Here is a 144179-nt window from a genome sequence, read left to right as displayed (position 1 = left end):
GTGGGAGTGGGGTTGCACGAGCGGTGGGGCTTTCATTTGGAAATGTTTTGACACTTGGCTTGTCAGGGCACCAGTTGCTGGAAACTCGTGAGAGTAAGCAGGAGCCGAGAGCTTAGATTTTGCGATCAGCATTCTCACGGAGGAGAGAATCCCCTGTTGCTGCACAGCTTAGCGCCTCCAAATGTGAGGTTGGCACAGCCGGAAGGAATTTGGGGATTTGAAGGCTTAACGGAAAGCATAAATAACAAACATGCAAAGCACCCTATTTAGGCTGTCAGCTGATCCGCCGAGCAGCAGAGGCTGCTCTTTGGCTCTTCTCATGGGAATTTTATTTGATGTAGGATTAGCGTCAGTTTGGTCAAAAATCCTTCCTTAGGTCTCTTCCCAGTCCTATTCTGAAACGCTCCTCATTTTAAAATGCCACACACCACATGCTAACTTGCTAGGCCAATGAGGCTGACCTTAATCATCTCCAGGGATGGAAGATGCAGCCCAGGACTGCCCCATGGTTCTTTCTGTCAGTTCTTGTTTCTGTCTGGTGCTTCTAGCCCTCCCCTTCTCACCCTGAGCATTGTTGCTATCGCGGTGACAGTGGAGGCCTTGTTCAGAGCCATGTCAGGGAACAGCTCACAGATCCTTCTAGCAGCTCTGTATCCCCTATCTCGTTCCATCCTCCTTTGCTAGGCATGGTTCTGGGCTGCCAGCATCAAAACCCAATGCTGTTAATTTAAGGGAAACAAAATATCCCTTAAAAAAGAAAACCTCAGATAATTTGGAGGCTACATAAACCAGAATACTTTGGAAACCCCTGCTGTGTGGTCAATTTGAGGGAGTGCAGTACAGGCAGTGACTCTGCCCTACAAGGCAGCCACTCTACACTCGTCTTGATTTCTGTCCTTAGTACCTCCCGGCTGCTCTGGAATTTGGAGGTAGCCATGGCCTCACCAGAGCAAACTCAATACAGTGCCTGTGTCTTCACAATTTGAGTTCCCCCTGGCCCTTGCTCCACTAACCTCCCGTGCAAGGTGTCTCTTAACTACAGAGCCTCGATCATGCCTGTGCATTAGCTGTAGACATGTTGGAAGGGAACCTCTGATGGGCTGATGCTGTCTCATGGGATGGGGGTGGGGCATTCCCTACACAGAAAGAAAGGAGTTCAGCCTCTCTAAAACACAAAAGAATGGCAGATGCTTTCTACTGTGTGCCAAACAAAAGCATACAAATCGTTAGGGGCCTAGTATGAAGGAAAGAACCAGAGCTGCAGAAATGAGGCTCATCTGTGTATTATTGCCTGAAGATTTCCTGGGAGATGTGAACAAGTACTGACAGAGCCTAGATGGCTCAATAACAAAATAAGACAATAATTGCACCAAGGTCCAACGCGGAAGACTGATGAGTTTATTGGGTTTATGGGCTGAGGGGTTTCTTACAGAAATGTCGGTTACCCCGGAGCAGTGATCCACCAAAGACTCTCACTCCAGCATAAATGAGGTCTTCCCCATAGCCACATTTTGGAGCTAGCTGTATGAAGTTTCCATTCTCTAGATACTCAAGGACCTCCCCTGCCCCAAACATGTGCGGCTGAGGTAGAATTACATAGAGATGGCAGGGATGGACAGAAGCAGTAGCAGAGATCCAGACTAGCGACCCTCCCTACTGCTCTTTCTATGAAGGGATATCAGCAAGCTGGAGTTTAGCAGCCCTTTGAGAACAGTCGTAGCTGTTTGGGAGAAGATGGTTGCTACGCTCAGAGGCCGTTGTTCTGTATAGGGGGCAAAGATGAAAACCAGCCTGAAGACCGCGTGGAGAGATGGTTCTAATTTCTATAGCTTGTGCTTTGAATGCTATCACAGTTTCCCAGGGATGCTATAACAGATTACTGCAAATGGGGTGTCACAGAACAGCAGAGACACTGTGTAAGTCTGGAGCTGCAGCCCCGGAATGAAGATGCCTCCATCGCCGAGCTCACCCTGGCAGATGTAGGGGAGTATTTGCCCTTGACTCCTCTCATCTTCTGTAGGTTGCTGGCAATGGCTGCTCTTAGACACGTCTCTCCAGCCTGTGCCTGTGCTCGCCTGGGTCTCTTGGTGTCTGTGTGCAAGGTTCGCTTCCCACAGTGGCACCAGTCACACTGTATTGAAGTCCCAACTGAAGCCAGCAGGACCATATATTACTCAGTTCATAGCTTTATGAGTTCTGTTTGCAAGTGAGCTCACACTCAAGGTTCTAGTAGACACACATCTTTAGGGAATCTTCAGAACAGTTAAACTGTACATCGCCGTAACGTAGAAAATGAGTGTGTGTTTTTGCTGATCTCTGTGGTCCCTTAAGACCAAAAGAAAATGCTTTGTGGTTTTTCTCACTCTGAGTGTAGAGCAGAGTGTACACCTGCAGGTTCTGCACTTGTGTAGATTTTGGTCTCAAACAGAGAGTAGAGAAAGATGCCGGAATCCACAGAAGAAAGGGCTTTCACTTAATATGGAAGCAGTGGCCTTCATAGACAGCTAAGGAGAACTGTCAAAAAGGGAGGGACTCAGACTGGAATTTAGAGCAATTGGGAAAGAAGAAGCTGGGGACTGGAGGGCACGCTCCAATAGGTGGACATTTTAACTAACATATCTGCATGCACAGCCCATCTTTGCTCCCTTCGACATGACGACACATGACCCTGATCTTTTTCAGTTAATTTTAAATTGAGACAAGAGGCTGACTACATGGTGACTCCAAGAATTTAGCAGTGACTGTGTGGAGAATCTTAGCACAGTCCCAAATGCTGCACCCATAACTGGGGAATTAGCATCAGCCTGCAGGAACTTCACAGAGCCTACCCAGGCTGTGAGGCAGGACAGACTAGGCTATGCTGCTGTGGCAATTCACCCCTATATCCCGGTGGCTCCCACCGCCAGGACCTTACCTCTCACTAACGTTACCCACCCATCATGCTTTGCACAGGGATCCTTTTTGTTCCAGCCTTCCTGTGAAGCATCGCTAATTCCTATTGCAGAGAGGAGATTCGCCGTCTTACTTCTCAACTCTCCCACCTAGAAGTGGCCAGTGTTTCTTCTTACCATGCCAATGGGCCATTGTAAGTCATGTAATCACTCTGAATTCCAAAAGGGCAGAGGAATGCTTGTGTGCACAAGAAAAACCGGGAATGCGTGACGCTAATGGTTATCACCTCAGGTGTCATTTTGTGAGCTCATCCAAATGGGGCCAGTTTGCTAAGACGTTATTCTTAAATTCCAACTATTCACTGAAAATAAATTATAAAGAAAGGGGGTATTGAATAATTAATATTTCCGTTAAATAGTCCTATTGGAATTAAATTCTGCTCGGTGATTTGTTAGAAAGCTACTGGTGTTGCATTCCTAAACCTTAAACTCTGTCCACGGCATTGCTGCAAAGGGTCAGTTTGGGTCAACTACTGACTTGCTAAATGTTAATCTAAAATACTGCAGAACAGCGGCTTCCATTGCTCATGGCTTCATGTTACTATCTGCTGTCTAAGATGCAGAAGTAGGCACATCCGGATGCAGGGCAGCTAAAAGACAGTCAAACTAAATTTGTCAAAGTATTGAACTAGGAGCTCTCTGTCTGGCACTGAACCAGAAGCTGAGCTCTGATGAACTTGGACCACCCACCCAAACCCTCTTTTCACTTAATTTCCAAAATCTGAACTGTGAACACAATTACCTCCAAGCAGTGGCTTCCATTTAGAACTGAGAAATTTCTGGAACTTGGAGTAGACAGAATCATGGGGAGCTATCAACAAACATGACGACGTTCTGATTGCTCAGTGGCAGAGGGACTCTCCATCCAGGGAAGGAAAATGAGGATAAATTTCTCATGAGTTATCATCCCACATAGCCAGTGTGAGCCACCCCTAATATAAGCCTTCACACCCTTCTACTCTGTGAGCGCCCTGTATGAGCGCCAAGCAGGCACTATAGTGCTTATTCTCCTGCCTCAGAATCAACAACATAAATGAGGTGCACACTCGTTCATGGTGCCCACCCAGAACCTGTGTGAGGCAAGGAGAGGCTGGGGCAGCAGGTTTCTCAGGCAGGCATTGGTAGAGCCATGGCATTAGTGATAGAACCCAGCTGCAGGTTTCAAAAGTCAGTGCGAATAATTCCTAAGACCCCTCTGGGGAAACTGTAAGGCATGTGCCCCGCTATGCAAAGTGAGAGTGAATTCGGACGAGCAATGGTGTGCCAGGTCAAGCTTTCTCTTCTCCTTTCCAGTCTCCAAGTCTGTTCTTTCTACTAGCTCAACCTTTCTTTTTTTTTAAGATTTATTTATTAAGTGTACAACATTCTGCCTCCATGTATTCCCACACGCCAGAAGAGGGCACCAGATCTCATAGATGGTTGTGAGCCACCATGTGGGTGCTGGGAATTGAACTCAGGACCTCTGGAAGAGCAGCCAGTGCTCTTAACCACTGAGCCATTTCTCCAGCCCCTAGCTCAACCTTTCTGAACCACTATCACTTCCTTCATCATGCAGCTCAGGGTTAGTTATCACTCATATTATACCATTCCTGGAATAATCTAAATGTTTCCCAACTTCTTTTTTCTCCTTGTTCTTATAAATGTCTCATTCCCAGAGGAGTGAGCGTAATCCCCAGCCAAACTGGCTAAAACCATTCTAAGACAGTGTGGCTGCATAGCCCTTTTCCTCGGTTTCTGGGTTTGTGGGGTTGTTGCTATTGAACAGTCTTACTATAGCCCAAGCTAGCCTCAAACTCTGGATCATACCAAGTGTATCCACTGCCATGCCTGGCTCCATGATGTTTTAATCCAGATGCATCATGTTCAATTATAACCATACCCAGGAAACAAGAGACATCTTTTTTTTTTTTTTTTTTTTTTTTTTTGCATGTTTAGGAAGGAGAAAAATCTTTCCCAGGAATCCCTCCTAAAAGGTTTCCCTTCAGGCCTCATTAACAAATTCCTATCAGCCAAACTTAAGCCCATAATTGGGAAGAAGAAAGAAGGCAGCTGTTTGGCCCAGACCAGGAAGAACCCACTTGCTGAACCTGGTATGGTTACCCCCATGGGAGAGGAGATACATACAGTAAATGGGAAGTCCTTATCGAAAGAGGGAAGGTGAGGTGGCTGCTGTCAGTTAGGAATCATTGTCTGGTACTCATCTGATGCCCTGACCTGAAATAATCACCCTGAAGCTGTATTAATTAAAACACTGCTCAGCCTATTAGCTTAGGTTTTTTATTTACTAACTCTTACATCTAAAATTAACCCATTTTTATTATTTTATATTTTATCACAAGGCTAGAGGCTTACCAGGAAAGGTTCCGGCTGGCTGCTCGCGTCTTCTCCTCCAGTGGCTACATGGTGTCTCTCTGACTCCACCTTCTTTCCTCCTCTGTCTGCTTGGAATTCCCTCCTTGCTTTTATCCTGGACTGCAATAGGCTCAAAACAGCTTCTTTATTAACCAGTGCTATTCACAGCATAGGGAGGGGAATCCCACATCGCTGATGGGACTCTACTATAGACAGCTGCCACGTTGGCCTATTGATGACTCAGTGGTAATCCTCATAAGAATCCTGATCAAAGCTCCACCGGTTGGTTTTTCTCTCCTGCTTTGCACGTTCATGTCTCAGCCATGCTACTCCAACGCTTCTGCTTCTGATACCTCATGCTCCTGACGACCACTGGCTTCCAACTCTGTTATTTTTAAGTGCCTCATGCATACTTCCCAAGAGTTCTACCTAGCCCTGCATTCAATCTGTACAGCCTTGACTCATTTTATAACGCTCACTCTTGTGGCACTTCGAATGAGAATGCCGCCCCCTCCCCCCCCCCCAATAGACTCATGTATTTGCATGCTAAGTTCCCAGTTAAGGAACTGTTGGAAAGGATGAGGAGGTATGGCCTTGTCGGAGTAGGTGTGGCCTTATTGAAGGAGGTTGTGTTGCTGGGGGTGGGCTTTAAGGTTTCCAGTGCTCACATGAGGCCCAGCCTCTATGCCCGCTGCCTGTGGATGAGGATGTAAAGCTCTCAGCTTCTTCTCCAGCACCAAGCCTGCCTACATGCTGTGATGCCATGATGAGGATAGACCAGCCCTCTGAGACTGTACGCCTCCCTTATAAGTCCCCTTGGCCATGCTGTCTTTTCGCAGCGATGGAAGAGTAACGATGACAGCTCTCCAGGTCATTTCAAGTGAGGTCTTTCCCTTGACACAGGAGAATTCCCTCCTTCATGCTCTGTGCCTTTTATGTAATTCTGTCGTTGCCACTTTAACACACTGCTGCATTATTTTCTAACAGGCCTCTTCCTACATGCTTTTTTCCTCCTGCCAAACAGCCATGCTTGATTCCTTTTCACACTCCCAGCACCTAGAAGTGCCTGGCACAATGAACAGTAAGACACACTTAATAGATGTCTGATGAAGGAATCAGTGCTTGAGGTTTGGGGCCAAGTGATGGTGTCAGAATCTATTCCTGCCTTCTGAAGAGGGGCTAACTGCAGGAAGATAAGGTAAAAGTGGCCAATATGCTTTATAGATTCTCCAGTCATAGAGAATTGTTGTGAAATCATAGGCAAAAGGGTGGATAGCATATGAGAGATACATTTATCCGTTCCCTGCTGGAATACCAGGAGAATAAAATACGGGTATTCATAAAAATTAATTCTGCATTATTTAAACACGGGCAGCCCTCGGGGTGAAAGGAAGTTACACTGCACAGCAGATACAGAATTCTGTCTTATGAGGAGCTGTTGTGGCAGGATTCTGCCATAATGAAAGTGCTAATTATCTGAACAAGACTTAAGCCCAAGCTGCAAAGGCTGCAAAAGGAATCTTCTGCAACCCTTGAGATACTTAGTTAGTGGTGTGATTGACAGCAGAAACTGGTGCAGTTTCCACACTGAGTTACTGCTCAGCCAACCTGCCAGGTTGTAGTTAGCCCACCAGCAGGGTTGAGTGTGGTCTCGGGAGCTATGCTGCTAACAGTGCTGATGAAGCCTACTCCAGAGCCTGGGTCACGTTTAACTTTGGGCTGCCTGGTGGAGGTGACTACAGATAGAATAAACAATGGCTGGAGAAAGTGATGGCTGCAGGAGTTCACGGCTGGGTAGGGGACAGAGTTTAGGAATATAAAATATGCAATCATGGCAATTGGGGGATTGCAGTTCTGAGCCACCTCTCATGTGTGTAAACAAGGAAAGAGAAATTGATAACAAGCCTCATGTGAGAGTTAGTGGTAGGATAGTAAGGACCCTGACATGTGAAGGCAATTTATGAATAACTGGGGCCAAAAATAAGGTCAACAGTGTGGCAGGATGGTACAAAGGATAACTTAGAATGGAAAGCAAAGAGACTGGCTAAGAAATTAAGGCTAGAGTTGGATGATTAGACAATCTTGACTCTGCCATTCATCAAGTACATGACTGACCTCTTTTGATCGTCACTGTCTGTACCTATAATACAGTGAAAATAACAGCACTGTCTTTGAGGGTCCTCAGCACCTGTAAAGAAGGCAACATTCACAAACTTGAGAGGCAGATACAGCATGTGAAAACTGCACACAATTAATATTTATTTTTACTCTTTTATTCTGGATGGTTTATTTTCATACTTTTCATAATAATTTGTATATTCCATTTTTAATTTCAACCTAGTAAATTATATATATATATATAATTTATATATATAATATATATATATATAGCTCCACGTGCAATATATATATGTGTACATATTGCACGTGGAGCTATATTATTCCTGTCCAAACATTACACAGGATTTTTTTCTGGACCAGGAAATCAAAAAGATATTCTGGAAATAAATCAATAAAATAAACAAACTTTGTCAATAAATTCACAGGACATTTGGCCAGTGTTACAATGGATGAGTTGCTGACTTTTCTTAGTGTCCTTGCAGGCATTTCATACTACTTTCTTATGCTACATGAAAAAAAAATGACCACATTTACAGTTACTGCCTGGGTATCTAGTAGGCAGCTGAGAATGAACTTCCCCTCTAGAGAGACAGGGGACACAAGAGCCAACTGGATTATAAAGTAATAATAAAATGTCAATGGCAAAAGAAAAATCTTTTAAAGAATTCTTTTTTCTTTTTTTTTCTTTTGTTTTTTTGAGACAGAGTTTCTCTGTAACTTTGGAGCCTATTCTGGAACTAGCTCTTATAGACCATGCTGGCCTTGAACTCACAGAGATCCACCTGCTTCTGCCTCCCAAGTGTTGGGATTAAAAGCATGTGCCACCACTGCCTGGCTTAAAGAATTCATTAGATTAGGGACTAGGGAGATGTCTCAGTTGTTAAGACCTAATGTTGCTTTTGTTGAGGACCCAAGTTCAGTTTCCAGCACCCAAGACAGACAGCTGCCTACAACTTCAACTCCAGGGGATTTGATGCCCTATTCTAGATACCATGGAAGGAACTTGAAGCAATTGGACACATTCATCCACAGTCAGAGCAAAAAAAACAATGAATTAATACATATATGCTAGTGCTCTCTCTCTCACACACACACATATTTGTCATTCATACAATAAATAAATGACTACTTAGGGAATGGTGACACCCGTGGTGGATGAATCTTCTCATTCTAGTGTAATCAAGAAAATTCACAAGGTAACCAATTTTAATTATCATTCATTGAAATTCCTTTCCCAGGTATTCTAGATGGTGTCAAGTTGACAGTTAAAACTAACCATCATACTAATCAACCAGCCATTCATCAGTAAAAATGGTAACAACTGTAGATATTATAAAGGAAGAATATGAAAAGGTGAAAATAAGAAAGCAAATAACAGGAGAATTTAGCTAAGGAAGGTAAAAAGTCCAGGGAAGATAGAGGTACCTGTGATCTGAAGAATGAGTTAATGAATCAGCAAGGATCCTCAGAAAAAAAAATACAGTACACCCAACAGGACTATGTTACTAAAACATTAAAATATCATATTTTGTAGATCTTTGAAGTGTTTAAAGGCCATCTATTTAAAATGTCTCTAACTGATCTTGAAAATATTCCTAACATGCCTATAAGTTTGATTGTTATAGACAAATAACTATTAAACTGTATTTCTTTATTCTACTAAATAGCTTTTAAGGACTAGAACTTTACAAACTTAAATGAGCTGCATAGGTATAATACCTTAAACAAAAATAGGAGCATATATACAGTATAACAAAAATAACCTTAAATTTATATTAATATGTAAAAATATCTTAAACAGGAGTATAAATATGTATACAATATAACAACCTTAAATTTGTATCAATATACAACATAGGGCTTTTCTTGACAGTTTGCTCCTGACTACCAATTTACTCCAAAAAAGTTTGCTTTAGTTTGTGGCAAAGTTGGCAACTGGGCAAAGATGCTTCCCTTGCCTCAACTGCTGATACTGTGCTCTCCAAACTGGATAAGTAGGGCACAAGAGAGGGCAACTATAACTTTGCTAAGACAAGGTGAGACAATCCTTCAAAATTCCTACCTCACAGAAAAGTTGCCTATTCTAGGTCTATAAGACAAAGATGGATGCTCCCATGTTACAGAGGAAACTTGCATGACTGTCCAGGCAGCCAGCTGTTTAAATTATTTGTTATATTTTGGAAGTTTCTTGTTCTGCACTTTTTGTTTACTCAGATAATATTATATCCTTCTTGGATCTTTGATACTTAGAGTTACAGTTTCCCTTAGTCATGATAGATAGTAAATTAGGTACAAAACTTTGGACTCATCAAAAGAGGATAGATAACGAAATATTTTTTCTGAATTTGCCAAATACAAATGGACTGGACATTGAAAATGTAATTCTCATCTGATAATTGTTATTATTGTTCATCGTTTTATTATGTTAAAGTTAAAACTTTTTCTTTTCATTTAGACAAAAGGGGAAAATATTGCAGAATATTCCTTTACACTGTGAAAATATGTAGTGATATTTTAATAAATAAAGCTTACCTGAAGATCAGAGAGTAAAACAGCCCCACTGGTCAGCCCTACAGACCAGACAGTGGTGATACACACCTTTAATCCCAGGAGCCACACTAATTTGCCGTAGAAACAGGGTGATAGTGGTGCATGCCTTTAATCCCAGACCTATGAAGAAATATAAGACAGGAAGAGACAGCTCTCAGACAAAGTTTTATTCTGAGGATTTCTGGAGGCAGAATCTTTTTTTGTTTGTTTTTGTTTGTTTGACAGAAAGAGGGAGATGATGTGGGATTCTCCTTTGTACACTGTGAGTATGTTTTATTACTATTGGCCTATGGCAGGGCAGAATAAAACTAGGTTGGAAAACTAAATTGAATGCAGGGAGAAAGAAGGTGGAGTCAGGAAGAGTCTATGAGCCACCCAAGAAGCAAAATGTGAGGTAACAAATCACGAGCTTTGTGGTAAAATATAAAATAATAGAAATAGGTTAATTTAAGATGTAAGAGCTAACTAGGAATACACCTAGCTCAGGTGTAGTTGACCAAACAGTACTGTAATTAATACTGTTTTGTGTGATCATTCAGGTCTGGGTGGCTGGAAAATGAAGGTGCAGTTTCCATTTTACATAAATATGTGTCACTGTGATTGGTTTAATAAAGAGCTGAATAGTTATTCACTAGGAAGGAAGAGGTTAGAATGGGTGAGAAAGTCAGGGAACACATCCTCAAGCTACATCTTGGAAAATGAGTTTCTCAGGTAGAAAACTTAACAGAGCAACATTATCAAAATAAAATAATTAATCATTTTATTTCAATTACTAAAAAAAAGCCACCTTTATGTCTCAATCATTTGTCATAATAATGTACTCTTGTCCATTCCATCTCTAGTGCCTTCTGGGTAGTCAACCTAGAAACACATATTCTTTTCATCATGAATAGACATCTCAATTATCTCTGGGTAAGGAGCAGAAAGCACCAGTGCTCAAGACTTGTAGGTTCCCTTTCTAGTTTTCAGGATTCTACAAACTGAACACACAAACTGAAAGATTTGATGATAGGATCTACCTACATATCAGTGAAAACATGTCTTTTTATCTCTCCAGGTTACTTCACTCTCATCCCATCTTAATTTGGAACTGTCATAAATCAGAGATGTATTTAACACACATAACCTATCCAAATCATAGTACACAAAGGCAGCATCATGTGACTGGGAGCTGCAACTCACCTTAGACGCTCCATGGCCCATGGCAGTATACCCACATCACTAGTGCAGAGAATGTTCAGACTTCAGAACTGGTAGTACAGTTTCTGCTGAAAATATATCCTTTCTGAATCTCTATAAAGTCAGAAATTCTTCAGTGTACCCATTGTAAACCCAAGAGTACTGGTGTTGGAAGCATATGCTGGACCCTTAGCCTGAAATGACCTATCATATGCCCTGAATATACTCTTGGCATAAGTGACCCTTTGCAAGTACAGGTACAAGAGTTAGGGAATGTTGTCCTAGTGAGGTGGTAGCTTCTGACCGACTCTGTACTGAGAGAACAAGAACCATTGCTTGATGATACCAACTCAGGGAGTTGCACCAGATATAGCCAGAATCAGGAAAGGGATGTAATTCTCGAAGAGTAGGAAAAGAGAAGAACATGGAAGAAGCTTGATTGTTCTATTGCTTAGTACAGCAGAAACAGCCCAAAGTGACCTTCTTGTTCTTCTCCAGATACGTGAGGCCATCAGAGGTGAAATATGATCAGAAGTACATCTCCCCTGCCCTTTTCTCTCATCTTTTCCCCTACAAAAAGAGAACCACTGGAGCTGGAAGATGGTTCAGCAGTTAAAAGCACTTGCTGCTCTTACAGAGGCCCTAAGTTCTGTTCCCAGAACTCATATTGGTGGTCACATCTGTCTGTTAACTGATGTGGGATTTCCCTCTGTATGCTGTGATTACCATTGGTTAATAATGGAACTGCTTTGGGTCTATAGCAGAGATATAGGGGAACAGAGCTAGGGGTGGGTAAAACTAAACTGAATGCTAGAAACAAGAAGGGTGGAGTCAGAGAGAAGCCATGTAGCCCTTAAAGGAGACAGACGCTGGGAATTTTACCCGGTAAGCCAAAGCCATGTGGTGATACACAGATTAACGGAGATGGGTTAAATTAATATGTAAGAGTTAGCCAATAAGAAGCTAGAGCTAATGGGCCAAGCAATGTTTTAAGTAATATAGTTTCTGTGTGATTATTTCAGGGATAAGCAGCCAGTAACTAGCGGCCTCTCTCCTACAGTTAACTCCAACTCTAAGAGATGTGATGTTCTCTTCTGGCCTCCACAGTCACCCCCATTCACATGCATGTGTGTGTGCATTCTCTCTCTCTCTCTCTCTCTGACACACACACACACACACACACACCTTAATAAAAATAAATCTTAAAATAGAGCCACAGCAGCGTAAAGAGCTAGCCATTGAATTATCATACAAGTTCTCTTACTAACTTGCCATATTACCATATTATATATTAGGAAAGAGTCATCTTTGTTTTCTGTAAGATAGGTATGTAAGATTTGTTTTCTGTGTGTTCTCTTTCCCAGGGAGAAACAAAGACCAGACAGAATATATGGGAGCATTCTTTGGTGCTGTATGCGTTCCTGCAAATATGAAAAGATTTTCTTGCTTTCTGTGGCTTCCTTCTGAGGGGGATATTTTTTCCCAGGGCATCAAAATATAATTTAACATCTGCCAATGTCCTCAAATATAACCAATTCTGTGAAATTCTACCAATGGTAGAATAACAAATGAGCTCAATATACTTTTCTGTGAGAACAAAGAGATATAATTAGAGGACACTCTGGCTTCCTGAGGTGTTGTGAGGGAAAGTGGAATGGAGTGTCTGTGGGCCTATCCTTGTGGGCACTCTTGCAGATCCCGTCTGGGAAGCATTCAGGCAGAAGGTCTCCAGATAGTCAAGTGTTTCCTCTGCATGTAACTGTTCTACCATAGTTTTTCTCCTTGGCCCCATCCCCTGTTTTTGAAGTTGTATGACTTAGGGCCATAAGGCAACACGTTCTGCATTCCTCACCCTCACTTCCTTGTCACGGGAGTAAAAATCCACTTGTTTACTTTTCAAATAGACACACAGGCAGGATGCTGGAGGAATTATCCGGATCATGTTAGCAAATGATCAGATTATTTCCCAGAGCCTATGCTCCTTTTGGAAACAGCCATATAACTAAAGGTATTTTGATTCAGAGACGGGGGGGGGGGGGGGGGGGATGTATTTTGACTGAGAAAATTGCCTTAGTCTGTGTGCTAGTTTACATTGATTGACGACTTGACAGGATCTAGAATCACCTTGGAGACAACTCTCTGGGTGGGTCTGTGAGGAACTGTCTCGATTAGATTAATTGATATGCAAAGATTCAGCCTAAGTGTGAAGAACTTCACTTTACCAGCTGGGGCAGGTGGTGGTGCACAGAAAATGGAAAAGCAAGCTGAGCACAGATCTCTGCCTCCTAGCTGCAGATGCGGTGTGACTGGCTGCCTCATGCTCCCACTGCTGTGCCTTCCCCTCCAGAATGAGCTATAGGCTTCAAGAGAGAGCCCAAACAAACCTTTCCTTAAGTGGCCTTTGTCAGGCATTTTGCTACAGTAACAAGAGAGGTAACAAATACAGCTCCACACTTCATGTTTCTTAGTAACTGTGATCAGAGTCTGCTAATGGGCCATCCTACCAAATGGACCAATTTGGCAAAAGCTTTGCTTTGTTAAGCGCCCCCTATTTCTTACTCTCTGTTTTCCCTTGTCTTGCTTCCACCTCTCTTTTAAAGCTAGATATTTACTTGCTTTAATCCGAATGATCAAGAAAATTAGAAAATGCTGTTCTAAGTTGTGTTTTCTGACACCCCAAAAAACTAGAGGAAGAATAGTGTAGAGGCATTTCTAAGGCAACTGTCACCAGAGTGTCCCTTACAGCCAGGTACAAGTGCCGTTCTTCCTTGAGAACTTCAACTCTAAGGTGAAGAAGAGCGTTCTACAGAGTCTTATAATTATGGTGCCTCTCTCTCTTTGTGGACATGGATTTTTCTCTCCACCTGAGTATGGCATCAGCATCCTAAATGACAGCCATGCCAGCTCTCAAAATGGACCATGCCAAGTAGATGATGCCATGCCCAGGAAGAAGGAGGAGAAGAGAACATTGGTATTTCTGCAAGCATAGACAGTCTGACAGCCAATTTGGAGTCTGGGTGACATTTCAAATTGGTAATGCTCCTAATTACTCAAGCCCTAGGAAACCATATGGAATGCAGCCACCACCCTAGAATTAATACGAGGGAGCACGGTGAACCCATTACTGACAGCATGTTCTCCTGGAGTAATGGCATCATGTCTGTGTCAGCACAGTGTGATACTGCAGTTAGAGCATGCACGCGCGCGCGCACACACACGCACACACACACACACACATACACATGCCCACGCCGAGTTAAATGTCTGACTCAAAGCTAATACCCGAAGAGACTAAGAATCAAAGTCACTAAAGAAACAGAAGTTTAAGTAGTTTGAAATTGCAGTGGACAAACCGTGAGGTTTCAGCTTCAGTCGTTCCGGGGAAGGGGGAACTCAGCATCCATCGTACAACCTCTTCCTTTTAATACACAGGCTGAAGTGTAGCACCTTGGCCCAGAGAATGATGCTTTTTCTTACATGAACTCTGGGTCTACATGTAGAGAATAGAGAAACGTTTCTAGCAACTTTCTATCCTAGGGCTTGCCCTCCTTACATAGGAGCTTTGCCAACCTTGTGGAGTGAGACTATAGAGACACATGCCCCACTTTGGGATTCTGTAAGATTTTCCCACCATGCATTGCTCGACATCTCTAATTCCACAGTATTGGAGAGGATTTGCATTTTGCTCATGCTGATGATCTGGGAAGACAAACTCTGCCTCTTCTTGGTCCTAAGCACCCCTGAAAGCAGCCTTTGTTACAAAGAGATCGACGTAATTGTAGGGACAATTTGAGGAGCACAAGTGAAGTACCAGTGTTTTCTGTGTTGTTGTTACACTATCTGGTCCCCACAATCAACCTAGTGTGTGACTGTTAGTGACCTTGTTTAGTTTTAATTAAATTAAAAACAAATCTAAGAGATTCCTAACTCTACCAAAGTAAAACCATAACCAAAAATCAGTACAAGTCAGTACTTTAACTAAGTCTGACGTCTGTGCTTAAAGCTGGCCTTGGGCCAAGAACCAAGTGCCTGCTGGTATATTCACCACTTTTATGTTTTTCCCTCTTCTAGGTTGTTCTAGATCTTTGTTGTGGATTGGGAGTACTGTTATTTTTTGATCTGAAGGCTGGAGTGAGGAAGTTTGATGCAGTGCAAGCCTGCTCAAGTAGCACAGGATGCTTAGGTAAGTGCTTGTATTTAAAGGTGAACCTTTAACTGGTCTTTGAATGCTTCAGGGTATCAAATGATGTGACCTTCTGGTAGGTTGTTTAGAATAATATATATATATTTATGTTATGATTTTTCTCTCCCCCCCCCCATTGGAATGTTGCTGTGCTAGAGCCCAACTTCTTTGTAGTGGTTGATAGAAAACAATTTTTCTTTATATTTTAAATTTTAATTTAATCTAAAATTTAGTTTAAAAATTAAGACAGAGCATGGTTTCTCCCTTCCCATCTGCCTTGTGGCAGGTAGTGTGGGGCAGGGGGTGAGTATGTGTTTATCTTTGATGACCAGGTGAAGAATCAGGTCTCCCTGCCTCTAGATTCCTTTCACCCCTAAAGTACTGTCCTGACTGTAACTACATCACGTTCTCAATCTCACTGCTGCATTTTCCATGGGCAGTGCCACAGGAGTGTCGTGGCAGGAAGAGAAGGTATCCATGCGTGGGGGACATAATCTAATTCGAGGCTCTGAATAGAGAATAGAGTGATACGATACTTTGTTTTAAATATCTCTCCATCATTAGGGAATATGTACAAATATGGGGGGTGGATCAGAGTATAGGGAATGTGTACAAATATCAGGAAAATATCTGAGTGGGGAGTGGGGCCATAAAGGCTGTCGGTAATGTTTAAGCATAATGAGGACCCAGTCACAGCTTCAGAGATGTGTATAAACTATATGACTGGGGGCAGGCCTGTCACTCACTCATTGAAGGAGGACTATGTTTTAATGAGGGATGGAATGGTGGACAGGAGACCTTGGTTACTGCTTGATGATGAAACTTGACTCCATCCATGGACCACGGGAACTCTGAGAACTCATTAGTTTGGGAATGAGTGGTTAACCTGACAGGATCAGGAGGGCAGTGGATGATGAAGCGTGGCCCACTTGGGGGGAAGGCTGCTGAGTCACGTGCTGTTGCACTTGCCTTTCTTCTTGCAATGAATCCTGAAGAAAATATTTTCAGTCTTTGCTACATCACCACTTCCTTAAAGTTGCTTTATTAAATACTGGCTATATACAAAACAAAATTATAAAATATATACAGTGAATGAATAGTAAATATACAATACTCACTTTAAGAAATCAGTCATGGCTAGCCTTGGTAGGGTATGCCTTTAATCCCAGCAGAGGCTAGCAGATCTCTGTGAGGCCAGGATGCTCTACATAGTGAGCTCCAGGCTATCCAAGGCTACTTATCTTGGATGAGACCCCATCTCAAAAAAGAAATAAATAAAAATAAACCATTAATATTTCCTTTAAAAGCCTGTGTACCTCACCCTGCTCACATCAGCTAATGTTCACATAAGCTAATCTTGAATTTTTATTTAGAATTCTCATTTGGTATAATTTTACCACATATGCTGCTAGTCCTTAAAGCAAATCATTTAAGAATGTCTTATAAATTAAGACTTGGATCAACTAAATTTGATTTTTTTCACACAATTAACTTTAAGGGCCATCTTTATTGATACTATTGTTTATTTAATGCTCATTTAAAACCTTGTTTCTTGTTCAAATTTCCAGTTGTTTATATTGCACATTGTTGCAGGGAGAGGCTGCTTATTTGTCCCTACTGCCCAGAACTGATTGTATCAATTACATTACTGCTTGGCCCATTAGCTCTAACTTCTTATTGGCTAACTCTTACATCTTTTTATTATTATTGTTATTATTATTATTATTATTATTATTTTATTAAAAATTTCTGCCTCCTCTCTTACATCTTAAGTTAACCCATTTCTATTAATCTGTGCATCGCCACACGGCGGTGGCCTACCAGCAAAGCACATCTATCTCTGGTGGTGGATCCATGGCGTCTCTCTGACTCCCCTTTTTCCTTCCCAGCATTTTGTTTAATTTTCCCCGTCTGCCTAAGTTCTGCCCTATCAACAGGCCCAAAGCAGTTTCTTTATTAACCAATGAAAGCAACACATAGACTGAAGGGCCTCTTACACCAGCACATGTCGCATAGCCTCTCCTTGTCTGACATGCCTCAAGCTGATGTTTTCCCACATGGTTGGAAGGCTCTAATGGCTTCCATTGTAAAGTCTTTACATGAAAATCCTTACCCAGCATACACTACATCTTTGCTGGACTTTCTCGGGTGTGTGCCTAGGAATAAAATTGTTGGCTATTACAGCATGCAGGTCTTTCAACTTCGCTATCTACTGCCATTTTTTCCAGTGCATGAATATCACATTTCACTCTCCAGCAAGGTGTGAGCACATCATTGCTTTGTCCCTTCGTTGTACTCAGTGCTGTTAACTCAGTCATTCCTACCAACCTGGTGTTTATGACATACTAAAGGCTTTAATTTGCATTTTTGCTTACTGATAACTATGCTTCTTGGCTTTTGTGCTCTATCTTCTGCAAAGTGCTTGTTCATAGATTTGGACAATTTTCCATGTGAATCAATTCTAATTCATTCGTAGTAACAAGTTTCGTGGCCTCTGTGTTAACCTACATGAGCTATATAACCTCTTTGGCAAATGTCTTCCCCCAGTTTGCATATAACAGTCACTCCTTCCTGGTGGTCTTGTCTTCAAAAACATGAGAGGTGAAACTTGCATAAAGAGAGCGTCATGTATGAAAACCCCTCTGCTTGGGTGTTAAGATGTGTCCCCAAGGATGAGGTGTTAAGGTCTCAGGTGTTGCTCTCTTTGTTGTGTTGTGTCCTTTAGCATTGTTACCGGGTAGTATAGGAGGAATAATAAAGATTAATATGTATTCTTAAGTCAAAATTTCAATCCTAATAAGGAATTAAGCCTAGGCATTTACTGTTAGCAATAAACCCTTCCCCATGGCACAGTGAAAAAAGTTAGACATATTCTGTTTTTCATAGAGCTTGCTTTCTCATTTATATTAAAGTATGGTGAAGACAGTGTAGTTATCTTTAAAAGCTTAATCTTAAAAATCGAGGATCCTCCTTTGTACGAATTTAAGAGAAAAAGAAAACAGTTAACTGAAGATATTTTTGCGTTCCCCATTGCTAACCTGGTCTCTAGCTCCAGCACAGATTCCCAGTCATTCTCAGGGACCACTCTAGAACCCTCAGTTTGATTGACAGCTGCAAAGAAATTCTCATTTCATTTATGTACCTTAGCAGGTTGGTGGCCCTCACAGATGAATCTACAATGTGTTTTCACTCAGTGTGGCTGCCACACGACTGTAAGAGCCTTAGGCAAGAAGCTAATATGGAAAGGAAGAAAGGGATAAAACAAAGTTGTAAAACATTTTATTTAGAAATAATTTCAACTTCCACATAAGCTTCAAAACCAGTAACTTTAGTTGGTTCATCTATTTATGCTTACCCCATTGATGTCTTTGTTCTTTATTACCATAACTGCATACACATGAACATTTGCATAAACTCATTTAAGTATGTGACTATATTCATGCATATAATTCATACATGTACGTGTGTGTTTATACGCAAAGAGACACACATATTTAAAAACATACACACCTGTTTTCTGTGGGTCAGTTACATACATCATAGCCTTTGTCTAAATAGATCAGTGTGAATTTTCCTAAGACCTAAGCTCTTCTTTTGCATAAACTAAAAAAGAACTAAATTTAAAAGCAAAAAGGAAGCTGTAATGTGATAATATATGGAGTCATCCAACGCTGAAGTTTATTCATGGAGTTAATGGAGACCCCAGCATGAATGGAGAGGCTGTAGCCCTGGTTGTTGAGGTGAGAAGGAACTGCTTAATTGCCTCTTCTTTGAATAACATTTCCAGGGATACTTGATGTTTTTACAGCACTGAAACTAATATTCAGGGGAAGCTTGCGGGGGAGAGGGGGAGTGGTCCAGGTGTGCGGCCAGAGAGAGAATGTCAGGTTACCTAGGGCTGATAAAAAATGCATTGCGTATTTCAAAATAGGTAGCAGAAAAGATGCTGAGTGTTCCTGACATAAAAAAATGACATGCCTGGCATGATAGATGAACTAGGTGCCCAGGTGTGATCACTGCGCAGGATCCACATGCATTCAAAGAGTCACTATCCTCCACACTCTTGCATGACTGTGTGTCAATTTAGAAACGCAATTAAAATGTAACATACTTACCAAATCAACATGGCTTACAGAGGACTTTGGTGTTGTGATATATACACACACAATTTTTTTTTCTGTGTACTGTTGGGGTGGACTGGAGACCGGGAGTCCTTGAAACCCTTGCTACTCAGTCTGCTCTGTCCCAGGCTTTCCCTGCATGTGGTCTAAATGCTGACTGGTTAAAAATGTACTCTCCTCTGTTGGACACATAGAATTTTCTCCAAGGATGGGTTTTAAAGACACAGACTTCCTCCTGTGTGGGTCAGGGCTATTCCCTGTGGACTGGGTCCCTTTACCCTAGGAGGGTGAGCAGCACCAGTTCATGGTTTCTGCTGCTTCTACCAACTCTTCTCTGCATGGTTTGTGGGTGGCAAAATGTGATTGTGAACAGCACAAAAAAAATGATTCTGCCCCTAAGAATAGGCTGCTCCGGGAGCCCGGCACACAGCGCGTGGCGCTCCTTTCGGCCTTTTCATTATTTGGTAATTGAACCAGCAGACATTTAATTCTTTCCTCAGGAGTCTTCATTAAATTGCTCAGAAAAGATAAAATCGCAACAAGAAAGAAAAATGTACAAATTTAACGACCATTGCTCATGCCTGGATTCTTCCTCACATACCAGGCTTCTGGGCTTTCAGTAAACTGAATATTTTCAAATTGCATCGTGTTCCATATCAGTTGCAATTACTGGCTCAGCCTGATTCTGGAAGGGTTGGTCCTCAGTAGGCAGTGAAGGGGATGACTGCTGGCCTAGGGCACATGTGTTGAAGGGATTCAGTCTGGGGGTGTTCACGAACTGAGGTGCACTTTTATATTCTCATTCTGGATCCCATGTGACATTTCTTGGTCAGAAATAGAGGCCATCCCAATCAAGGGACAAGACAGAACTAAAGGCATCCACAGGTTTGAAAACTATGAACCTACCCAGCTCATGCTGGCAAATAGCTCTTGTTATTTTTTTTATCTTACCCATTCTCCTTCTTTTACTTTAGTGTGAAACATGAACCTAAACCTTCCAGAGCATATGGGTAAATGGAAGGGGATTACTCAAATTTACACACACACACACACACACACACACACACACACACACACACATATGTATTCGACGAAGGGGGCTATTGTTTCATTTAAACTTGAACTCAGATACACATCTTACCTCGTCTGAAGAACAGTTCCTTGAAGATGTAGCAGGATGCTGATAGTGGAAATGAGCGCGCCTGGTAACACTAAACATTGTTACCAACTTGTAGTAAAGTTCTCTATCACTCACACAACATTTATGATCATTATTGTTCCCCTTAATAACTGGACCGGTAGTGCGCAGTTCCTATGGATGCCTCATTTGGACAATTGTAAAGAAATAAGACCCCAGCTGGGTCCTCTGAATATAAATTATGGTTGTGTAGCTTGGTGTTCTTATGGGACTCCCAACAATGAGAGTGGGGGTGTCACTGACTCTTTTGCCTGTGCTTAGGGCCTTTTTTCTCCTATTGGGTTACCTCATCCAGCTTTAATGTATATTGTATCTTATTGTATATTGTTATGCCATGTTTGGTGGATATCCCTGGGAGGCCTGATTTTTTTTGAAAGGAAATAGAGAAGGAATGGATCTAAAGGGGAGGGGGAAAGAGGGAGGGAGGAGGGAAGGAAGGAAGGAGGAAAGGAAGGAAGAAAGAAAGAAAGAAAGAAAGAAAGAAAGAAAGAAAGAAAGAAGAAACATAAGACAGAGTATTCCTAGAACATGGAGTGGTGGTCATAAAAGCAGGTAGATTCAGAAACACTGTGGTACCCTGCCTCTACAGAACTTCCCAGTTCATCATCTTGGGAGCTTTTTGTTCAGTATGGTACCATTTGGATGTACATGGCCATTTAAGCTTGAATATAAGTGAACAATAAATATTTAAGCTCCCAAGTCACTTAAGAATTTCTACATTTCAATAGCTAATGTCTATCATATTGCACAACACAGGAATAGGGACATCTTTCCAATCTTCACAAAAGTTCTTTTGATAGAGGTTGATATACCCGATCTGCACCTGTCTGACATTTAATGGCCAAGGGTGGTGACTCTGCTCACTTGCCATTCACGGGTAGAATGCTTGGTTTCAGCGAAGTTTCCGGTCCTTCTTGCTGTGCATACTGTTTATTCCACCTTTATTTGTGTCATCATTATTTTTCTGTTGTTGTGATAAGATTCTATGACCAAGATTCTATGCAACTTATTAAGATATCATTTAATTAGGGGTTTATGGTTTCCAAGACTATGATGGCAGACCTAGCAACAGGAACAGCTGAGAGCTTACATCTTAATTTGCAAGTTTTTGGAGGCAGATAGGGGTTGCTTGATGGAGAGGGGAGAGAGAGAGAGAGAGAGAGAGAGAGAGAGAGAGAGAGAGAGAGAGAGAGAGAGAGAGATCGTGGATGGTATAATCTTCTGAAACCTCAAAGCCTTCCCCCAGTCACAAACCTTCTCCAACAATGCCACACCTTCTAATCCTTTCCCTGGTGGTTCCATAGCTGGGAACCAAGTATTCCAGCATATGAGGCTATGTGGACCACTCTCATTCAGACCACCAGCATTTGTGTGTGAGAATCTACCATTGAGCAAATTGTGTAGGAGACAGGGTTTAGTAGGGAAAGCTTTCTGCTTTCACCTGTGGAGACGTGAAGACAGCCAGGTGGGCTTGGGAAAGGATTAAGCTGCAATAGAGCTGTACTAAAGGGCTCAGCCAGGCCCTTTAGGGATTTTTAAGATGGGCTGGCCCTTCAGAGTTGAACCACCTAGAGGCAGGTGGGTTTTTATTATACACTTTTATGACTGTGTCCTCAGAATGGGTGTAATAAGTAAATAAGGTGGTCCTCTCATGATGAAGGGAGTACCTACGTAGAGCACACCTCAGCTGAGAACCACCATCCCTCTATCCTCAGCTGCCAGACAATGAGTGTCCCCACCTGACAGAAAGACCTGTGTGTCCATCACAATACATTCTGCAAGATCCAACTTTGGGCTACCAAAGAAAACTGGCAGTAGATACACATGATGTTAAACCAAACAATGGGATTCCACATGATGGACAAATGGATGAATCCAAAAATTTAGCAGAGGTGACAAGATAATGCAGATCATTTTTTTTCATGAGCAAAAGATTTTAGAACTGGGTATAGTAACTGACTAGGAGCATTCTGCATGTTCTGTGGCTCATGAGAACATACAGCGCATACAAGATGCACCCCTTCTTTATGCTGGCTTGTCATGCGATTGGTTGGCAAAAAAGTGAAGTTCTTAAAACCAGACAGTGAATGTCAAATGCGCATGCATGGGAGAACTGGGATTTCTGTGTCAGTGGAGAGGAATGCCTTTGGGCTGGGTTGGTTAAGGGGAAGCTTAGAGAAGAAGTGTGCCAGGAATTGGTTGCTTAAGGATAAGAATTAGTAGAGTTTTACTGTGCATCTTCTCAGATCCTACTCCCACCGAAAGATTTTTAAATTCTCTTAGGTTCCCATAGGATTCCCCATCTTAAATATGTTGATCATCGCTTCATATATACTTTAAAAGCCAATTATTGGAAAGTCACTTCTAATTTTTCATCCTGAATACTAAAAATGCACACCCTTTGAGATTTCCCCACATGGCTTTATCCTGACTTCACCTCTTGGCGTTCAGGTTTTTCCTCCCATCACTTCAGTGTCTCCATTTGCTAGCTTCTATTTCTTCCCCACTCTCCCACGGACACCAAATGCATGAGTCACCGAATTCTGTCCAGCCTGTCAGCACTTTTCATTTTTGCACCGACAACAGAGTTAAAGGGTGGCAATAAGGAACCTGTTAAGGAAACAATAATAATCATTTGCATAGCTGAAGTTTCAGAATTTAGGGAGCTCGATTTAGGAAGATAGTCATGCAGACAACACCATGCCCACATCACAGAAACTCGGTGTTTGATCCAGAAGCTAAAGTATCACTTCAGAGCAAGACTGTGTGGGGTTACCTACACTCTCATGACCATACAACATGGAAGGGCATTTGTTTCTTAATGCTGTTATTATAAGAAGAAATCCACAGAAACTACTGGGGCTTAGGACAGTATAGATGCATTACTTGCTAGTCTAGGAGTCACAAATCCAAAACAGGTCTTAAAGGGCTAAAATGAAGAGCTGTGCTCTTCCTAAGGGTTTCAGGGGAGGAGCCATCCCTTGTCTTGAGAGACTTGGAGAACATTTCCCTGGCTTCTGCTTTAGCTATCACATCTCCGTTCTTGACTCAGATTCTCTGCCTCTCCCTTGTGAGGAATCTTGTGGTCACAATGAGCTCATGCAGATTGCATAATCCAGTGTATTTTTCCCCTTTTAAGATCCTTAACATAATTGCATGTGAAAGCCCCCCATTATAGTAGCCACCATGCAGAAGCATTCAGTGGTTAGATTGTGGACATCTTTGGAAAGTCATTAATCTGCCCTCCACATAAGTTACCTAACCTTTATCTTCATCACCATCTTCACCAGTAAAATGATAGATAATCATAGATAATCTTCCATTAAGGATATTTTGAATTTGGTGAGAAAAGTCTACACACATAACAGCATGGTGCCTAGCATTCTCCAGCTACCCCGATTGCCATGGTGGCCACCGTGAGTACCAATGTAGGGATATGTGACATTGGAGCTAAGCAACATTGAGCAGGGTTTTACCAAGGTGACTTTTAAGATGCCCCCAAACAGATCATCTGGAGAGTGAGCAAGAGACGAGAGCTGGAGCAGGAGCAAGCCTGCCTCCCTAAAGCCTCTGACCTGTGCGCGAGTTTTTTGTGTCACTCACTGGGCTTCTGTATCAACCTGTGCTTGATCTAAAAAGCAGAGAGTCTCGAGAAGAAGACAGCCTTTTGAACTGAGTTCTTGTCTCCCTATTTGATGAGGGGGGGACCCTAGAGAAGTTAAGGAATGTGTTCTGACCCACAGTGGTCTTTCCTCTTCCTATGGTCTGAATGTTTTCCAGGTTCGCGTGTTGAAACTGAACTGTTGCTGCGGGGATGTGAAGTCAGAGCTACCTTTTAGGAAGTGAGCGATTCTGAGGGGTGAAGGCGTGACTTCCAGGCTCAAGGCAGGGCTGGAAGACTTAAGCCCTTCTCATTACGCCCTCTGCTCCTCTATGTGTGATGATAGATGTTGCTGGGCCCTAATGACTTCCTTGGGGGTTGGGGAGGGGGGGAAGGCGCGATGTGAACAAAAACGGACACTGGGAGTCAGGTAGAAGACTTACAGCAAACTTGTTTATTTAACAACGGGGGCGGGGGTGGGACTTATTTATATACCCTCCTGGCACCCAGGCACTCTGATCCTTGACTGTTGACTTCTCATGCTCGTCTCTCATTGGCTAGGCAGGATCAGGACCTCTGACAGCGCCTGTTGCTAGGCACTCAGGAAACACCAATTAATTGTTCCTTATTGGCTAGGCATGATCAGGACCTCTGACGGTGCCAGGCAGACTTTGGGTTGGCTTTTTTTTTTTTTTTTCTTTTTTTTTGGCCTGATAGGCCTTATCTTCCTACAGACAGAGACTGCCTCTCTTGCTTTTTCTATATCTCATGCCAAGTAAAGACAACAGCATGGCTCCATCCATGAGGAACAGGCTTGTCCCTGAAACCTAATGGTAGGCTTCTGTATCTGGACCGTCTCAGCCTCCATGACTATAGGAGGTAAATTTTTACTCTTGGTCTGAGTCCCAGACTCAGGCAGTTTGTTTTAGCAGCGCAGACTAAGACAACTTCGCTGCAGTACGTGTTATCTTAGTATTAAAATCTTACTTCTTCTGGGTTTTTTTTCCAGGTTACTTTGCAGTTTCTGAAACCTTAGCTCATTGGCTGCGGTGCTGGCTCTGTCTCAGCCCCTCGTTAGCCATCTTCTTAGAGGTTTCTCTCCAATTCGCTACCTCGCAGTTGAAGGGCTCTATTTAAGGGCAGTTTGATCCTGAGCATTCAAGGAGCGAAGCAACCTGTTTGGGGAAAACGCTTGGTTAATCAGGAGCATTTTCCTAGCACAGCAGCCACACATTTTAAGGCAGTTGTGATTTAGACCCCACGTGTTCTTGGCAAGAGCGCAGAGACGGTCATTTCAATTCGCCAGATGAAGACTGCACCCATAAGCTCTCTGAAACCAAAATGGATGCGGGTGGTTGATTGCTCGCTGCTAACAGCTTCTTGGAACCCCCTCTGCCCTAGCACTGAATTCATGAATTCTCAGATTTACCTCCCCAGAGCTGGGGGGTGGGGTGGGGAGCGACGACGCTGGGGTCTCACTGGGTGAGAGGAACAAGAAGAACAAAGTCCGTGTGTTTCCATCAGGAGGCTCTTCCGTGCAGACAAACAGTCTTTGCAAGAGCGGACTCAGCCTAGTGGAGACAGGCTGCTTCTCCATACAATACGAAGCGTGAAACAACCGCTCTGAGCCTGACTTTCAGAACGAATGGCCCTGCCTTTGCCCTGGGCTAATGGCTTGGCCTTCGTGTACCCTCAGATTGACGGCCAATCTTCCTCTTTCATCTCCTGGAGCCCAGAAAATGATCAGTGGCCTTGCACCTGGGTTACTTTTTAATGATCTGAAAGACCACAAGGAGCCGTCGTTGCTTTTGTGCCGCTTCTCATTCAGCAACCTAATAGCTATACGACAAGAGATTTTCTTGAAAAGTAAAAACGCCTGCTCCTCTTGGGCAGCTCTGATGAAACTCTCACACTGCGCATATTACCGGGCATCAGGCCTGCATGAGGCCTCCTGACTGCTGGGGAGTCTTCGTATCTGCACTCGGGCATTGCTGCCAAGAAGCCCTGAAATGACGGATGAGTGTACGGAAACTTCCATGTGAATAGCAAGGAGAGTGTCCGAGAAGATGCTGAGGTCCAGAGCTTCCTGCCGCAGTGCTGGAAAAGGGACCAAGCTTTCATCTTGGTCTCCCTACTTGTATTCCATTCATAGTAAAAACCAAAGCCACCCTAATCCACACTGGGATGGAGACCCCACTGCCATCTCTGCTACCAAGTCACAGAAAACCCCTGTTTACAGCAACCAAAGTTAGGAGAAAGCAAGATAACTGTTCCCTCACCTCCCTAACTCTTAAAAGAAATAAAATGTTAAAAACCCCAAAATGTCTGTAATGCAGTCTGAAAAAGGCAACTTGATAATGGCTGGGGAATAGGCAAGAATAGGCAAGAATAGGCAAGCGTTGATGGCAGAACAGCAGGCAGGCCTGTGGGAATACATAGGCAACTCTGGGCTGCATAGCACAGCAGCGATTTAGGGCTACCCCTTCTGTTGACACATGTAAATTATGTATTTGGGAAATTTCAGGTGGTATAGCTGTGTTCACACTCTGTTTGTCAGAAACAGAGGCCAAAGCCGAAGCATACAATTCTGCCCCACGCCCAAAGATAGCTAACATGTATAAGACTCACAGGCAGCAAGTAGGAGGGCACTGAGCCAGCGGGCCCTCCCTCTGCTGGGAGAAATGGAAAAGGAAATGATAGAGCTTTCGAAAACACTCAGCTTCTCAAAACTCCACATAAGCTTTGCCCAAGACCCACAACGTTCAGTAAGAGAAGAGGAAATACCTACCCAGACAAAAATTTGTGCCTTAGATCTGGGAAACAACCCAGGGAGCCCTCAGCAAATGGAAGGGTAAGCCAGTTCTAGGCTATCTAGACACCAGAGTGTTGATAAGCCATAACAGTGAAAGAACTGCTTGGTTATGCAAGAGTACCAAGAAATCTCAGACCCACTATGCCGACAGCCAAGACAGATGCCAAAGAACACCAACCATATGGGTTTTTAGGTACTTTCCTGTTGCTATGATAGAAAACCATGGCCAAGGCAGCTTATAGAAGGAAGGGTTTATTTTGGCTTATGTTTCCAGAGGCTTAGAGTCCATGATGGTGGAGTGGAGGCATAGTAGGAGAAACAGAAAGCTGAGAGCTCATACCTTGAACTACAAGCACATAGCAGAGAGAACACACTGAAAGTAGACAAGACTCGAAGCTCCCAAATTCTGCACTCAGTGACATAATTTCTCCAGCAAGAATACACCACCTAAACTTCCCTAAATAGTGCCACAAATTTGAGACCAAGTGTTCAAATGTCTGAGACAGGGGACATTTCTCCTTCAGATCACCACAGAATGCTTTGATGTAAAATTCTAAAACAAGAGGAGCGATTTTAGTGTGACCAAAAGAAGATCAATGGTTTCCTGAGATTGGGGCCGGCTGCAGAATCATGAAGGGTAATGTATAGTTTCTATATCATGGCTGTGGTGTGACTTGGATGTAGGTATTGATTATGACACATCAAACTATATGCTTAGACTTAGTTCTCTTTCCTGTGTGCATGGCCTGCCTTGATGACAAGGTTTCAAAGGCAAGAGTGAATTTCTAGTTAGCTTTATCTGAACGTATTTGTGCAACAATACTTAAAAAGAAAAGAAATAACTGAAAAGGTGGGAAAGATAAAGATAAAAGAAGCAATTTAAATCCATCTTTGCAAACCAATGAGACACACACACACACACACACACACAAATGTATGTTAGTATGCAACGTAAAACGCTCATTTAATGTTTACCAATGACCTGCTTCAAAGATGGAGTACGGCTAGCTTCTTTTGACACTTGGCAATGACAGTTGCTATGACTAGAAGCAAATTTGATAATATATACATTCAAATGGAAGACACCCAAAATGAGTTGAGCCAAATAAATCCCAATACTCAATTTGAAAGCCAGCCATCATTATACAACGTCCTGGAGCCGTCGCTTATGTGTTGCTTCTAGAACCAGTCAGCAGATCTTACAAACTAAGTTGTTGCATACTCTTTTTTTTTTTTTTTTTCAGAAGCAGGCTTAATTTTTTTTTTTAAATTCTTCTTTTGGAAGACTTTGGAACAAGCTAAAAAACTGTGTTACCACGCTTAAAAATTCTTGCAGATATGAGATTTTTTTTAATATCATCTTCAGCAACAAAATCACATAATGAAATACCCCCAAAGAACCACTTCGAAAATGCTCTTTCCGCGACAAGACTCCCTTTTCAAAGATAGCTCTTCTCCCGTTCATTACCAAAAGTCATCATTATCTTAGAAGAGAAAAATTAAGTTTATTCTTTCTAAAATACCTCCCGAGTAGAATAGCTCTGACAGCTACTTGTCATCACAGGAAATTTTAGCAAATTGTGACTCTGCCTTGAACGAGAAAGTCCCATGATTGATCTGAAAGTGAAGAAGCTCCTTTAAGCTCTCCATGGTGGAAAAAAAAAAAAACAGGATAGGCCTGCAGCTGCACACATTTTCAAGGACAAATCCTTGCTATTACCAGGTACTATAAACAGTGAACTATCACTTAAAGGCATTAACATTTTTATTGTAAAATACACATAGCAAAAGATTTTCTGTCCTCCCCCTACATAAGCACAGATATCAGCACTGAGTACATTCAGATCATTGTGTAACCACCGCCACCATCCATCTCCAGAAGAATTCTTACAAAAAGGAAACTCTATACTCATTAACTAACAATTCCCCATCTCTGCCAGCCTGCAGTCTCTAGCAGCCACCATTCTACTTTCTCTGGTTCTGTGATGGCCACTTCTCGGACAATATTTGACTCCTTGTGATTGATTGATTGATTGATTGATTGATTGCACATAGCTCAATATCCTTAAGGTGCATTCATTTTGTAACAAGTGCCACAGCTTCCTTCATTTTAAAGTCTTATAAACATCCCGTGCCTACCACATTTTGCTTATCTAGTCATGTATTGGTGGACACTTGGACTATGTCTCAGACCATTTTGTGTTATAATAAGGAAATATCTAAGACCAGGTAATTTTTCTATTATTTATTTATTGGTTGATAACTGCATACATATATACAATGTATCTTGATCATATTTAAACCCACTTCCTTCTCCCTCTCCTTGACGCTACCCCTCGTCCTGACAATATACCCATCTACTTTCATGTTCTCGGTTTTTGTTACAAATCACCAAATCTACTTAGTGGTGCTTACGGGTATATGTGCATTGGTATTTGGGCAATCTGCCAGGGGAACACACAAAGGAAATAAAAAGACTTTCCTTCTCCAGAAGCCATCAATTGCCAATATGTTCTCAACTATGGGTAGGACTCCCCCAACCATGCTGTCACATTGACTGACTTGGTCTGTGTAATTCTTGTGCAGGTCACCCCAGCCTCTGTTTGCCGTGTTGTATCTAGAAGACAGCTTTCACAACACTCTTCTTTATCCACTAGCTCTTACGCTCTTTCTGCCCCTGTGTCGTGATGTTTCCTAAGCCTTGGTGAGAGTTGATATGGATATTTCATTCAGGGCTGGGGACTCCACAGCCACGGGTGCTCACCTCTTTGACTAGCTACGAGTTTCTGCATTAACTACTACCCAATGCGAAAAGGTGCTTCATGGGTCAAGGTTGAGAGTGGCACTAATCTCTGGCTATAAATATCAATTGTTAGAAGGCAGTTTGACAGCATATCCCTTTAGGAAAACAACAAGAGAAGGAGGTTCTCTCCATAGGACCTATGACCTTCCCAGCCCTGGATTTTGAACAGATTTACAGCGGCAGCTCTTGAATCCAATCAGATATCAGTTTTTATTCCCATAGCAGTCATGCAACTTCTGCTTCTGTACTAGTAGGTAAATCTTGCATAGTAGCTCAGTGTTGTAATACGCAAGGTCCGCTGCTGGATAAGCCCATCCATATCTTTTTCCCCTCGGTGATTTGCATAAGTTCCATGACTGTGAACACCAAGAGTGTTCGTCCTTTCCAGTTTGGTTTTTATTTTATGTCTTACAACCAAAGAATGTGGTATCTCTGGCAATATGCTGAATATGCTTTCTTTCTTCCATTTTATATTTTTTTTGCATTTTTAACAAAAATCAGGTATCCATAAGTGTGTAGATTGGTATCCAAGTCTTTGGTTCAGTTCCATTTGACCTCCTGTCTACTTTTATGCCAGTACTAGGTTGTTTTCAGTACTGTAGCTCTGTAGTAGAATTTGAAGCCGTGGATTGTGGTGCTTCCAGAAGTTCCTTTATTGTATAGGGTTGTTTTGGCTATCTTCGGTTTTTTGCTTTTCCATATATAGTTGAGTACTATTCTTTTGAGGTCTGTGAAGAATTTTGGTGGGATTTTGATGGGCATTGCATTGAATCTGTAGATTGCTTTTGGTAAGATTGCCATTTTTACTGTTAATTCTACCTGCCCAAGAGCATGGGAGATCCTTCCATTTTTCTTGTGTCTTCTTCAATTTCTTTCTTCAAAGATTTAAAGTTCTTGTCATACAGGTTTTCCACTTGTTTGGTTAGAGTTACTCAATGATATTTCATGTTATTTGTGGCTATTGTGAAGAGTGATATTTCTCTGATTTCTTTCTCAGCTCATTTATCATCAGTGTAAATGAGGGCTACTAATTTTTTTGAGTCAATCTTGTATCCTGCTACATTACTGAAGGTGTTTATGAGTAGTAGAAGTTCTTTGGTAGAATTTTTGGGGTCCCTTATGTAAATTATCATATCATCAGCAAATAGTCAGAGTTTGACTTCTTCTTTTCCTATATGTGTCTCCTTGATCTCCTTTTGTTGTCTTATTGCTCTAGCTAGAACCTCAAGTACTATATTGAATAGATATGGAGAGAGTAGACAACCTTTTCTTGTTCCTGATTTCAGTGGGATCGCTTTGAGTTTCTTTCCATTTAGTTTGCTATTGGCTGTTATCTTGCTGTATATTGCTTTTATTATGTTTAGGTATGTTCCTTGTATCCCTGCTTCCTCCAAGACCTTTATCATGAAGGGATCTTGTATTTTGTCAAAGGTTTTTTCAGCATCTAATGAGATTATAATGTGGGTTTTTTCAATTTGTTTATATGGTAGATTACATTGACAGATCATACTTGCAAATTTTTCTGATGTGTTCTTGGATTTGGTTTGTCAGTATTTTAGTGAATATTGTTTTAAAAACATGAGGGACATTGGTCTGTAATTCTTTTTCTTAGTAATGTCTTTGTGTGGTTTGGGTATAAGGAAATTGTAGCCTCATAAAAAGAGTTTGGCAATCTTCCTTCTGTTTCTATTGTGTGGAACAATTTGAGAAGTATTGGTATTAGTTCGTCTTTGAAATTCTTGTAGAATTCTGAGCTGAAACCATCTGGCCCTGGTCTTTTTTGGTTGGGAGACTTTTAATGACTGTTTCTATTTCTTCAGCAGTTATAGGTCTATTTAATTTGCTTATTTGGTCTTGATTTAATTTTAGTAAGTGATATTTACCCAGAAAAGTGTCCATTTCCTTTAGGTTTTCCAATTTTGTGGAGTACAGGTTTTCAAAATATGACCTAATGATTCCCTGGATTTCCTCCATGTCTATTGTTATGCCCCCCCATTCATTTCTGATTTTGTTAATTTGGATATTCTCTCTTAGCCTTTTGGTTAGTTTGGATAAAGGTTTGTCTATTTTGTTGATTTTCTTGAAGAACCAACTCTGTCTCATTGATTCTTTGTATTGTTTTCTTTGTTTCTATTTTGTTGATTTCAGCTCTCAATTTGATTATTCCCTGCCTCCTAGTCCTCCTGGATGAGTCTGTTTCTTTTTGTTCTAGAATTTTTAGGCATTCTTTTAACTCACTAGTATAGAATTTTTCTAGTTTTTTTATATAAGCATTTAATGCTATGAATTTTCCTGATAACACTGCTTTCATTGTGTCCCATAAATTTAGGTATGCTGTGTGGTCATTTTCATTGAATTTTAGGATTTTGATTTCTTCCTTTATTTCTTCCTTGATTCATTTATGATTCATATGTGCATTGCTTAATTTCCATGTGTTTGTGGACTTTCTGAAATTAATGTTGCTATTGAATTCTAATTTTAAGTTATGGTGATCCGATAAGATACATAGGGTTATTCCAATTTTTTGTATCTGTTGAAGGTTGCTTTGTTACCTAGTATGTAGTCAATTTTTGAGGTTTCATGAGTTGCTGAGAAGTAGGTATATTCTTTTATGTTTGGGTGGAATGTTCTATAGATAACTGTTAAGTCCATTTGAGTCATAACATCTGTTAGTTCCCTTATTTCTCTGTTAATTTTCTGTCTCATAGACTGTCCAGTTGTGAGAGTGAGGTATTGAAGTCTTCCATTATTAGTTTGTGGGGCTTAATATGTGATTTAAGCTTTATATAGTGTTTCTTTTACATATGATGATGCCCTTGTATTTGGGGCATAGATATTCAATATTGAGATTTCCTCTTGATGGATTTTTTTCTGTGACTAATATGAAATGTCCTTCTTTGTCTCTTTTGATTAATATTAGTTTGAAGTCTGTTTTGTTGGATATTAGGATAACTACACCAGCTTGTTTCTTAGGTCCATTTGATTGGACAGGCAATGTCTGTCTTTGAAGTTGAGGTGTGTTTCTTGTATGCAGCAGAAGTATGGATTCTGTTTTCATATCCAATCTGATAACCTGTGTCTTTTTATAGGTGAGTTGAGTTCATTTATATTTAGGGATATTAATGACCAATGATTGCTAGTTCCAATTATTTTAATTTTTGTTGTTGATATTATTGTGTGTATTTTTCTCTTCTTTGGGATTTGCTGCTGTGAGATCATCAATTGTTTGTGTTTTTGTAGATGTAGCTAACTTCCTTAGGTTGGAGTTTCCCTTCTAGCACTTTGTGTAGGTCTGGGTTTGTGACTAGGTATTGGTTAAATCTAGTTCTATCATGGAATATTTTGTTTTGTCCTTATGGTGACTGAGAGTTTTACTAGGTATAGTAGTCTGGGCTGACATCTGTGGTTTCTTTAAGACTGATGTCTGCATGATGCTTGACCAGTACCTTCTGGCTTTCATTGTTTCAGTTGAGAAGTCAGGTGTAATTCTGATAGGTTTACCTTTATATGTTACTTGGCCTTTTTCCTTTGCCACTCTTAATATTCTTTCTTTATTCTGTGTGTTTAGTGTTTTGATTATTATGTGGCAAGGGAACTTTTTTTTATCCAGTCTGTTTGGTGTTCTGTAAGATTCTTGTATTTTCATATACATATCTTTCTTTAGGTTTGGAAAGTTTTCTTCTATGATTTTGTTGAAAGTATTTTCTGTGCTTTTGAGTTGGACTTATCCTTCGTCTATCCCTATTATTCTTAGGTGTGGTCTTTTCATAGTGTCCCATATTTCCTGAATATTTTGTGTTAAGCTTTTATTAGATTTAATGCTTTCTTTGTCTAGTGAGTCTATTACCTCTGTTGTATCTTCAGCGCTTGAGATTCTCTCTTCCATCTCTCACATTCTGCTGTTTATGCTTGCATTTGTGGTTCCTGATCATTTTCTCATAATTTCCCTTGCTATAATTCCCTCAATTTGTGTTTTCTTTATTGTCTCTATTTCAGTTTTTAAGTCTTGAATCGTTTCTTTCATCTGTTTGATTGTTTTTTCTTGATTTTCTTTAAGGGGTTTGATTTTTCCTTTTTTTGTCTTTTCCTCTATTTCTTCGAGGGAATTTTTAATTTCCTCTTTAAAGGCCTCAAACATTCTCCTAAAGTTATTTTTAGGTCATTTTTTTCTGCTTCACCTATATTTGGGTGTTCAAGTCTTGCTGTCGTAGGGTCACTAGGGTTTTTTTTGGTGTTGTATTGCTCTTTATAGTGTTGAGTCTGTTCTTTCTTTGTCTATCCATCTTTTCCTCTGATTTGGTGTAGTTGGGGATGTGTCTCTGGTGATCAATCTTTCAGGTGCCAGTGGATCTAAGGCTCAGATGGTTATTCCTCATGGTGGGTCACCCCACCCCCCATGGTTCCAGTCACCCTGGAGGTTACTTGGTGTTCCTAGAGGCTTCTCAGTACTCCTGGGGATCACTCTGCAATCCCAGGGGTGGTTCAGCCCTGCTCCCATGGAGCTTGTTTGCTTGGGGCTGCTTTACTGAGGTCGCTCCCTTGGGCCTATTCTGGCAGAGGTCGCTGGCATGGGCCTGCTCCAGCAAAGGTTGCTGGCTCAGGCCTGTTCCCTTCGAGGTTGCCAATTCATGCCCAGTCCCACAAATGTCCCTGGCTTGGGCCTGCTCCCATGGAGTTCTCTGGTTTGGACCCAGTGCTGTGGAACAATGATTTTACCCTGTAAAATTTGTTTCTTGTACTTGTTTAATAAAATGCTGATTGGCCAGTAGTCAAGCAGGAAGTATAGGTGGGGCGACCAGGCAGGAAGTCGAGGTGGAGCAATGAAAACAGTAGAATTCTGGGAAGAGGAAAGGTTCAGTCTGCAGATGCAGAGGAAGCAAGATGAGAATACCTCACTGATAAAGGTACCAAGCCACGTGGCTAACACAGACAAGAATTATAGGTTAAGATGTAAGATATAAGAGTTAATAAGAAATCTGGCTACTAGACCAACCAGTTTATAATTAATATAGGCCTCTATGTGTTTCTTAGGGACTAAGCAGCTGTAGGACTAGGCAGGACAGAAATTACTGTCAACAGACCCAGTCCCATAAGAAGTCTCTTGCTTGGGCCTGCTGCCTTGGAGGTCCCTGACTCGTGCCTGGTCCCCAGAGGTCTCCAACTTGGGACTGCTCCCTTGGCAGTCACTTCCTTGTATCTGTTCCTGTGGAGGTGACTGCCTTGGGCCTGCTCTGGCTGAGGTAACTGGCTCAGGCCTGCTTCAATACAGGTCACTGACTCAGGCCTATTTCCACAGATATCCCTAGCTTGGGCCTGCTCCTGTGGAGGTCCCTGGCTTGAGCCTGGTACTACAGAGGTCTCTGTGGCTCAGGCCTGCTCCCTTGGAGATCCCTGATTTATAGGATGCTGTATTCTTATGCCTTGTCTTTTTTTAATTTATAATTCATTCCAATGTGTTGGGTAAAAGTAATTTGTACTATTTCTCACTTCTCAATGCATAACTTTAATTCATTATCTAATATATGGAATATGCTGAAACATACTCCATGTGTACTGGAGAGCTGTGGATGCTTTGTTCTTAGTTAAAGTGTCCCATGTATGTTCATTAAATTTAACTTATCAGTTATATTGCTTAAGACATTTTGTACATTATACAAAAGTAGGATGATAAATTATTCAACTACAATTGTGTAAATGTTCATTTCTTCCGTCAAATCTGATCTTTTTGGACATATATGCATATATATGCATATATGTATAAGTATACATCTGTGATTGGTATACAACTGTTTAAAACTGCTATTTCTTCTTCTGGAGAATTCTTTATTAAAATGAAGCCTTTTTCACTTTTATAACTTTTTTCATTTAACATATATTTTGTCTAATATTAAAAGCAACTTTTTGCTCTATTTTGCTCCTATTGGCATGGAATATCATTCCATCTCTTCATTTTCAGCTACTTGTGCTTTTGAATCTAAAATGACTCTCCTGCATACAGCATATAATGGAATAATATATTTATTTTAAAAATTACTAAGCCTATCTCTTTTGATTGTAGAATGTAACCCACTTACATTAAAGTAATTATGTGTCAGAAGGGACTAATACTGGGCTATTTGATTTTCTATATGCCATAGGCTTTTTCTGTATCACATTTCCTACAATACTGTTGCTTTTGTATTTAGTTGAATTTTTGATAGCAAAATGTTTAAATTTACTTTATCATTTCCTTTTGTGTATGTTACATAGCTAATTATCTTTGTGGTTACCATGGAGAGCATGTCTAACATCTTAAAGTATGACGATCTAATTTGAATTTATACCATCTGAACGTCAATAATGTACCAAAACTCTGCTCATTCCAAGCCTTAACTCTACCTCTTTCAGTAATTACTGTCACAATTAAGTTGTTAATTAACTTTACTGTGGTAATAATTTCATTATAAGTATATAAAGTCATCATCATATTGTATACCTTAAATACTAATTCCATTTGCATTCATACAGAGAGGTTATATCCTTGGGTATATATATGTTCATAAATATCATCAATTTTAATACATTATTCTTTTAAATTATGTAGGCAATAAAAGTGAAGTTATAAACCATAATTTTAACAGTACTAGATTTTAGAAAGATCCATATATTTACATATACTGAGATATTTTGTCTTCATACAACTTTGAGTTACCATCTGGTGTCTTTTTATTTCAACTTGTGGGTTGCAGTGAGAATTTCTTGTAGCAGGCAGAGGTACAGCAGTAACACATTTTCTCAGATTTTGTTTATCTGGGGACATCTTATTTTTTTTCCTGATTTTGAGGGTCATTTTTTCTGAGCATTGTGCTCTTTGTTAACTGTATTTATTTGTTTTATGTTTACAAGTGTTTTGGCTGTACACATGGACATTGTATGTGTGCCTCAAGACTGCAGAGGCCAGAAGATGCCCAGGAACTAGAGTTACAGATCCTAGCGAATCACCATGAGGTGCTGGAATCCAGACTTGTTCTTCTGCAAGAGCAGGACGTGTTCTTTAACCACCAACCACCTCTTGGTTCCTGACCTTTGTTTTTTTCTTTAAGCACATTGAATATATCTACCAACTTCTGACTCTAAAATTTCTGATGAAGCTTTTGGCTATAATGTCACTGAGGATTCTTTGTAAGTAATGTCTCTTAGGCCCACTTGAAAATATTCCAGGGATGTTACTTTGATGAGCCTCCCAGTGTGAAGACACCTTTCCCTCTGCATCCTTGGATCTTTGCCTTGCCTTGATTTGTTTTTATTAATGGTACTTTTCTACCTAACACATTCCAAATTAGTAACTTGCTTGTTAGCTACCTACGTCGAGGCCCATGGTTCTGAATTTGTGGAGACTTTAGGAAAAGAGTTTGGTTTCATGTCTGCTTTCCTGTCACTATTGTCACAGGAATGAGAAGGCCGTGGTGGGCTGGACCTGGGTCCTGTCCACGTCTACAGCCAGGGTCAGGGAAGGCAACTTTAATTGGCAACATCACCAGCATCACAATAGATCAGAATAGAAGAGAAAGAGCTTACCAGAACTTTCCAGAGAAAGAACGGGTGAACTTGACAGAAAGAACGCACACCTACCCCACTCTAAATAAGATAAAGTGTGTGGAAGCCTTTTGTAAATGGCAAAGCATTGTCCAAGTGCTAATTGATGCTATTATTTTTTCCTTTTAAATAAAGAGCCATATTATCTTACTCGAGTAAATTAATGCTGGTAGCAAACCACTATTGTTCCACGCTTCGGCACATGACAGTAAAGATGCAGTAAATAGACAAGAGGTCACCATCAAAAATTGTTTAGCACTGAATCCAGAAGTTCTGTTTGTTACTTAGAAATGAGACTGTATCTACATAAAAACAACTGTCTAGCTGCAATGGGGAAACCTGTGAGACATGGGTTTTCTGAGTGCCGTTATGCTCCTGGCTTCATGCTAGGGGACATTCAAGAAGAAGAAGACACAAGCCCACTCTTGAAGGACAGTTCCATTCCAGCCAGGCCCCAGCAGTTCCAAATATGCAAATTAAGCCAAGGAGGATTCAGGACAAATTGACTGAATTTTTCGCTTTTCCTCTCGATGCCTTGGCTGCCTGTATCTCATTCTTACTGAATGATGTTTAATTTAATTCCTGTGCTTAAGGCGGTGTGCTCTGCATTGCAGCTGTGCACAGTTTGCTTGAAAGGGCTCACGAGGCAAGGCCAAAGGCAGAAAAGCACACCACCATGATATCTTAATCAATAGACACCTGCGGAAAGAAGTACCCATATAATGAAATCAGAAAAGAAATCATAACCCTCCCCCCCCCCAAGAGGCCAGCAGCTTGCAGATCTAAGAGCAACCAAAATACTTGCAAAAAGATCTGGGTGTAGGAGAAGACTACTAGTGACTGTGTCCGGTAGTTGTTGCCTCATTTGAGAGCCACACACATGTACTCAGACACGTGTGAACAAAAGTTCGCAGAATGGAAAGGCACCTCTAACTTTCTTCTGCAAGACTGATTAACTAGCTAGAAATTCAGTGAATGTCTGAAGTTTAGAATGTTGCAAGTCCAGGGCCAAATTTCCTTGGGTCATTTTTAGTCCTCTTAATAGTCATGTGTTGCCTGTCTTTGTACCTGAACCAACAACTTCACGGCCACTGGGAAAGTCATTTGGGAAGTACTCCCAGGGCACTGGCTTCCACCAACCCAAACATTAAGAGTGTCATTAGATAGCATCTAGAGCCCATGTCCTACTTAGGGTTACTCTTGCCATGAGGAAGCACAGTAACCAAAAACAAGTTGAGGAGGAAAGGGTCTATTTGGTTTATACTTTCACATCACAGTCTAGCACTGAAAGAAGTCACGGCAGGAACCAACTTGGCAGGCAGGAGTCGATGCAGAGACCACGGAAGTGTGCTGCTTACTGACTTGCTCCCCATGGCTTGCTCAGCCTGTTTAATTGTAGAACTCAAGACCACCTGCCCAGGGGTGGCACCACCCACAATGGATTGGGCCTTTCCCTATCAATCCCTAGTTTAAAAAAAATGCTCTATAGGATTGCCTACAGCCTGATCTTATAGAGGCATTGTCTCAGTCAAAGTTTTCTCCTCTCAGAATGACTATAGCTTGTGTCAAGTTGAGAAGAAATAGCCAGTACAACCTGCGACAAAGGTTTGCTACTCACCTCTTTGGTATGCCCACCAATGCATTGGAAAATATTTTGATTTTTGGCCATCCTTGTTCTGTTACCTTGAAAACTTCATGAAACCACTTGCACACTAGAACACGGAATCTGGAGTAGCCTGTAGCTGTGTTCCTGGGCCACGATCACTCATATTTGGCTTCAGAATCAACTATCTCTGTGACAGTGAGAGTTGAATTTTTATGTCAACACATGCATAAATACACATGTATACGCTTGTGCATACATGTGTATCTTTTTTGTGAACCATGCTTCTCTTCTAGCTCCTGCTGTTCCCAAAACAGGGAAGGAGAAGTTAAGTGACACTCTCCATGCTGGAGAATTTTATGTCACCCAGGAAGAGGGACTCTCAATTAAGAAAATGCTTCCATAAGATGGGGCTGTCGGTAATCCTGTGGGGTATTTTCTTAATTAGTGATTAATGGGGAAGGACTCAGACCATTTCTGGTAATGCTACCCCTGGGTGAGAGATCTGGGCTCTGTAAGAAAACAGGCTGAGCAAGTCATGGGAAGCAATCCAGTAAGCAGCACCTTCTATGGCTACTGCATCAGTTCCTGCCTCCTTGTTCCTGCCCTGTTTGAATTCCTGTCCTGGATCCCTTCAACGATGGACTACAATGAGGAAGTGTAAACCAAACAAACCCTTTCTTCCCCAGCTTGCTTTTTGGTTATGGTGTTTCATCACATAGAAATCCTAAGACACTCTCCCTGGTCTACTGACCAGCTAGGTTACTCTTCTGTGAGTTGACTTCTAAATCATTGACATTTTAGGCCTTGAATCTAACACAAAGCAACTGACAGCTTTCAGAAAAGAACACACACACACACACACTCACACGCACACGCACACGCACACACGCACACACGGGGAGAGGGGTTGTCTGCGATCATAATTAACACTATTGTGACACAGGCCTGAAAAGTAGAGTGATAATAACATGAGCTCCATCAGTCTGTGACACATGCACACGCCAGCGGGTGCATGAAAAGATGGGAGGACGGCCTGCAGGAGTCCTTCCTTCTACCACGCGGGTCCAAGGCACTGAACTCAGATTGTCAGATCAGCCACAAGTATCTTCTATGGATCGAACCATCCTGCTTGCCCTTAGTGACGGATTTGATGTCGATAGGCGAAAGCTGGTGTTTAAACTCCTTCACTCTAATATCCCTTTCCACGCCGGCCCTCTCCTGCCTGTGTACAGGGAAATGCAGGGTGTGGCTCAGCGTGCATCTCTTACAATCAGCAATTTAGTACAAGGACCCAAAGTACAGAATCTGGCCCAGGGCTGCCTGGATCTGAATTCTAACCTCACTGTTTATTGGCTTGCTGGCGGCTTCCACTTCCAGGAGTCACTTAAGAAAGTACCAGAAACTGTGCAGCTGCATGGGAAATTTCATGACACAGTTCAAGTCTGTGATCTGGGAACTGGCAGGGAAAGTTTCTTCTGCGGGTAGCAAAAGAGAATTGTTCCACCAGCGCCTACTCTGGGCTCTTTGCTGAGGCTTTGTTGGTCCTGGTCTATACAGCGTTCCCCATAATGCTGACTTGATTTTTACCTGATATGCCCCTTGTGTAGATACCTGTGGTAATATTTCATTTGTGCTTTAACGAATAAAGCTTGCCTGAAGATTAGAGTGCAGAGCTAAACCACTAGAAGCTGGGTGGTAGTTTTGGTGCACGCCTTTAGTCCCAGCACTAGGGAGGTGGAGATGGGAGTGATATGGGTGGGTGGAGAGAGGAGCTCAGAACAGTCTGAGGAGGCAGTCCGAGGAAGAATCACCCTTTTGGTCTGGGTATTGGTAGAGGTAAGAACTCTAGTGACTGGCCACTCTGCTTCTCTGATCCTTCAGCTTTCATCCCCTGATAGCTGACTCCAAGTATTTGTTATTAAGAACAATTAGAATTTGTTCTACATATACTTGCCTCCCAAGATGTCCCTTTTATAAGGACATGAGTCATGTTAGACTAGAGATGAACTTACTCAGTAGAATCTAATGATAGCATCTGCAACCACTCTATTCCAAAATAAAGTTACATTGGTAGGTCCTAGGGTAGGGATATCAACATGCAAATTTGGGAGGCCACAAGCCAACCTCTGACAATGGTGTCTTAGTTAGGGTTCTATTGCTGTGAAGAGACAGCATGACCATGGCAACTCTTATAAAGGAAAGCATTTAATTGGGGCTGACTTACAGTTTCAGGGTTCAGTTCATTATCATGGTGGGAAGCATGGCAGAGTGCAGGATGACATGGTGTTGGAGAAGGGCTGAGAGTTCTACATCTTGAACCATAGGCAGCAGAAGAAGAATGAGACACACGTCCTCCAAGAAGGCTATGCCTCCTCCAGCAGGGCTACCCCTCCTAATAGTGCCACTCCCTATTTATATTCAAACTACCACAAATGGTAAATTACCCGATCCCGATTCCCATGTTATTAAAACAATAACAGCACAGCCCACTGTCTAAGGTTGTGATACACTGAAATGAATTAATATAGCCCAGGCACAGAGTCAGGACCCAGCCCAGGTCAGACAGTCCTGCCAGAAGCTGGTGTTTTAGGTTGTGTCTGTGTCTGTCTCCTTCATTAACCTGTTGTGAGGGGAGAATGTGCACAGTCAAATACACAGTGGGATTCGATCACATATGATAGAACATATAACCATGTCCTCTCTGAGCCGTCACTTTTGAACTGATTGATTAAACTAACCCTGAAGTGGAGCGATAGTGAGGCTCAGATTGAAAGGCTGCCTGCATTTGGGCGATAGTGCATTTGGACAGATTATGCTTCCAGCGCATTCATGAAGTTAGATCCCAGAGGCTCTCTCTGCAAGGAATTTGAAAGCTGTCTTTCTTCTTGTCTCTTCCCCAAGGTTTCCTGCTTTGTGAGAAAGCCTGGGGATTTGGTATTCTGCATGCAAATGTCATTGTCTTGAGATATTCTGAGCACCTCGCCTGAGCCATTTACCTTGAGTTACTAGAAGCGTTGAATGCTGTGGTCCTGCGGTTCTCTGCTCGGTTGTAATATTATCTGCGCAAGGCAAGGAAACAGATGGACGCACACTATGCTATTGCCCCTCAGAGGCCCGAGTGGGCCAATGGCAATCTTTAAATCTGGGTGCCAGATTAATAACATGCTTTGGGTGACTTCGAATATGAATTATTCAGGAGAGATGTTGTTTTAACCTCTGCAACTTTACATGACTTCCAAGTTAATAGAAAGCTATTCTTTGCTTTGCTTGAGAATTAGGTGGAACGGAGCCCAGCAGAGACCAATACATCAGCATGAGAACTCCTCAAATGGTCCAAATAGCAGCTAATGATGGGGAAAGTGGCTTAGTTATTCTACAGAAAGCATGGACTGGGAAACAATGTGCAGTCCCTTGTTCAGTACACATGAGGCACAGGCTGGTTCTCGACCCTGGGCCGTCTTTCTCCACCTCTTGTTCCAGCCATTAGTGAGGTCATCTCTGAGAGGAATCCAAGTGTCTAGATGAGAAAGTACTTGCACAGCGGACGGTGGGTTCAGCATCCCGCTTTGGCAGGGTTACTATCTGGTTTCTTGAGGTCAACAAGTCTTATTATTTCCCTCATATACCCCTTCCTCTTTTCAACAGAATTGTTGATATATGGTTGTGATCTTTGAGGTGCTTTCTCTGCAGCCTCTTCCTCCATAACAGAATAGTTTCTACAGCTCTGGACCCTCTAGACTAGTTTCTTTCACTCTCGGTTTCTGACTTGCTTGGAGCTCAGTGTCAAGTTCTCTGTGTTCTTCATAGGACTGTCTCAGATGGGACTTGAAACTTGAAAGACCCTGACTGTACCACAGGAACGTCTTTTGAAACACAGAGTGGGCAGGGTTGCCTCTGTTCTTAGTTCTGAGAGACGTCTTAGTAGCTCTGGAAAGAAGTCTTTCCATGTGTAAGTACAAAGGCCATCATTTTGCATGTGAGTTTTTGCTAAGTTTGAAATAAAATAAACTAAGAGAGAAAGATAACCTGGAGCCTGCCAGGAGGACCAGGGTCTTTGGTAGTAGACTGAAACACGTATGTGGGCTGAAATATGTCAGCCAGCTTCTCATTCTTGCGTGGATGCTCTAAAGTGGTACCCAAGACGTAAGTTAAGCCACTAACTGAATGGTGGTGGAAAAACGTAAGTTGGTGTGTGGTTTTGGTTCATTTTAGAAGAAAGCTCTGTTGGGATGGAGTGATCTAGGTCACTTGGCTCAACACATGTCTGAGTATTCTCTGAAGCATGAGAGGATATGGTTAGTGAAGTTCTGAGGTCACAGTCTGGTCAACAAATCACTGTATTTTAGAAAGACTTCAGAAAGAAGGTAGAAGAAGACACACCTAGACCCCAATCCTAGGGACCTGTGATGTGGAAGGTTCGTAGCAAATGTGTTTTGGTCAGACCTAGTTTCTTATCTGAGATTTGTTGTTTGATATTTGTTGTTGTTTTTACTGAGTCCCAGTTCTATTCCCATCATGAAGGGGCTCTGTGTGAATGCTGCCTTCTCTGCAGATCTGTTGGCCGTCATGAATATTTCATGTTCTTCAAGCACTGCATGCCTGACCACTCGGAAATAGGATGTTTATGTTGCTGCTCAATAGTTGTTTTCTTAACGTACAAAACAAAATTCTCAGTGTTTTGAAAGAGGTAAGGTATTAAGCAAATCTAGTGTATGTGTATATGTGTGTATATGTATGTGTGTGTGTGTGCGTGTATGTATGAGTGTGTTTTACTGAACATCTTCAGCAGATGATGTATTCTTAACAAGAAGAACCTAGAGGAAAGAAACTTCAGAATGCCATGGCTGTGCTTCCATTTTGTATGCTCCAGCCCTCAGAATGTCGTGGCTGTGCTTCTGTGATGTATGCACTCAGTTAACCGTGGCTATGGAGGGAACATTCCATGTATTGGCCTAATACCTCAGTGGAGCTGCTTACAGTTTGGAATTCTGGATATTTCCAGGTTACAGGTTGGTCACAAAGCCAGCAGCAGGCTCATGTGCTGAGCTTCATGTTTGAAGATAAACTCTTTGCAAAGGTAAACATTTGAGATTGGTTAACTCTGGAAGAAATTTTATTCTCATACAGTATTTGGTGAAAATAAAATCCAAAGCAATCCAATTCCTTCTTAAATGGCCACATTCTTACTTTCTCAGAATTACTTCATAGACTAAGTCCTTTAAAACAAAGTTCCTCGTTTCATCCCCTCCATTGATCAATTTTTATATCTCCTCTATAACTTTTAAACAGCCAGAGTCAAATATATAATTTGACAATCACATAATAGCTCTAATTCCAACTAAATCTTTGGTAGAATTTTAAAAATTATTTTTGCTATTGAAAAAAAAAATCCCAATTGATAGCAAGTGTCTTTACTGGCCCACTGCTATAAAGGAATGAAGAACCCTAATGTAGTTCATTAATGTGAAGTTTAGTCTTCCTGTCTATGTGGTACAGATAATGGTAACATCTATCTCAGTGTTGTGGAGTAGACAGGAGGTAGCAAAGAAAGTTTGCAGAAGGTGGAAGTCTAATGCAATCATTGACTTAATAAAAAACCAAAGACCCCCAATGCAATCATGAAGCTCAACTATATTGCTTTCATTACACAATTATATGTTATTGATGTGCCTTCCCATAAGAGGCAAATTAGAAACAAATTATTTAGATATTAATATTTGACCTTTCTTTAAAACTTATAATTGTGTAGGGAACTAACAGCCTAGAACACCTCCAGGGTACTTTAGGTTGAAAAACTTCCCTAGTAAGGAAATTGGCATGTTGGTATGAAATGGAGTATGTTCCCAAGAAACTCTAAGTAACCAACTGTGCAGAGCAAAGGAGTAGAAGTGGTCTTCATACAGCAAGATTAGGACTATCATGACTGCAAGACCCCCTTGGGTTGATGATGTGAAATTCCCCTCTGTATACTGTGAGTATGTTTTATTACCATTTGTTAATAAAGAAGATACTTTGGCCTATGGCAGGAAGGAATAAAACCAGGCAGGAAATCTAAGCAGAGAGAGAGAGAGAGAGAGAGAGAGAGAGAGAGAGAGAGAGAGAGAGAGAGAGAGAGAGAGAGAGAGAGAGGAGGCAGAGTCAAAGAGACGCCATGTAGCTGCCAAAGGAGGAAGATGCCAGAATAGCACCTTATGCAGTAAGCCACAGCCTTGTGGTGATACACAGATAAACAGAAATGGGTTAATTTAAGATGTAAGAGTAAGTTAATAAGAAGCCTGAGCTAAAAGGCCAAACAGTGTTGTAATTAATATAGTTTCTGTGTGATTATTCGGGTCTGAGTGGCAGGGAAACAAAAGAGCAATACCCACCTACAGGCTGAGATGACAGCAAGATGAATCTGTTAGTTTAGACTTAAATCAGTGCCACACAGAGTTGTTTTATCTCTTGCAAAAAGGAGTCTTGAGAATTGGAGCTCTACAACAATGATCACAGAGCCAGCCCCAAGCCCCTTGCATCTTCTTCTCATGCCAACATCATCCATGGCTAATAAGGGAAGGCTACCTCAGGATCTACTGGCTGCCAGCAATTCATCACCAAATCTTCATTTTATGCAACAGGACTGAGAGAGGGAAACTCAGAGGTCACTCTCTAGAGCCATTTCTCCCCTTTAAGGAAACCTTTTGGGGAACTGTTTTCCAACAATTTTGTGCTTAAATCTCTACCAGAGGCAATAATTTAGCCATACTTCATGGTGAGAAAATGTAGTGTTTTAACTGGCATACTTTCGTCTCCAATAATACAGGCATTTTCTTTGTAACATAAGAGGTAAGAATGAATGTTGGATTGGCAAGTAGCAGATTCCACACAAGGCATTTGTCTGGGGGCATTTTGAGAAAATTGTAGGAAGAAGAATGTATGGTCAGGGAGAATTGCTACCTGGTGTCCCAGTGAGCTCCACCTCCATTCCATTAGAAAGTGACCACTACTCCTCTCCCCCCTCTACCATAGGGAAAAAGGGGTGATGGCATCTATTGTAAGCCTGCCGTTTCCTGAGCAACGGACAACCACTTTACATGAATTACGCTGTTAAGTCACAGAGCAACCCATGAAGTAAATGCTAATTTTATTTTATTCCTATTTTACATGCAGAGGACTTAAGGCTGTGAGGGTACTTACCCAACATTCCGAGGAGGTGAAGGAGCACAACCTTGACCTTAGGTTTTCAGTCTCAGAAAGCACTTATGTACTCTTAACCACAACACTGAGAACGGTTTTAAACCCATGAACACATGTGCACAGGCTGACATGCACCCAGGCTGGAAAAGGAGAAAGTCATGAAACAGGGTGAGAACAAAAGGAATCCCTGAAACAAGGTTTCCAAACTTTGATATTACAATGTAAAAAAATGGCCCGACAAGATGACTCAGTAGGTTAGGGTATTTTCCACCAAGCCTGACAACCTGGGCACAACCTTTAGGTTTGTAGGGCCCTCGCAGAGGAAGCAGAGAACCTTCATGCTGTTTTCTGATATCCACACACATGTTATGGAATATGTGCACCCATGCACACATCACGAACCACACGTGCATACACATACAAATAGATTTAATAATAAAAAGTAAATAAAAATAAATGTAAAGGCCATACAAATGAATTTTTAAAATATAAAATGCAATTTTTAGGTATTTTAAAAATCATGATACACCTTATAAATTTCAAACAGATATGTATGAGATAGTTTACTCAACTCATTAGTAGGTGAACCTGTAAGTTATAAAGTTCAAAGGGTCTTTAAAAACTGTATTTACAGACAATGAGGAGTGCTGAAATTCCTAGTAGATGGGAGATGGGAGACTTTTGTGGCTGTGAATCATATACAATGGCACCTCAGCCCAACAGTTTGTTCTCATTGCTAGAAAGATTACTTGTATCACTGCCTTCTCTTCCTACAAACTACAGTTGATGGAGGTACACATACATGTATGTAAGAGTGGATATGAAGGCTTGAGGTTGAAGTTTAGAATCACCTTGTTGACTCTGCTACCTTATTCATTGAGACAGGAGTGCTTAAGAAAGCCCAGAGCTCACCAATACAGCTGGTCCTGCTAGCCTGCCCGCTCTGGGAATCCAATTTCTGTCATCTGAGGCTGGCTTACCACATTCATTGGGTTTCTGGTAATCCAAACTCCAACTCTGAAAGCAGGTTAAAGCAAGCCCTTTAACTGCTGAAGCCTCTCCACACTCCCTAGAAAACTGAATTCTAATAGTTGCCATGACTTCTTTGGTTGAGATAATTAGATAGGTATTAGATGCTTTTAAGAAGCCAGATACACTGCTAGATGGGCAAAGTAAATGTAGCACCTACTGCCAGATGCTTCAACAGGAAAACTTGCTTCCTTTATTGGCAAACAAACTGGCCAATACAGTGAATAAAAAAAAAAAGTGTGCACATGCATGCATGCACACATTGCTTCTATAGACAATGCATATTTATTAGGACTGCTTTCTCAGCTGGTCAACCTCCCTCCCCCAAGCTTTCAAAGCTCATCTGCTTCTTTGATGTTGTCTTCCTCCAGGTGTAGAGCATTTTGGAACATCAACACAGGAAAAATACTATGTGTATTAACATTGGCTTTCTTTTTTCTGGTAGCCCAACTGTGGCCTTGGCAGTCTTTCCTTCATAAAAGCTTCATGTGACTTTCCTGCCACCTGGGAGTGTCTGTGGTGAACAAGGGGCCCATGCTTGCTCAGTGCAGAGAAGCGCTCTCAACTCCTCAAATTCTGTCCTTAAACCAGGATGAAGGCAAGCAGGAAGAAAGGCTTGGTCTCTCCTTCCCTGCCTCTGGCCCCACCCCTGTGCTTCTCTTTCTCTCCACCCACCTGTGTTTGTCAGTGCCCTGCTGGCAAGCTGGTTTTGCCAGGTGTTTTTTGCAGAGGCACATCTCTGGCTGGTAGCAGGGCCCCCCCCTTTTTTTTAATGGCCCCAGATTTCTGGTGGCCTTTTCTCTGAACATACAAAGCACCCCAAAAGTCTAGAAGGATACTACGTAGTGCTGAGAATTCACTTTGGTGACAGACACAGGACGGATTTGTCCTTGGGGAGGAATAGGAAACGACACTGACCCCTCCATTGGTCTGAATGCGTTAAGATAAACTCAGTCACCAACAACATGTCCCTGTCACATTAAGAAAAATAATAAAGGACTTTCCTTTGGTATCCTTTGACCAAGAGTGAGCCCCGATTTGAATTCTGTCTCCCTGTGTCCTCCGTTATCATGTCTGTACAGTTATATGAGTCTGAATCTATGCCTGGCTGCCAGCTTGTAAATCTGACCGTGTCTGTCTCTGTGTATATCTGTGTGTATGTGTGTGTGTCTCTCTCTCTCTCTCTCTCTCTCTCTCTCTCTCTCTCTCTCTCTCTCTCTCTCTCTCTCTCTTTCCCTGTGTGTGTGTGTGTGTGTGTGTGTGTGTGTGTGTGTGTGTGACAAATCTTTGCTGTCTCTTTTACTGAACAGTGCAGAAAGCATTAGCCAGAGAAGGACTGAGAGATGCATAACAGACATCTTTAATAGGATGTTACAAAGCATAGAGTGCCCACTCATTGTATAAGACCTCCTTCCTGGGTTCTGTTTTCAGCAAATGATTATCATAGTACACATGCCCAGCCATAGTTCCAATCTCTTAGCATGTAAGAGACATTTTTATCATAATGTATACTCATTTGCAATAAAATAACATCGAGTATACTACCAATGTTCATAAATATCTGCAAAGTCATTTGCATATACGTCACATTGAAGAAGAAAGTAAAATGGTGGTTATCAGGCTGGGATGAAATGTTGGTAAAGGTACACTTATGATTATGAGACGGACTAAATTGCCACAGGCCTCCAGGACTTCGTCTACAGACCTTACTCAGAAAGAATCCAAACCATAATATAAGGGTTTCCATTAGTAACTATGAACTAAACTTGTTAAAACACCTTGATATGACCACTTCCTACAAAGTCTGGCACTACTTACGGCACCTCTTCTAGATCTCAGGTTCTGGGTTATTAAGGTCCTTATTAAAGAACTTCAGCTTAAATGTCCAGCTTTCACTAAAACTACGGATATTTCTAGTGGTAAAGTGAATGTGGCTTTTTATAAATATTTAAGCAAGTCTTCAGAATCCTCCATTAAAGGATGGAAGAAAATGATCGGTAAAGAGTCGAACTTTTCCCTCTCTCTTTTCATTTAAACCCTGTGCATGGGGAAAGAAAAAGCAAAACCCAGAAGATCCCAATTTAAAAGCTATTATCCACACCCACCATCTTCATGCCTGCCTGTGTTCTTCTTTGAATCACAAATGTTCCTTCACCCCAGGATCACATTTGACTACCTGGTCCCATCTAGTGGTGGTATTTTGAGAAGCTGTGGAAATTTTAGCACGAGGGCCTACCTCATCTGTAGAGGCCACCAAGTGTGGATGTTTGATAGCCATAACCTTGCCTTGCTTCCAGTCCCACTCTATAGGCTCCTCCCTCTGGAAGTTGAGTTACCCTGGCCACCATGTTTCCTTGCCCTGATAAGCTATACCCTCTAAACTGAGAGCCAAGTTCAGTTCCTCCTTCCCTAAACTAGCTGCTGCACCATGTTCACTAATGTTAGCACCCTAAGCTTATGGTCTCTTCGTGCTTTGTCTGGTGAACACAAATGTATGTCACAAGGACTGCATTGCTGGCACCAGAAGTTTCACCTCTGCACATGCTGGTGACCCCCATACAACAGAGCTGCTTTCCTCTCTGGTGAGTCCCAGTGTTGCTTGGGTGTAGTGTTCCTAGGTTGTTGAAATATAGGACAATTGGCCAAGTCCTTGATGCTCGACAGTAGCCTGCTTCTCAAAACTCTGTCCCATGAAAGCATCCTAAATAGAATAACCGAAACATAGCCTCTTACAATGGAATCGGTCAGTTCCGCTGGACCCATAGGAAAAAAAATTCAGTCCTCTGTCACTGAGCTCCTGCCATTCCAAGAGTGATACGGATGGGTGTGGTGGCAGATACTTTTAATCCCAGCACTTGGAAACAGAGACAGGTGGATCTCTGTGAGTTCAAGGCCAGCCAGGGCTACACAGTGGGGCCATATCTCAAATAAACAAACAAAAAACAATACCACAACAGCAACAAAGAAAGAACATGAATGATGGAGATGATAGAGAGATGATAAGTAAACTTACTTCTTCCTTTATAACATTTTAAATTTTGTTCATTTATGATTTGGGGGTGTATACACGTGTCATAGTGCCCGTGCGGATGTCGGAGAACAACTTGCTAGATCTGATTCTCTCCCACCACATGGGGGGGGGGGGGCTTGGGGCTGAAACTCGGATCATCCGAGTTGGAGGCAGGTGCCTGTACCCACGGAGCCATTTCCCCAGCCTTAGGCATGGCGATGCTTCATTGGCTTCTAATCTGCACTCAGGTTACCACCATTTCCTCAGGATCTCCTCTTTAAAGTGCATCTTTCTTAGTTTTCTTGGTGGTTCCGGGATGGAGACCAAGCTCTTTCCATGGGCACATACTAGGCGAGTTCCACTGAGCTGCCTCCCTTGCACCTCTCCCCATGGTTTGCTCCTTGTCATAGATAACTAAAATACCTCAAGGCCCTTCATGCCTGAAAATGATTTGTATCTCTTCACGGTTTGTGGATTCTTGTCTGGGTATAGAATTGAAGTCTAGAAATCATTTCCCCTCAGAATTTGCCTCATTTTCTGCTCACATCTGTGTTTCTCATAAGATCTGGTAATGGTGTAATTCTGGCTCATTTGAGGCTAATTTGGTTTTTCCTCCCCCTAACTTTGAAAGCTTGGGGATTTTTCTCTCTCCTCCTAAAGTTGTGCAGTTTTATTGAGGTGTCTCGAAAAGTAGACCAAGCAGTCTTTATTCTACTCTTCCCCATTCTCAGTGAGCCTTTTGAACTGGGTGCTAAGATCTTTGTGAACTCTGGAAATATTTTTTTTTAATTTATTTAACTATTATGTCCAAATCCAACTGACTCTCAGTTTCAAAAATAACTTACTAATCACTATCCCGGACTCCAGCTTGAGCTGCTCACTGAGTAAATTATTATTCAGCAATTTTTTTCACTTAAAAAGTATTTTATTTTCGTGGCCTTTGGGATAAAAATGAAGGCCCCAGTCATGCTAGGCAAGTGCTTTGCCGTTGAACTATTCATCAGTCTCTCCAGTAAAGCTATTCTTAATTTTATGCCAATTTATTCTTATTTTATGACTACAAAATCTATGTTATTCTGTTAGTTATTTTTATATCTATATTGTTTCCCTTGAAGTCATTTATTCTGTTTATTAATCTTTAACTTTCTCTTTAGTATGATTTATTTCTTTGTTTTCTTTTTGTATTACCTCAGTAAATCATGATTTATTCAGTTTTATTGTATGAAATACCATACAGAATGCAATTCAAAGACATCTAATTCAACTAAAAGAAAATTCTGACATTTGTTGGGTTAAATATCACTCTAACTGCAGGCAGAGTTAGTCACATGACTTGCTTGTGTGAAATCTGTTGATTCTTGGTGGCTGTTTCTTAATAGAAGCAATGGGGACATAGCACAGAGCTGTGTCGACCTGCATCCCCAACAGGCCCCTTTTGTAAAAGAACTGACCAATATCTCTGCCCAACCAGAGAAGATACCCTGATGGGTGAGTGTCTTGGAAAGTGCATGGACAAAAAGACCATGTACCAATCTTGATGGTGCTGGTTCATAGCCCCAGCCCCAACCCCAGCCCCAACTCACAGGGTCAGAAGCTGGAAGTGATGCTACCCCAATTTGACTCTGTTCCCCCATCTCCCTAGCATCAGTATTCTCTCTGGTCTCCTTTCTGGGCTCTCACCAAAAGTAGCACTAAGAATTCCAGTCAGGTGACAAACCCCAGTGATGTCAGAATCATACAGTCTACACATGCAAAAGAGAAGACTACAGAGCTCCACCAGACCAAGATGGCGGCCTTTTGAGTTGCTTCTAATTTTTGGCTTGAACTGACCCCAAATTTTTATTTTTCTGGCAATTTCACTTTACTTAGAGAATATTTATTAGCCCCATTAATAGATTCTGAATACTGCATTGCACTTCCCAATCAAGCCAATCTATTTTGTTCTCTTTCTTCTTCAGGGCAAGCCAAAGTTTTTTCTTGTTGTCTCTTTTCAATGTACATGTATGTCAAAGCTTCTCTCTCATTAATATAATTTCATGTATTTCTGTCAGATCTCACAGAAGAGGGGAGGCATATCTTCACTTGGAGTCTGAAAAAAAGATCAAAGAAAATGAGTACATGATTATAAAAATGGACTTTCAAAAGAATGTTTGGGATCAAAGTATTGCTTATTTCTTAAATCAGTAGACCAAGAGATAATTTGGTGAGGATAAGGATCATTAACTTGTGGAAGATTTCTATACAGGCTGTTTGTTGTTTGTTACATTAATTAAGTACAATAAGCTGAAGCCATTAATACAAAAGCCAAACTCTTAAAAGAATATGTGCTTGTCCACACATATATGCCACATAGATACATACAAACACATAAACATCTGAGAACTACAGATAACATATTTCATAGGAGTCTAAATTTTTTGAGTGTCTTATCTGCATCTTCTAATTTGTCTGTCATAAAACTGCACCACCAATAGAGCAAGAAAAATAAGGTAATTTTCTTCAGAAGTTTTCTAGAAATATGGTGCTTATTTCTTTTTGCTATGATCTTCTTAATTCTGTGTTTATTCAGTTTAGTCTTCCTGAGGTCCTGAATAAAAACAGCATCTATGCCCCAGGTTCTCTTTTTCAGATGTTAGCAAAAAATAACCTCTTTTCTGACAACATCATTATTTTTTTGGGGGGGGGGATTGAAGAAATCTCCCTTCTTCAGGCTGTAGTTTCTGAACCAGTGTTGTCTTAGTCTGTGCTCTATTGCTGTGAAGATACGCCATGACCATGGTAACTCATACAAAAGAAAGCATTTATTTGGGGCTTTCTTACAGTTGCAAAGGTTTTGTTTCCATTGTCATCAAGGCAAAGAGCTTGGTGGCATGCAGGCAGATGTGGAGCTGGAGAGGAGCTGAGCATTCTACATCCAGATCTACAGAGCAGGAAGAGAGAGACTCTGGGCTTGGAATACACTTTTTTAAACCTCAAAGCCCATGCCCAATGACACACCTCCTTCAACAAGGCCACACCTCCTAATCCTTTCAAGTAGTGCCGCTCTCTGGTGACGAAGTATTCGAATCTATGAGCCTATGGCGGCCGTTCTCGTTCAGGCCACCACAAATGGGAAGCATGCTTTTCCATGAAAGGATACTGAAAGCTTCCTCTTAAAAAAAATGCTGAAATAAAATGGTGAGTTAGTCAGTGCACAGCTTAGAAAAGAAGCTAAATTCTTGGTGGCCATCAGCTACTCTCTGGCTTCCCGGTTTGATTTTGTCCAGAAAGGAGGATAGAACATTTTTCATTCTACTCAATTACTGGTTTTTGGTTTTTTGTTTTTTCTTTTGATTTTTGTTATTGTTTTTCATGTCTGGGTTTGATAATGAAATAGCTCATCTCCAGCCATAAGGACACAGGTCTATTGCAGACAGCCCAGTGTGGTGTAAGGGCTGGCCAGGTCAAAAACCATGCTTCTGCCCTGATTCTGTCACTTTCTTTCTTAATGAACTTGGCCCTCTGAACCCTGTCCCCTTGTTCACATAACAATGTATCATTGCATACAGTCTTGGAAGCCTTTCCCATGGCTGACCTTCTAGAAGGTGTGAAACCCTTGGGGTCTTCTTTTTCATTTTGCTACTTTTCCCTTACAGAATCTCTCTCCTTCTTTATAACCACCACCCACAAGACAGTGTTACAGCCATCTCCCCTTATCCATGCCTGTGCTTTCCAGTGTTCCAGTTACTCACTGTCACCAGAGATCCCAAAATATTAAATGGGAAATTTCATAAATTCATAATTCGTAAGTTTTAGATTACGGATCGTTCTGCAAAGCATGGTGAAATCTAGGGCTCTCTGGCTCCACCCTGCCCAGGATGGATATCATCCCTTTGCCCAGGATATTCCACCATGCAGATCCTGTCCACCTGTTCTCACTAAGCAATCATCTCAGTTACAAGCTCAGCTGTGCTAGTACCATGATGCTTAGGTTCCAGTGGTCCCTCTGCAGCACCCTGGCCATGCAACACAGTGCCTACATCTCATCACATAGATGCTGCTTCATTTCAACCACCACAAGAAAAAGAAAGGTAAATACAGCAGCACACTATCACAAGAGAGTGAATTTGTTTGTTGGTTGGTTGGTTGGGTTTTTTAAGACAGGGTTTCTCTGTAGCCTGTCCCCGAACTAGCCCTTGTAGACCAGGGAGCGGCTCTACTTGAAAGGATTAGGAGGTATGGCCTTGTTGAAGGAGGTGTTGTCATTGGGCATGGGCTTTGAGGTTTAAAAAAGCCCATTTCAAGCCCAGTCTCTCTCTTCCTGCTCTGTAGATCAGGATCCTGATGTTATTGTAAGAAGAAACAAAGCACATTGGAAAGAGCACATGTAACCACAGGAATTGAACCCAGGTGTGGCACTGAAGTCGACACTCGTGTCTCCTACACACACATTCCCTTTCCACCCTTTATCACCATGTTAGCATGACCCAACAGTTCTTTAGAAAAAAACAATGGGGCTGGAGAGATGACTCAGCAGTTAAGAGCACTGGCTGAGTTCCAGCATATCCAGGTTTAATTCCCAGCAGCCACATGGCAGCTCACAAGTGTCTGTAACTCCAGTTCCAGGGCACCAGATGCCATCTTCTGGCCTATGCACACACTAGGCATGTATGTGGGGCACAGGTATGCACATGGAACACAGGCATGAATGCAGGCAAGGCACCCATACCCAGTTGTTTTTAAGCATGCATTTATAGAATGTATTTTGACTATGTCGGTGCGCTCTTCTAACTTGCCCCTCCCCAACGATCCATTCCTTTCCCTACTTTATCTACTTTATGTCTGCCTTTCTTTTTCTTTCTTTATTTGTTTGTTTGTTTTGAGAGAGTGTCTCACTTGGTAACCCTAACTTGTCCGGAATTTGCCATATAGATCTGAGTAGCCTTGAACTTACAGATGTACATCTGCTTCTGCTTCTCCAGTGCATTTTTAAAGGTGTGTGACTATGTCCTCCTAATGAAACTACATCCAGCCTAATGTCCTCCTTTTGTTGCTGTTATCGATAGTGCCTTGAGTACAATCAGTGCTCTCCATGTGTACATGAGTGTGTGGCCATCCGCTAGGACATGAGCAACCAATCAGTGGCAATGGCCCCAAAGGACAGTGATTCTTCCTCTCAATAGCTCTTTTACCAAGGGTGGGGCTTCCGGGGCCCCACCCTAGCCGTGCTGTAACTTTGACTGCCTTGAGTTAGTGTAAGTCTTGCATAACTGCTATGAGTTTATGTGTGCCACAGCTCTGTCGTGTCCAGAGATCACCGTGTCACAACTCTCTGCTCCCCATTTTCTCTGCTCCTCTTCTATAGTCTTTCTTGGATGGGGGAGATTGATTAGATGACCTGTCCACAGCTGATCCCTCACAATTGCTTATTCGTGGTGCTCTCACCAGCTATGAGTCTGCAATAACCACTGCCTCCTGCAAAAAGAATGTCATTGATCAAAGTTGGGATACTATAAACCTATGTATATAAACATACTTAGAAGGCAGTTTGACTGCATGACCAATTAGCAAAATAACAGTAGGTAACCAGACAATTTTAAAAGTTGCACAAGCATGTCAGCTTCTTGGCCTGATTTACTGATTTTAAGCTGCCAATGTTGTTACTCCTTACCCTGGTATCCAATGAAGGCAGTGTGGTTTCCGTCGCTTCCTCTCCACCAGCTATATTGTCCATGACTCCAGGCAACATGAGTGAGGCATGAAACTCCTCTGTAATTTCCTACTTGTTTCAGAGTTTAGGATTTCAGACAAAGGCCCTGAGCATCATGGGTAAAGATAGATAAACTTAGGCCGAGCGTCCCTGGTGTCAAGAAGTACCATGAAGCAGCACAGGATAATGTTGGGAGCTTTGTTTCCATGTATTGAAGCTGAACCACAGGAGGCAGAAGGGAAGGAACAAAGCTGTGTGGCTTTCTTCCAGGAGCCCTCTAGAAGAACATTTCTGGTTTTATTTTTCTGGATTTTTTTAGGTGATTACCTATTTCTCTATGATGAGATTTGAAATCTCATGATTAACATGCTCCCATTGAGCTTCTCCTAAGCAGAAGGTTTAGAGCTTATATCTAGGAATCCTGTTTCCTCCCTAGATGATTGAAATGAATGAGTAATTTCCTTCTAGGCTATGTACTTAATGAGACAAGTAGAAATGAACGCTGATTTTTTTACTGGCCTTCTATCGTCTATGTCCTCAAGGGAAGGATGATTGATTTCTAAAATTATTTTTATTTCCCATCAAAAGAGTATGTAGTTTAAGACATCAAATAATAAGAAAACTGAATAAATGAAAATAGTAGCCTCGACCATACCTCCTCCTCCCTTCCAACACTCCCTAGTGGCAACCACTTTGAACTCCGTTTACTGCTTCATCTGTATTCTGCCTACATAGTCCTGCATAAATTATTATACTAACACTCTGTGCTTGAGAGTCCAGCTACCACACGTAGCAGCTCCTTCTCTTTGTGGTGTTCCCTCCCTATGTCCCACCTCTCAATGGACTTACACTGCTTCCCTACACTTTGTCCAAACACTCAGAGCCTGATGCTTTTCAAAATTCATACCTAAAGGCCTTCAGAAAGATAATATGATCCTAGACCATGTATTACTTACCATTCCCACTGGGATATGCGGCATCACCTTATAATGAAACACATTACATTTCTGCAACAAAACATGAATATTTATACCAAGTGGGATAAATAAAGACTATAAATAGACCTATCAGCTCAGATCAGAATTTGCCATCAATGATGTTACTGTAGAACTACTAAGATAGGTTGATTTCTACAGCTTTTCTAGCCTCTAATAATTAGGATGAGGAAATATTGACCTAGGTCATTATTTGATTAAATCAGTGATAGCTATTGACATTGCCATGCTGTAATATATAATGTGACGTACATCTTATTGACTGCTGGGTCACTTGATTTAGCAGATAATCCGCCATCTTGTTTAGTTTGCTTTCCCTGGAATTATTGACCTTGCTTTTTTCATTAGCTTGGTTTTGATATCCTTTGATACATGGCTCCATGCCCCAGGAGATCTGACAGATGTGGTGATGGCTAGTCTCAGTTGTCAACTTGACACCCCTGGGAAGAAGCAATCTCTACTGAGGAATTGCTTCCATCAGATTGGCCTGCAGTCATGTTTGTAAGACATTGTCTCAAGTGCTGATTGATGTTGGAGGGCCCATCCCACTGTGGGCCATACCATCGCTTGACAGCTGGGCCTTGGCTGTATAAGAAAGGTAGAGAGCCTGGGGACAAGCTAGTAAGTAGTGGTCCTCCATAGTCTATGCTTCAGTTCCTGCTTTTAGCTTCTGCCTTAGCTCCCTCGTTGGTAGATTTTAACCTGTAAGCCAAGTAAAATCTTTCCTCCTCTAGTTGCTTTTGGTTATGGCATTTATCACAACATAAAATACACGAGAAGACCTGCCTATCAGTAGTTGCTCAGTCGTTGCCTCCCTCTTGTTCCCACAGGTTGACTTTGTTTGTCTTTTTGACTTTGATTTTGTTTGTCTACATCTTTCTTGTTTTTATACCAGAGGATGTTCTTAGTAACTTCTAAACAAAAGGTGCTCAAGAAAGTTGGGGGTTCACAATATCCTCTGGAGCTACTCATAAAGAACAAACTGATACATATGGCTTCCCAGGTCGCTTAACAAGTTTAGCAGCAACCAGCCTCAGCTGTTCCTCCTCCTCCACTGCTTTTCGCTTTGCTTTGTTTTGTTTTTGAAATGGGATCTAACATAGCACAACCTCAAACTCTCAGTAACCAAGGATGGTTTGAACTCCTCCTCCTTGCTAAACTTCCCAAGTGTTGGGTTTATAGGACTGTGCTACTATGCTTAGCTAGAATCCTTCTAACTCAGAATTGAAAAACCCATTCAACAATCGTCATTATTTTGACACCAACTTAGGGGGTCTAAATAAAAACCTCTGAATAATACCTTAAATAAGATAACTTGTCTTTTAAAAAGCCTAAAGGCCAACACAAAGCATGGGACAGTGACAATCAGATGAGCTTCTACTGCCTGCATTTCAATTTTCTGTTTCTTAGCTCTGTGACCTTGACTGCCTTAATTGAATTATTTCTCTTTTATTTCACTTCCTCGTGTGTAAGATGGATACAGCAATAAAACCTGCTTTATATTGATAAAGACTAAATGAGCAAAACCATAGGAGTCCATAGAGAGTGCACGACAGTTGACACTAGTGAGTGATTATTGTTATTTTTATATCATCTCTGGTTGCTCAGGTCATTCTCAATTCTGAAATAGACTTAAGTACAATTTAATAAATGACACAGTAAGGTTGTCTCTAAAATAAGAAGATAAACAATGCCATGCAACATATCTATCTACTCAGAAAGACCAGCCTTCTCTCGTGTAGTCTGGAGTCTCCCTTTTGTCTACTGCCTGGAGATGCTAGGAGCAAAGCATAGGGGAGAGCTCCCCATCGGAGGACAGTGAGCATCCATAGAAGCACAGGTTTCCCCTGCACCAAGACGAGAGGAAAGGGTTGTAGTGTGAGGGTAAAAACAGCGGTGTAACGGAATGACAGGAGTTTGCTTAATTTGGAAAGCTAAGTTGTTTTCACACTAGATAAGAGAATTAAAGAAACACTAAAAGACAGTGTCCTGAATTCCAAGCAGAGGACATATTGAAGGCAAAACAACTGGAAGGCATCTGCACTAGGTCAGATGACTTACCTGAGATAGCAAGCTGTCGTCATCCTAGAGCTGTGGGATTTGCTTCACTGTAGACAGACACTGCTCTTTCATTCCTGGCCATCCAGACATGAATAATCACACAAAACTATATTAATTACAACACTGCCTGGCCAATAGCTTAGACATATTTCTAGCTAACTCTTATATCTTAAATTAACCCATTTCTATTATTCTGTATCGCCATGAGGCTGTGGCTTACCGGGTAAGGTTCCAACATGTCCTTCTCCTTCTGCAACTACATGGCATTTCCTTGACTCTACCTACTCTCTCTCTATATCTCTGTTTGGATTTCTTGCCTTGCTCTGTTCTGCTAAGCCATGAGCAGAAACAGCTTCTTTATTAACCATTGGTTATAGAACATATTCACAGAATACAGAGGGAAATTACACAGAGATTTTTCATACTGAATATTCTGCCTCACTTCTAGCCTTGCTTTGAGGAAAAATTCCATTTTATCCACTTATGCAATAACTGAAATAAAATTAAAGAATGGAATTGGTCCCAGGGGGCAGATACATGTACCTTTCAACCATAACTCAATTTCTGGGTCCATTGTCCTTTGCAAATTAGGAATGATGCTGCCAACATTCAGCAACACACACTTGGCCCTTTTCTGATGACAGTTCTGCACAGAACGCTACTCCATCTTCTGGTAAGGGTCTCTTTTCTTTCTCTCTTTTGCCTTCAGAGAAAACCAGAGTTCCTTGATTTACTGATATTTGGGGCCAGATAATGAAGAGAAAGGGCTGTTCCACACACTGAGGGATATTTTGCAATCCCCCTTTAGACTGCTAGTAACATGTATCTCCAGAGAATGGCAACCAAAATGCCTCCAAGGACATTGCCAAATGTCCCTCTAGAACTCAGACCTTAACTTTTAGTATCCATTCCTAGTGAAGAAACACTAATCATTAACTGGACAGACAAAGCAAGTAACTGCCAATAGAACATCAAACCCGAAAACACAGCTGTTAAGATAATAGCCTATTTCTCAGACCCCTCCACTTTCATCATCTATTTTTATTTCATTTATAGCTTCTATCAGATATGCCTTGTGCAGAGAACACATCAATCAATACATGTCAGTGTAAATGAGTTGATCAAATCTTCCTGGGAGTTTTCCCAAATCCCAAATCAATTTAACTGGCTGTTGGCTTTGGGCCATTCATTTCACCCCTATGAGACTCAGTTTCTTGGTTTGCCTAATAGAAACTGATATAAAACCCCTGCTAGTTCTAAACCACCATGACTTATTAGGTTACTGTTCTTACAGGAAGCAGAATGGCAGTATTGCACCCTTGTGAGAGAGATGAGAGGCGTCATTCTCTAGGGAATGGTACACATATGGGAGGAAGCAGAGGTAGGTACTACAGGGAAAAGGTGCTAAAATTTAATGCTTCAGTGTAGCTGTGGCAAAGGCCGTCTTCCAACACTAAGATGTCCAAAGTTTATTTCATCATTTCCCCTCTTTTAAATCTTAGTTAAAAAAAAAAAAAAGACCTCAAACAGATGAATCTTTGTTTTCCTGGATTAAAAAGTTCTTGGAATATGAGGTCAAAAGACTAAGATTATTTTTCTCAATTCTTGCAAAATTGGCTTTCTTAAGATGGATTTATGGTATTGCTCAATCTTTATTTCTAAGATTCCAAGGCTCAATCTTTCCAAAGAAGATAAATAGCTTCGTGGTGTGTGTGTGTGTGTGTGTGTGTGTGTGTGTGTGTGTGTGTCTGTGTGTGTGTTAGGTAGATAGGAAAGACTGGAGAGGGTGCTTGCCCTGAGTAGGATCATTACTCTCTGAATTTATGTTGACCTTAAATGTTTGTATTTTGCATGTGACCTGAGTCACATAAAGAGGTTTGGGCAGCAGAATAGAGCAGATCGCTACACTGGAGTCTTGCCATCCAGACAGTTCTTATGTGACTTCTAGCCATATTATCTGTTGGAACCTAATAAGGCTAATAAAATTAATGATCACAGTGGATCAGATAGAACCTTTACACTGAAGTAAAGCCATCCTTTACACTGAAAAAAAAAGCAGAGATGATGAGACTGCCACTTAAGTTAATGAACTCGCCTCAGCCTCATGATCTAAGGTGAATGCTAAGATGTTAGGAGGAGAGAATTGATTCATGCAAGTTTAGTCCTCCCAATCTGATAGAGGATAGATGATAGACAGATAGACAGACAGAGATATGGTAGGATGGATGGGTAGATAGATAGATAGATAAATAGATAGATAGATAGATGATAGATAGATAGATAGATGATAGATAGATAGATAGATAGATAGATAGATAGAGAGAGAGAGAGAGAGATATGGTAGGATGAATGGATAGATAGATAGATAGATAGATAGATAGATGATAGATAGATAGATAGATAGATAGATAGAGATATGGTAGGATGAATGGATAGACAGATAGATAGATAGATAGATAGATAGATAGATAGATAGATAGATAGATAGATGATAGATAGATAGATAGATAGATAGATAGATAGATAGATAGATAGATAGATAGAGATATGGTAGGATGAATGGATAGACAGATAGATAGATAGATAGATAGATAGATAGATAGATAGATAGATAGATAGATGATAGATAGATAGATAGATAGATAGATAGATAGATAGAAAAATAATAATAAAAGATAAAGGCAAAAACCTAACCTTTTCAGTATCTCCCTTCCCTAGTACCCACGTCCATCTCTTAAGCTCCTCTGAAGCAAAATTCCTCAAACAGCAGTCTAAATTCTTTGTTTTCAAAGCCACTTTCAGCTTTGTCTTTTATCTTTGCCTCTGAAATCATGGCTGCCAGTGCCCTGACATCCACACTGGTAAATCCAGTTGTCATTTTTCACTTAAACTCAACAAAATGGCAGTGTGTGAAGCACTTGATTGTCCCATGTCCTTTGATTTTTCTTCTGCTTCCATAGTTGCTTTCTCAGTCACCCCTCCCCTGGCTGTACTTGTCGCTAAGCTCCTGCTGTTGAAGTGACCTAAGACACTTTGGAGCTCTTCACAGTCCATGGGTACTCATTTTGGTGAGTTCCTCCCTAAGGTAGCTTCAGAGACTCCCTATCCGATAAAGAGTCCCTGATCTATCCCTCGAACCCTGATGTGTCCTCTAATTGCATACTTCCTCCTTGACATTGTCCTTAACAGAGGCTTAGCATATCCAAAACTCAGCTCACGTCACCCCAATCCTACCAAAAAAAAAAAAAAAAAAAAAAAAAACCCTGCTCTACTCATAATCTTTCTATGGCAGTTGATGAGTTTTTCCTTCAAATCATCCAGGTCAAAAGATGGGAAGGCCTTTTATGCCCTTTATCCAAACATCGAGAAGTTCTGCTCATTCTACTTCCAAGACAGACCTAGAATCTGACCTCTTCTCACATGATTATGGCTCTCCTTGATCTCAGCAGCAGCAACAGCTCTTATTTATAGGACTGCAACACTCCTAAACCTGTGTGTCTTAACACAGCCAAAGTCAGACCATGGGTCCCCCCCCCAGCTCCTTGTTTCAGTCTGATCTTATTTCTTGCTTCCATGTTCATTCTACTGTTCAGATGCATCAATATGCTACTTCCCACACATCTGTAGAGTCTCTTACATAGAAAGGTTTTTTGCCAACATTCAAGTGGTAGTTCCTCTCATCTATGATGTTTTCCTCCATTGCCTTCTTCTCGATGCGCCATGACTGCTGAATTCTATACTCCTTACTTTTCATGTTGCTTTGACAAGAGAGGTGACAAAAGCTACTTAAGGGAAGGATTCATCTTGGCTCACAGTTTGATGTTACAGCCCCATATGGCAGGGGTGACAGAGTTGCAGGAGTGGCAGGTAGTCACTGCAGCCATAGTCAGAAAGCCAAGAGAGATGAACACTGGTGTTCAGCTGGTTTTTCCCTTCTCAAGCAGTCTGGAACTCCAGCTCATGGTCAATGCTGCCCACATTCAGGGTGGCTCCAGAAGCACCAACACTGTCATGCCAAGAGGTGTTCCTATGGTGATTCCTAATCAAGTCAGGTTAATGATGACGATCAACCATCACACAGCCATATACTTCCAGCCACTCTCGTGTGCATTCACTCTTTTCCTCCAGCACGTACCACCCCTTATAAGAGGTTATTCAACTTCTTCTGCATTGTAGGCTATCAACTTTATCTCCTCAATAGTTTGCAAACTCTACAAGCGTGGGAATTGTTGGTTTTCACCAATGCATCACAAAGATTCACATAACAAGCCCTCAGCAAATATTCTAGGGTGAGTAAAAAGTCCAATAAGGTCAAGTAAGTTAAAGAATAATTATTATTGAGGATCCTGAAATGATTACTGTTGATACATTTAAAAAAATTTTGCTATTCTTTCTTTTTAAAAGTGGAATCCTGCCATCATTTTATAGTTAGTTTCCTTTTTTCTTTGACTACATTTTGTGGACAGGTTCTCATATCATTAAAATTCTTTTTCTGCAGGGAGTTTTGTTCTGAATCTATGTCAGAATTTGCTGACTTAAGCTCCAAAGTGGAATATTAAATGATTTTGATTTTCATTGCTGTTTTGAGCCTATAAGTCCTGTTGGAAACAATGCTCAGGTGTTTCAGTGTTCTGTGGGAATAGAAATTTTTACTTAATTCCATATCCTAAGTTGTATAAGAAATAACACTGATGTGAAGATCCTTTTATTAAAAAGTCTAGATGCATAATCTGATGATTTTCCTTACAATAAATTGTTAAAAGGAAAACTATTGGAAACAAAGGTGTCAAGCAAAACCTTTAAAAATATATTCTTCTGTATTACCAAGCTGCTCTTAGAAAAGTTTTAGTAATAAACACTTCCACCAGCAGGATAAGGCATGCCTGCTGTGTCTTGCCCATAGCAAGGTATGCCTTTTAAAATGCCAATCTGGTTTAGGGGAGTCGGGTCACCAGTTTATTTTAATCAATATTTCTGTGGTAGCTAGTACATGTAAAGTGGTTTCATTTTTGCAAACAAAAAATAAACTCCTTAAAATATATAAATATCAAACTTCACAGGCTTCCTTTGTCTGCTTGCCTTCCCTTTACAAAAAGGCTTCTGCATAAGACTTCTGGCCCCACAGCCATCAACTGCTGTGATCCAGAGAACTGGTGGGGATGGTGAAGGGTGTCTGCAGAAAGAGACAAAAGGATGTGGGAAACTGGCTGATGCAGAGTGGCACCAAAAAAAAAAAATTGGATGAGATTTGAAGAAGCAAGTTAAGATTGGAGAACTGAGAGGCCAAATTAGCACATCAGACATAATCAGTAACCAGTCCTCACTTGACTTTCTATCAACAGCACTTGGCATAATTGATTCTCTCTTCATCTTCCTTCTGGAACTCACACCTGGGTTTCCTCCTGCCTCACTAGCTTCTTCCCAGCATCCTTTGCGGCAGATTCTTCCTCAAGGTCCACGCCTTTAATGCTGGTGCAGCTCCATGCATCTCTCATACATGACTTCCCTTTCCTATTTTCATCTAGTTTCTGACTCCATCTGACTTGTGTCTTGGCTGGAGACACTGTCTGTATGCTAACAACTCAGACAGAACTCCAGCCCAGGCCTTTGCCCAGAACTACAGACTTGGATGCCCAGCAAGCTGTTGACATGTCTATTTGGATGTCTGCTGTGCATTTCAGACTTAATATGTCCAAATGCAAGCTGCTGGCCCCCCTCGCCCACTCTCATTTATCCTAAAAAAAACAAAACAAACAAAAATAAAACAAACACTATTTCTACTTCAGGATTGCAACAGCCCCTTAACTTATTTTCTCTTCTTTAGCAATAAGAAAAAAATGATTGCACAAGCCAGATTGTGATTTAGTTCTGTAGAAGCGTCTGCTGCCTTCCAAAGTTCTTATAAAGGATGGTAAGAGCCTGAGTGTTCAGATCCTGCCCTGCCACCCTCCCAGCCTCATCTTTCCCTGTTTGCTCTCATGTTCTCCTCCCTCTGGACACACTGGCTTGCTCCCTATGTTCCCCTGGAGATACAGTAGGTATCATCTCACTAGCGTTCCTTCTGCTTCTCACAGACACCCCTGAGGTTTCTGTTCTCTCCTTCGTGTCTTTACTCATACAGTATTTTCCTAGATAAACCTTCTACTGGGAAAAGTAAATTAATTAATTTTAAAAAAACCCCGCTATGTCCTTCCCTCCTGGGAGGCCTGAGCACACTCTTCTCCCTTCTCAACAGCGCCTGTTACTACCCGCAGCACCCCTGCTTTTAGCCACTTACTTATTGTCTCCCTCCCCTGGCAAGACTACGTGCGCCACATACAAATGGCTCTTTTCACTCAGGGGCTAAAGGTATCTGTCACAAGTTTGATCCCCAAAATGCACATGCTAGAAAAGAAAACCAGCCCCCTTCTGACCTCCACAAGCATGCATGCATACACATACAATAAATGACTGTATATGTTTTATAAGAACAGCTATTTTACTACTGTTGGTTGTTTTCTTATCCCCATTGTTCATTCTAGTCAGCAAAGGTTAGTGCATTGTTGCTGACAACGATAAATGGGCAGATTTGTAAAAATGCCTAGATGATAAAAATATTAAGACTCTCTCATGTTCTTTTCAGAATTTCCAGTTACCCTGTCTCTTTCCTTCTGAAAACATTTTATCACAGAAGAGCTTCACTCTTTCTATGAAACTAGACCCACCAGGACTTTCCTTATTTTCCTTCATTTCCTTCTCCACCATGAGTCTGGTGTTTGCTTTTTCCTACTTCCTTTGTGGTTTTCCATTTTTCATTTAACAACAGTGACAAGGGGGGGGGGAAACACATTCAGTTCTAAAGTTCTTTGTAACATACTGAGAGTCATCACTATACTGCTTTATCCTTTCTGAGCAAGCTACTTGCTGGGTTTGGATGCCAGGTGCAATCACCTACAAAATTAATCATTCTGTTTACTACGGTGGTGGGGATGATTCCTCAGCCCTCATTAAGTACGTTTCTAAACTGGATCTCCTGGGAGCAAGGCTCTGGCCTGAAGAAGCATCTTTCCACCTCTAAGCCTTCTTTCTGTGACAGACATTGTCTTAGTTAGGGTCTCTGTGGCCATGACCACGGCAACTCTGTAACTGTAGGATCAATTAAGGAGACCAACGAAGTAGTCTCAGAAAGTTTGAGAATTTGTCTATTTGTCCAAGTTGTAGAACATAAACAAGCAAGTAGGATGGTGAAACTAGACTAACTGGGCCCCAGAACAAGGCTGAATTGTATTTGATTCTTGATCCTGTCAGTTGCCAACTGTGAGAGCTGGGCCATGTGAATTTCCTCTCTCTGAAATACAGTTTCTTTATTCATACATTGAATCTGCCTGTGAGGAAACTCCAGGGAGGGAGTCACTTCCTTGTGCTTTCCTGCAGTGATGATTCTGTCTTCAGAGGTCCTGCAACCGAAAAGAGGGTTCTTCCAGATGTTTCCTATATCAACCCCAATGTGTAAGTAGGGAGGGAGAAAATGACCGCAGGATCCTTTGAAGCAATTGGCTGCACTATGACCTGAATATGACCCAGAACTCCATTTACCACCCATTCTCTAAAAGTCATCATTCCTGAAATGATGCTGGATTATTCTAGATCTCTTGGCATCACTACCACCTCAGGCTCCTTGTCTACCTTTCCTAAAGGCATCAAGATATTCTCCTTTCCCAATTATTTTTGCTCTACTGCTCTGAAGAAAGCATATCATGTGTGAAATGGGCCACAGTAGAAGTCCTTTCTCCAGAGATTGGATCTTCAATTTAACCAGAGTCCAGAAAACTCTAAACCCACAAGTCACTTAGATCTTGGAACACAATTAGGGTCCTGATATTTCCTGACAGGAGGTACCAAACTTCTGCTCAATGTTTTGTTATACATACTGAGCATTACTTGGCCTCACTGTCCATCCGGTGCACTGCTCTCGGTAACAATGGGATCTACTAACAATCATATCAGCTGAGTATGGGTTTCACCATACTTGATACATATCACAGTAATTACATCATTACATGCCTCCCTTTGGAGATTGCCAAGCACAGTTATGCTAAGCTTCTCAAAGAGCCCACCATTGTCTCCATTTTGCCTTTGTGAAAGGAAGGTTTCCTGAGCTTCCTCTGTGAGAATAACCAGGTCAAAAATTCTCAAGTCCCCCATAATATATCCACATAGCACTTCCACCTTCCTTATCTTAGTATGAATTTCTGTATCACTTACTGGAACCCCACATGATGACCAAGCTTTAAAGCAACATCCTAGCAAGACATTCAATATGAGAAGCCATGTATATAACTTATACCTGTCCAGATTTGCAGTTTGCTCTTTCAAATACAATCCCCTCTCCTATTGTTTTTCTGGGTTCTTAGTATAAAATATTGTCTAGTATTTGCAGTTTCATAAACTCTTATTCCAGAATAGGACATCCATGTATTGCACAGACTGTGCTAATCAGTCCACCAATAGTGAGACTGTTTAGCCTACAGGCAGATCTTGAATTGATTAATACTTATCTTTCTACCACATGAAAGTTGCTGATCAGACTTCAGGTGAAGGAAGACTGTTCTTCCGTAAGAGGGGGCAAAGTTCTGTCTCCTCTGGCTTACAGGATTCAGGAACATTGGAAAGATATTTCCACGGTTTTCTCCATTTAACCCAACTTTCAGATTGCCAGGTCTCAGCACCCTGCTCTTCCTCTGGAAGGTCCCATATCTGATTGCCCCATTCTACTGTTTTATTTTACTGGATGTGTTTGGAGCGAGGGTAATTTTCATTCCACAGATGAGACCTCTGGTTATGAAATCACCTTATTTTCTGCAGTGTAGGCCTAGAGCACCAAGAACTAAAAGTTCCTTTAATTTTACTAGAAAAGCCTTTGGGATTTATGTCTTGGACTGAGAGTTGGCTGCTCTCAGATTATAATTTTGCATTTGCAACTCTTCCAGTACTGTTAGCAGAGGCCTGCCTCTTCCTCATTCCACACAATTTTCATCCCCCACGCAAACGTCAAGCGTAATCACCATAAAAGCCAATGTTTCATCTCTCACCTCAGTTACTTCCTAGTTAACCCCCAGGAAGATCTTAAAACTAAGGATGGATCTGTCCATGGGTTAGCAGTCTCATGTAGTGAGAAATTTATTGTTATCAAACCAGAGAGCAAGTCCATCTTGAGGGTCCACATTACAGAACTGCACATGGTATCTGTTATCTAGGCTGGAGGTTTTCAAAAGGCAGAGTTTGTAGCCTGCCTCTTTATGGAATGCTACTGTTTGGTCAAAAGTGAGACCCCAGTCCTCTAACGCCCCTATATCCAAAGAGGCTGGGATGTAATATTGAGTTGGAAGTGTCACTCCCATCCCTCCATGTGCTTCATGCTTGGACTCCAATTCCCAGCCTGCCAAGCACTAATCACCCCCACAGGGTATTTAGGCTCACACAGGAACAAGGAACACATAGTTTTGGATCTACATGTGTGCTCCCTCTGTTTTTCCCTTGCCATGATCTCCTGGCCACCTGGGAGTGTGCCATCTATTAAACACGGGCATTTAATTTGGTTTGATCTGGTCTGATTGGAGTTCTTTTGTGTCCATGGAAGGGCTTATCTTAAGATTTTTCCTAACAGCTGTTCCAGTGAGATGTTATTAGACAGGAGGGAGGCAAGCAAAGAGAGAGAGATGATGCAAGTGTCCCTCCCAAGATGACCTCAATGTAGTATCCATCAATTAACAGGAGACAACTTGATATCTCAGGATCATTTTAAAGCAGCTAAATGAGTTGTATTTCAGGACAGTTTACATAGAGGATGGGAGGTAAAAGAGTTTCTAAAGTAGCTGTCATCTCTCCTTGGTCAAAAGCTCAAGCCTCAGACATTGACTAGTCTTCACTTCAGAGCTGCGCCATAGGTCCCATGCCATCTCATACTCAGAGACAACAGGGATGCCCCAGCACAGGAGGACAGTGGCATTGCTGAGCTGTGCCCAGAAAAGGTTATCTGAGCCCGTACTTTGGCAAAACTGAAATAAAACACATGTCCTAGGAATCCAGAGTCATCTGAGACAGGGAGGGTCTAAGGTGACCCTGAAAAGAAAATATACCAAAGCAGGAACCAAATACTTCCTCTTCAGTGTGCATGAGTGAGTGGTAGGCATCCGTGATGCTTGACAGGGGCAAAGCCACCTAAGTGATGCAAGGGACATTCATGTAATAATCTGGGGCCAATTGTCCTTCATAGAAGACAGAAACTTGTGCTCATGAAGGACAGGGAATATAAATGTGGGTAGAATTTTGCTACAAGAAGTGACAGCTCACTTCTTACTCACCTCTACTCTGGACCTCCTAAAAACCTAGGTGGCCATGATCCTGCTTTCTGCTGTAAAGCTCTATATTCTAAGGAGAGTCATTCAACAGAATGAGCATGCTGCTCGATTCTGTTGTGAATATAATGACTAGTTTGTGTCTAGGCTAATTTAGACCCGGTGTTGAAATCCTTGCTAAAATTTCTTTTGCACAAATCAAGGCTTTGGGGTCTTTCTATGAAATATATTTGACCGTAAGAGTCACTGGTTCATAAAAATACCATGTGGATCAAAGGACAGTTCAAATTATATTGTGATAGAACCATGTTTTTGTTTGTTTTTTTTTTTTTGTTAGAAGGCAAGGATATCACACAAAGCATCATAGAAAGATACCCATAATACTCCTGAGACCAATGTAATCAAGCCTGCCTCTTCATGGTCTCCTTGTCTCATTTACATTTCAATAACCCCTCAGCCTAGGCCAGTGGTTCTTAACTTGTGGGTCTACCCTCTTTGGGATAGCATGTCAGATGTCCTGCATATCAGATATTTACATTATGATTCTTAACAGTAGCAAACTTACAGTTAGGAAGTAGCAACAAAATAACTTTATGGTGGGGGTCACAATAACATAAGTAGCCGTATGAAAGGGTGGCAGCATTAGGAAGGTTGAGAACTGATGGTCTAGACTCTTGGCTGCTGATGTTAGCTGTTGCTGTTTCCACTGCATCACAGGTTACATCTGATGCTCTTGAATTCATCTTGCTTTTGCTCTTAAAATAAAACTTTTTTGGTATCTCTATCTTTTTTTGGAAGCTGTTTCACACTCTATGGTTGTCCTGCAGTGTCCCACCTCTGGGTGCATTCATACTCAGATCTGTGGGGTCAGTTTCCAGGGCCTCAGACAGCATTGTTAAGTCTAGTAGATATCTACTGTATCCCCCCTTGGCCTGAAGCTACATTCTAAGTTAGAATCATGTAGCTTGGTCTTCGTGTAACTAGGAAGTTACAGCATGGCTCTTCTTAGAGATATATTGATAGCACAGATGAATTCAGCCTTGTTCTTTATTTCTTAATAAAGGTATTCTGGGATTTAAATGATGGAAATCCAATGAGAAATGGCTCCAAGGCAAAGACATTCATGTTGGCTTCTGGGCTCTACCTCTTGCTTGGGCTTGTTCTTTAATAGGCTTTACCAGAAAAATATACATTGGAGACTCGTAGCTCTGTTTCTCCTTCTCCTGTACCACAGTCTGAACCAATGTCGTAAACTTGGTTCTCATTGGGTCAGATGCTTGACCCCGAGTTCTTCACCAAGATCAAAGTGATGAGGTGTGTCACTTGATTAGCCAGAATCAAAATCATCCAAATCACAAGCATTCCAAATAGGAAAGTGATGGTCCAGCCCCTCAAATATCTTCTGCTAATATCATAAGAAAAAGTCTTCGGAGGTAGAGGCAGTGAAGCCCCACCATACTGAAAGTGACCGACCCACTCTTCTCTCTGATATGGCCTCTATAGGGGAACCACTCATGCCTAGATATAGCTGTCACATCTCTAAATCTGTGGATTGCTTTACAGAATTAGTTTACCCTGTTTACAAAAAGAGGCACTATCTGTTGCTAGTTTTCTTTTGAAAACACGTACATCCATTTTTCCTCCTCTTCTTTATGGTAAAAAGAACCTGAGACAGAGGTTTCTCTCCTGCCCAATCCCGCAGCCATTCAGCCCCAAGGAAACACACAGAGGTCTATATTAATTATAAACTGGTTGGTCTGTTAGCTCAGGCTTCTTATTAAATCTTACATCCTACATTAACCCATAATTCTTATCTGTGTTAGCCATGTGGCTTGGTACCATCAGCGAGGCATTCTCATCTTGCTTCCTCTGCATCTGGATGATAATTGTACACCGAGCTTTTTCTCTTCCCAGAATTCTCCCATTCTGGCCACCCCACCTATACACTTCCTGCCTGGCTACTGGCCAATCAACATTTTATTAAACCAAAAAGTGTCAAATCTTTACAGGGTACGAGATCATTGTTCCACAGAAAACTATACATTTACAATTACAAAAATAAATAACCATACTGTTGTGCTAATGCTTACACAGATAAAATCAGACATGTAATAAATAAACACAATCATATACCTGCATACTGATGTAGAAAATTCTTTTACCTCCACCGTTTTGGTGGCTATTTTTTTAAAAAGCCAGTAAATGTTGATTGAAGATATGGGGCAATTGGAACTATTATGCAGTGCTGGCAGGAAGAAAAAAAATAGTGCATCTACTTTAGAAAGATTGTGTAGAGTAATTCGCAAGATGGCTCAGCAGGAAAAGGTACTTGAGGCTAAGCCTAACAAACTGAGTTCAATTTCTGGAACCTTCACAGTGAATTTAGTCATCTAAACAATCCCTAACAATCCTCTATACCTGTGGCTCTCAGCCTTCCTAATTCTGTGACCCTTTAATACAGTTCCTCATGTTGTGATTTATGCCAGCCATAAAATTATTTTAATTTCCACTTCATAACTGTTATTTTGCTAGTGTGTGAATTGTAGTGTAAATATTTGTGATTTCTGATGGTCTTCAGTGACCCCTGTGAAATAGTCCTTCAACCCCTAAAGGGGGCCAAACCCACAGATTGAGAGCTGCTGCTTTATACAGTACTGTCTGTACCTATAGGCAGAAACAGTATATCATGTACTTATATTTTAAGAGGATTGCTTTTATATAAAGTGTTTTTGATATGTTTGTTTTGCTTTGTCTTTGAGACAGTCTCACTGTTCAGCCATTTCAGGTTTCATGACGAGTGTTTTTACCATGCTATTTAGATAAATAGAATAACCCACATAGAATTTAACATAATTTTAAAAAGAAAATTGTCAAAAAGTTACCAAGCCTCCAGTCCTGCTCTTATGCAATGTGTGAACCAGTAAATGGAGGTGCAACTTGTTCCTGGAGCTACCTTCTACCATGGTGTCTTGGGTGACCTTCTTGGATCCTTTTCTCTTAGCCTCTGTTTTCAAGTTCTTGGAGGGGCACAGGCCTTAAGCATACCTTGACTGATTCTGAGGAAGCTTAGGCGTGCAGCTTGTTTACTTCTCAAATACCCTCCCTGCCCATCTCTTTTCCTTACTGTTCTTTCCTTCATCTACCTGCCTGCCTTCCCTTTCTGTCTCTCTCCTCTCTCTCTCTCTCTCTCTCTCTCTCTCTCTCTCTCTCTCTCTCTCTCTCTCTCTCTCTCTGTCTCAGTCTGTCACTCTGTCTCTCTGTTTGTCTCTGTCTCCCTCCCTCTCCCTCTCCCTCCCTCTTTCTGACTTCCTTCTTTAAAATGGAAAGTTTCCTAACAGAGAAGAGCTGTGGTTTTGTTAGAGTACAGTAAACTTACAAAGACTTTCTATCTAAATAAAATGTCTAAGTTTGGCTATGCAAGACCTAGTTCCTGTTAGCTAGAGAACAGGGTGTTAATGTGGACACAGACAGGAGAAACTCAGGCTGCATCACTGTGGGTGGGTGGGTGGGGATTAGGGAGGATAATGGAAGGCGAGAGAGACATCAAGAATGTGACAGAGACCAAGGAGGGAGGGCTCCAAATGAGGCTGAGTGCACAGAGTGGCGAGAATCAGCAAGGATGCGGGCTGTTTCCTTCTCTGCACAGTGGGTTCATGTGGGACTAGCCAAGCCAGGTGACGCATCCCCACTCTGAAGTCCAAAATGTCTCAAAATTCAACCGTGTGAGTGTAGAAGCGATGCTACAAATATGAGGAGTTAAAATCAAAATGAAGGTATGCTAAAAATACTATATAAAGTTCCTTGCAATCCTGTGTACAAAGTATTCATAAAACTTATTTACATTTGAGACTCATCTCCATTATATCTCATCGTGAACGTGCAACTGCACCAAAGGGAAAAACAAACCTGAAACACTTTTGACCCCAAACATTCTGGATTAATGCAACTAAACCCGAAGTGAAATCATTTATCTTCTGGACAGTATTGACAAGCCCTTCCGGATGCCACATGCACAGGGATGGTGATGCGGACTGAGAGGAAGCTCTGAGCTGCAACGGGGTGAAAACTGCAGATATGAACTCAGAGAAAGAACACACACACACACACACAGAGAGAGAGAGAGAGAGAGAGAGAGAGAGAGAGAGAGAGAGAGAGAGAGAGAGAGAGACCCTTTTCTCATGTGCCCATAGAGGGGCCATAAGTAAACTTGGAAAACAAAGCCCACATATGAAGAACACAATGGAAAGAATCCTTCCCTCCCAAGTCAACAGATGAGTGCTCTGGTCCATCCCCCACCCACGGTGACTCTTCGGAGACCCAGCCAGGAGCCAGCTCCCATCTGCTTCCATTATTTTATGATGTAGTACAGGAAGATACTTGAAATTTCTAAGAACTAGAAATATGAAATGTGGTCCAGCCAGGATTGTTTTTTTTTTTAAAAAAAAAAAAAAAACCCAGGCAGTAGGCTTTCTGCCCACAGCTCTCCCATCTGCCCCAGGAATGGTGCCCATTTGTCCCACACTGATTGTGGCTGTGGGGTTTTAATTGGTACTGAACACACAAAGCAAATGGCACAGATGCATCCCCTCTGAGAGTTGAGGTTGAGTCCAACCATAGAAAGGAACTTTCAAAGCAACCACTGCGGGTGGAAGGATGTCTCTGTCCTGTGGGTTTTCTCTTTTACCCATTTGGCCAGGATTCTGGAACAGCTGACTTAGGTGGTACCCGACTTAGGCTGAGCCTTAGATAGACCTGGTGAGCATGGGAAGTCAACAGGCCCTGGGTATATCCTCAGATCAAGGCAGTCACGGGCCAGGAATGGGTATACCAGGAGCATCAGTGCTTTTAAAGTAGCTTCCTAGTGATGAAGGGGAGATGAAGGTGAGGCTTTCTGAGCTTCCTGGAAAATTCCTTTGTCTTTTGGTCCCTCCCTCCTCCCTCCCTCACTCTTTTTTTTGGTTTATTTTTTTATATTTAAAAATTTCCATCTCCTCCCCCTTCTCTCCCGTCCCCTCCACCCACACCCCCCTCCCTCCCTCTTCAGGCCAAGGAGCCATCGGGGTTCCCTACTCTATGTTAAGACCAAGGTCCTCCCAACTCCCCTCATGTCCAGGAAGGTGATAAACCAAGCTGAGAAGGCTCCCACAGAGCCTGTCCATGCAGAAGAGTCAAAGCTTAGCGACTTTGTCCTTGGCTTCTCAGTCAGCCTCCACTGTCGGCCACATTCAGAGTCTGGTTTGGTCTCATGTTCCATCAGTCCCAATCCAACTGGAGTTGGTGATCTCCTGTTAGTTCTGTCCCACTGTCTCCATGAGTGAACGCACCCCTCACAGTCCTGACTTTCTTTCTCATGTTCTCTCTCCTTCTGCTCCTCATCAGGACCTTGGGAGCTCAGTCTGGTGCTCCAATGTGGGGCTCAGTCATTTTCTTCATCTATCGCCAGGTGGAGGTTCTATGGTGATATGCAAGAAATTCATCAGTATGGCTATAGGAACTGGCCTTTTCAGGCTCCCTCTCCTCAGCTGCCCAAGGAACTAGCTGGGGGCATCTCCCTGGAAACCTGGGAACCCCTCTAGGGTCAAGTCTCTTGACAACCCTCAGATGGCTCCCTAAATTAAGATATATGCTTCCCTGCTCCCATATCCACCCTTCCTGTATCCCAAGCATCCCATTCCTCCGAGCTCCCCCCATTCTCCCCTTCACGCTTTTCTCTCCCCATCTTCCCTTGGCCCCCTCTCGCCCCACCCTCAAGTTCCCAATTTTTGCCTGGCGATCCTGTCTACTTCCAATATCCAGGAGGATTACTATATCTTTTTTTTGGGTTCACCTTCTTATTATCTTCTCAAGGATCCTGAATTATAGGCTCAATGTCCTTTAATTATGGCTAGAAACCAATTATGAGTGAGTACATTCCATGTTCATCTTTTTGGGTCTGGGTTACCTCACTCAGAATAGTGTTTTCTATTTCCATCCATTTGCATGCAAAATTCAAGATGTCATTGTTTTTTACCGCTGAGTAGTATTCTAACATGTATATATTCCACAGTTTCTTCATCCATTCTTCCACTGAAGGGCATCTAGGTTGTTCCAGGATCTGGCTATTACAAATAATGCTTCTATAAACATAGTTTAGCAAATGCTTTTGTAGTATGATTGGGTAGATTCCCAATAGTGGAATTGCTGGGTCCTGGGGTAGGTTGATCCTGAATTTCCTGAGAAACCGGCACACTGCTTTCCAAAGTGGTTGCACAAGTGTGCATTCCTACCAGCAATGGATGAGTGTACCCCTTACTCCACAACCTCTCCAGCAAAGGTTATTATTGGTGTTTTGGATTTTAGCCAATCTGACAGGTGTAAGATGATATCTCAAAGTTGTTTTGATTTGCATTTCCCTGATAGCTAAGGAGGCTGAGCATGACCTTAAGTGTCTTTTGGCCATTTGAACTTCTTCTGTTGAGAATTCTCTGTTCAGTTCAGTGCCCCATTTTTTAATTGGGTTAATTAGCATTTTAAAGTCTAGTCTCTTGAGTTCCTTATATATTTTAGAGATCAGACCTTTGTCAGTTGCAGGGTTGGTGAAGATCTTTTCCCAGTCAGTAGGCTGCCTTTGTGTCTTAGTGACAATGTCCTTTGCTTTACAGAAGCTGCTCAACTTCAGGAGGTCCCACTTATTCAATGTTGCCCTTAATGTCTGTGCAGCTGGGGTTATGCGCAGGAAATGGTTCCCTGTGCCCATTTGTTGTAGAGTACTTCCCACTTTCTCCTCTATCAAGCTCAGTGTGTTCAGATTAATATTGAGGTCTTTAATCCATTTGGACTTGAGTTTTGTGCATGATGATAGATATGGATCTACTTTCATTCTTCTACAGGTTGACATCCAGTTATGCCAGCACCATTTGTTGAAGATGCCCTCTTTCTTCCATTGTGTACTTTTGGCTCCATTATCAAAAATCAGGTGTTCATAGGTTTGTGGTTTAAGATCCGGGTCTTCTATACGATTCCATTGGTCGACTTCTCTGTTTTTATGCCAATACCAAGCTGTTTTCAATACTGTAGCTCTGTAATAGAGTTTGAAGTCAGGGATGGTAATGCCTCCAGAAGTACCTTTATTGTATAAGATTTTTTTGGCTATCCTGGGTTTCTTGTTTTTCCATAAAAAGTTGATTATTGTCCTCTCAATATCTGTGTAGAATTTTAATGGGACCTTGATTGGGATTGCATTGAATCTATAGATTGCTTTTGGTAGAATTGCCATTTTTACTATGTTGATCCTCCCAATCCACGAGCAGGGGAGATCCTTCCATTTTCTGGTATCCTCTTCAATTTCTTTCATCAAAGACTTAAAGTTCTTGTCAAATAAATCCTTCACTTCCTTGGTTAGAGTTACTCCCAGATATCTTATGCTATTTGGGGCTATTGTGAAAGGTGATACTTCTCTGATTTCCCTCTCTGCTTCCTTATCCTTTGTATATAGGAGGGCGACTGATTTTTTGGAGTTGATCTTGTAGCCTGCCACGTTACTGAAGGAGTTTATCAGTTGTAGGAGTTCTTTGGTGGAGTTTTTGGGGTCACTTATGTACACTATCATATCATCTGCAAATAACGAAAGTTTAACTTCTTCCTTTCCAAATTGAATCCCCTTGATTCCCTTATGTTGTCTTATTGCTATTGCTAGAACTTCAAGCACTATATTGAAGAGATAAGGAGAGAGTGGACAACCTTGTCGTGTTCCTGAATTTAGTGGGATAGCCTTGAGTTTCTCTCCGTTTAATCTGATGTTAGCTGTCGGCTTGCTGTAAATAGCCTTTATTATATTTAGGAATGACCCTTGTATCCCTAATCTCTCCAAGACCTTTATCATAAAAGGTTGCTGAATTTTGTCAAATGCTTTTTCAGCATCTAATGAGATGACCATATGGTTTTTTTCCTTCAGTTTATTTATATGATGGATTACATTGATAGATTTTCATATGTTGAACCAGCCCTGCATCTCTGGGATGAAGCCTACTTTATCATAGTGGATAATTTTTCTAATGTGTTCTTGGATTAGGTTTGCCAGTATTTTATTGAGAATTTTTGCGTCAATGTTCATGAGTGAGATTGGCCTGTAATTCTCTTTCTTGGTTGAGTCTCTGTGTGGTTTAGGTATCAGGATAACTGTAGCTTCATAGAAGGAATTTGGCAGTGACTTTTGTGTTTCTATATTATGAAATACCTTAAGGAGTATAGGTATTAGGTCTTCTTGGAAGTTCTGGTAGAATTCCGCATTGAAACCATCTGGTCCTGGGCTCTTTTTGGTAGGGAGGTTTTTGATAACAGTTTCTAATTCTTCGCGACTAACAGGACTATTTAGAGCATTTACCTGGTCCTGGTTTAACTTTGGTATATGGTATTTATCTAAAAAACTGTCCATTTCTTTTACATTTTCCAATTTTGTGGCATACAGGCTTTTGTAGTAAGATCTAATGATTCTCTGAATTTTCTCTGTGTCTGTGGTTATGTCCCCCTTTTCATTTCTGATCTTATTAATTTGCGTGTTCTCCCTCTGCCGCTCTTCTTCCTTCTACTGTCTCCCCTTCTCACTCCTTCTAATACTAGATTTGTGACAGTGACTTTTTTCCACCAGGCACCTCATTCTACTTTTTAAATTTAAGTTAAAATCCTTTAATTTTTATTCCTGGTACCACTACCACAATCTACAGGGTAATGTACCTGATGTAACAAAAAGAAAAAGACAAAGCCACAACAGATAAAGACCCCAGGAATGGGCATCTAATTGACACTACAGTACATTAACCAATAGCTGCCCCTTTTGCTAACTGTGGCTATGACAGTCCTGAGCAAGAGGGCTTCCTGTTCAAGCTGCAGTAACTTGTCCTTTCTGCAGCAGATTTTTACAGTTTCTCTATTGCAGTGGTTCTTGGTCTTCCTAACACTGCAACCATTTAACACAGTTCCTCATGGGGTGGTGACCCCCAGTCATAAAATTATTTTTGTTGCTGCTTCATAACTATAATTTTGCTGCTGTTATGGATCATAACGTAAATGTCTGATGGTCTTTGGCAATCTCTGTGAAAGGTCATTTAACCCCCCAAAGGGGTCATGACCCACAGAAACACTGTCCTAATGGAGTTGAGATGATAGTCTCAAGGTAACCTGCAGCTTTCCTGACAGCTCCTCGCTCTCTCTCCTGCTAAGAACCGTAGCCTTTTTCTATTTTTAAATCCTTCTGCTACCATATCCACCACCCCTACCACCAGATCCATAGCCACCACCATAAGGACTGCCTGAGCCTCTTCCACCAAAACCATCCCCCTTTGTGAGTCTATAGTTTGATTGCTGTCATCCACTATAATTTTCAAAGTCATCATAGTCCCCACCACCACCAAAGTTACCTCCCCAAAATATCTTTCTCCATTGTAACCACCACACCCTCCTCCACCACCACCATATCTACCCTTTTGGTTTGGTTTCCATATCCTAGTCCACGGCCACCATAGCCTCCTCTACTACGATAACCAGGACCACCACCAGAGTTGCCACTGTCACCTCCAGATCCCTTATATCCACCCTCACCACCTCCATAACCACCTCTGCTGCCACCACCTCCACCACCGTAGCTGCCTCTTCCACCACAACCAACATCACCTCCCCTACTTCCCAAGTTTTTGCCATGATCCATAAAGTTGCCAGATCTGTCTCCGTGACCTCTGGGTCATCCCACAGACTGCATCTTTTGTTTAGAAAGGGTCTTTTCCACTTCACAGTCATGCCTGTTAATAGTGTGGCATTTCTAAATAACAGGTTTGTCAACTGTGGCATGATCACCCAAAGTTAGAGAAGCAAACCGTCTCTTTGTTCCACTCTGCCTGCCTTCCGTACTTTCTATGGTTTCAATCTTGACATATTTTTCAAAGCAATCTCTCAAATTATATTCTTCTGCATCCTCTTTAATACCACCAACAAAAAATTCCTTCACTGTTAAACAGGAAGCAGACTTGACAGAATCCTCCCTAGAAATGACTCTTTGCTTCCAGCACAAATCCCATCAACCACTGCAGCATTCACCTCTTCGACACAAGAGCAGGTTCCAAAATCAAAGGCCCTGGAACGTTTTGTTTGGGGATCTCTCATTACTACACAGTCTGTAAGTGTGCCACATTTTTCCAAAGGTTCCCTTAAGCTATCATCTGTAGTTTCAAAGTTCAGAGCACCAACAACAGCTCCCTCAGCCCTCCTGGATCCTTTGGATCATGGCTTTCCATTTGAGACCAGACTCGCCTCTTCCCTGTCGCGTTCAATCTCCAATTATACTTCTAAATGCTAAAATATTTTCTAAGCAAATGTGTTTTATTTTGAAACATTGTTTCCTGGGGAAATGGGGGCATTGTTTTTGACGCATGAATTTAGAGTGATGGGCAGCACTGTTCATCTCTAGATGTTATCTAGTTCTTTCTAGCTCTTGGGAAAAAAGAAAGGTTAGGAGATGATGAAAGAAGCTGTCGAAACACAGGCAGAGGACTTCCCGTCCCTCCCCACCCCATTATTGTAATGAGTATGCACACCCATGTTTAGAGTCATGTGGGGTTCCAGGTCCTCCAATTCACTCACTGAATAAAGCATTTATTAAATAAGTAATCAATACCTTCTTCTCAGGACCTCATGGAACCTTCTCAAAAACTGACCACATACTAGGTAACAAAGCAAACCTCGACAGATTAAAAAAAAAAACCTGGAATAACCCCATGTTTCTTATCAGATCAGCATGGCTTAAAACTAGAAGTCAATGGCAATATTAATTCCAGAAAGCCCCAAAACACATGGAAATTAAACATTGCTCACCTGAATCTTCAATGGGCCAAGGAAAAAATAAAGGAAGAAATCAAAAAACTCCCAAAATTCAATGACAATTACCACACAACATACCCAAATTTATGGGACACAATGAAAGTACTGTTAAGAGGAAAATTCATAGCAATAAATATCTACATGAAGAAGCTGGAAAATCCCACACTAGTGTGTTTACAGAACCTCTGGAAACTCTCACTATTTGCTGATGGTACAATAGTTTACATAAGCAATCCCAAAAATTCTACCAAAGAACTTCTACAACTCATAAACACCTTCAGTAATATAGCAGCATACAAGATTAACTAAAAAAAAATCAATAGCTCTCCTTATACAGATGACTAAGGGGCTGAGACAGAAATCAGAGAAACATCTCCCTTTACAATAGCCCCAAATAACAAAATAACCTGGAGTAACTCTAACCAAACAAGTGGAAGACCTGTATGACAAGAACTTTAAATCTTTGAAGAAAGAAATTGAAGAAGACACCAGAAAATGCAAAGATCACCCTTGCTCTTGGGTAGGTAGAAATAACATAGTAAAAATAGCAATCTTACCAAAAGCAATCTACAGATTCAATGCAATGCCCATCAAAATCCCAGCAAAATTCTTCACAGACCTCACTACTTAACTTCATATGAAAAAAAAAAAGGTAGCCAAAACAATCCTGTACAATAAAGAAACTTCTGGAGGCATCACAATCCCTGACTTCAAACTCTACTACATAGGTACAGTACTGAAAAGAGCCTGGTATTATCATAAAAACAGACAGGAGGACTAACGGAACTGAATCAAAGACCCAGATATCAATTCACACACCTACAAACACCTGATTTTTGACAAAGAAGCAAATGTAAAATGGGAAAAAAGAAACATATTCAATAAATGGTGCTGGCATAACTAGATATCAACACGTAGAAGAATGAAAATAGATCCATATTTATTACAATTCACAAAACTCAAATTTAAATGGGATCAAAGACCTCAACATAAAACCAACCATACTGAACCTCATAGAAGAGAAAGTTGGAAGTACACTTGAACGCATTGGCACATAACATAACCCCAGTAGTACAGACACTGAAAGAAACAATTAATAAATGGGACCTCCTGAAACTAAAAAGCTTCTGTAAAGCAAAGGACATGATCAACAAGACAAAATGGCAGCCTACAGAATGGGAAAAGATCTTCACCAACCCTACAGCAGACAGAGCGCTCATCTCTAAAATATACAAAGAACTCAAGAAATTGGTCATCAAAAGAGCAAATAATCCAATAAAAAATGGGGTGCAGACTTAAACAAATAAGAACTCTCAACAAAGTAGTGGCTTTGTTGAGAATGACTGAAAGACACTTAAGGAAATGCTCAACATCTTTAGCCATCAGAAAAATGCAAATCAAAACAACTCTGAGATTCCATCTTACACCTGTAAGAATGGCCAAGATCAAAAACACTGATGACAACTTATGCTGGAAAGGATGTGGGGTAAAGGAAATACTCCTCCATTTCTGGTGGGAGTGCAAACTGGTACAACCCCTTTGGATGTCAGTGTGGCAATTTCTCAGAAAATTAGGAAACAACCTTCCTCAAGACCCAGCAATACCACTTTTGGGTATATAATCAATATAAGATACTCAATAAGGATGCTCAATCGTACCACATACTATGCTCATAGTAGCATTGTTCATCATAGTCAGAACCTGAAAACAACCTAAATGATGTCTCTCAACTGAAGAATGGATAAGGAAAATGTGGTACATTTATGCAATGGGGTGCTCCACAGCAGAAAAAATAATGATATCTTGAAATTTGCAGGCAAATGGATGGAGCTAGGAAACTTAATATTGAGTGAGGTAACCCAGACCCAGAAAGACAAATATCATACGTACTCACTCATAACTGACTTTTCGATGTAAAGAAAAACCAGCCCATAATTCACAACCCCAGAGAACCTAGACAATAAAGAGGACCCTAAGAGAGACATACATAGGTTTAATCTGCAGGGGATATAGAAAAAGGCAAGATCTCCCGAGTATATTGGGAACATGGAGACCATGGGAGAGGGTTGAAGGGGAAGGGAGAGAATGGGAGGGGAGTCGAAAAATATAATGCTCAATAAAAACAATTTAAAAATTAAAAAATAAGTAATCATAGATCAAATGAAAACAACAGAAACTATCCCTTGCTCTAAAGTCAGCAGATGAACTTTTGATCCATCCCTAATCCACAGTGTATTTTAGGAGACCCAGCAAGATGCCAGCACCCCTCTGGTTTCATTAGTTTGTGATAATATTCCATGGTCCATGCTAAATGCCAACTATACACTAATGAATAAGAAAATACTTCTTCTAAGGGGGCAAAATGTAAATGTTCAACTATTACACTGTTTTTTTAATTTCTAATGGAAATGTTAGAGCTGAATCTTCAAGATGTAGTGGTAATTAACAGAACAAAGAGAACTCTAGATGAAGTAAGAAACAACCAAAGGCCTATGAAGTGACAAATGGTTTACACCATGCTAGAATCTGTCAGTCATTCAGGGGTTCACTCACTGCCAGTTGAGTACTGACTGTGGGCCTGTAGGTGTGTGGATGGAAAATCCTGCTGCCTGGGGGGTGGGCACTTGACGCTGGCATTCCTTGGTCAAGCTTACTTTGCCTGATCTATTTACCAAAAGCTAGTAACACCACAATCCTCTTATGTTTATTCTGTTTCTCTGTTTTGTTTTTTCTTCCCTGCAGACTGGTGAGGTGGAACCTGGGGAGAGGGAGGGTGGGAACTGATTAATTGAAAGGACATCTGATCCATAGAAGCACAGCTCAGATACATACACATCCATGAGGGACCAGATAAAGAAAAAGATTTTCGATCCCTACAGGCAAGTTCCCAAGTCTTTGTGAACCTGGACCTCGAAATTTGAACTTGTAACAAATTCCCCCTAAGAATAACGTGTCAGTCACTGTGGGAATCACTTCCTAGTTCCTAGAACTTATCTGAGATCATGTAATTCTGAGGACAATAGACAATATTACATGGTAATGAAAAGGGCCAAGTATCGGAGTGCTTCCCTCTGTTAAACTGTTTAACCCCACAAGGACCTTTATGCTAAGTTTATCACTATTTCCACTGCAGAGATGCGGAATTGAGCTCAAGTGTCTTTTTTAGTCATGGCGTGTCGGTGGCAGGGCTGGAATCACAATTACTTTTCATCTCTACCCCTACACCCAGGGCTGATAGCCAGGCTGACACTGAACTCTCCTGCTGTGTTCTGTGCATGGTCTCTGTTGCTGCAGGTGCATGTTGGGCCATGAGTGTCCTGGTGCTTGCTTGACATCTGCAGTAGATTAGCCAGTGTATGAAGTCACGGTTCACAATATCTAGCACTTGCCATGGTCCAGATGTCACTGACAGAGGGATCAGGAGACAGAGTGTACCGTGGGCTCTGGTGAACTGGTGGGAGCCCCTTTCAGTTCTCCGTCAGCTACAGCTTCCACTCCCCTGTGATTCACAGCCTGCTGCTGGAGACGGGCAGCCAAGGTCATTGTGTAGGCGATCACTGTGTAGGCGTGGAGCAGTTCTATGGAAGAATAAAAACGGCAAAACATCAGGGATGTCGAGAGGCTTTGGAGATCTGCAATTGTGCTCTAGGTTGGAACAGTAAAAGGCCAAGGACATCTCATTTCAGCACTTGGACATCAGGAATGGAGCAGGAAAATACTTGTTAGGCATGAATAAGACGCTGGTGAGAGCCTTGCTGTTCCCCTGAGCCTGATGAGGAGAAGGTCTTATCATTCCCATGGGTCTGAGCCACTGGGGTCCTTGACAAGGCCCAGCTCGTTGTCAGCAATATACATTCACTCAGGGCTTCCTCTGCTCCTCACGATGATATTCCACAATTGCAACATCATGTTTCTAAGCCTTATAACTCAAATCTCCCAATCAGTGAAAAAAAATTATCATAGAGAGGACTTCTCAAAACAAGGACATTGTCCATCTACCTTTCAGTGTGTTGTCCCTGCTTCCTTCACTGCCCTGATCCACCCCAGATGCAGAATCAGTTCCACCCACGTACAGTAATTTACACCCTCTCGTTGATCCTAGTAGACTGATGAATGATAGAAAATGAAGCATAATGGGGTAGCCTAGGAGGAGCTTTACTGTTCATCCGTCTAGAGTTTCAACCCTGCCCTCTTCTTGTTGTGTGATACTGCGCATCTCTGCCTCATCCAAAAGCTTCAAACAAGTGGGAAGGAGCCCAAACCAAACTGGCCTGAACAGAAATGTAATGACTGTCCCACAAAGATTCCACAGCTTGGAGATCGGCGTGCCTTTGATGCCTGGTGCAAGGGTCCCTGTCACCTGGATCTGGGTTTTGGTCTTCAGCACTTAAATCTATACCCTCTGATTTAATCCTGTTCCTTACTGTAGGATGATAGCTCTGGAGGCTCCAACTTCCATAAAAGCAAGTACCAGGTTCATGGAGCCATAGCAAGCACAACAAGCAGAAGGCTCTGAGTGCCTTCTATATGTCAGCAACAAGTACTAAATCTATTGTAGACACTAGCCTACTTCTAAGAGAAAGTTCAGTAATAATCCCTCTTTCTTTCCACTTGAAGACACTGAGATGAAGCTTCATACCTTGTCTATTTTGGTTCCACTGAAGGCTATGTGAATGCATGTGGTATGTGCTGCCACCTGACGCCATGTTGATGTCCATGGTCAATGCTGTGGGCAGAGGCTGTGTAGATGTCCACGGTCTGGGCTTCTGCTAGAGACCATGTCGATATCTGTAATCCATGTTACTACCAAAGGTCCTGTGGATGTTCATGGTGTGTGCTGCTAGCAAGGGTCACGATGGTATCAGTGGTCCAAGTTGTGGCTCAGGGCCAGTTTTGTTGATGTCTGTAGTCTGTAACCATACAGAATAAACCATACAGAAGTCCATGATCCATGCCACCACTGACTGTAAAGAACAAGGAAGCCTCTTTTTCAGTGGTTTTGATGACTGCAGACCTAAAGTTGAGAATGAGAGACATTGGTTTCTGTGACAACCTCCCTCCCCTATTCCCACCCCTCAAAAGAAACAGTCTAAACAGGAAGCCAGTGAAAAAGAACTCTTAAAAATTGTGATAGGGATCCTTCACAATTGATAGTTTCTGGCAGGGGTGGAGGTAGGGTCTGGTCACTAGAAGTTTGAGCATGCTCCAGTGAGTATATGGACAACACAATTTCTTTTCTTTTCTTTTTTTTCTCTGGGGGAGTCACAAGGGTAGGGGTGGACCAGGGAAGACTGGGAAGTGAGTGTGATCAGGATACATTATATGAAATTCGCAAGTACTCATATAAAAAATTATGTTGGCTATAACTATTTATTCTTCAACTCCATCAAAGACTCCAGAAGGATATAATATTACCTAAGTAAACAAGAAATATGCAACTTCCAAAACTCTAGAAAGGACAGAGACATCTTGCTGCCTGTACCGTTGGGGCATCCATCTTTGGCCTTCAGGCCCATAGTGTCCAGCAGACATTTCCATGAAGCAGGAAATTCCAAAGACAGTTCAGTCACTTTCTGCTGTGTCCTGCAGAACATCTCGCAGACTCTTTCACAAATCAGGAACCCCAAAAGACCATCTCACCTTTAGGGAAGTTCAGCAGTCCTCTCTCTGTGGGTTCTTTGTGTCCAGTTTATGTAACAGTCCAGGCAAGAGCAGTTTCTTGCCCAAATGGCTATCAAACTCCATAAGTAGCCTCTTCAATGCCCATCTTCCTCTTGAAGTAGATTGGTGCTGGCAGGAGCAGACGTGTCTCATTGTCATGAAAAACCAAAACTCTAGAAATCACAGAGACATCTCGTTGCCTGGACAGTCACCCAAAGTTCTGGTAAAAGATAAAATAGATTTAAATATTGTAACTGTAATTCTTGCTTGATAACTCTTTTGTTACATGTAATTTTACTATGTTAAAGTTAAAGCCTTTCTTTTTTGTTTAAACAGAAAAAGGGGAAATGATGGAGGAGTGTCTATGTGTTACTTTCATTATTAATAAAGATACTGCCTTGGCCCTTTAAGAGACAGAAAATTAGGTAGGCGGAGTAACCAGAACAGAATTCTGGGAAAGAGAAGGCAGACGCTTCAGGCAGTCGCCATATGCAGTAGCCATGCCTCTCCTCTCCGAGATGGATGCAGATTAAGATCTCTCCTGGTAAGCGATCCACCTTGTGGTGCTACACGGATTACTAAATATGGGTTAATCAAGATGTGAGTAAGAGGCTGGAATTAATGGGCCAGGCAGTATTTAAAAGAAAAAAAAATATTATGTTGGGGAAAAAAAGAAAAATTTCAGTGTAGGACTAGTAATTGTAATATGCCAATTATGGTAGAAAATTCTAGAAACATTTTGATCTCTGAATGAGAAAGAAACTAAGCCTTTGGGAACACCATGAAGGCAAATAGTCCACAAGTTCCTAAGGATGCCTCTGGACCACTGGATGATGTGGCTCTGGCATGGGAAAGCGATAATGTGTTCAGATGTGCAAAGGTTTAAAGTTTACAAAGCCCCATTTCATACATTTTCTCTGTTTGGTACACACACACACACACACACACACATTCACACACACACATGTGCGTGCATGCACACGCTCACACGTGTGCACATGTACATATGTAAGAATTGTTTTTATCACTTTGAAACACCTGACAATTCTGAGGCTCAGATAAGGCCCCAGAGCTAAACAAATCCAATGTCTCCACTGTGCTCTGCTGTTCCCCACATCCCCTGCTCACTCTGCATGTGACACAAGTGATGGCCATTTATGCATGACTCCTGCTGTGGCCTGGTGGGAAGTTAAACTGCTTCCCTTTTAAAAAGTAAGTCAGCTATGCCCATGACCTTTTTAATCACAATGATGCCCTTGTAATCGGCTGCAAGGTTTTTGTTGTTCATTGGTGTATTAATAGCCCCTCTACAAACAGCCATGTGTGAAAATTGCAGCAACCATGTTTTGGCTTTTTGAAGGATGGCTCTCAGCTCAGATCTTCTTCAATAATCAGTCTAGATCAGTACATTATATTCCAGCCTGTGCAGTTCTGGGTTCCTGAATAGAGATGGTATGATCTTGCAGGGATTTGTCAAGGAACCAGCTTCTCAATCTCATAGCACCCCTTAATCGTAATTAAATACCTAGAAACTTCATTCTTGAAGCAAAGGTATCCAAGACAAATGGCATGTTCTATGAATTATTTCTCTTCATATCTGTCAATAAAACAATGATCTGTTTCCTTCTACCTGCATGCCTGCTTATTTTTATTTCCTTGAAGAGTAAAAATCTGCTTTGTGTTCCAGATTGCACAGCCTGGCATTCTGGTTTAGTATGGCCTTTGTTGGGTCTTCTATGCATTCCCCAGCTTCCTAACCTAGTGTACTCAGTACTTACATTTGTAACCACAATTTTATAATTCTTAGCAATCAGTTTAAGCAAAAATAGTGATTACTTCTTTAGTTTTCAAGAAAATAGTGCTTGTTTTTAAAAATATACTTTATATTTTTATATTTTAGGGTAGAACACAAATAAGATGGCTTTCTATTGTATAATATCAAATTTGATTCCCCATTTTAAGCTGATAACTGCAATGAGAACAAGGGGACTAAAAGAGGGTCTGCATCCTCTGAGCCCTTCTGGTTCCTCACAGGATGATCAGGTGGAATCTTCATGCCTTGTTATCCAACCTCTTATGTCAGTAATTGCCTGAGTTATTCCATTCCCCAAGGTCCTTGCTAACCCAGCATCCTTCCCTCATGATCAGAGAGGCATGATTTACCAACACTAATTGCAGATGCAGCAACTTCTGTATTTGTGTTCTCCTTTCTTCCTACTGCAATAATTTTTGCAGGGAAAATAGAAGAAAGGCCACCTACAAGTTGACTGCCCATTTGGTATTCCTTGGATGGGCAATACCACTCCCATGCTCTAGACCCCCTCCCAAACTGATATTTCTCCTTGAATTCATAACTTTTTGCCCAACTTTCCTCAAGGGCCTCAACTAGCAGAAAGATTTTATCCAGGTCCTGTACCCATGAAAATGTTAGCATATAGGCTTATTGTTGTGCCTGCTTAGAAAGAAATCCTTGGGACTCTGTTAATGCTGGTGGATAGAGGGTCAAGTGAGGAAAACCAGGGGATGGGGGACCCACAGACTCCTTTTCTAGGGTGACAACCAGAGAGGAAAATGATACATGTCATGCTCCATGTATGTACATTTATTCAAGGAATATAGATATAAGTCTATCTCAGTAATGCCCCACGTAGTTGAATTTCTCCCTACAAAGATAAGGAAGATGAACTTGAAGAGATTTTCTTCAACGGAAAAGCTTCTTTGTAATTCACTAGCTCGACTTTTTAAAATGTGGACAACTTGTCTTCTCCTTTATATTGGGAACTTTAGATAGAAAGGTAACTTATCACACCCAACAATTTAATTACATACCCCTTTGTTTAAGTCTTCAGAAATGAACCCTAAAAGTCATTGCCTGGCCCCAGGACCTGTGGGTAGAGAGTTAGGAGCTCAGAAACATCACCTCACTTCTTCGCATGAAATAAAGAACCCCCATTTAAACACGTATAAGCAAAGGGTGTCTTTCCTGAAAGTGAGTAGAGTCAATCTATTCCAGTAGTTTATATTGCTTCCTGAAGCCCCCTCATAACCTCCAAAGAGATTGACATCTAAACTCTAGGCTCTTCCCTTACAACAATGCTTTAGAAGAAGCAGTTCCTAGCTTAACTCTGCTACCAATGGGATGTCCAGTTAACTTTGACTTAGAAAAACAGGTTGACAATGTGTTTGGGTCTGGGAGTTGGAAACTTAGTTCTTCAGCTGTCGCCTGTGTAGTGCTGGGCCAGTCATTTAATCTCCCCAGGCTTCATTTGCGGCTCTGTTGTGTTGATTTAATGGGTTAATAATGTTTATCAGTTCTTTGATGTGTTCGCACTCAGCAGATAGCCATTGCTCTACAGAGATGCCCTTATGTTAAAGTGGCTCATGGCTCAACAAAACGAAACAGAATGAAATTTGCTTATCAGTTTTAGTCCCCAGTTAGACTCATTCATGTAATCTTGTTAGGTTATGGGGTTTTCAACTCTCTTCTTGCCTCCCCATCAAAGTAACAGTATGCCTATCAACAGCACTAATCCAACTCTGACTCAAGGGTTCAAGTATGTCTCCTTCTCTGTGGGTACCACTCTTTTCAAGGAAGGGCACTACAGGAAAGTGCAGTTTGTAGCCAATAAATGGTAAGGAGGTGAGCACACATGCAACTTCACCTGTTTCTTGGGCTTTTGGAGTAGAAATGGGAAGATACCAGAGGCTCCTTGAGATGTCACTACCTTTGTATGGGACTGAAAGCACTGGAAAGGCCCCAAAGCTTGAAGGAAACATTTCTCCCTTTTTAGTGAAAGAGCAGTGTTCTCCACCCAACCACAGGAGGAGACAGGAAATCAGCCTGTCATGGTAACGAATGTTTAGACCCCTGTGTCCTATTAGTTTTCTGTTTGTTTGTTTTTGTCAACGTGACACTAGATAGAGTTATCTGGGAAGAGCAATACCAATTTAAAAAGTGCCTTGATTACCACATAGGCAAATCTATGGGACATTTCCTTGATTAATAATTAGTGAAGGAGGGCCAAGCACACTGTGTGTGGGGGTGTTCCCTTCCTGGGCAGGTGGTTCTGGGGTATATTAGAAAATAAACTGAACAAGGTAGGAGAATCAAGCCAGTAAGCAGCACGCCTCCATGTCCTCTGCTTCAGTTCCTGCCTTCAGATTCCTGCCCTGAACTCCTGTCTTCCCTTTGTGAGAAGCCATGACTGGGATGTGCAAGCCAAATAAACCCTCTCTTATCTAAGCTCCTTTCAGTTGTGGTCTTTATTGCAGCAATAGAAAGTGAACAAAGACATCATGTAATGTCGTGGATGTATTTGTATCCTTAGCCCCATGAAATTGATATCCACTGTTTGGAGGCAGTCTTTCTGAGGCTCTAAAGTGGTATGTCAGGAAGAATTACCTGTTCCCTGCGGTAGTGTATTTCAAGAAATCTCTTTAGGAATACCATCATGAATGTCTTTTAAAAATTGCCCTCTGTTACCTTTTTGGACCTGGCTCTGTGAGTTGGAGAGGAAAGAACAGACAATAATTCTAGGACACTTTGTATTGCGAGCACTCAGTGAGAGGTCTTCTCATCCAGTTTTCCCCCTGTGTGTCACCCAGTCTCCCTTGGGCCAGCCATAAACATTCCAGTGCTGACCATGTCAGATATCCTCCTAGTTTAAAATAATTTCCTTAATTACAAAACCCAACATACTCGCACATTAACCAGAAGTTACAAAATGGTCCATATAGAGTCCACCATCTTTTCTCCTCATTTCACCCCCCTCGTTACAATTCAATTTGTATAATTATGTATTTATGATTTCCTATGCATGTACCTACATATAATATTGTTCTTATTTCCATAATAAGGTTTTCCTAATATTCTTCATCCTAAGGGATAAGTCCTTGTGATGATTTGAAAGAAAATGGCCCCCAAAGAGAGTGACACTATTAAGAGGTGTGGCCTTGTTAGAGGAAGTGTGTCACTCTGGGGGCCAGATTTGGGGATCCCTTTGGCTCGAGTTTCCCTCAGGGTGACAGTCAGTTGACTTCCTGTTGCCTGTAAGATGTAGCACTCTCGGCTCCAGCACTACAGCTGTCTGCATGCCACCATGCTACCTGTCATGATGATAATGGACTGAACCTTCGAAACTGTAAGTCACCCCAATTAACTGGGTTTTTTTAATAAGAGTTGCCATAGTCATGGTATCTCTTCACAGCAATAGAAACCATAACTAAGACACTCCTGGATCTCCAGTGATAGGTCTGCTTTGTTCTCTTTAGTAGATGCATGAAAGCCCAGAACATGGATATGCCTTAATGTCTAAAACACAAGCAAATAAAAAAAAACCCTAATTCATGCCTTGGCCTAGCATTTTGAAGGCTGAGGCAGGAGTATCACAAGTTCTAGGCCAGCCTAGTTGACATAACAAGACCCTCTGTAGAAAAAAGCAAACAATAAAATAAAATAAAATGGCATTTGGCTTGCTTCTACTACTTTTACCATATAAACATCTTCAAATATAATAATCTATACAGTGGCATTTCAAATGAGATGTCTAGAAATGAAAATACTGGATCAAAAATTGTATGCTTCTTATGCTCTTCTAGAAGGCACTACCTCTCTCAGATCACAAATATCTTGCCTTGGCCTGCAACAGATGTGCATGCTCATTCCTCTACCTCTTTGCTAAACTGAATTTTTCAGTCTGTACAACTTTTGATAGATCCAAAAATTTCTTCAGATTTTTGTAAGTAATTTGAAATCTTATATAGTGTGTGTGTGTATGTATGTATGTATGTATGTATGTATGTAAGTACATAGGTGCCCACAGAGACCAGAGGTGTCTGGTCCCCTAAATCTGGAGTTACACATGGTTGTGAGCCACCTTTCCTAGATACTGAGAACCAAACTCAGGTAATGTAGAAGAATGGCGAGGACTCTTAACCATAATTAGTTTTTCTCTATGAAGCAGCCTGACTTGTCAATGTCATTTTAAGAAACATTCCCAGAACAAAACTCAGGGAAGTCTCTGTATTCCATTGAGTGTCAGATACAGAGAACAGATTGTGAATGTTCTGAATCCTGCTTCTAATGGCATAGTGTGATGTGAGTTTCAATTAAGTTGGAGATTCATCTTACTCAAGCTTCTAGTCAATTAAAGCTGAAAAGCATATTTTCACAGGATCTATTTTTAAGCCACAATCTCCCCCTTTCCTAACATACAACTCTTCTTTTGTCTGCCTTACTAGTCCAAGTTTTGGTATTTTTCGGTCCATGCACCCCTCTGGTGTTTTTATATTTTTACTTAGAGCTGATGGATTGTTTACTCTTGAAATCCTTTTTGTGTAACATATTAATCATACTTACCAGTTCCTGAAGAAATAATATAGTCCTCCTTCAAAGTTGGTCCTTTCTAGCGTACTCCATTCCTTCTTTATATGGTCTTGAAAATGACTCAGAATCCACTTGTGTTTCTGTCAAATCCACAATCCTCTCTCTGGGCTAGAGGAAATACTCTCCATCCTTCACCAGAGTTGTACCCAGAGCTGAATATCTGGATCCACTCTAGTCCCTCTCAACCACCATCCTGAAAAGAGAGACCAGCAGATCAGCTGGCTGTGTGGCACTCTCATTTAATTTCTTCGTGGGAACATCCAGGTCTCTGATTGTCACTACTTTCTCAGTCCTGAAGGTTAAGTTTTTGAAGTGTTGATACAGCTGTGTCATTTCGAGTATGCTGTTAAGAGGCAATGACAAATTTTTTTCTCAGTAGGGACTTCTTTCACCTCCCTCTTGCCCCATCCGATAACCACTGACATCACATTACATGTTATGGTTTCTTGTATGTCCTCCTAGATTTTCTTTCTTCTTCTTCTTTTATTTATTTGTTTGTTTGTTTGTTTGTTTGAGACAGGGTTTCTCTGTGTAACAGTCCTACTTGCCCTGAAACTAGCTCTTATAGACCAGGTTGGCCTTGAACTCACAGAGATCCACAAGCTTCTGCCTCCCGAGTGCTGGAATTAAAGGCGTGTGCCCACTACCACACAGCTAGAATTTTCACTAAGGATGTACAAGAAAACACTGTGGTGATAGGAGTCTTTTCCTGCTTCTAGATTTAAATGCTACATCTTTAATGCTTTACTTCATCTTAATCTTTGAGTTAGTAAAACGTCACAAGGACGTTTCTGTCTCTGCCCATCAAGGTCTTTCCCTTAGTTGCACTTCCGCACCATGTTTTCTCATTGATGTAATTACATCCTTCATGCAGGTCAAGGCTTTGTCATGGTTTAAACTTTGTGACATAGTGTCTGCTCTCATTATAAAATGCGGGCCTCCTGGGCTCTGTGGTCGCGTGTACTTCTCTTGTACATGCACCCATCTGTCTCGTTCTAATCTCAACTGCTTTTCCAGCCTTTGCACGGATGTTGGTGGCTGCAGATGTCTTTCTCCCGGTTTTATAGAAAATGGGCTCTGGGGTCTGAGGAAGCGTTCTGTTCTCCCTGCTTTGGGTGGCTTCCAGCAAACTATAGAAAATGCTGACTCACACCAAGTTCCTCCTGGAACTTAGCTTTTTCTTCCTGAATCCTCCAGCTGCTAGATGATGGATTCTACAAAAATAAAATAAAATAAAAAGTGCTATGGAGCAGGGGCCAGCATGTACCTGCAGTCTGAACTTCATCTTTATCTTTTATGCCTTTAGCAAACCTGGTTAATAGTTCTTGCCTTTCAATAATTATGTATTTTAAAGTATCTCATAGTATATATAATTGAGTAAAATTTAACCCTTTTATTCTTCTATTATTTTAATCTGACAGACCTTGGGTTTCATCCATTTATATTGCCATATTTGTCTACTTTCTTATCTAAATGTCCTCCTAATATTAAGGTAAAAGGATATCAAGGCATTCACTCCCCACCTAGGTTTGCTCCCACAGGTACTGAAGCCTTGTGGTAGCTTGGGGCCACTTTTCTATTTGTCTGTATGTGACCATCCTGAGAAGAGAGACTGAGTCCTAGTCTGTGCTGTGTCCCCCGTTCACTTAGTGCATTTCAGAGACTCAGCAGTGTTGAGCAATTGTCGCGCACCACGCCCCTGTGTCTGCACTCGGTGCGCTGGCACCCAGTTCACAAGATTCGGGCTAGGGGTTGGAGATTAGAAAACACAGACACACAGAGAGAAAGAGAGAGACACGGGTCATCCTTGAATTCCCCAAGAATGTCCCCTTTATTGTCTTCAGGAGCAGATTATATAGAGATAGCCACGCCCCAGCCAAACCCACCAGAAACCACTCTCCTGCCATCAGGAACTCCTGAAGGTCTCGTGCTCAGAGCAGCTGTAGGCAGATCAGGGGATTACAAGAAATTCAGGATCTGGGGTCTCACTGCTCCCAACAAGCAATGATTAACCAAATGGAGGGAGGGGCATCTAAGAAATGAGTCTGGCACAATTGGAAGCAGCAGCTAAGAAGCTATGGACATGCAACACTGTAGGAGGAAGAAAGGAAAGAATGGAGGGGGTCGTCTATCACTAGGTTGTTACTTTGAGTCTGCTGTACCCTGCTTCCATTTCATTTCTTCTGTGTGCTGATTGGGGCTTCATGACCTCAGACAGATTAATGGACCTGTTTAGCATCAGAACTTCCTCCCACCATCTTCTATGAGTAGCATTTGTAATAACCACCTCACAAGGTCTTTACAAATACTAATGGGGAAGCTCCTGCAGTAATGAATGTACAGCGAACTCACGGTAAGTCCCTTCCCTTGTCTCTATCATGGTGCTTTATATGTTTGCTGCTCAGAACTCCTATTTTCATTGATATTTTCTGTAAGCTTTGGCACTACTTGAATGTCTTTAGCTCCAGAATTTTTTTCCAGTAAGGGTATCATCCCTTCACAATACCTTGGATGGGATTCCCTCTCTAATTGCCAAAAAAAAAAAATATTTAAACTCTGAACTCCTATAAGTCCCTCTGCAGCCTCATATGTGTGACAATACCTGCCCTCTCTTTCCCCACCAGGACCCTTAGCAATTGTGGTGTTAGCATTTTATTTTTGACAGCTCCATCACTGTGGAGCTATCACCTAGTTTATTGCTATGGCAGCAATAAAATAGAACCTATCCTTTTCCCAACTTTATGAAAACCGTATTCTGAAAGGTCACGGATGTGATCTCTGAAGTATTTTGGACCATCAGCTACTGGGAGTAAAACCACTTTATGGACATCTTTCCTGAGCGCTTCAAATTAATCTTTCAATTGTGAGCTTGTTCAGCAACAACAATAATCACAGAAAGTGCGGAACTAGCAAATATTTGTGCATGTATGTGTATATACACATGCATATCCATGCATAGACAGATTGTGTACATGTATAGAAACTTATGTTGTGTTTTATAATACAGACCAAATTAGAAATAAACATGATGCATTGACAGTATTAAATATAGACAGATTATTGGATCTAATTCAGCTTCTTACCCTATGCCAAAATATTTTGAAATACTTTTTAAACATTGCGGATCCCCATGAAGGCCCATTACACCCGGGTTTGGCAAAGGATTTAGAGAGAATTTGATGAGCTTTGTGGTTTACAGAATTGGAAGAAGTGCTTATCAAAGAATTCAACCCTTGGAAGCCTCAAGGGCTATTCTAGCAACTCTTCATCAAGCCGCTTTCCAGAGGACTCCATGCAAAGTGAAGCCTCTGGACCACTGTGCATGTGGTCAGCTGTAGCAAGGGGAATTATGGGAGGAGGCGTTCACATGCTGTCTTAGTGAAGGTCTGGAAGGCGATGGCTCAGCTTCACATGACCGTTTTTGCTCTAGCGCTTCAGATTCTCTGTGTGCCCCTGACATGATGGGCATCACCACAGATGTGCCCCGTTACGAAGAGGCAAGTAGAGTCTTCCCGAGCAACACACCCCATCGTCACAAAAGCTGCACAACTCGGTAAAGATAATAGCGCCTTATGTTTATGTGGTTACACCCTCACCCGCACCGAGGGAAGTCACCGGAGTGTTGGTCAAGAGCTGTGTTGTTTTCCTGTCTCTGCCGCAGTAAGCGGTTACAAGCCAGGTTGCTTAGAAGAGCAATGGTTTGTCCTTTAGCTTTAGAGGTCTGAAGTCTGAAATCAAAGAGTGACTAAGAACCTGTTCCCTTTCAATGCATGAAACTCAAGTAGAGAAGCTGCCCTGGGGTTTTCAGTCTTCTCAGGGTTTTGGTGCCTCTTGATGATTGGCGTTCCCTGTAGCAGTGCCCAGCACCTCTGCCTGTCCCACATGGTCTTCTTCCTTGTATGTGTCCTGCATCATTTTCGCTCCTAAGGTTGCCTGTCTATACTGGGCGTAACTCAATACGACTTCATCTAAACTTGGTTACATGGCCAGACAATGTCCCATTTACAGTTACTGTAGTTTAAACTGAAACATAAATTTCAGAGAGACACAATATTATCTATTATGACAGCTAAAATACTAAAAGTAATAGTTAAATATCTTTTCCATCCTCCCAGGATACCCCACATTTTCTCTGGGAAAAACTCAAACCCCTCTAATAAATACTGCTCTACGGTTCACGCCTTCCATAATCAACAAATCCTCATTGATGGGCTCAGCTTTCCCCACGCTTCCAGCCACTTCTGTTTCCCCATCCCATTCTTCCTAATGATCACCCATAAGCCTATTTAGAATTATGGTAGTCTCATAAAGGCACATTCTTTGTCTGTTATGACCAAGCAGTATTTTATTGATTGTTACCAAAATGGTGACATATGAAAGAGTGGCTTTTATATTCAATATTGAACTAAAGTAGTTCTCACTCAAGCTCCCTACTCTGCCTCTGCAATGTTTATGATGAGTGAATGAGTCCAGCAAAGATCTCGGGTTTCTAAGTATACACGTACACAAATGTATAAATGCATATATAAAATATGTGGTCAAATAACTTGTTCAAAATAATTCATGGTGATTTGGTTTCTGTAGAGCCAGTTGGGGATGGGTATCTAATATTGTTCACATTGAAACCTGGAGCTCTAATTTCCGGGTTTGATGTTGACCTCCAGGGTGTCTTGGCACAAACTTTACATTGTTTTCCTACAATTTCAGTTCATCCCACAATCCCCTTGGTCAGATGATTCACTATGAAATCAATGAGTGCCCGTCTCCCTCCTCACCCAGCCACAGACACTGAGTGGCTGTGACAAGCAATGTCAACCTCTCACTGATCTCCCTGAGCTGTGATTCTTCATCTTCATGTATCCTACCATCATTGGCATCTTCCTGAATAGGGCTCCAGTTTCTCAGGAAATAAGCCCAACGGTAGATAAATGGGACCCTAGGAAATTCAAAAGCTTCTTTTTTTTAAAAAAAAAAAAAAGATTTATTTATTTATTTATTTATTTATTTATTATGTATACAGTGTTTGTCTGACTGTATCCTTGCTGGTCCGAAGAGGGCACCAGATCTCATTACAGATGGCTGTGAGCCACCATGTGGTTGCTGGGAATTGAACTCAGGACCTCTGGAAGAACAGTCAGTGCTCTTAACCTCTGAGCCATCTCTCCAGCCCTCAAAAGCTTCTTGACAGCATAGGAAAGAATCGAAGAAACAAAGAAGAAAATCTTTATTAGCCATACATCCAACTGAGGATTAATATCTAGAATCTACACAGAACTAAAAATGCTACACCAAAAGATGGGGACCAGGAAGCGATAGTATGATTATGTGCATGTGTGAACATATAAGGAGACCCATTATTATGTATGATCAATGAATGCCAGTAAAAACAACTTAAAGTCCAAAAATATAGAACGCTTACATATATTCACAGGGAAAAATAACAAAGTCAGCCAATAAATGGGTTGATGAATGAACAGACAGTTCCCAGATGATAAAACACAAATGACCAGTAAACACATGAGAAGATGTTCAATCTCACCAGGCATCGGAAAAATGGAAATTAAGACCACGCGGATACTCCATCTCACCCCAGTCAGAATGGAATCAAGAAAACAAAAGCATCCAGCTAGTAGTAGCACATGCCTTTAATTCCAACACTCAAGAAGGCAGAGTGTCACTATCCCACAGTTTTCCTCAGCACTAGTTTCTTCTGTAGTTTTTATATAGCTAGAAAGAAGGGGGGGTTTCTCAGACACATTTTGTGGTAGTTTGAATGAATGTCCCCAGAGGCTCTTATGTCTGAATGCTTTGTCCCCGGTTGGTGGAATTGTTTGGGAAGGATTAGCAGGTGCATAGCCTTGATGGCAGAGGTGTGTCATGGTAGAGATGGGCCTCTGAGGTTTCAAAAGACCATGCCATTTGCAGTTTGCTCTCTTTCTGTTTCCTACATGTGAGTCCACTGTGAGCTCTCAGCTTCTGCCCCAGCACAATGCCGCGCCTGCTTGCTGCCAACACAATAACCGTGGACTCTAAGCTGTTGAAACGGTGAGTCCCCAAAATGAAATACTTTCTTCGCTAAGTAGCCTTGGTCACGGTGTTTTTTCATGGCAAGAGAAATAGAACTGCAACATATTTCTTGCGTCTGTCTCAGTGTGGCAAGTTCTCTGTATCACAGTAAATATGTATAGCTTCTTTCTCTTTTCCCATTGAATTAGCTTTATGCTTTTCAAAAATAAACTGTTAGCATACATACATATTAGGTTATATATGCCACATATTACATATTATACCTCTATTTTTATTTTCCCAACTTTTCAATTGTTTTTAAACTTTGTATGGCAAATGATAGAATGTGGTATGGTATTTTCATGTATATAGTAAGCATAACTTCTAAAGAGAGATATTCTCAGTCACGCAATCTAAAGTCAAATAAATTTTAGATGTGTGATTTATTGTAACAACTACCTGTAACTCCAGCTACCAAAGCACCTACAGGTAGTTGTGCATCATCTACCTTGAATCCTGGAAACCGAACTCTGGTCCTCTGGAAGAACAAGCAAGCACTTTTAACTGTGGATCTAGCCCATCAAAATGTAATTTAAGGGACTCACGATTCGAGTGTATTAGAATAACTGCCTCACAAACACTCTTTAGTGAACAAAAGCCAAAGAACACTGTAAACTCCATGCCTGTTGATAAGAAAACCAGTATCAGGGAGAGACTGAGTGATGCTTCAAGCCATACAACTCAAAGTCTCACTTTGTGGGACTCTCCAGCACTCCTTCAGCATGCAGTTGCTATGTACCAAATTCTGTGTCATGGATCATAAACCACTGAGCCCATATCTGAGTCAAAAAGTCAGCATTACTCTGAACCCTTACCCTATCTCCAAGAACATGTAAGTTTTTAGAGACACATAGAGCGTTTCTTACTGGCAGCAAGAGTCTAAACTGAGGCTGTTCTCAGATCTGAAGCCTTTTTGGTTTCCCAGTGTTCCATTCTGAAAGCCACAGCTCTTGTCTGTGGATAGAGACACAGCACCACCTCACAGGCCAGTTAGCACTGCACACACACCTTTGGGCTTTGCTACGCACACTGCGAATTCACGAACAGGCTTTGGTGTCTCACTATACTCTTGTTGGCTTACTTACAGTCTATTAATATTGACAAAGGCCACTGAAAGTCTTGTTGATCCGTGAGAACAGACGAGGACTATAATGATCTAAAAACCACACCGTTAATGGTACTCCTGGTTGATTAAAGTGTTTGGTGTGGGGCACTTTCCTCACATAATGACAGAAAGGGACTTTAAGGACCAGATGCTCCACGGTCTTCACTGAAGTGCCTTCCTAATCATAGAAGGCTCAGCTAAGCTAAATCTCAGATGGATGTAAACAACTAACAGATGTGATCGAGTTTAAGGGGCCCCAGAAGAAAGCTCATGCAATTATAGAGAGAGGAATTGACTGATAACAATATGTAATCTGGGATGTCCTTGACGGCTGATCTGAAAGAGCCGTGCTTACAAAGGTTTTTATTGGATATTCGGGGTAATGCATATGTCCTGATTATAAAGGACTACACATTCACTGCAGAGAAAGCAAAAAGTGGGAAAAGTCAAGAAGACCTCTCATAATGCCCCTGGATGAGGATGTTTGTCAGCTAACTGTGCCGGATGTCATTTCTATTTCATTTATGTGGTTACAGATGTAAATGTTTAAGTGCTGTCTGACAGCTTTCTTTTTGTTTAACATAAGCAAGTGTTATGCCATGAGATAAATTATTGAAAACTTTTATAATTTTATGGGCAGAGCACTATTTGTTTAGTAACAGGATGAATGCTTATATTTTATAATATCATTTTTATAATGGCAAGATATGCTTTTGGAAAAAATGCTATAAAGGGTGTCCTTATGGTACATCTTTATGTACTGCAATCACTCTGTTGACATAGAGTCTTGGAGGCAAACTCACCATGTTAACATGTATGGGCATATGTAAGGCTTCAAACACTCACCACTACATGTACCCCTGAAAGTGTACTGGATGCCTCCATATCTACCAAGGGGAGTGCTATTCTCACAACCTCTTTTCCTCATCCCCAGTCTTACATGTATGTGGTTAAATGCTAAGGATTAACTTGGTTACCAGGCTTCTTTCCTAAATTCCAGAAATTTGGGTACAACATCAAGTCTCCATCTTTACTACCCCATCATCACCCATAGTGACCAGAGCAGGTTTAAATATAATGTTAGGCCACATGAAAACTATAACCCAAGTAATAGATTTTATTGGGCCCAAACAAATCAGAGGAAAATTATAGGCACACATCAAATAAAACAATATTGTATTTTTTTTTAATTCTGTTTCAACTCATCTAATTGACCTGGGTGGATTTTTTTTATTTTCTTCTAATAGCTCACTTCCCTTATGACACTCAGAGGTAGGCTATAGGACAGTGGTCTTCAGTCTTCCTAATGATGTGACCCTTTAATATAGTTCCTCCTACTTTGTTATTTTGTTAAGAAAACCAGGATTTTTGCATAAGCACAGACTCACCATGGCAAGGCAGTCAAATTGCTCACTGTTCAAGGGACAAGATGAGGACTGTTAGGGTTTGAATGTGGAATGTCTCCCACATATTTCAACCAGCGGTCTCTAAGTAGTGAGTGGCATTGTTTGGGGACCTTGTGGATCCTTTGGCAGTTCTCAGCCTGTGAGTCTCTGTCCATGTCCAATGGTCTTGGGAAATTTTGCTCAGTTGCAAAAGTACGGTTATAAAGTAGCGACAAGACAAGTTTATGGTTGGGAGTTCCTAATATCATTGGAAATATATGTTTTGGTTGAAAACCACTGCAGTAAAGTCAGTTGAAGGAAGTAGATCATTAGGGGCAGGACTTTGGGTTTTCAGATCACTCTACTTCCGGCCTGAACACTCTACTTTCTGATTGACTGTGGTTCAAGCTTCCTTTGCTATGAACCAAGCCCTCAGCTGCCATACCTTCCGCCAGTATGGTGGGCTGTATCCCTTGAACTTTGAGCCAAATAAACACCTTCTACTTGAAATTCTGTCACAGAATTGTATTCTGTGACAGCAAAGAGAAAAGTAACTAAAGCAGGGACGGAGCTTTCTGTCCACCATGCCTCCAGTCCAGGGACTGGGCTTGCCACACTAGGAAGACGTCGTCTTTCCTCTAAGTTGCACAGAATTTTCTTGCACTAGAAGCAAGCCTGTACAGGCTCAGAAGGTCAGTCCTATTGACCTTCTCTCTAATGAAGGGAAATCCCCCCATTTCTTAGTTTCATGCTCTCGAACATAAAGAACACAGTACCGTATCTCCTGTCTAAGACCCTCCCTCCTTTGTCATTTTGAGACAGAATTTCTATGTAACCCTGACTGTCCTGTATCACTATGTAGATCAGGTTGGTCTTGAACTCAGAAATCTTACCTCTGCCTTCCAAGTGCTGGGATTAAAGGTGTGCTCCATCACTGCCACCACCACCTGGCTAGGAAGGGCTTCTTAGGTGTGTATTTTTTATAGCTATTTTATCACTAAGGAATTGTGCATAGACAGTCACACAGGAGGCAATATGAATATTATGGGACCCAGACCCAAGTAATCACACAGAAACTATATTAGTTACAACACTCTTTGGCCAATAGTTTAGGAATTTTCCTAGCTAACTCTTATATCATAAATTAACAAATTTCTATTATTCTGTGCATTGCCACAAGGCTGTGGCTTACTGGGTAAGGTTCAGGTGTCTATCTCCTTCAGGAGCTAAATGGCATCTCTTTGACTTCACCTATTCTCTCTCTATATCTCTTCTATCCTGACTATATTCTCTCCTGCCATAGGCCAAAGCAGTTTCCTTATTAACCAATGGTATTCATAGCATACAGAGGACTCCCCTTTTCTGTCTAAATAAAAAGGAAGGTTTTAACTTTAACATAGTAAAATTACATATACAAAATATTTATCAAGCAAGAATTATAGTTACAATATTTAGTCCATTTACATTTGGCACATTAAGGAAACTATCTTCTATCCTATCTTTGTGAGTCTAAAGCTTTATATCTAATTTATCTTTTATCATAACTAAGGAAAACTATAACTATCTGTTTTCAACTCTTCAAAGACTCCAGAAGGATATAATATTACCTAAGTAAATAGGAAGTACATTATAAGCAACTTCCAAAGTTCTAGAATTGACAGAGATATCTCATTGCCTGGACAGTCACCCAAAGTTCTTCTGTAATATTGGTCATCCATCTTCAGCCTACAGACCCATAGTATCCAGCAGACTTTTCCACAAAGCGGGAAATTTGAAGATACATTGTGCCTTGTAATGGCAAAGTTCATCAGTTGATTTCTTCTGTGTCCTGCAGAATGTCTGGCAGTTTCCTCTGTGAAGCAGAATCCCTGAAGGACCATCCCATCTTTTGGAAAGTTTAGCATTCACTGTTTTGTGGGTCCTGCACGTCCAGGTCATACAGCATACCATTAGGCAGTGTAGGCAAGAGCAATTTCTTGCCCAAATGACTAGCCTTATCACATTGAAGGCAAATTCCATAACGAGTTTCTTCAATGCCATCAACCTCTCTGAAGTAATTGGTGCTGCCAGAAACAGACATGTCTCACTGTCAAGAAAGGTCTAAGTTCTTAAAATATTTTAAATGCTATATTCTATAGGTCTTTGAAGTATTGAAGATTATCTATCTAACTGAAATATATTTCTGTATATCTAGAAAACCTAAAACTCATTTTTAAATGAGCTGCATAAACACAATACCCTAAACAAGAGCAGAAATACATATACACAGTGTAACAAAATCAACCTTAAGTATGTATCAGTAGACTAAGATCCATACCAATGCAAAGTATTCATCTCTATATTATATCCCCCTTTAAATGAAAAACAAACATTTATAAACAACCATTTTGGGAATTTGAGCATTGTTTTCTCCAAACTGCTTCATGCTGTTTGTTGGGCAAAGTATTTTTAGGGTTCATGAAGACCTTTCGAGAGGTCTTGTTCCATCAAACCACATTAGCCTGGAAGGAATCCACAGGTTCTCATCTTCTGTGTAAACAAAAGCACAACCTCTTTTCCAAAGTAACATATTTTTAGTCTCAAATTTTGAAGTCAAGATACCTTTAAAATATATATGTTGGTTTAGCTTAGCAGCCTGTACAATGTCTCTCTGTAGATACCACATCACAGTCAAAAAATTCAAAGAAAACACAATAATATACGTAATCCAGACTCTGTGTATTTTTCATCTTTCTGTGGCTTGTTTTACTCTATTACTTTTTAATATTTATTATCTTTACACCTTTAACCTATGTCTGTCTGTACTCTTATTTTTTAAAACCATTTTTATAACTGTCTATATTCTTTTTCCTCCCTCTAACAAGCCTATATAGAGAGCCTATGTAAACCCATTTAGAGGTTTATTTTTGTCTGAATCTGTCTTTATTGTGTATCTATAATTATTTTCTGACCAGAAGTGTCTTTTTTAATTTTAATACTAAGTAGGCATGGCTAGGACCAACTCTTCCTGTTGGTTCCTTCTGCTCCACAGATGCATGTCTGTAACTTTAACACTCCAAAGGCTGAAGCAAAAGGATGGAGGGTTTGAGGGATGATTGGGCTATATAAAAAATCTTTGTATTTAAAGAGGAAAAAAAAACCACCTTCATCACTCTTCAAAATTTAACTCTTCCTTGAGAATAGGAGTTTTTCAGAACTCTGCATCCTGGCTGAGGTGTCAGATGCATAGTGTAACCATTAAACAAGATGAAGCCAACAAGGTAGCAACTATGACACTCGCTCTGCCAGTTACACAACAGATCAGACATCGGGGCTTCTCCTAGTCACTACAACACGGAGGCCACAGTGGCAGAGCTAGGACAATTTTCTCCAAATGTGGCTCCTGCACCATTTACTCATTTTGGTTATTTGTTCTTTTAAAGGGATTTGATTCTGAACTATTCCATACAGACAATTTTCCTTAATGCTAAATTCTTAGGGCCAAATTCTGGGATGTACGACAGCTATAGCAAATACTTTTCTTGTTGATACTGTTATGGTAAAAATAAAATGGTGCTGTCCCCACAGTGGCAGCAGTGGGCAGTGGACCACAAGGAGCAGCAGTTCCCAGGCAGGAAGCCATGTGGCAGGCGAGAGACTGAGACAGATAGGCATGCCATGCCATGCAGAGTGAGGTTGGATATTTATTTAGTGGGTTATGGAAGGGAAGGGGAAAGGAGAGAAGGAGGGAGAAGAGGGATGAGGAGATAGAGACAGGGAGAGAGAAAGAGAAAGAGGGGGGTATGGGGGAAGAGGAGAGGACCCATGGCAGCAGCTACCTCTTTGTGAGAGAGAGATAAAAGGGAAGGAGCTCAGGCTGGAATCAGAAGGAAGATCCACTTGCCTCAGTGGATGGGGGAGGGAGTGGGTAGGGCTTGTCTCTTAAAGGGACAGGACAGACCATTATAGATTCTGTTTGATGAATGTGCCCAATTAGCTCCTTTACTCACAGCTGTTTCCACAAGTTCATCATGGACTTCTCTAACTAAATACAAGGCTAAGAGATTATGCATGTGTGGGGGGGTGGGATGTGGTAGGGGTTGAATTAATCTCTCCCCACTTATTTAAAGATGAACTACCTTTCTATGAATGTGTGACTGGAAAGGCCTTTCTTAGTGTTCAACCCTTATTAAAGACATCAAAATAAAAAGTAAGCCCCAGTAATAAACTGCATAGGCAAGATTTCCAAATTATGAAAGAAGTCAGAGTACTCTTGTTTCTTGGTGCTTTGCTCACTGAAGAGAAGCCCTGATGTAGCCTCTAGGCCTCACACTGAGTCTGTATCACCTTTGCCATTTGGGCTGATGATAGCTCATAGGTGCCTAATCACAGGTCCCTTCCAAGAAGAGAGCTGTTCACAATGAGTGCTCACAGTTATGGTCACTTACCCCAACTTTACCCACATCACACATTACACACACATACAGGCTACCTAGCCAGCCACAGTCAGGCTAGTAACCTTGCTCCAGATGTTTTTCCTTTTTATATTTTGCTCTTTGAGACAGAGTCCTACCATGCAGCTGAGGCTGGTCTCAGACCTGCTGCAATCCTCCTGTTTTAGCCTCTCATATGCCGAGATTGCAGACGTGAAGCACCACACCCAGCTCCAACATGCTTTTCTATTTAGGGTGAATCACATTTCTCTCCCAGTCAGGAAGAATTGGGACACCAAAAGACTAAATCAGGCTCTGGTAAAGATGGCTCAGTAGTTAAGAGCTCTTATTGCTAATGCCAAAGACTCGAGTTTATTTCCCAGATCCCACATGGTGGTTCACAACCATTTGTAACTATAGTTCCTCTGCTGGCACTAAGCATGCACATGCTGCATATACATACATGCAGACAAAACGATCACATGTAAAATTAAGTAAATAAATCTAATTAAACAAAAGGCTGAATTAGTTAGGGAATGAACATCATAGGCAAAGTTAGAGGTGACAAGAGACCGAAGAACACCTTTGGGCTTTGAGGAAGGAATGACAATGAAGGACCAGAGCAACGGATGGGGGCAGCGCTAGAGAGATGGAGCAAGTATATTGAGAGAAGCAGGTGAGTGCTGAGAACGAAGTGGTCTGGTTGTATCTAGTGGTCTCTTGGTTCTGTCTCTTGTGAGGAGCCTGTGTGTGTCCTGGGCTCTCTGGGCTCCTCTGAGACTCCCTTGGTGCTCTCAAATCACCACACCACCCTTCAAGTGGATTGGATTGAGTGCTCTTACCATCCAAAGACCTGGCTGACTAGGGGTGGGAGTTCATGCCCATTTTCTCAGTATGCTGCAGGCAGAGGCAGGAGATTTTAGCAAGAGCAGAGGCTAGCCTAATCTACATAATGAGTTTCCAGGCCAGTCCAGGCCCATAGTGAGATCTTGTCTCAAAGGGGATAGATTTGGCACAAAATACTGGTGTCATGGGAAATTTATTGTTAGGAAGGCAAGGGAAACTTCAATGCTCTGTCTTTAGCATCAGCTGGTTGTTTCTACTTCAGCTTTTTATCAAGGAGGACTTGATAGAACTACCACACAAAGTTCTTGGTACCTGAAGGGAATGTCTAAATTTCTTCACTCTTCCAATAAAGAAACATGGCCACTTTTCATTTTAGCTCATTTCTTATAAGAAATGAGTAGTTGTACTGGGCTGATGCCTCCCACATGTCCACCTGCCTCTCAAACTAGTCATGGTAACAGAATCACTCACCTCTCTGTTCAATTTCTCCATCAACAAAAGAACAAAGGAGGAAAGGATAGACAACATAGGGACTGAGACTTCGAGATGGTTCCTTTGGCAAAGTGTATGTTGCACAAGCCCGAGGACCCGAGTTTGAATCCCCAGAACTCAAGTAAATTGCTGGGCACGACTGTATAGCTCTATAGTCCTAGTACAGGAGTGGCAGAGAGCAGGGGGATCCCAAAACTCATTGACCAGCCAGAGTACCCAAACTGGTGAGTTCCATGGCCAGTAGAGACCCTGTCTCAAAAACTAAGGTAGAGAAGAAATTGAGAATATTAATGTCTGGCCTCCACATATATTCAAGCACACCTTTACAGAACCATGCAAACATATAAACATGTATACACGCAATACACACACGGTTTTAGGGAATGTGCACACTCAGCTGAGTACAGAAAGTGAAAAAATGTGCCAGGAGTCACCTCCATTTTTTTTCTTCACACCCTAAGATTCTTCTGGACCTGAAGGTCTTCTTCAGGGCCCAGTTCACAGGGTGGTTTTCTTGATCTAGGCCCTGAAAGGCAGATACAAGCATGGGAGAACTGTAGTCTCTGTGGAGGAAATAACATTTGGACTAAGGATGGAAAAACTAAGAGCTACTTAACATGGGTGAGTTTCTACCTCTTCCTGAATGGGAGAAGACACACAGGGAACCAGGTAAGAAGTAGGACTGACCTCTGAATGCCCCTGGTCTGTCAAAGAGACACTCGGGAGCTGGAGAAGGGTTCACTAACTGCCCTCAGGGACATCAGTTTCATGATTAGTGGCAGTGAATATCAGGAAGCCTGGGTCAAGATCGTGAGAAAATTTAGTATTTTAAATAAAGGGAGAAAATGAGAAATTTGTTGAATAGCACGAGGTCTGAAAAGAGGTCTGCCTTGGCTCTGGCAGTGGCTGCCTTGTATTATTAGAAGACAATGGTGACCTTTGGGAACAGGGAGCCTGAAAGGGAGGGGAAAGGAAAGAGAAGGAAGGAATAAGGGAGAATGGTCATCCTTGAAGCATTCTGAGACACCCCAAAGATTCAGCTGAGGCACTAACGTCAAATTTACACACATTCTTTCTCAAGACGCAGAAAGATACTTTTGCTACAGCTAAATTTGACTGATTTTTTTCATGTCTGCACCAGGAGAGATGTGTTAGCCTATGCCTGTTAGGCTTCTGTCACTAAATTCTTCAATGTGTTTTAAATTTGTATAAAAATGAAAAAAAAAATTAAGGAGAATTCAGTTATCCCGTGGCCTTATTTGTATCTCTGGATTTTCACTGTTTTCAGTGCCACTGAGTGACAGCTCAAATCAACAACAATTAACTTGGCAGTAAATTCTGGGTGGGAATAGATTGGAAGATTTTGAAGATCAGGAAGTAGAGTGTCTCATGGAGGAGGACAGTTTCTCCCCCTGGAGATATCTGGGTGCGTAGATACTGACAATCAGAGGGACATGGCAAGTGGGGGTGGATGCTCAGCCTGGGGAGAGCACCTGCCATGCCAGCCTTAAATCTTATCTCAAATGAGCGAGTCTAAGATGAGATTTCTCATTCCCCTATTTCCTAAATTGTCTTATTCCCTGCCTTTTCCCAGATTATTTAATGCTTACCCAGATGGCCAGTTGTTTAAGTAGGAAATGAGAAGGGTTTGCCCCCAATTCTCTCACACAACCCTTACCTTCAGGGCCATAGCATCTTGCTAATGCAGCTTGGCCCCTGTAGTGGTTTGAATAGGTGTGGTCCCCAAAGACTCATGTGCTTGAATGACTGGCCAATAGAGAGTGGCACTATCAGGAGGTGTGGCCTTGTTGGAAGAAGTGTGTCATTGTGGAGGAAGGCTTTGAGGTCTTACATGCTCAAGCTCTGCCTTGTGTGGCACATAGTCACTCTCTGCTGCTTGCAGATCAAAATGTAGAACTCTCAGCTCCTTCGCCAGCACCATGCCTGCCTGTGTGCTACCATGTTTCCTACCAAATATTAGTAGACACATGGGAAAGATTGGTACTGGGGTGATTTGAACTGTGAGGGCCTGACTCAAGAGGTTTCAGAGGAGAATTTTAGTGTGTTGCCTAGAGATCGTTCTTGTGCTATTTTGGTGAAGAATGTGGCTGCTTTTTACTTCTTTTCCGAAAAGTCTGTCTGGGGCCAAAGTGAAGAGTATTGGATTAATTGCATTGGTAGGGGAAATCTCAAAACAGCCTAGGACAGACTGTTGTGTGGTTACTAGTGTTGACTCTTATGAAGATTTATAATGAAAAGGAGTGAGCTGAGTAAATACAAGTACAAAATGTACAGACTGAGGAGAAAAGGAGCACCACAGAGTAGAATGGAGAACACCCTTCAAGGAGATAAACAGATTAAGAAAAGGGAATAAAGGGTGTGGTGACCTCAGGGCAAGATCCCACCCAGCTAAATTTCTAAGTTATGAAAAGGAATTAAAGAAAAGTTTAGAGCCCAGTGTGGTGGTGCACACCTTTAATCCCAGCCCTTGAAAGGCAGAGGTTTGTGGATCTCAATGTTTGAGGCTAACTTGGTCTAAAGTTCAAGTCCCAAGACAGTCACTCTTAGGCTGTGAAGGAAATCATCAAAAATAGAAAGTTAGTGAAGATACAATTGAAAAGCAGATCATATTCCAGACTCAGTAAGCAGCAGAACTTGGCAACTTCCATCATGTGGTTCTGTTTTTGGAGACAAGGATAGAAGAAAGAGGTTATGAAATCGGCCTCTTCTACTCAGGAAAGCTGCTGAGGCCAGGCATGCATCAGGAGAGTTCCTGAGTGGAGGCCTAGAGAGGTCATTGAGGGAAGCTGTGAAGGTGAAGCCTGCATTATCTTGGGGACCCTGAGAAGTTGGAGTTGCCAGAGCTGTATGGTACCTGCCACGGAAACCTGCTAACAGGGAGTGGGACCAGCCCAAGAGAAAGAAATATGTTGCAGTCAACAAAGATAAAAGGAGATCTAAAGAGTGTTTTGATAACAGACATGGAGATGCAGAATTTGGAGTTTGCTCAGCTGATTTTTGGTCTTGCTTTGGTCTAGTATTTCCTCACTATCCTCTTTTTCCTCCATTTTGGAACAATAATGTATATCCTGCGCCATTATATATAGGAAGTATGTGATCTGCTTTTGATTTTGATTTTATTTTATAGTTAAGAGACTGCATGATCTCAGAAGAGACTTTGGATTTCTAAACATTGTTGAGATTGTGATAGACTGTGGGGACTTTTTAAGGAAACATTCTCTTTTATTTATTCTTTGTATTTTTCACATCATGCATCTCCATCCCATTCAGCTCTCTGTCCCTTCATATCTACCCTCGGCCCTTACAACCTCCCTCCCTGATAAAATCAAGTAAAATTTAAGAGAAAAAAATATCAGTCCCATCATGGAAGCTGCATGTGAAGGAACTGGTCCTGCAGACCCAAAGCTGCAGGATCTCTATGATACAGGGTAATAACAGAATAACCAAGAGGAGTTCCAGTGACTGTCTAGCATCGACAGTGTAGCAGGAACCAGAACCAGAGGCCTAGAACTAGACCAATGACTCTTTGCAATGAACACTTGCAAGTAAAGATATATGGATAAATGGGTTTACTGTGTGACTGCGGGGACTTTTGAAGTTGGACTAAATGCATTTTGCATTACATTATGGCTACAAGTCTGGGGGCCAGGAATAGAATGTGGATTGAATAGGTATGACTCCCCCAGACTCATGTGTTTGAATGCTTGACCCATAGGGAGTGTCACTATTAGGAGGAATGGCCTTGTTGGAGTAGGTGTGGCCTTGTTGGAGGAAGTGTGCCACTGTGGAGGAGGGCTTTGAGGTCCTCAGCTACTTCTCCAGCACCATATCTGCCAGCATGTCGTCATAAAGATAACGGACTCAGTCTCTGAAACTCTAAGCCAGCCTCTATTAAATAAGTCTCCCTTTATAAGACTTGCCTCAGCCATAAGACACCCTATTTCACAGCAATAGAAACCCTAAGACACCCCCATCTTTGTGTTGGAGAAGTGAAATAGCCACCTAGTGGATCTTACTGCACGTCCCTCTGTCTCAGTAAGTTCTCCAGTTGAATAAGGCCTTTGGATGCGTACACCAAACTACAGCACAACATCCGCTTAAGTTCCCCAGTGTTTTTCATTGTTCTTAGAAATGACACCAGCTGTGCTTCTTCTTAGACCGCAGCCATGTTTGTGAGCCTGCATGTTTCCCTTCTCATCCTGAGGCACGTTCCTTTGCTTACTCTTGAACTCCTACTACAGTAGCCCTTTGCAGTCCTGGGAACCTCCTCCGCCACTTTGCCCTTGTTAACTCCCATTTCTAGGCATCTATAGATATCATCTTCTCATTTCCTAGATGGGCTCTCTAAACTTAATTCCCTTTGTTCTCCATCAAATGCTCTTTCTTTGTTTGCTCCCTTTCAAGGACCACTATTTCTATAATATAGTGATGTTCTTGCTGACCTGTGGTTGGCCTGTCTGGACAGGGGTTGTATTTGTATATCCATTTCCACAGAGTAGGTGCTGCTATCACTTAAATGCTTGAATGAACAGATGACAAGATTGACTTCGGAAAGTCTCAAAAGTTTGTAGTTGCATACTCAACTAGAGATAAAGCTTGTTAAACCAATGTTTGACAAAGAGGATTGGTTTTCCAACCAGAATCAATTCCATAGGACAGATGGGGAGGGTTCTACTCACTGAGGACTTCATGAAGATGATAAAGGAATCAGATGATGTCCTAGTTAGGGTTTCTATTGCTGTAATGAAACACCAAAAGGCAAGTTGGGGAGGAAAGGGCTTATTTGGCTTATCCGTCAGCATTGCTGTTCATCACTGAAGGAGGTCAGGATAGGAACTCAGATAGGATAGGTTCCTGGAGACAGGAGATGATGCAGAAGTCATGAAGGGGAGCTGCTTCCCCTGGCTTGATCAGTCCACCTTCTTATAGAACTCAGGACCACACCCCAGTGATAGCACCACCCACCTTGGACTAGGCCCTCCCAAACTGATCACTAACTGAGCTTCAGAGCTGGATCTCATTGAGGCATTTCCTCAACTTTGGCTCCTTTCTCTCTGGTGACTCTAGGTCGCATCAACTTGACACACAAAACCAGTCAGAATAAATGACCCCTTGTTAACATGACACACAAACCCATCACCATTAAGCTATAATCTGTCCTTTCTTATTCATCCCCAATATCTCACACTAAAAACATAACTTTATAAATCCCACAGGCTTCACAAATTTAAACATATTAAAATCTCAGTCCCTTCAAAGTAGCGAATTTCTTTTAAAATACAAAGTCTTTTAAATTCAAAGTCAACTGTGGGTGCCAGTGGGATACAAAATAAATCCAATGCCTTCTTACTTCGAGAGGGAAAAGTCAGGGCACAGTCACAATCAAACCAAAGCAAACCAAATTCCAACTGTCTATTGTCTGGAGATCCACTCACGATCTTCTGGACTCTTCCAAAGGTCTTGGGTCACGTTTCTAGCTCGGCCCTCTGCAGTGTACACCACTTGTCTTCCAGGCTCTGGCTGGCTCCACTCCACTGCTGCTGCTGTTCTTGGTGGTCGTCTCGTGGTACTGGCATCTCCACAATGCTAGGGTCTTTCTGCTGCAACTGGGCTACTCTTTCACCAATAGTCTCTCATAGGCTCTCTTCATGGTTCCAAGTCTCAACTTCTTTGTATGTTCCCTTTAGTCCTGGGCCTTCAATTGCCACTGAAGATGCCCCTTCGCTAATGACCTCACCTAGTCTCTCACAGGGCCAAGCCACAGCTGCTCTCCATGAGCCTTCATGCCTTCAAAACCAGTTCCACCTGGATGACTCTCACACACTATCAAGTCTGGCTACCAGTGCAAGGCACAACCTTGGCTGCCTCTGGACCACAGCTTCTCTGTGCTCTCAGGAAATACTTCCCAGAAGATTTCACCTCAGTGATGCTAGTCTCTTCCTATCGCCACTAATTTCTTACCTCCAGCCTACCAGCTTTAGGTATCCCAGCAAAACAAAGTTTTGTTTTATTGGTGGGGAGAGAGAGGGGAGAGAGAAAGGGATCACAGAGCAGCCTCCTCATGGAAATAGAGAGGGGGGCAGGGTTGGAGAGAGGGGAAGAGAGAGAAGAAGAGAAATCTTACTGGCAAGGATCCCAAGGGGCTGACCAGGTAATACTCAAATGCTAACATACAGAACCACAAAAATCTTAATTCAAAATAACAAGTGGCCCTGATAGTCTTTAAACTTCCCCCTGAAACTTCCCAAGCCAGGCGTCCATTCTTTGCTCTCAATGTTCTCATCTTTTAAGCTCCCACGTAACATCCAGCAGAGCTCTTCATACTGAATGGCTCTTCCAGCCCAAAGTTCCAAAGGCCCTCCACAATCCTCCCCCAAAACAAGGTCAAGACAGTCACAGTGACATTACATTACGCTGGCACCAATTTATCTTAGGGTCTCTGCTGCTGTGATGAAACACCATGACCAAAAAGCAAGTTGCGGAGGGAAGTGCTCATTTAGCTTAGGCTTCCACATCACTGAAGCAAGTCGGGACAGGAACTCAAACACGGCAGAGTCCTGGAGGCAGGGGCTGATGCAGAGGCCATGGAGGGGAGCTGCTTCACATGGCTTGCTCACAAAAACCAGCCAGTATACCTACCAAGTCTCTGTCACACAGAGATCAAGTGACTTGTCATACAATAAGTAAATACAAATCTGGGACTCAAGCTCCTGCCATTAGGTCTTCAAGGCTGAGCTATTAGCCTCATGTGTATACTCTCCTCCCCTATGGCTTTTCTTTATTTAAATACCTGTCAAAGATATATCCTGAAGAGAAGGCTATGATTTGCTTTTTTGTGGATGATTCATTGTGCCTGGCTGAGGGCCAGGTTGAAATGCCTTCTCTGAAGGGACAGAAAAATGGACACAGTGACACTTCCTGTGTGAAGTCTATTCACGTCAACACCTCAAAGGGTTCTTGCTCAACCAATCCTGCAGATATGGGGAGACCACAACAGATCTTATCCTGTGGCAGACAGCTTGTGGAAGTCTGAGCTGGAAGCCTTTCAACCGCACACAACACTCCCCATTGTGGTTTGCAGAGCCCAGCCAGGGTAATGGGCACACCAGCTTTCTGTGAGCTCAGATGTGTAGGAGATGCCCTTTCCTCCCCTCAGACTGCTGCACTGAACTAAGTCCAATATGCTTGTCAGAATCTCTGAACTCGGGAGCTTACTTAGAAAATTTGGTAATTGTTTTTGGTTCCAGTAGCAATACTAACATATTTTGTGTTGTCACTACATGTGTGACCTCCTGAATCTGATGCCCTCTTCTGGCTTCCTGGGCACCTGCACACGTGTGGGACACACACATAAATAAAAGTCTATACCAGTTACAACCTACTCAAAACTGGTTCCGAATGGTTCAAACGGGTTCAGACCGGTTCAAACCTGTTCCTACCGGTCTAGACCAGTTTCAACCGGTTCTAAACGGTTCAGACCGATCTAGACCGGTTCAGAACATTTCCGAACGGTTCTAAAAAGTTCAAACCGGTTCTGACCTGTTCTGACCGATTCCGACCGGTTCAAACCGGTTCAGACCGGTTCAGACCTGTTCCGACCGGTTCAGACCGGTGCAGACCGGAACAAACCGGTTCAGACTGGTTCAGACCGGTTCCAGCCGGTTCCGACCGGTTCAAACCGGTTCAGACCGGTTCAGACCGGTTCAAACCAGTTCCGACTGGTCGAGACCGGTTCCAGCCGGTTCCGACCGGTTCCAGCCGGTTCCGACCGGTTCCAGCCGGTTCTGACCGGTTCCGGCCGGTTCAAACCGGTTCCAGCCGGTTCTAACCGGTTCTAACCGGTTCAAACCAGTCCGAACCGGTTCCGACCGGTTCAGACTGGTTCCAGCCGGTTCCGACCGGTTCCGACCGGTTCCAGCCAGTTCTGACCGGTTCAAACCGGTTCAGACGTGTTCCGACCGGTTCAAACCGGTTCCGACCGGTTCCGACCGGTTCCAGCCGGTTCTGACCGGTTCAAAATGGTTAAAACCGGTTCCGACCGGTTCAAACCGGTTCCAGCCGGTTCTAACCGGTTCAAACCGGTTCAAACCGGTTCTGACCGGTTCAGACCGGTTCCAGCCGGTTCTGAACGGTTCAAACCGGTTCCGACCGGTTCAAACTGGTTCCGACCGGTCGAGACCGGTTCCAGCCGGTTCCGACCGGTTCCGACCGGTTCCAGCCAGTTCTGACCGGTTCAAACCGGTTCTGACCGGTTCCGACCAGTTCAAACCGGTTCCGACCGGTTCCGTCCGGTTCCAGCCGGTTCTGACCGGTTCAAACCGGTTCCGACCGGTTCCGACCGGTTCTAACCGGTTCAAACCGGTTCCGACCGGTTCAGACCGGTTCCAGCCGGTTCTGACCGGTTCAGACCGGTTCCAGCCGGTTCTGACCGGTTCAAACCGGTTCAGACCGGTTCCGACCGGTTCAGACCGGTTCCAGCCGGTTCCGACCGGTTCAAACCGGTTCGAGCCGGTTCCGACCGGTTCGAACCGGTTCCGAACGGTTCAAACCGGTTCAGACCGGTTAAGACCGGTTCCAGCCGGTTTTGACCGGTTCAAACCGGTTCAGACCGGTTCCGACCGGTTCAAACCGGTTCAGACCGGTTCCAGCCGGTTCCGACCGGTTCAGATCGGTTCAAACCGGTTCCGGCCGGTTCTGACCGGTTCAAACCGGTTCGAACCGGACCGGTTCCAGCTGGTTCTGACCGGTTCAAACTGGTTCTGACCGGTTCCGACCGGTTACAGCCGGTTCTGACCGGTTCAGACCGGTTCCAGCCGGTTCTGACCGTTTCCAGCCGGTTATGACCGGTTCAAACCGGTTCTGACTGGTTCAGACCGGTTCAAACCGGTTCCGACCGGTTCAAACCGGTTCCAGCCGGTTCTGACCGGTTCAAACCGGTTCAAACCGGTTCCGACCGGTTCAGACCGGTTCCAGCCGGTTCTGACCGGTTCAAACCGGTTCAGACCGGTTCCGACCGGTTGTGACCGGTTCAAACCGGTTCAGACCGGTTCCGACCGGTTGTGACCGGTTCAAACCGGTTCTGACCGGTTCCGACCGGTTCAGACCGGTTCCGGCCGGTTCCGACCGGTTCAAACCGGTTCTGACCGGTTCTAACCGGTTCAGACCGGTTCAAACCGGTTCCAACCGGTTCAGACCGGTTCCGGCCGGTTCCAACCGGTTCAGACCGGTTCCGGCCGGTTCTAACCGGTTCAAACCGGTTCCGACCGGTTCAGACCGGTTCCGGCCGGTTCCGGCCGGTTCCGACCGGTTCAAACCGGTTCAAACCGGTTCCAGCCGGTTCTAACCGGTTCTAACCGGTTCAAACCGGTTCCGACCGGTTCAAACCGGTTGCGACCGGTTCAGACCGGTTCCAGCCAGTTCCGACCGGTTCAGACGGGTTCCAGCCGGTTATGACCGGTTCAAACCGGTTCTGACGGGTTCCGACCGGTTCTGACCGGTTCCGACCGGTTCAGACCGGTTCTGACCGGTTCCAGCCGGTTCTGACCGGTTGCGACCGGTTCAAACCGGTTCCAGCCGGTTCTAACCGGTTCAAACCAGTTCAAACCGGTTCCGACCGGTTCACACCGGTTCCAGCCGGTTCTGACCGGTTTAAACCGGTTCCGACCGGTTCCGACCGGGTCCGACCGGTTCCAGCCGGTTCTGACCGGTTCAAACCGGTTCAGACCGGTTCCGACCGGTTCTGACCGGTTCAAACCGGTTCAGACCGGTTCCGACCGGTTCAGACCGGTTCCGACCGGTTCAGACTGGTTTCAGCCGGTTCCGACCGGTTCAAACCGGTTCCAGCCGGTTCCGACCGGTTCAAACCGGATCGAACCGGTTCCGACCGGTTCAGACCGGTTCCGACCGGTTCAGACCGGTTCCAGCCGGTTAGGACCGGTTCAAACCGGTTCCGAACGGTCGAGACCGGTTCCAGCCGGTTACGACTGGTTCAAACCGGTTCCAACCGGTTCTGACCGGTTCTAACCGGTTCAAACCAGTTCAAACCGGTTCCGACCGGTTCAGACAGGTTCCAGCCGGTTCCGACCGGTTCCGACCGGTTGCAGCCGGTTCTGACCGGTTCAAACCGGTTCAAACCGGTTCCGACCGGTTCAAACCGGTTCCATCCGGTTCTGACCGGTTCAAACCGGTTCAAACCGGTTCCGACCGGTTCAGACCGGTTCCAGCCGGTTCTGACCGGTTCAAACCGGTTCCGACCGGTCGAGACCGGTTCCAGCCGGTTCAAACCGGTTCCGACCGGTTCCGACCGGTTCAGACCGGTTAAGACCGGTTCCATCCGGTTCCGACCGGTTCAAACCGGTTCCAGCCGGTTCCGACCAGTTCAAACCGGTTCCGACCGGTCGAGACCGGTTCCAGCCGTTTCCGGCCGGTTCCGACCGGTTCAAACCGGATCAAACCGGTTCCGGCCGGTTCAGACCGGTTCCGGCCGGTTCTCACCGGTTCAGACCGGTTCAAACCGGTTCCGACCGGTTCCAGCCTGTTCTGACCGGTTCAAACCGGTTCTGACCGGTTCCGACCGGTTCAAACCGGTTCTGACCGGTTCGAACCGGTTCCGACCGGTCGAGACCGGTTCCGACCAGTTCGAACCGGTTCAGACCGGTTCCAGCTGGTTCTGACCGGATCAAACCGGTTCCGACCGGTTCAAACCGGTTCCAGCCGGTTCCGACCGGTTCAGACCGGTTCCAGCCAGTTCTGACCGGTTCAGACCGGTTCAAACCGGTTCCGACCGGTCGAGATCGGTTCCAGCCGGTTACGACCGGTTCAAACCGGTTCCGACCGGTTCAGACCGGTTCCAGCCGGTTCCAACCGGTTCAGACCAGTTCAGACCGGTTCCGACCGGTTCAAACCGGTTCAGACCGGTTCCGACCGGTTCAAACCGGTTGCGACCGGTTCAGACCGGTTCGAGCCGGTTCCGACCGGTTCAAACCGGTTCTGACCGGTTCAAACCGGTTCCGACCGGTCGAGACCGGTTCCAGCCGGTTCCGACCGGTTCAGACGGGTTCCAGCCGGTTATGACCGGTTCAAACCGGTTCAAACCGGTTCCGACCGGTTCAGACCGGTTCAGACCGGTTCAGACCGGTTCCAGCCGGTTCTGACCGGCTCAAACCGGTTCTGACCGGTTCCGACCGGTTCCAGCCAGTTCTGACCGGTTCAAACTGGTTCAAACCGGTTCCGACCGGTTCAGACCGGTTCCAGCCAGTTCCGACCGGTTCAGACGGGTTCCAGCCGGTTATGACCGGTTCAAACCGGTTCTGACGGGTTCCGACCGGTTCTGACCGGTTCCGACCGGTTCAGACCGGTTCTGACCGGTTCCAGCCGGTTCTGACCGGTTGCGACCGGTTCAAACCGGTTCCAGCCGGTTCTCACCGGTTCAAACCAGTTCAAACCGGTTCCGACCGGTTCACACCGGTTCCAGCCGGTTCTGACCGGTTTAAACCGGTTCCGACCGGTTCAAACCGGTTCCGACCGGGTCCGACCGGTTCCAGCCGGTTCTGACCGGTTCAAACCGGTTCAGACCGGTTCCGACCGGTTCTGACCGGTTCAAACCGGTTCAGACCGGTTCCGACCGGTTCAGACCGGTTCCGACCGGTTCAGACTGGTTTCACCCGGTTCCGACCGGTTCAAACCGGTTCCAGCCGGTTCCGACCGGTTCAAACCGGATCGAACCGATTCCGACCGGTTCAGACCGGTTCCGACCGGTTCAGACCGGTTCCAGCCGGTTAGGACCGGTTCAAACCGGTTCCGAACGGTCGAGACCGGTTCCAGCCGGTTACGACTGGTTCAAACCGGTTCCAACCGGTTCTGACCGGTTCTAACCGGTTCTGACCGGTTCTAACCGGTTCAAACCAGTTCAAACCGGTTCCGACCGGTTCAGACAGGTTCCAGCCGGTTCCGACCGGTTCCGACCGGTTGCAGCCGGTTCTGACCGGTTCAAACTGGTTCAAACCGGTTCCGACCGGTTCAAACCGGTTCCATCCGGTTCTGACCGGTTCAAACCGGTTCAAACCGGTTCCGACCGGTTCAGACCGGTTCCAGCCGGTTCTGACCGGTTCAAACCGGTTCCGACCGGTCGAGACCGGTTCCAGCCGGTTCAAGCTGGTTCCAACCGGTTCCAGCCGGTTCCGACCGGTTCCGACCGGTTCAGACCGGTTCTGACCGGTTCAAACCGGTTCAAACCGGTTCCGACCGGTTCAAGCCGGTTCCGACCGGTTCAGACCGGTTCCAGCCAGTTCAAACCGGTTCAGACCGGTTCCGACCGGTTCAAACCGGATCGAACCGGTTCCGACCGGTTCAGACCGGTTCCGACCGGTTCAGACCGGTTCTGACCGGTTCAAACCGGTTCAGACCGGTTCCGACCGGTTCAAACCGGTTCCGAACGGTCGAGACCGGTTCCAGCCGGTTACGACTGGTTCAAACCGGTTCCAGCCGGTTCTGACCGGTTCTAACCGGTTCCAGTCGGTTCAAACCGGTTCCGACCGGTTGCAGCCGGTTCTGACCGGTTCGAACCGGTTCAAACCGGTTCCGACCGGTTCAAACCGGTTCCAGCCGGTTCTGACCGGTTCAAACCGGTTCAAACCGGTTCCGACCGGTTCAGACCGGTTCCAGCCGGTTCTGACCGGTTCAAACCGGTTCCGACCGGTCGAGACCGGTTCCAGCCGGTTCAAGCCGGTTCCGACCGGTTCACACCGGTTCCAGCTGGTTCCAACCGGTTCAAACCGGTTCCGACCGGTTCAGACCGGTTCAGACCGGTTAAGACCGGTTCCAGCCGGTTCCGACCGGTTCAAACCGGTTCCAGCCGGTTCCGACCAGTTCAAACCGGTTCCGACCGGTTACGACCGGTTCCAGCCGGTTCCGACCGGTTCCGACCGGTTCAAGCCGGTTCCGACCAGTTCCGACCGGTTCCAGCCGGTTCCGACCGGTTCAAACTGGTTCAGACCGGTTCCGGCCGGTTCTGACCGGTTCAAACCGGTTCAGACCGGTTCCGGCCGGTTCAGACCGGTTCCGGCCGGTTCCGACCGGTTCTGACCGGTTCAAACCGGTTCCGACCGGTTCGAACCGGTTCCGACCGGTCGAGACCGGTTCCAGCCGGTTCCGACCGGTTCAGACCGGTTCCAGCCGGTTATGACCGGTTCAAACCGGTTCAAACCGGTTCCGACCGGTTCAAACCGGTTCAGACCGGTTCAGACCGGTTCCGGCCGGTTCAGACCGGTTCCAGCCGGTTCTGACCGGTTCAAACCGGTTCTGACCGGTTCCGACCGGTTCCAGCCAGTTCTGACCGGTTCAAACTGGTTCAAACCGGTTCCGACCGGTTCAGACTGGTTCCAGCCGGTTCCGACCGGTTCGAGCCGGTTCTGACCGGTTGAAACCGGTTCCGACCGGTTCAAACCGGTTCCGACCGTTCGAGACCGGTTCCAGCCGGTTCCGACCGGTTCAGACCGGTTCCAGCCGGTTATGACCGGTCCGAACCGATTCAAACCGGTTCCGACCAGTTCCGACCGATTCCAGCCGGTTCCGACCGGTTCAAACTGGTTCAGACCGGTTCCGGCCGGTTCTGACCGGTTCAAACCGGTTCAGACCGGTTCCGGCCGGTTCAGACCGGTTCCGGCCGGTTCCGACCGGTTCTGACCGGTTACGACTGGTTCAAACCGGTTCCAGCCGGTTCTGACCGGTTCTAACCGGTTCAAACCAGTTCAAACCGGTTCCGACCGGTTCAGACAGGTTCCAGCCGGTTCCTACCGGTTCAGACCGGTTCCGGCCGGTTCTGACCGGTTCAAACTGGTTCAGACCGGTTCAGACCGGTTCAAACCGGTTCCGAACGGTCGAGACCGGTTCCAGCCGGTTACGACTGGTTCAAACCGGTTCCAGCCGGTTCTGACCGGTTCTAACCGGTTCAAACTAGTTCAAACCGGTTCCGACCGGTTCAGACAGGTTCCAGCCGGTTCCTACCGGTTCAGACCGGTTCCAGCCGGTTCTGACCGGTTCAAACCGGTTCCGACCGGTCGAGACCGGTTCCAGCCGGTTCAAGCCGGTTCCGACCGGTTCACACCGGTTCCAGCTGGTTCCAACCGGTTCAAACCGGTTCCGACCGGTTCAGACCGGTTCCGACCGGTTCCAGCCGGTTCTGACCGGTTCAAACCAGTTCAAACCGGCCCCGACCGGTTCACACCGGTTCCAGCCGGTTCCGACCGGTTCAGACCGGTTCCGACCGGTTCAGACCGGTTCCGACCGGTTCCGACCGGTTCCGACCGGTTCCAGCCGGTTCTGACCGGTTCAAACCGGTTCAGACCGGTTCCGACCGGTTCTGACCGGTTCAAACCGGTTAAGACCGGTTCCGACCGGTTCAGACCGGTTCCGACCGGTTCAGACCGGTTTCAGCCGGTTCCTACCGGTTCAAACCGGTTCCAGTCGGTTCCGACCGGTTCAAACCGGTTCCAGCCGGTTTAAACCGGTTCAGACCGGTTCTGACTGGTTCAAACCGGTTCAAACCGGTTCCGACCGGTTCAAGCCGGTTCCGACCGGTTCAGACCGGTTCCAGCCGGTTCCGACCGGTTCAAACAGGTTCAGACCGGTTCCGACCGGTTCAGACCGGTTCCAGCCGGTTCCGACCGGTTCAAACCGGATCGAACCGGTTCCGACCGGTTCAGACCGGTTCCGACCGGTTCAGACCGGTTCCAGCCGGTTATGACCGGTTCAAACTGGTTCAGACCGGTTCAGACCGGTTCAAACCGGTTCCGAACGGTCGAGACCGGTTCCAGCCGGTTACGACTGGTTCAAACCGGTTCCAGCCGGTTCTGACCGGTTCTAACCGGTTCAAACCAGTTCAAACCGGTTCCGACCGGTTCAGACAGGTTCCAGCCGGTTCCGACCGGTTCCGACCGGTTCCAGCCAGTTCTGACCGGTTCAAACCGGTTCCGACCGGTTCAAACCGGTTCCAGCCGGTTCTGACCGGTTCAAACCGGTTCAAACCGGTTCCGACCGGTTCAGACCGGTTCCAGCCGGTTATGACCGGTTCAAACCGGTTCAAACCGGTTCCGACCGGTTCCAGCCAGTTCTGACCGGTTCAAACCGGTTCTGACCGGAACCGACCGGTTCTGACCGGTTCCGACCGGTTCAGACCGGTTCCGACCGGTTCCAGCCGGTTCCGACCGGTTCCGACCGGTTCCAGCCGGTTCTGACCGGTTCAAACCGGTTCAGACCGGTTCCGACCGGTTCTGACCGGTTCAAACCGGTTCAGACCGGTTCCGACCGGTTCAGTCCGGTTCCGACCGGTTCAGACTGGTTTCAGCCGGTTCCGACCGGTTCAGTCCGGTTCCGACCGGTTCCGACCGGTTCCAGCCAGTTCTGACCGGTTCCGACCGGTTCCAGCCAGTTCTGACCGGTTCAAACCGGTTCTGACCGGTTCAAACCGGTTCTGACCGGTTCCGACCGGTTCCGACCAGTTCTGACCGGTTCAAACCGGTTCTGACTGGTTCCGACCGGTTCAAACCGGTTCCAGCCGGTTCTGACCGGTTCAGACCGGTTCAGACCGGTTCCGACCGGTTCAGACCGGTTCCGACCGGTTCAGACCGGTTCCAGCCGGTTCCGACCGGTTCAGACCGGTTCAGACCGGTTCCGACCGGTTCTAGCCGGTTCTGACCGGTTCAGACCGGTTCAGACCGGTTCCAGCCGGTTCTGACCGGTTCAGACCGGTTCAGACCGGTTCCGACCGGTTCAGACCGGTTCCGACCGTTTCAGACCGGTTCCAGCCGGTTCTGACCGGTTCCGACCGTTTCAGACCGGTTCCAGCCGGTTCTGACCGGTTCCGACCGGTTCAGACCGGTTCCAGCCGGTTCTGTCCGGTTCAAACCGGTTCAGACCGGTTCCAGCCGGTTCTGACCGGTTCTGACCGGTTCAGACCGGTTCAGACCGGTTCCGACCGGTTCAGACCGGTTCCAGCCGATTCTGACCTGTTCAATCCGGTTCAAACCGGTTCCGACTGGTTCAAACCGGTTCCGATCGGTCGAGACCGGTTCAGACCCGTTCCGACCGGTTCAAACCGGTTCCAGCCTGTTCCGACCGGTTCAAACCGGTTAAAACAAGTTCCGATCGGATCAAACCGGTTCCAGTAGGTTCCGACCGGTTCAAACCGGTTCTGACCCGTCATAACCAGTTCCAACCGGTTCAGACTGGTTCCGACTGGTTCAAACCGGTTCCGACCGGTTCCAGCCGGTTCTGACCAGTTCAAACCAGTTCCGACCGGTTCAGACCGGTTCCGACCGGTTCTGACCGGTTCTGACCGGTTCTGACCGGTTTTGACTGGTCATGACCGGTTCAAACCGGTTCCAGCCGGTTCCATCCGGTTCAAGCCGGTTCCGACCGGTTCAGACCGGTTCCAGCCGGTTCTGACCGGTTCAAACCGGTTCCAGCCGGTTCCGTCTGGTTCAAACCCGTTCCCACCGGTTCAAGCCGGTTCCAACCGGTTCAGACCGGTTCCAGCCAGTTCCGACCTGTCGACACCGGTTCAAACCTGTTCAGACCGGTTCTGACCGGTTCCAGCCAGTTCTGACCGGTTCAAACCGGTTCCGACCTGTTCAAACTGGTTTCGACCAGTCGAGACCGGTTCAGACCGGTTCCGACCGGTCGAGACCGGTTCAGACCGGTTCCGACCGGTCCAGACCAGTTCCGACCTGTTCCAGCTGGTTCCATCCGTTTCAATCCGGTTCCGACTGGTTCCGACCGGTTCTGACCGGTTCTGACCGTTTCAGGCCAGTTCTGACCGGTTCAAACCGAGTTAACCAATAAGAAGGTAGAGCTAATGGGACAAGCAGTGATTTAATAATATAGTTTCTGTGTGGTTATTTTGAGGCTAAGCTAGCCAGGCAGCCTGGACAAACAAGCAGCCCCTCCCTGCCACACCCCATTGTCTGGTGGTGCAGTTCATGTGGAAGAGTGCTTACCAAGCATGCTTGAGGCCCTGGATTTAATCCTTAGTGCCACATAGACAGGGTGGGGTGGGGCATGCCTGTGGTCCCAGCATTTAGGAGATGCAGGAGGGAGTACCAGAAGTTCAAGGTCAACCTCAGCTACGTGGTAAGTTTGAAGTCATCTGACCTCTTAAAATAGTAAAAATAAGTAAACAGAAATTTTAACAAACCCCTACCTCATGCTTTTATACCTGTATATAGATGACAGACATCAGAGCTTTTTGCCAGTATCTTCAACAAATCAAAAGTTAGCACCAGCACCGCATGGTCAGGATTTCTTTCTTGTTCCTTTATTTATGTGATAGCTTAGTATGATGTCAGGAGCGTCTTTCTCTGGTCAGGAGCATCTTTCTCTGGTGCAGGCTAATGCGTTTGTGTTTCCTTAAGGTATGATGACAAAGCCTTTATCAATTCCCTTGTCTTATAGTGAAAGTATGCAAAGCAAGACACCATGGAGGTGGGGCCTCTCCTTTACGTCACAGCATTTGTCACTGATCCCCTATCAGATGAGGATGACAGAGGATGGTCTTTCTGAAGACCAGGTCTCACTCAGCTTAAGCGGTTCCTACACAACAGCACAGCAGGCTAACACACAGGGTCCCCAGGCATGCTCACTCTGTCCAGACAACTCAACTCTGTAAGCGGCAGTGAAGGGCTTCTCCAGATGTTTGGTGGTTGTCCCCAGGACTTTCAGCTGTCCATTCTGGTGGTTGGCTCATTCTGACCACTCATTGGAAGTCATCTTTCCCTGGCCCCTTGTGTCTACAGAACAGTCCTGCTAACATTTCAGCAAGGCTCTCTCACCAGTGACCTTTGTCAAACACCTTTCTCACCCACCTTAGATGTGTCCCTGTCCCCTCCTTCTATGGTCCATACCGCAGATTTATGCATATACTTTTATTTTCTAGTAGATAGTCTTTATGATTCAGTCCACATCTGATTTGGTTTTTAATTTCTCCTAATATTTAACAGTGTGCTTCAGGCTTCAGAAGTACTCAAAATATGTACTTACTTGGTAAGTTGATCCTGGACTTGAGTAACAAGAATTAGGAAATGTGGTTGGCTATTGCTCCAATAGGATTCTAAGCATGACAAGTAGTTACTAGAAATACAATATGACTGATGTTGGGGCCTCTGCTCACTGATCCCAGTGCTCTTTCCTGTTGAACTTGCATTTGGATTCAGTCTTTCTTGACCGTTCCCCTCGAGGAAGCCTTATCAGTCTGCACAAGAAGACACGGGGTGGGGGGGGGGAAGCTGTGGCCTTTAGAAGCCAAATATTGATACATTATCTTTTCCTTTGAGCAACCCTGAAGATCTTCTAAATGTTTTGTGCACATTCACTACTTTCCATCCTCACAAACCCACTATGTGAATGCTATCATTAACCCCATTTAACAGATGAAGACGTGGAGGGGAGCACAGCTGAGTCACTTATAAGACTCAGCCCTGGAGCCAGGGGAGTAAGCCAAGCAGCTCACTCTAGCCCGGAAGCATGCTCTATCATAAGCAAACCTTTGAGAGCAGTCCAGAAGTTTCTGTTGTTTGTTCCATTGGTCAGAACCAAGTCAGTGTTCATAGTCAACCAATACTTGACAAGGGACACAAGATTAGCATGGAACCAACTCAGTCAATCAAGATTTATCCCCGAACTGGAGGTAAGCTCATCTTCCCAAAGATAAACCCTAAAACAAGCTGACCTTCTGTCCCAAAGAATAGGAATGGAACTAGGAAAGAGACCTCACTGCCAGGGATTGGCCCACAACAGTCCAGCTTCACAAGCCCCATTTCCTCTCTGACATTTCAGTCATCCATGCCTCCTCCAACTTGCTTGCAAACATCCCAAAGATAGGAAGCGATATCACACATCTGCAAACACCCCATTGGCCCCAGCATAGGACTTTACGCATAGAAATTATTCAAGGAATATTTGTTCATTGTAATTGAATCTTCATTCTGAATCGACTAATTGGCGAGGTCAACAGTTGACCATGCTCAAGGCAGGCAGATAATGCATTTTCACATAGATCTTATAATCAAATGCTTTCTTAAGCACTTCTCCCTTGCTGTGCAAAAGCATGAAATTGCACATTAACATAGGTCAGTGCAAAAGCCCAACTTATTAAATTGTTAGTGTCTTGCACTCAGCACCCTTCGAAATAACAGTAATGTCATATGTTTATTGTGACTTCACAATCACACTGGATTCAAAGAGACATCATATTCAAAAGCATACTTCAAAGAGCTATAGACAAGGCTGGTGGGCCTCATAATTTGCAGTTCAGAAAGATGATGTGGTTTCATAAATCAATTGTGGGGTCCATTAGGTCCATTGCTCCAACCTGCAGGGATGGGTGGCTTCCAAAAGACTGAAACCTCCTACCCAGTACTTATGTGCCTGTTGAATATATAGTAACAGCACCAACCCCTGGTGGATCAGCATGACATCGTCTTATTGTCCTATAATGCAGAAGGACACCCCCCACTCTTCCTGTACTTGGTATGTAGAACTTCCCCTCCCCAGGGCAGAATGCAGCAGCAGGGCCTGAGTAACCCACCCTGAACACGCATGGGTATAACAACAAAAAATGGGCAGAAAGAGGAAGAGGAGTCTGCGCAAATCTGTAGCTTAGCATGTGGGTGAAAACCTAGTCTAGAGAGGGCGTGGTCCAGGGCCCCACACTCCACTGTCCCATCATATGTCACTCACAAACACGAATTCAAAGGTAAAAATTAACTATTTCAGGGCAGTTATACCAAAGCATTATGCTTCAAACCTTCTAAGCATGGTACTTCTTAGGGTTCTAATGTGAAATGTGCCCCCCACAGACTCGTGGGTCTGAACAGTTGGCTTCAGGATGGTTACATTGTATGGGAAGACTTTAGACACTGTGGGGTAGAAGTCATTGGCTTGCAGAGATGGGGCTAGGATTCTGAAGGCTATAGGTAGAGTGGGCCTCTGAGAGTTATAGGCAGGGTGGACCTTTGAAAGTTAAAGGTAGGGGTGGACCAGTGAGGGTTATAGGTAGAGGCGGGCCTCTGAGGTGGTAGTTTTGAGTCATCATTCGTGATTATGGAAAGAGGGAATTTGGTTTGAAATGGTAACACCTGTAGAGGGTGTTCTGGGCACTTGGGATTCCATCATCATTCCCCTGAGGTCAAAGGATGAGCAGGGGGTACAGCTCTGTGGTCTCCCTGGCCCTCCTGGTAAGTTACAGAAGTTGGCTCTGTACTGAGGCAGGAGAAAGAGGTCAAGGTGACCCCTACAGGGCTACTCCTTGAATTTTAGCATGACATTGAATAACTGGGAGATTTCATTATAATTCCAAATTGATGGGTGGGTTTAGGATGTCCTTTAGTTGGTTGTATTTCTAACAAGCTTCCTGGTGCTAGAGGCTCCTGGCCAGTGAACTCCACTTCCAACAGTGGAAAAAGCCAGGCTTCCTGGTAGGGGCTGTCTAGTGGAAGCAAAAAACCAAATCTTTGATTTAAATTGCTCTCTTGCTCTTTTTCCATCAATCACTGTGTGTTCTCCACCCTGAGCTCCAGAGCTATAATTTCAGAAAATTAAAACATGACTGTTGTCATATTTGACACATCCTTTAGCAGGTAAATGAGTTCTAACTGCCCTGGGCCAAGCCTTGGGTTCACCTGGAAAACCCTGTCCATACCCTCAAGGAACAAATGCCATGGGTAAACATCTCCAGCAACTACTTTTAAGTATCTTCCAGTCTTAGAACAAGAGGGTGCTTAGGGAAGACCAGAACCAGTGACCGTGTTTAAGCTAAGTCTGTGTTTTCTCATCTGTGAACATGGATAAGAACAAAGACCTCAAAGTCTTGCTTCCAGGATTAAATGAATCTAAAGTCTGTGATACTTGCTTCGTTGATAAATAGTTACAGTAATCTTCTATATAAGAAAATGTATATGGAAAAACAGGATACAGAATATTGGAGGCTGTTGCTCAAGAAACCTCACCAAAGTGGCCATTGTCACACTGATGAGACGGCCTCCTGAAGTTTTGAGAGAAGAACCCAGGGAGAAAACAGCTACTTAAAACCTTGAACAAAGGGGTGATATGTTGGGTTTACCTTCCCCTCTCTAGTTTTTGATATTTTACTCCACAACTTCTTTCTGCATCTACAAAGCCAGGAATCTGACAGCAAGAAGAGAAGTGAATTTTTGTTAGTCCTACAAAACCTGTATTGAACTCATGATAAATATTCCGAGGGAATGTATTTTTTCCATAGAAAGCATGATAAGTGGTGTCTGGGTTGCGTTCTCACGTGTCTAGAGATGCTTGCTGAATGACCTGACCTATGGGAAGATGGAAGGGACCTGGGAGAGCAAGTGTAAGAGACCTAACGAGTGTGCTTAAGCATTCTTGTACAAGCAGAGATGTCACGGAACCTGCCATCACTGGTGTCTGCCACCATCACCAACCCTTCTGGGAAGACCCTACCCTCTTGCCAGCACACCCACAGGCCCTTGGCTGCCTCTCTCTGAAGCTAATGGGCTGCCAAGATCACCACCTGTCTTCTGTCAAAATTGGCTTTGTATTGCAAACGCCTCTCTCTTGGCTGACCATCCTTGCAATGCCCCCATGGGATCTACGGCATCACCAGGTCCCCAAGCTCCTGGTTTGAAGTCTGGCCCTCAGCTGCTGGCCTGAGCCCCTCTCCTAGCAAGAGGTATAGGCTTCTTGAACATAAACCAGTTCTATTATCTTTTTTAAAAAAAACAAAAACAGATCCCAGCTTTTTAAATGACCATCTGACATGCCCAGTGAAGTGAAGCTCGTTCCCAGCTGTCACAACAGCACCATGCCTCACTGGCACCATCATCACAGAGGCGAGGAGCATGAGTTCTTCTCACATTTGACCTGACAACAGCAACTGTGATTAGAGATCAGCTTGAGATACTCAGAACAGCTCCTCGTAATTACAGCCATTAATGCGCGTTCATTGCTCTACTGTTTGTGAAGCATGGTTATACGCACTGTCATAATATGTTACCGAGAGATAGCATCTGAGGAGAGAACGTGGTTGAACTGTTTTCCTACCTGAGCTTAGAGGCTGGGAGGGAACACAGAGTGTCGAAGCAGAGCGCAATGCTAGGCGTGAAAAAATAACCATTGTCATTGCCAGACAACCAAGAGACCAAGCAGGGAATCTGGTTTCCTTGCATGGGGTCTTTTCTGGCCACTTTACTAGTATTCTACTCTGCTGCTACCTATATTTTCTGCTTCTTCCTATTGGAATTCAGGAAGTGCTTAGTGGTTCCTTGCCCATGCTTCTTCCTGGGGTCTGGGACTAACCTTTTCCTAGCTATTGATGACTTGGTTATGAACTTGCTTGATGATAACCACATTTCCTGGAGAAGTTGGTGCCCATGGCTATGTTTTGTCTTGGCCTAAATTTTACCTCTTTTTTTTTTCTATATACTGTGAAAGGATTTAGTTTGGTTATTGTCATACTGATGTAAACTGAGCACAAACACAGTTCAATGTCTCTTGTTTTCTTAGTGACTTTTCCATTGCTGTAATAAGACACCATGAGCAAGGCAACTTATATAAAGAAAGAATTCCTTTATTTGGGACTTACAGTTTGGTGTAGGAGTTTCTACTGTTTATGTGTTGCTTTCATTGGTTAATCAATAAAGAAACTGCTTGGCCTGATAGGGCAAAACTTAGGTAGGTGGAGAAGACAGAACTGAGTTCTGGGAGGAAGGAAGCAGAATCAGAGAACTGCCATGGAGCCACCAGAGACAGAAGTGCCAACTCTTTCCTGATAGGCCACTACCACATGGTGATACAGATTAATAGAAATGGGTTAAATCAAGATGTGAGAGTTAGCCAATAAGAGGCTAGAGATAATGGGCCAAGCAGTAATTTAATTAATACAATTTCTGTGTGATTATTTCGGGGGCTAAGCTAGCCAGGTGGCTGGGAAGAACAAAGGGGCCCTTCTGTAACAACAGTTTAAGATACCAGGATTACTATCATGGTGGGGAGCAAGGCAGCAGAAAGGCAGGCATAGTAATAAGAGAAGTCACTGAGAGCTTACACCCTGATCCACAAGCACAGGCAGAGAGAGAGAGACAGAGACAGAGACAGAGACAGAGACAGAGGAAGAAGAAGGAGAGAGAGAGGGAGAGAGAGAGAGAGAGAGAGAGAGAGAGAGAGGAGATTCTCTAGTGACACACCTCCTCCAACAAGGCCACACCTCCCTCCCTAATCCTTCTCAAGCAGTCCCACCAACTGAGAACTCATTCAATTACATGAATCCATAGGGGACCATTCTGATTCATACCACCATACTGTCAATTTTGAATAACTAGTTTCTTTCTGGTGATTTTCCCTCAAGAGTCTTGAGGGATTGGCTTACAAACATCTTTACTCTCCCACTCCCATGTCCACCCCTTATGCCTGTAAGTTTCCCTGGCAGGCAGTAAACACTCCATCCATACTTGTGGGCTGAGTTCTTCCAGACTGTCATGAGGCTCCTTGTGAAGCCAGCTGAGTGAGTAGGCTCATGTGGTTCTCGTGCCTAAACCCTTGACTATGAAGCTTTGTGTTCTGAGGAGCATGCGAGCTGAGGGCACTTCTTACCTGGAGAGCAAATATAGGAATGTGGAGGGGTGTGCTACTGTCTGTGTGGGAATGAGTGTGAGGTGTGGGGGAGGGAACTGTGTACGTGCATGATTGCTTTTTCCCTCATCCTCACATTTTTCCCTGCAGACGACCCCCCTCCCCAGAAACAGCTTCTTGTGATCCTCTCTTCTAGGATAGTCCTTTCAAGTCTCCCCAGATGTAGAGATCCTACCTATTTCATAGGGCTTGCACCCTAAGGTCTGAGGTGGGAACTGGTTTTGGTTTTTGAACAAAGCCATACTGCTGCCAGCTTGGGTAGGACACTAAATAAAAGTGAATCTTCCAGAATAGAGACCGGGACAGAACAAGGAAATGGAAGTAGGACAGGAAAGTGGCCAAGGAGGTGAATGCTGGCTTGACTAGAACATGCTCGGTTGCACTTCTCTGGAAAGCTTGAGTGTCCCGCCTATGACTGCCCAAATACTATCCTGACCTGGAGACAGGATGGGTAATAGGAATTAGTACAGGGGGCAGGAGATGAGATGAAGGGGAAAAAGGAATGGAATTAAGGGTAAATTAACTTCAGGTAGAATTAACAGAAATAGTATTTCTGTAGCCTTTCTATTAACATGGCAGTAAGAGTAGCTATCTACCATCTGTCTTCCCATGTATCCATCTATCCTTTTTATAAAGGGGTTTAAATTAGATTCCAAGAAGAAGTTTATATAATGGTATAATAGAAACTATACTGGGAGGAAATTATGGAAGTACAAGGTTAAAAGGCTGAATGGAACTAAGAGTGATGTTGGCTGCAAAGTTTCTATGACTGGACCATGCAACAGTGAAGGCAGGAACAGAAGCAGACCAAGCATCCTGGTAAACCTGGGATTTGGTCTACAGCCACCTTGTTTTGTCTGGCTTAGACTCAGCAGCACCCTGTGGGTTCAGGGGTGTGGCCTCTATATAAAGGCAAAGGAGTGGATGCGAGCGTTTGTGAGTTCTGTGGACATTAAAATCCAAGTAGCAAGTCTGCTTCTGTTGCATAAGGAAAGAGAGCAGAAAGAATTTGCGTAGGTACAGGGAATAAAAACCTTGTCAGAGGTTATGAAACAGCAACATTAGGTTTTTCATGGTTGGAAAAACAGCAAATTTTAAAAACTTTATTTTGGAATTTAAAAAAATAGATGTAAAAGTATGTTGACACACTGCCTATAGGCTGCTGCTTCTCCTATCTGAGATCTCCCTCTACTGACAGGGCTGGCTTGCTTGCTTTTTTTTTTTTTCCCCTTTGCGACTCAGCAGGGGAGTCCTTTGAAAGTGACAAGCCTGTGAAATGCCTTTGAGTCCTGGCTCACAAAGTGGAGAAGGGCCAGGTTTGGGGAGAGCAATGATAGGTCCATTTGGGAATTAGGGGATTGGAGCCTTCTAAGTTCAATCACCAACAGATGTAGTGTCTGCAGATCAGATGAGAGCCCCGAGGCAAGGCAGTGGTGGGAAAGTGGTCCATGAGAGTGGATGGAAGGACCGAGAAGACAGAACATGCTCTGACTTTGACAGTCCCACAGAAAGGTCAGGCAGATGGGCCGGAGGAACACAATACAAATTCCATCATTCTCTGCAAACCTTTTTATATAGCCTTTCCTACTGAGATCAACCCATCTTTGAGTGCCATAGCTCCAGTGTTGGAAAACTCCTTCCAGCTTACTGTGTGGCAATTTATTATTATTATTATTATCAATATCATCATCATCATTAGTAGCAGTACCAATATTATTGACATCTTTTTGTTGTTACCATTGTTTGAGATAGAATTTCCCAGCAGCCCAGGCTGACCTTGAACTCACTAGCCTCCCGCTTTAGCCTCCCAAGTTCTGGGATCATAGGCAGGCACCACCATGCCCAGATGGCAATTCTTGTTATTAGAGAATTATTACTCTTGATAAGTTATGATCTGCCTCCCTGCTATTACCATCCCTTTCCCTCATTCTGTCATTGGCATGGTAAAGAGAGACAGTCTCATGGCACATTGACTCAATAAATAAATACTTTGCTCACAGGAATCCCACGAGATAAATATAGTCAATTAGTAATGCCTCCCTCCATTTCCAAACCTCTTCTCTACCCCTCCCAGAAGCCCTTGAGGATAAATTGATATTTTTTCTTTCTCCACAGTCTAGAGCTTGTGACGACTTCTGAGTCACAAGAACTTCTCCTGCAGCCCTTCATACATTGCACGGAGTAAGTGAGGCACATCATTTTCTCCACCTGCAGATGGAGAAACCGAGGCTCATTGAGATATATGATTTGTATCAGGAAGGCTACACAGTCCATGGGGGCTAACTCCTGCCTGGAAAACAAGACCTCTCTAATGCTGAAGAGTGGACATATGAATCAATGTGATTCTTCATCTTGGATTTGCAGACAGCATCAGACATAGAGGAAGCCCATGGCAGTATTTACTGTCCAGACCAGTAATATCTATTTGGTAAAATCTATTTGAAAACTGATAGTTAGAGTCAAGATCTTATAGGGAAAAGAAGTGAAGATTCAGTAGGCCAAGCTTCCTCTTGGTCTCTGCAGAGCCTCTGTATGGCTCCACCCTTCTTACCCACTACTGGAGGCTAACTTTCTTTTTCTCTTTTTAAGATGGGGTTTTTCTGTATAGCCCTGGCTGTCCTCTAATTCGCTCTGTAGAGCAGCTGGCCTCAAACTCAGAGATATACCTACCCCTGCCTCCTGAGTGCTGGAATTAAAGGCATGTGCCACTATGGCCAGGCAAATGACTAGCATTTTTTTTATTCTCCCAAGTGACTCTGTGACATGACCTCCCTACATCCCTCATTGGCAAATCATCCATCCATACAGGAGTCTTGTGGATCTAAAGGTTTTGTCAGTGCTTCCAGGTCCCTGGGGCATGACAGATTTTTTTATTTACTATAGCTTGGTTACAATCGGCCCTCCAGAAATCAGTTATATAGCCTTGGATGAGTTGTTCAAGTGCTTTGCAGCAGACAGTGACTTTAGCTGAGACTATGAGGTGAAAACCCAACAGAGTGCCTGCCCCACACCTTATCAGCTCTGAAAACAAGTTACACAATCTTTCAATGGAAACCAAAAAGTATCGCTCATTCCTTCCAGCTGGAGATGAGCTGAGGTAATGGAGACAATGAATGGAAAAGGGGATTACAGGGACCAGAGAGTAAAGAGGTTGGGGGACCATGGAAACCAGAGAATAAATGTTTCCTCCTGTTTCTTTTTTCTAGTGAGTGGTTCGCGTTCTCTGTCTTGCAACTGGCAAAGAGATTAGAGGGTCTTTGAAACTTCTTTGTCTGTGGCCAAGTGGGAATAAAGGAAATCAGAGGTCTTAAGGAAGTGAAGGCAGCTACTGATAACCAATGTGTAGTGGGGAAGGAAGGCAGGGCAGCAACTGGGGGCGGGTGACTGGAGTTGAGTAGATGATAAAGCAACGCTCACAGAACCGCTGTTCACAGAACCGCTGGCCGAGGGAGCTGCTGAGGAAGCCGAGCGCCTGGGGTTAAGTGATTTGGGTAACAGTCACATTGTTGAGCCTATACATCTTTAAGGCTTTCTGCTAAGAGTAGGAGAAAAGCTGGAGGATTGTGCCGTCTACAGTCAATAACAGCTGAGACCGCGCTGAGGGCTGAGAGCATGAGGCAAAATTCCTTTCACCTGCCCTACCTGCAGCTTCTACACTGCCCAATTGTCTCTGCATGCCCTCCGTCTGTGTGAGATCTGCAATAAGGGGAACATCAGAGAAGATCCAGGAATGTTGGTTGGGGGTGGAAGCTGATCATCCAGGACGTGGAGATGTATGTAGTTGAGATGAGTATTTATTGTTTAACTTGTTGGCAGGTTGGAGGACAATTAGCCCGTTTCCCTCTGTTCCCTTCCAGGATCTAGACTTTTGTTCCGTCAGTACAATTGGTTAGTCGGGAACAGCCTGAGCTTGACAGGGATATAGGATGACGAGTAAGCCACCGATCATTTAGTATGGATCAGAATCTCTTAAACCTTACTGGACATAAGAATCACCTGGCTATCGTGCCAAAAAAAGAAGAGACTCACCTCACCAGTTCCCTCTGTGGGCGGAGCCTGGCTGGCTGTCTCCCCCACTGAGGGTGCTGATGGGATGGTTAACTATAGAGCAGCTATAGTAAGTCCGACCCTGTGCTCACACCCGCTCTGGTAGCATGTGGTGTGTCCACAAGAAATCCTAGAGTCGGCTCAGCTTTGAGAGTGTTTTGTTCTCTTTCCCTAACCTGGAAATGTGCAAAGAAAAAATGTAATAGCAGATGCTTAGAAATCAGCATTCGGGGCTGGAGGGATGGTTCGGTGATTGAGAGGACTTTTGGCTCTTCCAAAGGACTCAAGTTCAGTTCCCAGTACTTTAGGTGCTAACAACCATCTGTTACCCCAGCTCTAGGCAATCCAATACACCCTTCTGGTCACCATGGGCACCTGCACGTAGAGGCATACCCACACACAAACACACATACGTACAAATAAATAAAGCAAAATTTAAAGGATCGTGCAATTACAGCTTAAAGATATTTTTCCCACATTTGTTTGGAAGTTTAGAAGCCCTGATTTCTTTTTTTTCTATTTTGTTTATTTTTGTATTTTGACCTCCACAGTTTGGCACGACCCCACTTTTGTTGATTTGGCATTCCCTCTGCGGATCAACTTTCTTCTGGCTTTGGAAAAAGCTTCCATCTTTTACCAGGCACTTTTAACCTGCAGGATCTCCATTTAGCTTAATTGGCATATTTATGTATTGAGATGGGTGCCTAGAGGGCTTGGGCCACAGCATCTTTTGTATAAATCGAAAAAAATGAAATGAGCTGTTCTCACAGTGGTGCGCCCTTCAGTCATGGAGTGCGCTAAAAGGCTCATCATTTACAGGCTGCGAAAGCTCAGGGAGATCAATAGGTATAATGCAGCCCAGGGCCATTTAGAAAAGCAAAACTCGGGCGTTTTCAAGCCCAATTACTTTAGGAGCTTGGCCATTACTAATTCCCCGTTAAATCCTTCCTAGGCCTCCACTCTGGTGTTAAGGAATGGCCTCAACACAGAAGAATCAGCCTCCAAAGGCTAAGCTGGGAGCCTGCTCCAGAGAGTTGGACAATATAAGCTCTGGGGAGCTGACACTCATGGCCAGCCCCCCCTGATCGCAAGCTCAGCTGCGGACTGTCATTTTTCAGGTCGCTTCTGAGGCCCAACATGCTTTGAAGGCAAGTGTGGGAATTGATTCTTATTAGTTTAATATAGCTATAGTTAATGGCTTATAGATTTTTATATACTCTGGCCCAGTTCAGCATGTCTATTAAGTCTCTATTAAGGTTGACAGAGGACAGAGCAGGTCATAGGACCTGGGACAAATGCATGACTTCCCTGCAAGCCAGACTGAGAAATGGCTCTTTCGCAAGAGCTCTTAGACTTGTGAGAGAGGCAAGGGGCCTTTGCCTGCATACCAGCAAATTGAGCTGATGAGCCCAAGAAAGCCTGTCTTGAGCAAATAGCATCAGGCTAGCACAATGCTCTTCTGGGATGACTTGAAAGCAGGCAGAGAGCAATCTCCCCTTAGGAATTTCTACTCCTGCCATGATGGTGGTGGGTGCCCCCCCCCCAAAAAAAATCCACCTAGAAACTATCAAGAGCCTGCTTGGTTGGGAAAGCGTCTTTGAAGACACAATGGCAGTAAGGATCTCCGCATGAGATCATCTTGGATTAACTCCATGGGCTAGCGATATAGCAACAGATAGCTCTAAAAAAAAAAGGTGCTGACGGAACAGATGGAACAATATGTGAACAGAGCAGGGATCAGGTATGGGGCAGCACACCTGTGAATGAAGAAGGTCCAAGGATTACCAGCAAAGACCAGAATTGGAGCCTTGGGAGCAAGGCATGGATGAGTTACCCCCAGGAAGTAAACTTCTATTTTTTTTTTTGACTCCTGCTCTCAAAGACCTGTGGGAGAATACATTTCTGTCTCACTGTATTACCTAGTTTCAAGTAATTTTTTTTTTGCAACAACCTTAAGAATCTAGTACGATTCAGTCTACTCCTCAACCATAGAGAAACTCATGAACCAAAAGGAGATATGAGCCCTAGACAGTAGAGATCAAGTGTTCAGGTTGGTAGTTGCCGCTTTGGGAAAGGCAGGTAACCTCAAGAAATAGTGAAAAGTTGGAGGAAGGCTAGTTAAAGTCTACACACACATCCCCTCAAGGCTATTCGGGACAATTACTGACTCTACTGCTTGGCTTCTTGCGGACTCCTAGACCTTCCCTGCGGATGTCCAAGGGGCAACATAAGGCACAGACTCCAATGTCTTGCTGGGTGAGAGTGAATGAAGAGAGGCACAAAATGAGTGGGATCCACTCCTATCCACCTCCCTTCAATCCCCAAACCATTGCTAATGACCCAAAGGAAGGACTCCCTACTGAGCAACTTCTTGCCAGGACTTTAAAGGGGTGCTGCTGACTGAGAGAGTTACCCAACCAGAGGTCAACAAATGACAAAGAGCAGCAATGGCTCCGTGGCTATCCAGGGTTCCTTCCTGGGACTCACTCCCCCTTCTCCCTCTCACCTTAACTCAACACACATGCTTATGTAAAACCATGCTTATGGTAAGGGACTCCATTAGGAATCTGATTGAACCAAGAACAAAAGTAAAGCCTAACTAAATGAAAATGATGAATAAATCTGTCCTAGTTCATTTATTTTATGGCTGTGATAAACACCATGACCAAAAGTAACTTGGGGAAGAAAGGGGTTATTTTAACTTACAGGTACAATCCATTACCAAGAGAAGCCAGAGCAGGCTCTCAAGGCAAGCAATGAAGCGAGAGGTCAACAGCACTTACTGGCTTCATGTCCTGACTTGCTCAGCTCCATTTCTTACACAGCCCAGGCTTACCTACCCAGATAAAGTTGACCATAGTGGGTGGGGTCTCCTATGTCAGTCAGCAGTCAAGAACATGCCCCACAGACATGTGCATGGGCCACGCTGATGGATGTGATTGCTCAACTGAGATTCCTCTTCCCAGGTGTGTCTAGGTTTGTGTCAAATTGACAGTAACTAAATTGAAGAGATGGAATAAATACTGCAATCAGTATAGCTGGATAATGAACCAGTGGGAAGATCCGTTTGCAATCACTATGATAGGCAATAAGCTCATCTCTCTCTTTTTTTAAGATTTATTTATTAATTATGTATACAGCATCGGCCTGCAGGCCAGAAGAGGGCACCAGATCTCATTATAGATGGTTGTGAGCCACCATGTGGTTGCTGGGACTTGAACTCAGGACTTCTGGAAGAACAGTCAGTGCTCTTAACCTCTGAGTCATCTCTCAGCCCATAAGCTGATCTCTTTAATGCACAATGAACCTATACAAAATTAAAAAGAAGCCGGGCGGTGGTGGCGCACGCTTTTAATCCCAGCACTTGGGAGGCAGAGGCAGGTGGATCTCTGTGAGTTCGAGACCAGCCTGGTCTACAAGAGCTAGCTCCAGGACAGGCTCTAAAGCTGCAGGGAAACCCTGTCTCGAAAAAACAAAACAAAACAAACAAAAAAAATTAAAAAGAAATCTGAAATTTCAATTTTTGTTTGGGGGTTTCTTTGTTCATTTGTTTGTTTATCTGTTTTTGAGGCAAGCTCTTGCTAGAATAGGCTTGCCTCAAACTAGTAATTCCCTTCCCTTAGTTTCCCAAGTGCTTAGATACCATCATACATCACCAAACACAGTGCCAATTATTAAATGTACTGAAGATATGAGGAAAAATTCCCAGAAGTTAAAAGCAATATGAAAAGCCCAACTCTCTGATAATAAAATTAATATATGAAATATAATAATAAAATAAAAATCTAATCCTTGAGTGGAAAAAGTACAAAGCTCTTCAGATATAAGGTGATCAACTTCGAACGCCTTTGACAACTGTTCAAATACATACACCAATTCAGAGAGTTGTGGGTTTTATTGATAATCAGGTATTTTTGCTGCTACCTGAATCTAGGGCTTGATAGAAAACAGAGCAGAAGGCACGAGGGCACTGGGTATGTGGAGCTGAGGGCACTAGGTATATGGAGCTGAGGCCAAACATTGCCAGCTAAGGTTCGTGAGAAGGGATGCTCATACACTGCTGGGTTGCAGCCTCTCTGGAGACTAATTTAAAGGTACTAATTAGTTCAGAAATCTGTGGGCATGTGTGTGTTGTGTGGAAATGCCCAACCTCTGCTCTTCAAAGGAAATCTCGTTGCCTCTTCTCTCTTGGTGCCTGCACAGGCAGTCTCTCTACCTTCTCTGGCATCCTCTATAATCTGTTCACACGGTCCAGGCTTTACTAAACCTCGAAAAGAGCAGTTGCCATTCCATGACGCCTGATGGCCATGGTAGTCATTGTATCAGCCTTGGGTTTCTTGCTTCTGAAATAATTTTTGTTTCCAAAGATGATTCTTTCAGTTGTTCAAGCCACCTAGATCATTTCTCTGGTTACCAGCAATTACATGCTGCTCAAAGCTGAAAGATTTAATGAAGGTTGAGTACTCTTGCCCCAAATTGCTCAGGTGTTCATTCATCATTTGGGTGAGATTGAAATACTTCAAACTGTCCTTCCATCACCAAGTGTTGATTTTCTAGCTATATTTTTCTCCAAATCTGTTTGTTTTGTTCAAGTACTAGAAGGTGTCTGATGATGTACAAACAGGTCATATCCAACTAAACTGAAAAAAACCTGGGCTTTAGAAGTAGAAATGAAAAGATCATCTGTCCAACTTTTAAATGTAGCCTCCAAACTTATGTGAAGGCATGGGTAAAAGATGGGCCGGCCAGCTTCAGTGGCTGAACATGTAGACTGCCTGCGCAGAAGTCATCAGGCAAGGCAACACTCAGATAAGGTCTGTGTGATATCAACTCCAAAAAGAATTCTGCTTCTTCTTGGTCTTCTGGAACTATAACCTGTGTTTCCTCCCTGGGAATTTTGGACACTTTATTTAGAACCTTGTTGAGATGGAGCTAAAAGAAAATGTTCCAGGGAAGGGTAAATTCAATGCTACACCTCACAATGTAGGTCCAAGGAATTCGGAAAAGCCTGCAATTCTAACCAGAAAGAAGCAGCTCCAAAATTCACAGTCGCTCACATTGGTTGTCACTCAGACATTGTCATGTGTGCTTAGCCAAGTCCTCTCTTTGTTGACTGTCCTCACTTCTAATCTTCTCCTTGCCTGGACCTTAAAAAAAAAGTCTTTTAATTCTTTGAGCTCTTATACAATGTAATTTGATTATATTCTCCTCTCCCTCAACCTCTCCCATATTCAGCTCCTCTATCCCCTTATTCTTACCCACTGACTGTCCATTCTCCCTCTCCTAGCCGCTATCAGTTACCAATAGCTCCTCATCTAGGAATGGGATTTTATGCCTGCCTTCTCCTCTCCATGTCGGGATTCTGTCTGGCTTGAACTTGAGCTGGTTTTGTTCATGTTTATGACAATCACTGTGAATTCATGTGGTGTGTGAATGCCCTGTTGGGTCTGAAAAATACTCTTTCCTTGATGGTATCCATGCCTTTAGCACTTAAAATCTTTCTGGCCCTTCTTCTATGAAGATCCCTAAGTCTTGGGGGAAGGAGTGTGATATGTATCTCCCATTTAAGACTGAGCATTCCACGTCTCTTATTCTCTGAACATTGGACTGTTGAAAGTTAATAGTGAATTGCATATGTTAATCTTCATCTATTGCAGGAAGAATCTTTTCTGATGAGAGGTGAGAGATGCACTGACTGACGCGTCTATGAGCCACTAGGATTCCTTTTAGTGCTACATCCATCTAGCAGAATAATAGTACTGGGTTTCCCCCTAGCACCTATGACCAACCTAACCACAGGTTCTTGGCTACTTTAACTGTGCTAGCTATAGGATTTAAGCAGCTTTGGAATCTGTTCATAAAGTGGATGGTTACTCCCGTGATAGTCATACCACTATTGCACCAGTTAAAATATCTTGTCAGGGCGGTCACTGTTGTAACCTGGAGAGTTCACACTGGGTAGCACCGATGATGACTTTTCTCTTCTGCTAGTAGGTGTTCCCCTCTTCAGCACCATGAAAGCTAACCAATAGAGATGAAGTTTCCAGGTGAGTACCAGCTTGCTTCCTCCATATTCTGTGACTCAAGTATGTGGCTCCTTCAGCAATAGAGTCTTACAGTCAAATTCAGAAGGGTAGCCAAGTATTGGTAATAGCCTATAATGTTTGGGGGTCTATAGGACCCTATTTTGCCTGGAAATTTTACAGGGGTTCATTAACATAATTTATAATTAAAGCTGTATCACTTGGCCTGGTGGAATTTCTTGGGTTTAAAATATTCCATTCTTGATTTTTAAGACATTGTTGGAGAAGACAGCATGTTTAATCTCCAAACTCATATAGCCATCCAGATTTCCCTGAGAATGTTCAAGATGTGTGTTGAAGTGTAGCATGCTCATAGGTTGACTCCTATGAGTCCTATGTAGACTCCTGTAAAATCTAGCCCATTTCCCCTAAAGCTGAGCTTTGTCAATATTCTTAAGGAAAGGCAGCACTCAGATGCTATTTCGGACTTATAAAATGTCACCTGTTGTCTTTGGCTCATGTTTAAATACACTGGGAACGATGTAGGTTTTATTAGCGATTTTAATATAGTGCCAGCTATTGGGGACTTGATAGAAAACGAAGAAGAGAAAGCATGAGATTGAGTTACTGGTGTGTGAGGAAATGCAGGTAAACATCACGGAAGAGGTGTTGGAAAGAGTGAGGGAGGACCTGGCGACTGTCAACACAGAGACTGGCGTGGTGTCGCAGGGACAAAGGCACGTGGGCACTCTACCGGTTTATATCGTCTTGTTTAAATTAACGCAAAATATAAAGTTTGTTTGAACGACTCGTTGGGATTGCTTGTCAATGAGATACTAAGACATTAGGGGGTAGTTATTCTCTCTTCTCCTTTCCACCCTATTAAATATGTATATTGCAAAAAGCTTTTTTTCCCGAAGAAAATTCATGCTTTTCTTTTTAATTCAAATCTTCTGAGACTGAAAGAAAGGAACATGAACTCCATAAGCAGCCTGTTTCTATAAAGTGGATTTTTATGAGAAGAGTCCCAGCGAACAATTAGCCAGGGAAATAGAAAAGCAACGATTCTACAGAAGCCAAGAGCAGAGAATAGTCCAGGCGCTCCTGGAGAGCAAGAGAGGTCAATGTGCTCTACCACCGCATACCAAGATGCACTCTGCAGGGGCAGATGGGAAGACAGGGGGGCATTTGAGGAAGGATTGATGGTTCAAAATAGTACACCCCAGTGTAAGTTCACACATCCACGATCACTTAGTGCACAACTGAAGAATAGATGCAAAGGCACAGGGGAAGGACCATCCTTTCAAACAAGTTGTGTTTGACAACTATCCTGAAATAAACAAAGAAAAGAATATACTGATTTGTTAATCTAGTCCTTTATTTAAAACATTCATATACATAAAATATATGACTTACACTTCCATAGAAAACATGAGCAAAAACAAGTGCATACACCTCAGACGGGACTGAGGTGACAGGCCAGTTGGTAAAGTGCTTGTCTCAGAAGCATAGGATCTGAATGGTTCCCATAACACACATGCAAAAGCTGAGCATAGTGGCACACACTTGTAATCCTAGTGTTGGGGGAGAGGAAGCAGGTGGTTCTGCCTGAGCCTAGCCTGTGAGCTCCAAACCAGGAGAGAGATGCTGCCTCAGAAAGCAAGGTAGACTCTTTCTGAAGAACGCAGGAAAACCTCCACGGGCACACAAGTGCACACACACATGGAGAGAGGGGAGAGAGAAAAGGAGAGGGAGAGACTTAACAAAGCCATCATGAACATATGTTGCCACTACCCATAGTGTACATTGGCTAAACTTTAAAAGTTAGACAGAAGCAAATCTTGACAACATGATATAATAAAAAGTCCATGAATTTTTAGCAGGTTATAAATGTGTGTATGAAATTGGAACACAGTGTGTCTTTATCTAGCACAACTTCAGCTATGTACTCCTGAACCTAGCAATCTTGCCTCTAGATATATTCTCTTTAGAAAATGTCAGCATAGGCACATCAGAAGAGAAGTCGGAAAATCAACTGAACAGTACACTCATAATAACCAAAAAGACAAAAACAAAAAAGCAGGAATATTAAAGATAAAATTGATAAATACATTGTGGAAATTTTACTTAATAACATCCCATGCAGGAAAAAAACTTCAGCAAACAATAGCTGCAAACAACAATGTGGGTGCCTTAAATATTTGACAAAGAAGGTAGACACAAAGATTATTCCTTATGAATTCATTTTTATAAAGATGGAAGTTGTAAAACAAACAAAAACAATTGGACTGGGACTATAGCTCAGTGGCAAAGTATTGTTTAGTGCACAGAAGTTTCTGAGTTCGATTCCTTACTCCAAATGGCAAATGCTAAGGTATACTTCTGAGGATACACATTTGTATTTAAGGGTTAAGGGAAGGGGGAGCATAATGAGCCTAAAAAGAGGGTGGAGAAGAATGTGGGCAATAGATGGAATGGTGGGGCTGCGTCCCGCCACCCAGCTAGCTTTACACCCGAAATAATTACACGGAAACTGTATTCATTTAAACACTGCCTGGCCCATTAGTTTAAGCCTCTTATTGGCTAATTTTCACATCTTGCTTTAACCCATATTTAGTAATCTGTGTAGCACCACGAGGGGTGGCTTACCAGGAAGATTCTTAACCTGTGTCCATCTTGAAGAGGAGAGCTATGGTGACTGCCTGAAGAGTCTGCCTGAATCTGCTTTCTTTCTCCCACATTTCTGTTCTGTATAGTACGCCTACCTAATTTTCTGTCCTATTAAAGGGCCAAGGCAGTTTCTTTATTAACCAATGAAAGTAACACATAGACAGATGATTCTCCTCCATCAGTGGGCTGTAGGGCCCACAGACATTTGAGACTCTGAGGATGCTGCCTTTCTTGTCATGGATGCTCATTTCCCAGGTCCTTTCACACTGCTTTTTAAACTGCATTAAGATGGAGATGTGTAAGTCCAGATATAGTTTGGCTCATGTCTGTAAACTCAGCATTCAGGAGGCCGAGGCAGGAAGGTTTCTGCTATTAGCCCAAGTCTAGGCTGACTGATCTATATAGTAAGTTCTAGGCCAGCCTGGGCTACAGTATGAGGCGCCCCTCCCATGACACACATGCACACACACATGCACACACACACCAAAACATAAATGTATATTTAATGTAATTTTTCCAAATAAAAATTAAAAGAGAAAAGAAATCCTAAGCAATATAAAAAAAGATTCAATTCATGGCATGCCTGAGGCAACTTGATAAATGACCTCTTGGCTCTCCCTGTTTGGGAAGACACCTGAGGTCTCTGAGGTCCTAAGATAGCTTCCGAATCAGTGGTCGGTGGTGTTGATACGTCAAGCCAATCCAGCAAGCTGCAGATGAAAGAGAATGCAGTTACTCTGCTGTATTTGTCCCTGTGGTTGCTTGCTGGTGCCCCCTGCTGGCATCAGTGTCCTGGTTGATACATTTCAGGAGTATCAGCGACTGTTAGGTGAAGCTCTATGCATGCCCTCCTGGGAAGCTGTACCTTGAGTGTGCAGACCACAGGACAGGAAAATGAAATGATTAGCATACACATCCTGTGCATGATGATAAAAATAGACACTTAGGGGAAAATGTTTTTAAAGGACTTTTATTTGTGCTGAGAAAACTGACTTGTCATATTAACCTTGTTCCATAAAATAACCCCGTGTAACTGACCCATGATGTTTAATGCTCATGGTTTCAATGAAAAGCAACAGTGAACAAAAGACTGAAATTTTAAAGCTCAAGAATTGCTGGCGCCCCATCCCAGCTCAGTCCATCCATTCCTTTAACCAGTATTAGCTAGATATTTATTACATACCCAAGGCTGTGCTAGG

General features: G+C 43.2%; 1 pseudogene; it reads right to left on the bottom strand.

The window, feature by feature from the left end:
* Positions 1-78568: 78568 nt before the first annotated feature.
* On the bottom strand, positions 78569-79614 carry LOC121677062 (annotated as a pseudogene).
* Between the last annotated feature and the right edge of the window lie 64565 nt (positions 79615-144179).

The sequence above is a fragment of the Arvicola amphibius genome, chromosome 1 (assembly GCF_903992535.2).
Source record: "Arvicola amphibius chromosome 1, mArvAmp1.2, whole genome shotgun sequence".
NCBI lineage: Eukaryota > Metazoa > Chordata > Mammalia > Rodentia > Cricetidae > Arvicola > Arvicola amphibius.
The sequence above is the reverse complement of the archived record's forward strand: the minus strand, read 5'-3'. Positions and strand labels throughout refer to the sequence as shown.